The 144,179-nt window shown below is 29.2% G+C and overlaps 1 protein-coding gene across 3 annotated transcripts; it reads right to left on the minus strand.

Moving 5' to 3' along the window:
• Positions 1-3,300: 3,300 nt before the first annotated feature.
• Positions 3,301-118,046, minus strand: shtd (anaphase promoting complex subunit 1). Of its 3 annotated transcripts, XM_075376916.1 has the most exons (37): positions 117,895-118,046; positions 113,712-113,837; positions 110,532-110,751; positions 109,731-109,825; positions 106,779-106,950; positions 100,874-101,007; positions 97,901-98,022; positions 95,385-95,405; positions 86,602-86,724; positions 86,056-86,283; positions 82,875-83,073; positions 80,499-80,665; positions 76,385-76,592; positions 73,917-73,977; positions 71,739-71,888; positions 69,338-69,456; positions 67,976-68,173; positions 64,901-65,047; positions 63,858-64,028; positions 60,669-60,828; positions 57,429-57,682; positions 54,050-54,234; positions 51,077-51,314; positions 49,454-49,616; positions 49,114-49,293; positions 43,826-44,008; positions 41,517-41,643; positions 34,299-34,526; positions 32,496-32,697; positions 30,291-30,526; positions 25,541-25,736; positions 18,070-18,137; positions 15,536-15,674; positions 13,226-13,423; positions 9,866-10,055; positions 7,763-7,897; positions 3,301-3,527 (listed from the first exon to the last, which is right to left on the minus strand). In XM_075376916.1, the coding sequence occupies exons 1-37, from the start codon at positions 117,916-117,918 to the stop codon at positions 3,421-3,423; spliced, it is 5,874 nt and encodes a 1,957-aa protein (XP_075233031.1). In that variant the 5' UTR covers positions 117,919-118,046; the 3' UTR covers positions 3,301-3,420. The 3 variants fall into 3 exon arrangements, with proteins under 3 accessions (XP_075233031.1, XP_075233032.1, XP_075233033.1); XM_075376917.1 differs by lacking the exon at positions 95,385-95,405; XM_075376918.1 differs by lacking the exons at positions 3,301-3,527; positions 7,763-7,897; positions 13,226-13,423; positions 15,536-15,674 and having other exon boundaries at positions 9,872-10,055.
• Between the last annotated feature and the right edge of the window lie 26,133 nt (positions 118,047-144,179).

The following is a 144,179-nucleotide window of genomic DNA, read 5'->3' on the forward strand; positions in this document are numbered from 1 at the left end:
TGATGCATGAAAAAATAATGGTAATTATTGTCAAAAAAAATACATACAGACAGACCATTCACACAGCACACTATGAAGACTGGATTTACATATTAAAAAACATAAATATATAACTGTAATAAATAAAAAAGCAATATTTAATGGATTCTGATAAAAACCATAGTTCAAACTACATTTCATTTACTACAGAATGAAGTAGTCTTTATCATTAATATTAAAGTACCTTGGTAAGGGGATGTAATGGACAATTTGTTACAAATTAATAAGATTTGTTAATTTTGTGTTATGGCTGAGCAACTTCTTTTACTGATTTACTGGAAGCAAAAAGTTGGAAGTGGTTGAATGTGTTTTTTTTTTTAATATGTTACCTTGTTCAGTTTACTACAGGCTGTACTGACAGTAAAAATTTTAATGAGTAACACAGTCATACATAACACTGAACAGAACTGTATTGCAGCTATCTTATACCCATAAGAAGCTCTCTGCAACAAAATTATCATGGACTCTGTTCACTCGTTCTTTATTCAAAACCTTTACTATAAAATTAAGTATACCTGCTATGGCATACATTTAAAAAAAGTGCAGTGATTGAATTCTAACAGCCAAATACGTGAATTCTGAACATTCATTGTTATTTACAAGCTGCTGACTGAATTACTGTTTATTGGTGGGTAATCAATTTTGAGCAATGGGAGTTGATAATACAAATATTGAGAATGAAAAATTTTGTCATTTCAGATGACGAAATGAGGTTGTTGATTAACAAAAACTACTGGAATTGTTCACTGACAGGATGAGAAAACTGGTTTGCCTTTTATTTCATTTGAATACTTCTTTCTGTTTGGGAGTTATTAATTAGTCAGTATGCATTACTCTTCAACCACCCCTTGTAAAATATTCTCTTGTAATGACATACAATATATTGCATAGAAATGATTATAATTACTTAACAGCTTCCTAAGAATGTCTCTCAAAAATGAAATGTGGCTACTAAGCTTATTCTTTTACAGTCTTAGGAAGTCGTAGTTTTGACACCAAAACATAATGTTGTTTAGATGTAATACAAACATTCTTTGTGCGACACTAGTTACTTACACACTGCTTTTTTTACATAATCATAATGTGTTCCCTTCCTACATGTAGCACAATGTAATATGTAGAAAGAAAGATCATTAGTAGATCATTCTTAATCTTGGATTCTTGATAAAAATACTGTAAGTCACTGGGTCTCTATACTGAATGTGGTCTCCACATTCTCTGAAGTCGATCTATTCAATGTTGAAACTCTAAAGTGTAGAGATGTAATACACAAATCATTTGTAAACAAAATGCATTATTATTTCTTCAAGGATTCATGTTAAAAAATCTGTATGCTGTCAAAAATAATTACTACAACTTATATCAAGTATTACTCCTACTTAATACACATTGCAATATGTTAATAACTGGTGGATGAGAAATGAGAATACCTGATAAAGTATGAGCAGAGATAACATTCCCTGTCATAAAAACCCACAAGTACCAAAGATGCATTAACATATGGATGTCTAACCACAGGGAAGAAGGGATCATTGATAAGGAAAATGAGTGGACAGTGAGAAAGAAATGGTGATCTATCCATACAACTACAAAATGAGATCAAAAAATCCATCTGAAGGGAGGGCTCCTTCAACAGAGGAATCTGTCCTGACATAAATTTTTCAAATAAATTGGGAGCAGCATGTTACTAATTAATAATTCTCGGTTGATCAGCAGTTAAACCACATTGCTTTCCTATCACACATCCTAAGTGCAGTTTTCAAGAGCTGCCTTAGAAGAGGTTTCAAAATACTGCACGTAGGATGTGTGGTAAGAAAGCAGTGTGGTTTAAATGCTGATCAACAGAGAATTACTAATTAGTAACATGCTGCTCCCAATTTATGTGAAAAATTTAGGTCAGGAGAGATTCCTCTATTGGAGGAGTCCTCCCTACAGATGGATTTTTGATCTCATTTTATAGATGTATGGATAGTTGTTTCAATTTAGTTTATGGCATCAATATCTTCTGAAAGCTTAACAAGAATTTATTTCCACATATAGTAATTCTTACTTATATTTTGCCATACAAGCCATACATTTTATTCTAATTGTATGATATTTTTTTAATTTTATAAATCTGTGAAGTTGTAGTTTTAAAATTTTCATAATAAAATAAGTATTTTAAATTATAAAAACCTATTTAAAATTACTAATTCATTAAATTCAAGATCAAAATTGTTAAACTTGTTGCCAATTACATTAAAATATTCTGTATTTCCTTACATTGTAGAAAAAATCTCAGTGGACAAACCTTATGACATTAAATTAAAATTTTATTTTATTTATTTTTTAATACTGTACTAAAAAGGGAAAGTGCAATCAATACATTATTAGTATTGATTGTACACTTATTAGTATTGTATTAGCATACTACTTCTAATTTTGATTTACTCAATGAGAAATTAGAGAACAATATGATCTTAGATCTGTCTCAAAAGTACAGCAAAACCATTTGGGGTGAAATGGTACAACTTATAATCATCCTCTTTCTAGGATTCATCAGATATAGTTACTTCATAACTAACTCTCAGATAAATAATAATTATAGGAATGTCATGACAGTTGAATTTTTACCAAATTCAATTTAATACTGTGATGCTCTCAAGACTGTACAGTACAAATTATAAGCTCTAAAGCTTTTCATTTAACAGGCAAATTTTATACCATAAAAAATGTATACCTGTTCATCCATTTATTGCCTATATGACTCGACTCTTCTACACACTTCTATTGCTATTCTACTGTAAATTCATTTCTACTTCCACTCTTTAATCAAACTATTTTAAATAAGATTATGTGTAGTGTAGTGCAGCACGTGACATGCTGACAAATGAAACTTAGAGTGAAAATAAATATAAAATAAAAAAGCAAATTAGCATCTCAAACCAACAACTTAACTGTCAAACTTTATACAGCGTGTATTTCTAAGAATTCCAATTTCACTAGAAAGTGCATATATACTCAATGAAAAAAAATACTGCTCATTTATGGAAAAGATGTAAATTTTTAACAGAATTAGTTTATTGTTATCTCTTATGTAAATATCAGGATTACAACTTACAACTAGAGGCTGCGAAATATTCAGATCTCACGTTCAGAAATTTTCTAATGTTCACGTAACATTTACTTTGACTGAAGTAACAAAAGATTTCCTTGCTTTAATAAAATAGATCAAAAGTGAAATCTAAAAATTTATTTAGTAAAAATAAGAAAACCATAATGCTTATGTAAAAAAAATTGTATTTTACAGTTTACTTAAAATAATACATTCATTATGTACACACATTCTGTATCAATATGATATCTACAGAATTTTAGAGACAAATTCATAAAAATCTAATATCACATAGTAACACAATATTTGTATAATGAGAATATCTTCATTACTGTTGATGGAGGTAAATGACTCTCTTGTAGCTTTATGTAAAGACTAAGTGGATCAGAAGAATCTAAAAAAATACACATTATGAAATAGAAAATTTAATTTTTTTTTATATCATTCATTTTTTATATAAAAGTTATAAGACAACACCTGGAAATTATACTTCAAATCCTTACAGACATAAATGTATGATATGTGTTATAACCAAATGATTTTAGATGACCTGAGATAATAAATCGCAAAATTGCACAACTATTCTAAAGAATATCCAAGATTATATGAAAATCTACATGGTAAAGCAAGGAATGATGTGGTTTCCTATCACCTTTTTCACTTACATGAATATACTATTAAAAATTACATGCTTTACAAACATCACAACCATAAAGAAACAAATTAATATTTTCATTTCTATAAAAAAAACCAATACATTTTTACTGGAATTAATAAAATTATTGATTTCTGTGAAAACTTTTGAAAAAGTATACTTTATGACAAATTATATTGTCAACCAATGTAAATAAGAAATTGTGTCTTTCACATGTTATTTACTTTATTAACAATGTAAATAATTTTAATTTTTATTTATAATAAACTATTAAAATATCTTCAAGGTATGTATTTAGTCATGAGTCACTAATAAACATCAATATTAAAAGAATGTTAACTGAAAATGTTAGAGCTTAGAAGTTGGTAATTCTGATTTATCTAACATAGCAACAAATTAATTTTTAAACCAAATAATGAAAAATAAAAAAATTTTGAGATTAACGCTATCAATAATGACAATCAAAACGATAACAGTATATTATGCAATGATCCTATGACCTGATTATCAATGACCTGATTATCATCATGCCAGTCGCATGAGTGCAAAGTAAGTTATGACACTCGCTAAGCCTTGTGCTATTAACTTGTGCATGAATGGCCATTTTTATTCTATGGCTGAGGAAATATTGGGATTATTGATTTAAATCAATGATAGAATACACTGTTAATGGAATATTCTTTTTTTAATTTTGCAAAAAACACGATTTTTGGCAATAAGTTATTAGTAAAAGGTTCTGACTTTTCTTCAATTTTGATTTGTGTTAAAGAATAAACAGTGTAATGTAGAAACATATTACCTATTGGTATGCTTTCAAATTAACTTCTGCTAGCTAACTACTATATCAGATTAAAATCAAAGTAAAAAAAAACAACAGAAGATACATTAGATATAATACCTGTTTCTGTTTAATCAGTGGTTGAAAAAAAATAGGCTTTTGATTGGTTGAACACCTATATTATAATGGAAAATGTTTCATAATGACCCTAATTTTGATACAGGTTCCAGCCATGTAATTTGAATACTATAATACAACCATAAAAAAAATTGTATTAATGGATTTAAATTCAAACAAACTAAGGAATCAATAAGTCGTTAACAGATTATGAACAGGAAAAGTTTTTAACAGTAACAAAACATTAGGAGGAATTTATTTTGAACTATTGTGTTAGCTATAACTACTTTTACATTCTGAGATTAGAACCTCAATCATAAAATTTCAAATTAGATACAATTTTTTTTAATATATTAACAATTTAAATAGTTAATATGCTTTTTAAATGTAATTCATAACTGAATAAAAGACTGAAATTTCTCTTAAACAATATCTCAATTGAAGAATTTTATTCAGTTATCTATTAGAAAGTTAATTTATTAACACTTATGATGATGAATAATTTATAATTATTATAAGATGCAGAAAAGGAGGAGTAAGTAAGATTGAAAGGAAAGCTCAGAAAGGAACAGCATAATTTTGGAATGGGTACATTGACTGTTAATTATATATATTTGCAGTGATCAATTTCAAGACCTTTTCTTTAAGAAATGTGAGAAGGATTTGTTGATAGCTTTTCTGGCTTTTGAAAAAGTGATTGATAGTACAAACAGAATAAAAGTATGAAAGACATTAAAGAGAATGGGTGTAGAGAAATTAAAGGCACGGTTCTAAAGGGCTGATCGGTAACAAAATGAGAACAATTGAAAAAATAAATTAATGGTTTCAAATACTTATAAATCTTTACTTATTTTTTATTCTTCTACAGTCAACATTTCATTCCAAATACTTTCAATATCGTGAAACAAGTTTCTTCAAACCCACTACATAAAATCTGAATTTTATGTATAATCCCAATTGTAGCCACTTGGCATTGAGATTTTCACTTTCCTCGAATTGCTTTGATGCAAGCTAGTTTTTAAGGTATATGTAGGTAGTCAATGGGCACAAGATCAGGACTGTAAGGGGATGATAAAAAATTTCCCATCTGAAAAATATATATATATACATGGTAAATATATATATATATATATATATATATATATATATATATATATATATATATATATATAAAATAGATTCAACCTGATCCACCCAAGTACAGAATTGAATAAAATAAATTGACACTCACCTTATTTTTTTCTTAAAATCTCTACAAAAGTGCTTTTGCAGCAACCTGCATCTTCAGTTGTAGATTTTTTCTTTTTTTTTAAAATAATTAATGTAAAATTACGTATTAAATTCAAAATTAAAGTATAATAAATTAAAATATATAAAAAATGTTAAAATTATTAAAATTAAAAATGACAAAAAATCTATACTCAAAGATTAATAATTATTAATAAATCAATATAATAAAATTAAAAAAAAGGAGATGAAGTCAGATTTGAATCGATATGCCTTCCCCTTGTAAGATTCAAATATTTCATTAATTAAAATTGTATTTGGCTGTAACTCTGGAACCAATGAAAATAAGTAGAGTTATGATACATCGTTGAAAAGCTCTCAATGAGGGCTTATTACTGCAGTTAAGAAAAAATCCAAAATTAAAATTTTTTGGATTTTGGGCTTTTTTTGGATACTTTTGGTCCAGTCAATTGCAATCAAAAGAGGAGGTGTACAACTAGATATTACAACAGTCCTAAATCCAAAATTTCAACAACCTAAGCTAATCGTTTTTGAGTTATGCAAGATACGTATGTACAGATGTCAAGCCGAAACTAGTCAAAATGGATTCAGGAATGGTCAAAATAGATATTTCCATTGAAATCTGAATATCAACATTTTTTTGCGATCACAATTTTTCCTTTTCTTTGTACAAGGAACTAAAAATATGACATCAAGTATTATAAAATAAAATATAATATACTACACGTGTGTTTGGCCAGCCAATACTACAGTCCTATATATAGTATTAGTGTGTGAGTGTTACTTTATCTTATTCAATTCTGTACTTGGGTGGATTGGGTCGAATCTATTTTATATATACAATAATTATTAGTGCAGAGGTGATATGGGTCTTCAAAAGATCGACTTTTGAAAAAAAAAAAAGGTAAACAACAATGAATTATTGGCAATGTGGTAGTAAGATTCCCAACAGACCACTTAAAGCTACTTTTCATGCACGAAACAATCAGTTTAGCCTATCTCATATTTATAACTCATTGACTTTTACTTCTGAACAGCGCCTTGTAGATTGTGAAAAGGGTGAAGGAGATGTACAAAGTGTTAACTGTGTAAAGATAAAGAAAGAAGAGACAGGTTGGTTAGAATAGAGTAGTGAACTGAAACATAATATTGCTTCTCTCACCTTACTTTTTATTTTTGGGGTAGGTGATACATTGATGGGAGGTAACAGAAAAGATTGGAAAGGTTTGTAGAAAAATCTTGTGGTATGGTGTAATACAAATGAAAATTTCAAGGACTTTCCTTGAAATTTAAGAGAAACTAGGACGGCAGTATGGGATTAAATTTAATTGAAAAGTATAAAGTGATAACAAAAACCAAGAGAAAGGAACAACAAGGCTGGACAGAATCATGGATGGTTTAGAGTTGCGGTGAAGAAGGAAAAATTGTAAGATAAAATAGAAAGATCAGGGATGAGTTGATACAAACATATAAAGAGAATGCAGGAAAGTGAATATCTAAGGGGTCGCTTGAGGTAAAAGTATTGAGAAGAAAGTCAAAAGATAGGCTAAGGGATATGGGGTAAAGGGAGTGGAAGAGTGTACAGAAAAGTGCAAAAGAACGGAAGGAGGTATGGAACACAGATAGCGTTAGGAAAATATTTGTATATAAAATATATATTCCATATAAAATACAGGAAGAAATGGAGAGGCTTATGAAAACTGGCTATAGCAGCTTAAAAGTGCTTTTGATGATCATCTGATAATCAATAAAGTATACAGGGTGATATGTTTAAATTAAATCTAAACATACACGAACACAAAAAGTACATTTACTTTTAACTTAAATTTACCTAGTAATAATTCCATAAGTTTTTGAGGCAGTGGAATGTCATAGAAAGTAGTATACATGGATAATTTAGCAACATTATCAACTGAATCCTCAATTTTTCCAGTCTTAAGGTAAGAGCAAACCAGTTCTGAGACATCTGCAACATAAAGATCACACATAACTTTAAGAGTATTTCATCAGACATCTTTAAAAAAAAAAAATTGTTAGTTTTTATGCATAAGAGTGTACCTTTTTACAAATTTCCTAAGAAGTATAGTTCAGCATACAACCAACAAATGACTAATACCTTTCCTTAGTGGAATTTGCTGTCGCTTATCATCCCACTAAGCCTGATTACACCACAATCTACAAGTACACAGTGCCACTGTGACATTAATAAGCCACAATAAGTCTTCCTACATTTTACACCATCAATCAATTTAGATTAATGGCATTCCTGTATAAAATCAAACCCAGCATGTAGGGACTGGAGTCAATCATTTCTACATCTAGCAGCATCATGTAGAGGAACAGATTGCTTTTTCAGAAACGAACTATTACAGGACCCGTTGTAATAATGTTACCTATACGCACATATATATCTTTGTATAGTTATCATGTTCCAATTTGGGACCATTTACTCTATGCAGTCAAGGATCCCAGGTCTAGCATTATCAACATCAGAAAGAGCAGGATCCTCTTTGGATTTCAAACTAAAGCTTTCCTGCAAGGCTTAAATGATAAGAGAAACCACTGCCGCTCTGATAAGTTTAACATATTCAGAGGGTGTAGTGGATGCACAGATATAATATCCATGCTAGGGAGCTAACAGACATCCAACAGTTGCTACATTGATACACTGAAGTGTATTGTGTTTAGAATTAGCTATTTACCCAACTTAGACAACTTATTTCTTGCAAAAAGTGTGATTAGTTTAAAAAATTACACATTTGCAATTTATTTATAAAAGTTTAAATACATATATTGTTTATGTACAAATTTTTTTTTGTTGCACTTACTCCTTTTGTTTTTTCTCCCATGTTAATACTTTTGCAAAATTCTCTTCTTTTAAGAACATTTTTTCTTCTAAAATTTAATCAAAAATTAGTTATAAAATTAAAACATATATGTTTATCATCTCAGTTGCTGATGAAAACTGAACTATTCAGCTGCAGTTACAATCAGTTGGTGAAATAAATAGTATAAAAACTAATTTTTTTTTGCCATAATTTGAATGTGTTTTTAAATATAAATTAAATTTATTATTTTGCAATTCTAATTCTATCATCATGTTCAAATTTACTAATTAGTAAATCTTGTACACCCTACTAATAAATTCATTAATTATACAGGGAGTAAAAAAAAAATCACGTGATACACATTCAACCACTAGGAGAGTTTGTACCATACTTTAACATGTCTGGAGCAATGTTGCTTCAACAAAAAAAGAACAGCTCGTAAATCTGCTGTTGAGATATTGCGCAGAAAACATTTGATTTTGGAGGGATCCCTTTTGCATGGTAAGAGTTCATTTCCTGATCCCAGATGTGAGTGTTTACTTTTCCACTAAGATGAAATGTCAACTCATCCAAGAAATTTATCACCTTCATGCTGCAACATTTCAATCGTGAAGTCAGCACATACACCTTAGTCAGTGACTTCAAAGCCTGTAATAGTTGTAAAAGTAGAAGACATTAAAACAAATTAAAACCCTGGTATTCTTCTTTGTTAACCCAGTATTTTCAAAAATAAAAATTGAGAATAATCAGATCAGGTAAATTAAAAATTTATAATTAAAAAATAAGAATAGTTTTATTATCTACCAAAAGATTGTAATGGCAATAGAATATTTAATTTTATATCAGTGAGATAGTAAACATACCTTTCTATAATTTTAATATTTTAAAATTATGGTAATTAATAATACTAACAAAAAAAAAAAAGAAGAAAAAACACTCTGATTAAGTAGATATCTCTGTGAATACTAAACATGCAAAAAATATAACAAAAGCATTGTTTTAAAATGCAAAAATTTCTTATAATTATATTCTGTTAGGATATAATTTAATGAAAAATTTATGCGATAATAAAAAAGTAAAAACTATCTTACATTTATATTACTTACCATTTTCCCAAGAGTCAATAATACTATTTACTTTTTGTAATAATGCTAATGCTAGATCAGGTGACAACAGTGGAATATAAGAATCATCAGCTTCAGAAGGGTCATATGAAAGTCCATGTGCTATTAAAAGTTTTAATTGCCACACTAACTGATGTGCTCCTTCTGGACATTGCACCAAACTCTGTAAAGCCTAAAAATTTTTTAAATTTCAACATAAATATTTTCAAACATAACAGAAAAATATCTATATTAATAGATACTTTTGTTTACACATAAAAAACATTCGTTCAATGAACTGAACCAAGAACAAACAAGAGCAACCAGAACCAAGAGTAAGTTAGTTAAATAAGCAGTAAATAAATGGCCAATTGAATTATATATAAAGTTACAAGCATCTAGAAGTTAAGATCATGAATTTATTATGCGATACAGTTGATAGTATGTAACATTCTATCTGCCAATTCACGCAATCTGTTAATGGTGCTATAATGTCACAACAACCTGCATTTCACATACAAATAAGAATATTTGTATGGAAGTTTCATTATTTAATTTGGTTGTTTCTTCAAGGGTTAAGTCTTATGATCTGTTCTATCCAACATAACCTCAGTCTGTATTGCCTACTCTCTCTCTCTAAAGGTATATATAAAAACAATCCTTTAGGCAAATAATGGGTATTAATTTACTTTAAACAGCTTTAATATTTCTTTATATCATTAATTGAGGTTATACTCAACTTTTTCCGAATATTTTCATTTATTAACCTTTTCCCATCACAATGATCCGCGGTTGATTGGCGCTCCGTGAAAATATGTTGGTATCTGATTGCCTCCCTTCATAGTCTTATGCTACCCTCTTGTGAAAAAAATTCCAAAAAAATTACAGTATATTAAAGAGATTTAACAGATTTTGACAAAACAAAAACCATTATGATTGGATATTTTTTATGCCTGTAACAACAAAAAAATTGAAACAGTACAAAAATTACGATAATTTAATTGCAGAATTTTTTTTGCGCATTTCTACCGCCTTTTTTATTAGCAAAATTTTTTTTTTTGCTTTGTTTATTAAACATAGTTTGCTGATTTTAAAAATAATACTTTCCAGCAAATCGGTTGAAAATTGAGCAAAATATGATGAAACACCCGTGTCATAAATCACAGATTAGTAACATATGTTAGTATAAGTGAAAGAAGATTCAGAAAACTAAGTTTTATAAAAATTCCCACCACTCAAAAGGCTATTCAGATTGACAAAAAACCATTTTTACTGTATACTCTTATTCATTACGAATCATTATGTGTTACATGTTTACGATATCATTTGTCGGAAAAGATATTTATAGACCTCAAGTAAAAGTGACGACAAATGACCACAAATTCCTTCTTTTTTTTTGTGTGCCATATATCATAATTTACTATGTTTTTCAATACATTGGTATGTTGCTAGTACGATAAGCTATTTTTGTAAATAATAAATAAATCCGTAACCCTCATAGCAATTATAATACACAAGTCACACACACACACACACACACACATACACACAAGCACATTTCTGAGAAAAAATGGTCATATTCTTTCTAGTCTAAATAAAACATTTTATATCGTTCAACTTGTGTAATAAAACTGATTCCTTTGTGAATATAAAACAAAATAACCGACTTAGATACCACATAAAATGATTTTGTAATATCGTTTTAAAACTGACGCCGTACATAGCCAGTTTAATGGCTACATGGTCAGAAAAGGTTGACTTTTTTTTTGTCACACTTCTTAATCTACAAAGGAAACATATCTCAGCAGTCAGTACCTTACATCTTATGTATACAGAAAATATTCACAGTTCACATTCAATCAGCAAAGAAGAGTCAACATTTTAGTTTAAGAGTTACTTTCACTCTGACTCTTTCTCATGCTCTTATTAACAGTACTGTATAGCTGTTGAAAACTCGTATTCTTACTTCATACACTGACACAAATTTAACTAATCTAAATAACTGAAAATTTATTAATTTGTTAATTTCTGTTTGCACTGTAAATATTTTACAATTAAGTGGTTCCACCACATTATACAATTTTAATTTTTCATAATAAGTAACATTTGAATTTCAACCTGATTCTTTCAACAGATTGATGATATCTAAGAACACAGTAAATTAAAAAAATAATTATTTACTTAAATTCCCAACACGATTACTTTCATCATTATTTAGTGACTAGAAGTAAAAATTAGTATAATTATTAAAGTTACCTAAAATTATCTGTTCAGAGATAGAAAATTTGTAAGTTTACAAAAAACTCCAAAACTGGAGAAAAAAACAGTGCAAACAAAAAGTTAACAGTACAGTGTAACCTGAAGAATTGCAAGAAATGATTTCCATTTTCTAATAACAATAATAATAATTAAACAATTTAGATTAAACAGATTATCGCAGTGAATGAAGAAAAGACATTAACCAACTAATCCCCCTCCTAAAAAAAGTAATATCTTTTGATCAATTGGTTGAGAATGTCCAATAATACACAAGGTTTATAGTAACAATAATATGAAAAAAACAATGATTACTAGAATAAAAAAAAATTCTATCAAATTATGCTTATATCTAATTCACCATACTAAAAAAGAAAAACAAATTGAAAAAATAAGTAATATTTTTTCAGGTATAAATGTTTTGAGTATATAAAAGATCACTCATTTTCTCTTATAAAATAAATTCAAAACTTAAAATGAAACTTGAATATTATAACTGTTATAAATATTAAAACAGATGGAAAATTTGAATTGTAATGATGTTATAGCTACTACCACATTTCATTTATCAGAAGATTTTGACATAAAAAATTCATTTGACATGAATATATATCACATTAAATTATACAAAAAATGTTTCCTAACTCCAAAATAATTTTAAAAATAATACATCTGATTAAATATAAATACCAACTTTCTTTAGTGAAATTAAAAAAAAAGAAAATACAAAAAATATGTAAATAAAAACAAACTGCTCTGTGAATAAAACTGGACTGGCTTGAATACTATAGTGTAGCAAAACTATTCAAACTTGCTCTAGTCTATGACATAAAAAATACTTAGTAATTCAAACTGGGAGCATGAATAACTAAGAATTCAGAAAGGAATTACAGAAAGGAACCGCTTAAAAATATATATTTTTTTTACCAGTCCAAACATTTTCTATGCAGAAAAAAAACAAATACACTGTAAATTGTTAATACAGAAAATTAATTAATAAACTCATAAAGTGACCTGCTTAAAGTGTCATTTTTATCAGTTTCATCCAGTCTGCAACTAGTTAAAAAGGTATTATTAATCTATTTAGAATAATTTAAGTATACTTACTTGAAGCATTTTCAGCCAGATAGATAACATAGACAATTTATCATGAGTAACACATTCAAAAACAAGTTTTGTTAAAAACTGTAAAATCTGAAGTTCATTAGTACTTGCTGATGATATTGATTTTTCATTTTGTTCAAGAAAGAAATGTGCAAAATTGACAGTACATGGTTCTGATGAAAACGCAAATATTGATTCTGCCTGTTAAAAAAGAAACTGGAGAATTGATAAAAAAATTCATACAAATGCAATTACACACATTATTTCACAATGTAAGGATAGTATTTGTATAAAAATGCATGTTCAGTTTCATCAAATCATTTAACAAAGTATCAAATTGTTAACAGATTATCTAACTAAGATTATGTTCCACAAAGGCTAGTTCTATTTGCTTTGATGAACATAAAATATCTTAAAACTAATTTACTGACCTTTTTACACATTCACGTGTAGTTATAATTATCAATCTTATAGAAATGAAATTACATTACATGTTATTACAGTAAAGTAGATTATCCAGTCTACTATATTATTTATTATTGCTAAGTATTTTTATAATTATAATTAAATACTTATTATAATATTGCAAATAACTTAAACTGTTACTGATTAAAATGTTTAGTAAAATATTCAAAACATTTTAATCTGAAAACAGTGTATATGTCTTAGAAGAGATCATTAGACTGTTGAACATTAAAGGACCATTGATGGAAAAAATAAAAACTCTTATTAAAATTGTGGAAAAAACACTTTGCTGAGGATATATTTACTAAATTCACATAATGGAAGTCTGTTTGTCAGATGGCAGCAGTAAACTGTAGGTTTATATACATGAAACAGCTGAAATAATATTATCATGCACTAGTATCATTTTGGTACCCATTCTTTAATGTTGTGTCAGCTACATTATTTTCCAAGGATAAACATGTCTTTATTGTACAGACCTATTTCAATATAAACCTTTTAACATGTGACGACAATTTTAAGTAGAAATCTCCACAGAGTTACCAATAAGTCAACACATTCGATATATAAACTTTGCAAGACCAGGAGTGGAAAAAAAAAACAGCTGAGGCGAAGTACAAAATTGCAGTCACTGGTTACAAAATTCCTTAAGGCATGGTAAAATGTTTATCAGCTTGCCCAAAATATATTTTAGAAGATTATTTTTCTCACAGATTGGACTGTCAATAGCTACAAAAAATTAAGTTATTATCTTCCAAGACAACAAAAAAAGCTGACAACACAATTGTAGGACTTTCCCGTCAAGCAGTTTTTTCTGATGCACGGCTTACACACACAACTTAATTTAAAATAAAATATTTTTTGTTTAATTCAATGATTCTAACTAAAGCACATATGCATACCATATTTCATTTGCACAGGTGTGGTGGTACTAGCGGCCACTTATGATGTCACAGCATAGCAGAGGACTACAACAGCTGTACATCAGTGCTACACTAATGCTCCTTGTGTGAGCGGGGGTACTATTGATGCAGTATACCCACTTAGCCATTAGTTTATTTTATCGTTTTTAGGGTGGAGGTGTGATTCTACAAATATTATTTTTTTATTGTTAACAAATGTGCCTAAGAAAAATAAGACCTTAATTAGGTGAAATCTCTATATACTGCAGGTGACCTTGCTGTACAGTCTCATGGCATCAATGCCCCATATACAGAAGTAATCTGACCAAGTTTCGTAAAATCAAAATTTTAAGAATTGCTAGATTGCTTGATCACGTCTTGAGGCTGCCAAGATTTCTTGATCTTATAACATCAGATCTTTCATTTGTGGTTATTTAAAAAGCATATTTTTTCACAATATTCATAATAATGGAAGTTAGACTTTAACTACTATAAAACATAATTTTAAATGCCATTATATGAATGCCAAATAAGTTAAGTTTACTACTATATAGACTGTTTTCCTCTCCCTTCCACAGGCATACACACACACACACACACACACACACACACACACACACACACACACACACACACACACACACACACACACACAGAGACACACACACACACACACAAAATAGAATTCATTGTTCTCCTTAAAAATGATATGATTCTTTCATGCAAGAACCAAGTAAAGACAATTATACAAGTACAAAATTGATCCTCCTCTCTAATTTCTTTTTTCTATATTATTTTTTAATTAATTATGATTAATGAACATAAAAAATAAATTGAACTAAACTGAGAAAAAATATTAATGAAACATTTACAAATCTATATATATATATATATAGTATCAGTAAATGTTTTTAATAGATTAATAAAAATAAAATATAATACTTACAGGAACACTCCATGAAACTGCTTTATCAGATGTAAGAGTCTGTGCCAGAAGACTACGAAAACCATGTGGGTCTTCTAAATAAGACAAACAACCTGCCCTTTGTTTAACACCAAGACAACCAGATCCATTCAAAATATTCCTAATAAAAAAATAAATGAAAAGATTATTTGTTTAAAGAACAAATAAAAAAAAAATATATATATATATATATATATGTTTGATGGAAGTACTGACATTTCAATACTTCTTATTATAAATTTAAATAATTTATTTCCACCATACTGACAGTATAAAATGTTAACAAAATCTTCATCTTAGCTGAATGTCTTTCTATACATTTCAACAGAATGTGCTAATTTTTTTTTTATCTTGAGCATCTTCCTCCATTTTTTTTATAGGTACTTTGCTATGTCTTTAAGCATCCCAATCCTTCTTTCTTTCCTTTTTAAAGCCATATTTTTCCCTTCAATGTAGCAATTCCCAAGTGGGATATGTCTTGACCAAGATATTCTCTTCTTACTAACATCTTCATAGAATTTTGCTCTAAATCTAACCATGCAATGAATTAAAATATGTCTCAACGCTCTCAAACAACAACCACAGTCCATACTATCGACCAAGTGCTTGCAAACCTTGCACGACCTTCGGCAATTTACACACGTAGGAGCCTCAGACTTTTTTGGATATTCTTCAGGCTTGGGATCCTCGTTACCACAATGTGCACAGAGTGAAGCACACTGACAAAATTTTGCTCTATGACAAAATCTACAACACTTACAAATCATGTAATGTACTCCTCACTCTACAAGAAGAAAAATCCACAAAAAACCTACCCTCAGCAACAAACATCTTAAACAGAAAAGGCTTAACTTCAAATTCATCATGATATCTTTGGGCATCATATCTACCAGTTTTGAACAAAAACCTGCACGCAGACTTGAATGTTGCCTTATTCAAGGGTGTCTTGCTCCCATATGAGACACAACCTCCTCCTTGGACAGGCAACAATCTACATCATAGACAATGACTTGAGGCCTCCTTTTAAGTTTTTGATCCACCAATGTTTTACTAAAAACAGATTCTGAAATAACTGTCTCTTAGTCATCCGCTACAACTAGACCTATCCTAGAATCCCTAATCTGCCTAATTTTCAAATTTGACCTCTTGCCCTGAAGGGCAGTTTGAAATTTTCTCAAATTTCTCAATTGTTTTTGTGGAGCCCTCCTTCCTGTTTAAGAAGATGACTTCTGGCTCCTTTCAAGCTTAGCTGGCCTCCCGCTTGCCTTTAAGCACCTCAGCGTATAAAGCATTTCTGATCTGTCCTAACAGGCACAGGCATCAGCACTGGTATGGGGCAGAAACTGCCTCTTTAATAATAACCTCTTTGACTGTAGTTAGCTTAAAGCAAGTGGCTCAAATCCATTTGCCAAAGCAGAGAACACTGCCTTAAACTCATTACCCTTGGAATTACTCATCTGCAAACCGCTGCAGAGGCACTTCAAGGGCCTTCAAGAAACCTCAACTGCTCACATTATGATACTAGAGGGAGGGAACTACCAGCTCTGCCCCCAGTCTTAGTGAAATATTAATCAGATTACTTTTTGATATACGGTAGATGTACCTGCCGACTAGCTTGGCTTTTGTCATTGGAAGAGAAGATGGAAACATTCTCCCTCCCCTCATGACAACTTCATTTCTAACCTGTCTGGGTTTCCGTAAGTAAATAAGATAAGATAAGCTATGCTAATCTACTTACATACTAATATCTACTACTTTGTTGGGCAAACCTACAAATGTGATAACTGTTTGCAGTGAGATATGGGTAGCCAGAGGCCTGATTGTCCTTCTGCCACTCTTTGCACTTCCTAACCACTGCTGGTTGTTTATGCAAGTCCAAGCAATTACAAAACACTGATTATGTCCTCTGCTCTGAAGAAAGCACAAACAGGACTAGGGTGAACCCTTGTTACAGGGTACTTACACCAGCAGTCGTTGCCACTTCATTGCAGCTTGTTTCCATTTTTCACAATTACCACATTTCAAAACTATCCAAGCATTTTTCTTTTTTTATTAAAAAAATCTGATATTAAATAAATCTGATACATTAACACAGTCCAGATCCATATCACATGCTATTTAACATGATTCATCTGCCAACCTTTTCCTTAGTTCAATCAAAATTCTTCTTGTTGTCAGTAATCCTTCATCTTTTCAAAAGTTTTTCTCTACATAAAGCATTATGGTCGTTTTTTCCTTTTGTTCCAAGTCATCAAACTTTCCACACAAAAAACTTCTCATGGGCATCAGAAATCACTTTATTCTAAACTATATAAGAAAATTAAAAAAAATCTGAAAAAAAGGATTGAACAATGTCAAATCATCATTCTAAATTACCTTGATTGTGAAAATTAATATTGCAACTTTTATAAAATACTGATGCATATTTAAGTGTTAACCTAGAACAAAAGTACAAATTATGAATAAATAATCATTTATAAATAAGTAAATTATAAAAGAGACAAAAAAATACATACTCTAACTGGGACCAATTCTGATTTCTTTTAAAAACTATATTCCAGTATCTTTTATCTTCAACTCGGACCTGAAAAATTAACACCAATGATAAAACACAGAAAATATAAAAAAACTAATATTATTATGCTACACATTAACCAATACTTCATTAAAATTTTTTATTAAAAGAGTAAACACAGTAGAGTTGTGACTAAACATAACAATATCACATAAATAAAAATTATGTGAAATAAAAATCATTAAATTATATTTTTTCATGATATCTTAAGAATACATCAGGACTTTCTCTCTAATTTGACCTACACCCAAACAAAATTTTAGTGATTAGTGGGAACAGATTTAATAAATTTACCTCTAGTAAATATATTATTCAGTGATTGGAAAGATGTTTTTTTTTGTACATATGAAGGCCTATTTAAAAAAAAAACTATAAAAGAAATGTTATTGCAATCAAATTAACACTTATTACATTAGATTAATAAAAAAACATTAAAAATAATATCAAAATGAAAACATTATCTTATTTCTGCAAATTTGAACCTTAAAATTTACATTTTTTTGTTTGAATAAGCAAAAACAAATAACTTACACTTATAATTACAAACAAGACTTTTGGACTGTTTTGAATTTACATAACAAAATTTCAGTCTACATTTACACTACTCAAAAGTATCAAATAACATATTTTATAAGGAAAAAGAGGGCATAACAGTGCATAATAGTGAGTTACTTCTTGTTCATCCTTAAACTAGCTTTTTTAACAGTGAAATTAACTGTTTTTAGAGACTCACGATGTTGCACAATTGTCCAACAGAATCCAAAAATTAAATTAATATTATATGTTTACCTCAGTTATAAGTTTCTGAATTTGAATCTTACATAAAATTACAGCTTCCTAATTATTTATGATAAGATTAACATGAGGAACTGCTACCTGAATTATGTGAAAAATTTGATAAACTATTCTCATCAGTTAATAACAATTATATTATCCATTTCATTAAAAAAATTTTAAGGTAGATTTATATGAAGGAAACACATAAAACAAAAAAAAGTATTGTAGAAAACTAACTTTTGAAACAAAAGTTTATCTATAAGGTAAACTTGAGACAGAATTATGGTATTTTGATATTACAGAATGAAAGCTGAAAATACCTCTCACATATGCTACATATAGATGGAAGAATTAGGATTAAAAAAAAAAAGACTACAATAGACTACTTGATATGGTCTTATGCAAGTGGACTCCATGAAGTGGTAAAATATAGTTATGGCTACAGAAATCCTTATCCTTATTTTTTCATACTTTTATTTTCCATGATCTATTCCATAAGAAGTTCAAAATACTAAGGAACCATCAAACTGAAAAGATTATCAGAAGATTGTTGCCCAAGACTTCTTTAAATAGTTGACAGGAAAAGAATGAAACCTCATGTCATCAGTTATTATCATTTCTGCAATTCAGAAAATATTTTATAGAAGTTTCTCTAAGAAAAAAAGGCTCTGGCTGGAATTAGAAATACCTTGTAACAAAAAGAACATGCAAATTTTATTCCTTAACATAATTAAACATTCATTTCACTTATATATAAATACATATTAATTTTCAATAATAAACAAAAAAATTTAATTTCAAATACTGTTCTTTAAATCATAACATTTTTAAATGCTTATGTGGCTATCTTCATGAAATTGGATTTAAAGTAAATTCAGATTGATTTCTAATTAAAGATAAATAATCTCATTACTATCACACACAAAGCTATTCCGAGTTCAATACATGGGCATAATAAAAACCTATTTAATTTCTCTTCAGTTTAAAATCTTAAACAATAAAACAATAATCAACTGACTTCAAATCATGTTTTAAGAGTAACTTATCCTTAACACAAGATCTTGTTATATTCTTTTCAGAGTGAGGGCTTTACTTGTCCTGAAAAATCAATGACTGAGATTCTTACAATTACTGATATATCTTGGATCCCAGTCTTGTAGCAAAGTGTTAACCTAACTAGCAAAAAAAATTCATAACGAACAAACTTAATTTAGAATCTTCTATTTCAGAAGATTCTCAAATATATTGGGGCTAAATTAATACAAACACTTTCTAACTGAGAAAAAAATTGTAAAGAGAAATATTTTTCTAAAGATCATTCAAAACATTTTAAATTGATAGTGTGCTCTACTTGGTTAACATATTCCTTTCTTCATATAAATTTGCTGGGTTAGGTTATATTATACACAGTATGTCTGAAAAGTTCCCAAACTAAATTAAATAAAAATACAGATTTAAAGATAAATGAATTTACTCATATCAACCCTCTACATAGAACCATTCTCTAGTTAAACATTCGATGCAGCACCAGTAGAACCCATCAAACACTCTGGAGAAATCACTTTGTGGGATTGCCTTCAACTGCTTGGTGCAAGCCCTTTGGAAGGCCGGAATGTCATTGAAAATGCGGCCTTCCATCTTCAATTTGAATTTCAGGAACAGAAAATAGTCTGCTGGAGCCATAGTCGGTGCTGGAGCCAAGATGGTGATTTGATTTGCGGCGTAAACTGTTGCCATGTGTGCTGGGGTATTGTCGTACAAGAGTAATTGCCTGGATCCCAGTACTCAGGTTGGATTCGATGAATGTGATGCATCAGGCGTTTCATTACTTCCAAATAGAATTTAGAATTCACGGTTTGACCAGTTGGGACAAATTCATAATGAATCAGCCCCTTTGAATCAAAGAATGCAATCAACATATAGTTTTCACCCTTGATTTTTGCTCCCTGCCTTTCGGCGCAGTCTTTGTACTCCAGGTGCAAGCAGTGGATTGATGCTTCGTTCGCAGATCATACATGAAGCACCAGTTTTCATTCCCAGTTACAATTGTTTTCAAAAGATTCAGTTTGTTATCGGCAGTTTCAATGAAGTCTTGAGCGCAAGAAAGATGTACCTGTTTTTGTTCTTTGATCAAGAAGTGTGGAATGAAACAAGAGCACACTTTTCGGCGGTTGATTTTTTCTGTTAGAATTATATGTACCATGTCTTTACCAATGTTTAGCTCTTCTGCTATAGTCCAAAGGATAAGGTGAGATTGTTTGAGCAGGAGCGCACCCACTTTTGCAACGCTTTCATCATGAATAGCTGTTGATGGCCTCTCACTTTGTTCATCACCATCCAACGACTCTCTGCCACCTTTAAACCATTTTCACCACGTGTATATTGTATTATGAGATGCAGATTCATCATTGAATGCTTGCTGTATCAAAGAATAAGTTTCAATAACAGATTTTTGAAGTCAAACACAAAATTTTTTCACGCTTCTCTGTTCCATGTCGTGAGCTAGCACAAGGTCATGTGAACACAACATACGCAGCCAAATGTAACTTGAGACTGGAGGGATGAAACGTGATGAAATTTTGTACATACACTTGTCAGACATTGTACTACATAGTTCCTTGGTTGTCTGAGAGATGACACTACTTGTATCGACTACAGAAATTTAGTTTGGGAACTTTTCAGACATACTGTGTATTTAGGAGAATATATTACATTTAGTGATTGTAGTATTTGTATTAACCATAAACTGTATATACACTCTGATAGTATCATTGCATATTACTTGTTAGTTTCTTTGAATTTAACTATTTCTGTTTGAAGTCATTAGGATTTACTCTAAAAAAAACAAAAAGAAATGCGGTCCCAAAGTATTCTTATCATAAGCTACAGGATCTTACTTAAGCTAAATTATAGTAACTGAAATCATGTTAAGATATTTTCACCATATTCATTTGGTATGAGTACTTCAAGGACTTCCGACTTATGGTTAACTTAAAGAGTGTTGCCAAAAAGTATTCATATAGCACCATTTAAGCTTTTTGTAAACACAATAGAAATTTGCTTTTTAAAAATTATTAAAAGACTTCAATGAAACAAAGATTTGATTCCATTATTAAGAGAAATTTAAAAATAATTTTATATGTATAAACAGGGAAATGGGAAAGTTTGATAATTAAATATTCGTTTAAAAAAAAAAATTATTTTAAATAAATCTATTTATAATATTTAAATAGGAAAAAGAATGTACAATTATGAATACATACAAAAAATTTATTTTTTGAAGATCACATTTTGCAGCACTAGCACTGTCTCTGTTTAGACATCTCAGTAGACTGGTAGTGAAAATAGCATGGTTTGACACAAAATTTCAACAATGTCATTCAGATCTTGGTTTTTAGTACTTCTGTCGTAGCAGGTTGACTACTACATACATACTTTTAAGGTAACCACCACAAGAAAAAATCCTATACTGATAAATCAGGAGAGCTAGGAGGCCAAGAAATACCACCATTTCTTGAAATTATATGATTACCAAACAACTGATGTACAGCAGCCATTGATTTGTGTGTGTGTGTGGGTGGGTGTGTAATGTTGATCCATATTGTTCAAACCAAGATTGTTGTCAATAATTTGTGGAAATGTATGCCAATTTTGCGCCCACTGTACAGTAACCTTGTTACTGTGTAGTGGGTGCAGATGAAGTTGTGTAGGATTTCTCTTGTGCCCAAAAATTAAAAAATTTTGTTTATTACAAAATTCCTTAAGGTAGAAATGGGCTTCATCCAATATATATAGTTTGTTAACAAAGTCATGTCTTCCATTTCAACCATTCATTCACAGAATTGAAATCATTTAATGTTCATAAAATATAGTAAAAATTAACATTTTAATTAACTGATTAAATTAATTTTACATTTATTAGAGTACGAACTTAATACCTATGCAGTATTAATAATTTTTTTTTAATAATTAATTTAATAATGTTTATAATTAGATTACTTTTACTCATGTTTCTTTAACACTTTATGCATTTTATGTACAATTTAATATTTTCATTTTGTAGTTTTATAGGCCTACAAAACTCAAAAGAAAATTAGTTTAGAATAGGAAATTAAAAAAAAATTAAACACTTAAATTACATAAATAAGAAAAAAATTGGGCACTCATCTCCGACAGGAACAGAAATAAACATTTTTGAATAAAAATATTTACTTAAAAAAAAACAACAGAAATTTCACTTTCATCTGACATTAAGACTCTTATGTAAAATTAATTACCATTAGAATTTTTCACTATCACAAGAACCAGCACTGCCATTTTCATCTGTATTCATTATAAAAGGTTGTATGTCATTTTCAGTAATAACACGTTTCAAAATCCTGCTCCTGGAGTTTTTCAGCATGATAACACACTTTTTCTAGACCTCAATGGTAACATTTTTCAAAGCGTTTTCTACCATTTCTTTTATGTCTTTAATTGTAAACGTTTTGTTGTTTGATACCACCTTGTCTTTTACCTGGGCCCAAATGAACTCTATTGGGTTGTAATGACAATGATTTGCTGGTAATTTCACTACATGACTCATTTGCTCAGCAATTTCGTATCGCTTGTACTTATTTTTGTGATCTTTGACTAACATGTGAAGTTCAATAACAGTTTGTGTTGGATCATGATTGTTTTCTCTGTCAACTAAGCTAAAGATGTCTGCTTTTTTGATTTACTAGATGGAGATTGTTCTGTAAGAATCAAATGGTAGCTTACATTTACCATCACTAGCACACAACCTTTTCCTAAACTCCTCAAATGATCAATAAACCATTCCTTGAAAATAATGCCATTCATCTGAACGTGATAATTTACAGAATTTTTTTTGCTTGGAATATTAATTTCACCCTGACAATAAGTCCATGGCTAGCACTGCCGGAGTGGCAAATTATTAGCTGCAACCTTTACCCATCAGCCCTTGGAAACCATTCTTACATTTACAATCATGCCAGATGAATTTTTTGGCATGGTTTTGGTTGACCCATATCTTGTCAAGGTAAATAATCGGTCGTAAGATTGGTCTTTTTCGCAGGGAATGCATTTTTCATAGACATTCACGTAATACGTGATAATATGATATCTGCGTGTTCCCTTAAGAACCTCCTACCACCATTACATTTCTTGTATTTATAACCCAATTTCTTCATAACTTCAATATAAATTTTAATCCAATTTTCTCTTGTAAAATTGCATGCACTTTCTTTCAAGTCAGATGCTAACCGTGTACGTAAAACATTGTTACTGTATGGCAGATACATTCTTGATCAAAACTGTCTATATTTATTACCTAATTTTTATGAGGCTCTTCTTATTAGGAAATTTAAATGATAATGATGGTTGTTGGACAATGACATCATAAATTTCATTAATTATAGACACAACAGATAAGCTCTTGTGGGCTTCGGTACACATTCTTTGCACACTGGGAAGGCTGCACGAACAAGAAGTTGCTGTTGCTTCCAATGTAATGTAATTTTTTTGCGAATAGTTACTTCAACTTTATCTTTCAGAATAACTTTAAGATAATTATAAAAACTGAGAATAATATTTTTTGACTGTCTTCAGATTGCTTTTTGTTTTGATTGTTTTCAGATTGCTAACTGGTAATGCTACCAATCCTATAGCATGTGAACTGAATGAAAACTGTAACAAAATTGTACATGTACAACTGAAGAAGTTTTATATATATAATATTTTGGACTGATAATTGCTGGACAATCACAGTAAATGATTCATTATAACGGATGTCTGGTGTGTATGTGCTATTTAAAAACAATCTTTGTAAATAACTATGCCACATGAATGATTATAACTTTATAGCCTATAATAAATAAACAACTCATTTCATATAATTTTGTATTATTTCATTGTTACTGTTTATTTACAGTAAAACCTTGGTTTAACGTACTTGAAAAAAAAAAATACTTTCAAGAAATGAATAAATTACTTCATATAAATCTTGGAACAAAATATTAGGCAGAAATAATTTTATTTGTAATAACAAATTGCCAGAATATATTTCTTTACTATAATAGTGATGTCATAATTAGATACAGCGCAAGTCACTGTAAATTAATTCATGTTACTTTTAGAATACACTAGTTTGACTGCTGGTGTGAGAAGTTGCTGAGTAATGTTAAGAGCAGTAGAAGGGATGCCATAGTATACTATGGGCCTGCCTTCAGATATTACATACACTATACCAATTACACAAGAATGTAAGAAAACAATCCTAACAAAAAAGGTTATATAGTTGTACAACTGTATATGAGTAAAGTAAACTATATTTAAGGAGTTACTTTTCATAATTCACTACAGGATTTCTTTATCAATTTTCAGCTGTTTCTATAAAATTTGATCAAAACTACATTAAATCTATTAAGGCAAATTACTATCCTGTTAACATACAAAGTTATTAATGCTGAATAAAAGATGACGAATGTGTAGATTTATAAACTGATCTATATAAAAATGAAAAGGTGTTACAGACTCTTTTAGCTTATAATAAACAGTAAAAAGAACTAAACTCTAGTGCTACACAAAAAAAACCAAGGGCTAAGGAAAAAAAAAATTAAGAATAATTTAATTACCTCTTTCAGAAGATGTAATTCTGGTAAAATACATGGTGCTTTAAGAGAAACAGTTTGATTTTGGTAATATGGTGTGTCCAAATACACAAAAGTTAAATGTGCATAACATAGACTGCCTGAATCAATATCACGAGGTAGAAGTAATCTCTGCTCTGAAGCTAACACATATAAATGTCTAAATGCTTGTAAATGATACCTATAAATAACAAAATAATAATAATAATTTCCGTAAATATTATTTACTACTAATTACAATACTTTGGGTGGTAATAATTTGAGGTTCAATTTAACTAATCAATATGAAAGTAGAGCTATAATTTTAAAAATTTTAGTAATAGATCATAAAATAATCTAAACATTTTAAATGTTTTCTTACAGAAAATAACAATACAAGACCATTGAAATTACCCAAAAAGAAGTACAATACCATTAAAAAATCATTCAATATAACAATATTCTGTACAAATGTTATTGTCGCTAAACAGTGCCACATCACCCTTCACTTGTTGATAAACAACCTTAATATTGATTAATCTCTTGAGGTAGAAATCTCAATAGGACTTTTTTATAGCCTATGTTGTCTTCAGTTAATTTAACGATCCAAGCAGACTTATTGTGTATAATATACAATGTTTATAAAAGAACTCCTCAGTTTCAAGTATTATTTAAACATTATATTTAAAGTATTAGATGAATATATATTCTGAAAGGGTGAATTCTGAAGCTTTTTTTTTGGTGTTTGATATTTGCACTATTTGTTGCCCTGCACACATCCAACATGTCTGGTGTAATGGATACTATTATCACTGCAACAATCCTCTCTTGTAGGTGGTTAATGTCATGGATTTTCTCATGGAGCTAATAGAAAATTAATCCTTTTTCTTCTTCAAGATCGTCAATCGTGGAAAGATGTAAAGTTTGAGCTTATTACAAGAATATCTCCATTAATTGTGCTTTCTGCAAAAATGAATAGGCCCATAAAATGGTAATTTCAGTACATACCAAACATTGAATCTGGAAGAGTCATGCTGATTTTCAATAATTTCATGCAGTGGTTCTAATCCCCAAATCCTTACTAATGACTTTTTCGGGCTACTCGTACAAGATGCTCAGATCCGTTCCACATTCTGTTCAGATACAGACAGCCTGTCTGGTATCTTCTCCTTTAAGACACTGCTTGTTTCCTTAAACTGATTAAAACCACTGGTGTATTGTTTTGTTTGTAGGTGTTGGACTGCCACATTCACATCCATAATTATGATGAATTGTGATACCTTATCTTTTTTCAACAAACCAAATCATGCAGTGAGCTTTAACGAACATAAACATGAAAACCATATTCTTTTAACCGATTCTAAATATGGTTTAAAGCTTTACCAGATTCCACTATTTCATAACAATATTTTGGAACCAAGGAGTTCTTTTATAAACACTCCATACAGAGCTTGATTGATTACCACAAATTTAGCTTCATTTACTTTCAAATCACACAATCATGCATTGTTAGGTGGTGGTGGCTTTACACTTGGTGGTAGTGAGGGTGACTGGGTTTTGTCGAGTTGTGAGCACTAGTATACCAAAAACTCTGTAACATTAATATATAATGGTTTTGCAACTGTAACATGGGCAAACAAACATAAGCAAACAAACTGCATCTCTACTGATTGAACACTCTAAACGTAATGCATCCAATTTCATGCATCAAAAACGAACACACATTATTCTTATTGGTGTCATTAATCATCTTATGCATAGAAAAAAGATTATGAGGTAGAAGAATTTTGTTATTTGGGAAGTAGAAATACTAAAGATATATGAAGCAGGAGTGATACAAAATGCCGAATAGCACAGGCGAAATGAGCTTTCAGTCAGAAATATAATTTGTTTACATCAGAAATTAATTTAAACGAAAACATTTTTGAGAGTATATGTTCGAGTGTAGCTTTATATGGAAGTGAAACTTGGATGATCAGAGTACCTGAGAAGAAAAGATTAGAAACTTTTTAAATGTGGTGCTAAAGGAGATTGTTAGAAATCAGATGGGTTGATAAAGTGACAAATGAAGAGGTGTTGCAGCAAATTCATGAAGAAAGAAGCATTTTTAAAAATATAGTTAAAAGAAGAGACAGACTTATAGGCCACATATTAAGGCATCCTGGAATAGTTACTTTAACATTGGAGGGACAGGTGGAAGAAAAAAATTGTGAAGGCAGGCAATGTTTGGAATATGTGAAACAAATTGTTAGGGATATGGGATGTAGGGGGTATACCAAAATGAAACAACTGGCACTAGATAGGAAATCTTGGAGAGCTGCATCAAACCAGTCAAATAACTGAAAACAAAAAAAAAGTGTATTCCCAGTTTTCAGATGGGTCTATGTGTATTTCCCAAATTGAATCATAACTGTCAGGAAAAAAAACGTGTGCCAACATGGTTCTGCTTCCACTAAGCAGTAAAGAAAGATGTCGGTTATTTTCTCCCATCTATGTGTGTACTGTCTGAATGAAATACAAATATCTGGAATGTATGTATCTCTGTAAAACCTTAATGGTTTGACCACACATAAAAAGCTGCTGCTGTTACATTTAATACTTGCAATGTGGTGCAGGCAAAATGCCAAGATATGTTTCTTTTTGTCCAACTATAAGAATGCACCTTATAGTTGAGGGAATCTGCAATGCTGCATCTTGATGTTTCCATAACTTTCAAAGTTCCATTGGTCAATTTGCTATTAACCTTCAATCTGTAATACTCTTGGAACTTCTTTATCCCAGTGTTGTATTCTATTACTGTGCTAGAGTTGTTATAATTAATTTCTTTCAAATATTCATACTTTAACAGATATTCAGCGACCCAAGTATCATTGTCCCAAACACTAGCAGTTGTGAACACCAGATGTTGTTTTATAATTAGAATTACTAATTAGTGCATCTTTGATGAAGAAAACAGACTTCGATAAGGTATTACTGTAGAAGATAAACAAAAGTAAAATAAATACACTTTGATCATGCAGTATAAAATGTTTTAATTTGATCGTTTAGTTTATTTGTACCTTTATTGGTTGCACTGCGGTTCTAAGACAAGTTTGGACTTGACCACTCCACAAGTTTAGAGTTTTTGACTCTACCACAAGTTTGGACTTGATTTCTCCAAACACCATGGCAGTCTAGGATAAGGTTGGACTTTCAACCTTGCTTCATCCAGTTTTTTGGGTGTGGATTTATTAGTTGCACTAATAAATTTGTTAGTTGCATTAATAAATTTGTTAGTTGTGTTGTGGACTTGTACAGTTGTACTAAACAAAGCTCAAAGGTTAAATTTGTCTGAGAAGGAACATATCTACACTACTAATATTAATGTTAAACATAAATAAAACAATGTGTAATAAATATAAAAATAATGATAAAACAGTTATATAACAAAAAGGTATTAATTCGAAAGCTACATGATAACCAGTTTGAAATTTAATAACAATTGATTAAATTAGTACTGTAAATATTAATGTTTAAACGTATGAACATTTTTCTTCTAGGACCTACAATGTAGGTCATTATGTTGTACAGACAATATATATAAGTTTATCTTGTCAATTTGTACTGTTGTTTTGTATAATTTTTTTTCTAGTTAATAAAAAAAAATAAAATTCTTTCCTTTCCATAAAAGATTATCAATGTTGGCCGACATGTACAAATTAAATTTTTTAAAAATGGCACCGTTGGTAAAATATAATATTAAAACAGCTTACCAGTATATTACTTGTATTATTTATGTATATTATTTATATTATACATATGATTAATAATACAATTAATCTGGAAAAATTCCACATATATAATAATAATAATAATAATAATAACAAATTAATAAATGAACAAATTAGATTTGAAGATGACATTTTATATAAACAAAAAATTATTAGTTGGCTTAACTGATTCCAGAATCAACAGAATTGATAACAATTTTGACACTCTTACAAAACAGATGTAATTATTTTAATTTAACTTACGACTATCATTTACAAAATTTTTATCTTATGACAATCAATTGTTATGTCTAATTTTATCTAGTGAATTTTATATTTTTTATAAATTTTAATTCTAAATTATTATAAATTTCTCCTGGAGATGACAGAATAGCCGAAAATGTTTAAGGACATCAAATAATATATAGGTAAGCTATTTTAATATATTTATAATACATGTATAAATGTCTACACTACAAACAGTAATCATTATACTGTTAAGTGTACTTGCTGATTAGAGACATTTATTTAACTAATATTTTTTACCCTAAAAAGAAATAAAATAAAGCAAATAATTGACTAATAAATGTAAACAACAAGAAATATAGAAAGCAAAAACATACCAATAAATATAAATGCAACATAAACTCTTACAAACAAGATATATTTTATTTGCCGAGCATTACTGTTGCTAATTACCCCTTCAATTACCATTTTACTTCTCATTTTAATTTAATAGAAATGAAAAACTCAATGATCATTAATAAATGTAAACAAAAAAATACTGTTATGGCTTTTCATAACTGGGTTAAAAGTGACATTACATGTGAGAAATGATTTCATTGCAGGAATGAAATTTTGACAAATTTCTTATAAGCTTTTTGTGGAACAGGTCAAAACATCAGTACCGAGTGGCACTGGCACCCTATGACCCAGCTATGAAATAGTTAAATGGATATTAATAAATGTATAGTGTACAATAAATAAAAGAAATCAAATTATAATACCTATTATCATTGCTATGTGTAGGAAACTTAGGGAAAAAAGCACACAACATAGCAGCCACAGCAGTAGGAGAAGTTGAAAGAGTGTAACGGCCTCCACCTAGGAAAAGTAATCCAAGTGCCATATGTGTAGCCAGATGTGAACCATAAGTAACAACACTATTAGTAGCTTGACCAACTCTTGAACGTAAGTAACGGCAAATCCTCAAAACTTCCAATTCTCCAGTGCCAGCCATTACCTATAAAAAACAATAAACAGTAAATTGAAGTACTTAAAATTAATCATCAAATTTATGTATAATCAAATAATTTCTAATATAAACTAATGCTTACAGTACTATAATGCTGCCAAAACTGCTAAATAAAACATACTTCATGTTACTGAAAAAAAAAAGACATTCAAATCACTACCACTAGCTGGCCTATAAAATGTAATTCCATGAATGTTAAACTAATTACTTATTATTTTTATAAACATATATTTTTTTTTCTGCTAAGATCATTATAATTTTAAAGAAAAATCACAATTTATACGGATTGGTTGAATCTGTAAGTAAATAAAAATTCCATAAAAATAATGATGTATTAAAATTATTAATTACTGCTAGTATAAAAATTAGCTTTTTTTCATACATATTCAGATTGTAAATAAATAATGTAACAAACTGGATTTTATTACCAGAACATAATATATATATATATATATAAATGAATGTTTGTCTGTCTGTATGTCTCTTATGCCTTCCTAAACCGTTCATCAGATAGCGATGAAACTTTGGGGAATGGTTGGACGCATGCCAGGGAAGGTTTCTGAATTAGTTTGGACCCGCTAGGTGGCGTTGTGATCGAGATATTTTGAAAAATTGTATTTATGGTCCGATTTGGCTCATATTCAGAATATGTGTTACTTACATGGAAAGAAATACCTCTACAAAAAATGGACCCGCTAGGTGGCACTGGGGGTTGAGATATTTGGGGAAAATTGCATTTATGATCGGATTTGGGTCATATATTTATATATTAGTTATGTAAAAACAAATATTTTTACAAAAAATAAACCCACTAGGTGGCACTGGAGTAGAGATATTTGGAAAAACTGTATTTATGTACCGATCTGGCTCATATTCAGAATACATATTAGTTATCAAGAGAAATGTTTGCAAAAATTATACCCGCTAGGTGGTGCCGGTGACGAGATATTTACAAAACAAAGAAAGAAATATACAAACAGACCTTCTTCTTCTACAGATATAAAGGGCAATGTTCGTATGTGTCCGCAATTAATGAACAATCTGGTCAAAATAAAAATGAGAAATTAAAAAACTGTTAGAAAATCTAACAGTTTCTGATTATAATTTTATGAAAATAGTTCTATTGAAACGGGTTAAACTTAACAAATAGGATTACATAAATTAATTTACAGGGAGGGATTAAGTTATTAAAAAATCATGTGAAAAGTTTATCTAATGGCATAAAAAAGAAGACTGATATATGAAAAAAATGAATATTTTTTACAAATTTAGTTTTCAATGGTTGTTAGTACTGTTCAGTAATAGATTTCCAGTTTTATGCTTTTAATATAGATCAGATTTAGTCAAAATGCAGCTTGTTGTAGACTTATTTTGAGTATGTTTCTGAAAATCTAAACACCAATGTAAGATTGTAAAGTAAAGATCTTCATGAACAACTTATACAGTTTAAAAAAACAACATGAAGTGCTAATATGCAGTCATTCTAAGCACTTATCATTTAATTTTTTTTAATACCCCTCAATGTGAGCCCACTCAAAACTGATAATGCACTAATCTCAAAACTCCTGACAAAGCGATTCACGTATCCTGATTGCTGACTACCTGAGTTTTATTCAAAAGTTGACGCATATTATCTGACAGCCATTGACATGATAGAGTTCCTGTACAATTAACAAAGTGTTTCATGACAAACTCAAAGTCTATAAAGCAGTGACCACTAATTGTGGACTCATCATCTACCTTCTAAGATATTAGGTAATTGGTACCATTAAAGATAATAATTTACTATCATAATTGAATCTTTTATGCAACAAAATGAAATAAATACAGAATAATTCCCTAAGTACTTTGTATCTCAATGTGTACTTAACTTAAAAATAATGTTGGTAAAACAAAAAAATAAAAACGACAGTATAAGAAAAATATAAAAATAACTTACAAAATGAATTATAATTACCATTGCAAGTGCTAACAGAATCACATTAAGGCAAGTTTCTATAGTAGATTTTCCAGCAAGTTCAGCAATTGATTTTCCTGACATTGATGTGAACTTCTTACAAAAATTAAATAAAGTTGTAAATGCTTCATTATTAGCTGAACCAGCAAAACGCAGACCCATTGCCATACAAGCACCAGCAATTATATTACAATATGCCTGGCTGAAAAAATAATTGTAATAATAATAATAATAATAATAAATAAAAACCTTGTATTTTAACTTAAAATTAAACTAATCAGATTTAATTAATTACACAAATTTTACTTTTAAAAACAACCCAGAGAAAGAAATTAGTTACAATAATTTTTGAGAATGTTGAAGTAACAGATAAAAACATTTTACTCAGACGTGGCATATTTCTATAAAGGATACATTAATTACCAGAATGACCACTACTGGAGCTCAAATATCAAATTCCAAGTTTTACAACCTTAAAAAATTGGTTTATCACCATTTCTTGCCGATGAGTCACTAACCCAAAATTTTGAACAGATTTAAAAAAATTGGTGTTTCAATTTAATCAGAATGATTTTATTTATCATTATTTTTTCAACTTCAATCCTGCCTTACAATTCACCAAATGGACTGAATTTTTTATTTTGTATTCTGATGGTTTGTTGTAAGTCCTTTGAACAATACTTAAGATTTTAACAAATGAAAAATTATTTGTCTTTATGGAGGACCTGAAAATATTTTTAATTTTTCTCGTCATTCCATAGTTTAGTATGTTTTGTAATAACATTTAACTTGGGTGTTAATCTGATACTGAAAATATTTTCGCAATAAAACTTAAGAAAATTAATTGAAAAACTTAGAGAAAAGAATACACAGTCCTGAATTTCAGGAAGTCTTAACATGCTCTTGGCAATGGTCTTTTTTTGTTTCTTTGCATTACTTTTTTATTTTTAACAAAATGTAAGTTTCTTCCATTTATGCTTCTTGCAAATGACTTTTTACATACAGACAGGGTTTTTGTAGGCCATTCATATTCTAATTAAGGGAAAAATATGTATTTAAAAAATAAAATAAAAAGGAGCTAAAACAAATTAAGAGTAATAGTTTTTCTTTATAATCTGACTTTAAATAATAAAAAAATTGAGGTTTAGGAATCTGCTGATAGATTTTTAAATTATTGCCAACTTCTAAAAGCCAAAATTTAAATAATAATTGAAAAAGAATAATTTTATAATTTTTTGTAAAGGATTTTTGAGTTATCTTTTTTTAAAAAAACAATAAACTTTTATCAGAAGAATTTAATACAGTTAAATATACCTTTGGTGAATTATCTCAACAGGAAAGCCAATTAGGTTTGATATTTCTAAACCTAATTTCAATTAGGTTTCTTTCCCTTGAGTCTACAAAGATTTATAATAAGTAATCCCAATATTCAGGATCTAAAGTAAGAATATGAACCTTTTTCTTTTCAGAGAGTTGGTTGAAGTACTAGAACAAGAGAAAAAGTTTGTAATAATGAGAAAGTGGGCATTTTAAACATAAACAAATAAAAGTTAGTTACTGAATATATTACATAAACTGTATCTCTTTGAGTTAAGTTTCATAAAAAAAATCCTATATCTGGAACTGAAAACAGTTTGTTCAAAGAATAAATTTATTTACTTCTAATTAAAATCAAACAGAAACAAAATAACACATAAAATAGTTTTTAAATCAAATCTTTTCTCCACTGATTTATGATTTACGATTAAATCAAATTGTAAATTAAACGATAAAGAAAACAAAACAATAAATAGTTTTACGTACTTCATGGTTTCATAATCAATATTATCAGGTAGATTTCCAGGATGCGGTTTAACAAGACAATATGGTCTGATGGCAGGTGGGACATGATCAAGAACCCATTCTTCAGTAGGTAATATATCATCCCATAGTATCAAACCTCTAGCAATCATTCTTAAAAGTAATAAATCTGGACATACAAAGTCGAGTAAATATTGTGTATCAGGGGCTTTCATCCAATTTGCCACCGCTCTAAAAAAAAAAAAATAATCAAGAAAAACAAAAATTACTTAAGGGAAATATCGGCCATTATTCTTTAGAACTACTATTAGTCCAGGCAGCATCTGTTATAAAATGGGCATATTTGGACTTTTTCTATATTATCGCTAATTTTTTATTTAATGCCTCCAGAATATCATCAGAAATGATTATTTCGTTATGCGCCAGTTAAAAAAGCTGTGCTTAAATTTTTATTAATAATGTATCTTAAATAATAATGTATCTTTCGATTTGCAACCAATGATATTGTGTGTAAAAGTTAATAACAAAATTTTTTTCTCTTCTGATCTTTTCTCTAAAATCAACAGCTATAATTTGGGGAAATAGGAGAAAAATGGATATTTTTGCATTTTGTTTAATACAAATTTAAGCACCCTTTTTCAACTAGCACATAATGAAATAATCATTTCTGATTATATTCTGGAGGTATTAAAGCAAAAATTAGCAATCATATAGAAAAAAATCCAACCCAAAACAAATACCACCTAGACTATATCATCAAAATTTAATAATAGTTAATCTTCAATTATCCAGGTTAAATAGAACTATGAGGCTCAACTGATAAATTTTGCACATATATGCATAGCATGGGAATGAAAACAGATATTGGAATGAGATAAAAAATGAATAAAAATACAATATCTTAGCTACAAAATGAAGTATTTATTTTTCAATATAATCTCCATTTACACCGATACACTTTTCTTAACATGTGACAAGTTTTTGTATTCGGTGACTGAAAAATTCTGGTGGTCTTTCATGGATCCAAGTAGTCACAGCTTCCTTCACCTCATTGTCGGTGATGTAATGATTACCTTTGGAGATGAGGGAAGAAATGGAAGTCGCATGGGGCCAAATCCAGCGAGTATGGTGGATGCACAACAGACTCAAACTTCAGCTTACAAAGAGCATAGAGTGTTTGCGCAGTACTCATCGTGCACAGATTTTACGGTAACCCAATTGTTCGATACTATGGCCTACTCGTTCTTTAGATATGCGTAATTGAGTAATGATGCATTGCTGGGTGATTTTCTGGTCACTTTGAAGCAAATTGTCCACCTCCTTTCAATGTTTCTTGTCCGTCACAGAAACTGGTCGTCCACTGTAAGGTGCGTCCTCAATAGTTACTTCACTCACGAAATTTCAACGCCCAACTATTCACAGTACTCCTGTCAACAGTTTCACTACCGTAAATGTTAAAAAATATTCGTAGGATTCACATTATCTGCTATTAAAAATTCTATCACTGTGTGTTGTTTTAACCATATTGACATTGGCCGTACTCAACTCCATTTTAACTGCTACTGAAAAAAAAATGGTAAACAGATTTCAATGTACTACTGCAGGTTTGTAGAGGGGGATTTTAGCTATTATATGCTGTCATGCCCAACTCAACAGTATCTTTTGTCTCTGTGTAGCACGCTAGTGTGCAGAATTTATCAGCTGAGCCTCATAAAATACAAATTGGTAACTAGAAAAATTAAATTATTTTTATTCTGGAAATACAAAAAAAGTTCAATTAAATGATTACTGAAATAAATTCAAAACTGGATGGCTATTTCAATTGTTAAACAATCATCATCAGTGGGAACCGAAAAATAAAAAAAATAAAGACAATTCTTTAACGATTACACAAACAGCACCTTGAAAGACAAAAAAATAATAGTAATTTTACTTGTTACAAAATGTATATCATCATTTCAGAAAATTCCTAAGTATAACTTTATCTTAAATACTTCATGCACTGAAACTTCCAACTCATATTACTCACAATTTTTTTTTGTTTAATTAGTGTTGACTTTTTTCTTTTTCCTTTTCCGTTAATAATCATCTTTCTATAACTACTAATGATGACGGTTTAACAATCAAAATGGTACCTAGTTCAGATTCTAAATAAATTTTTGGTAAATGGTTTTCAATTGTTAGCTATTTCAAATTTATTTTTACTAGAAGGCACACAGGGTATACATTATAATTTGTAAGAAAATACCTTTAGAAAACCAGAACCATATTTGTTAAATTTGAGTGATTGTGGGAATTTAACTTTATTGTTGGCAACTTATTCTTATTTCAAACCTTTTTCATTTCCTACATACTACCATATGAAATATTCCAGATTTTATGAAACAATCATACAGTAAGGAATGTAGTTGGCAATACGTAGTATACAAATATATTTAAATTCTGTTAAATAAATCACCTAGTACAGAGTACTGAGATAAGACCTTAATATCTACCTTAATTTTTTATGAAAGGACTTTCGCAGGATCCTGCATTCTCAGATGGAATTAAAATAATTACATTATTGCATAATAAATATAAAAATACTAAAATAATGACAATTTCATACTAATTTACACATGAGCTACTATCTGTTGCAGTTTTTGTAAGTACATCTTCCTCAAATAGTATTTGATGGTTTAGCAAACTGAAATTTTGTTTGTATTTATACAAGTAATATTTTTCTAATCTATTTAGTTTTACCATTTTTATTAATTTCTAAATTTCTATTAATATTGGAAATAGAATGAATGTTTATTGTTTATTACATAGTCTGCCATATTAGATAAACCTTTTCTTTTTTTTTCTTTAGCCTCCAGAACCACCATACAATTTTAATTCAGAACATGAATGAGGATGATATGTATGAATGTAAATGAAGTGTAGTCTTCTACAGTCTAAGGTCGACCATTCCTGAGATGTGTGGTTAACTGAAAATATTAGATAAATCTGATTTTTACATGACTGCCCAAAAAGGAGTGTAATGTTTTTAGGGTGTATGTATGTTTCACTGTAGCAGTTCAATAGCCGAGCCGATTTAGATGCATAGGTCAAGGATTACCTTGCATTGTAATCCTTACATTATGGGGAGTGTCATAGGCTGTACAAATATGTACATATTTGTATATGTACAAATATGCTTAATTGTAACAAGGACATAAACAAATCATACATATGATTATAAATGGATAATAGATAGTATTTTCAGTATTGATTTATTTGCATAGAGAATAGTTGTGTTTTAATATCTGCTACGATACTGAATGAATGAATTATGGTAGTCAAATTTATTAATTTATTTTATAATTATTATTACTGTTATTTATTGTTTATAAACATTTAAGAAAAAATCTTATGATATTTTGACAAGCAGAGTGTTCAATTATGTATGCATGTTCTTTTTACTGCTAAATATTACCTAACAATCCCTTTCTTTTACTAATAAAATTAATAAATAATAATAAATAAATAAAAATACAAATATAAATAAAAATAACATATGCTTAGAAATTAAATTAAATAATCTGTAAATTAATTGACAATGGATTGCTTCTAGCAGGATGTAAGGATAATAAAGAAATTAAATCAGTACAAAAGAAAAGCATTACTTAGAAGATAAAAATTTAGAGTGTGGGCTATGTGGATGACTTTGCTTTGGTTGTTGGAGGCTGATATCTGTAGGAAAGCCAAGGATAAAATACACGAGTCTTATCAGGCGGTGGCTGACTGGATGAGTGAAGTAGGATTAAGTATGGCCCCGGAGAAAACAGAAATATTTCCAATCTCTAACGCTAAACAGAGACCGAAGATCTTAGTAGAGTTGGAGGTCAGGTGTGTGTGATCCAAACCTGCAATTACGTATTTAGGCATATGGGTAGACACGCAGCTTTGGTTCGGTATTCATGTCTTCGAGGCATGCGGTTGGGCAGATAGGGTCGTGTGTCTCATTGTGAGCATCCTGCCGGACTGTGGGGGGCTCCGGCAGCAGAGGAGAAGACTCTTGACTGGGGTTGCAGTTCTTTACGAGGTGGAAATATGGGCATCTGCTACAAAATATCACAAGTATAGAGTTATACTTGAGTCACTAAGCTGTCTGTGGGTGGCATCTGCTTATAGAACTACATCCAGAGAGGTGCTCGAGGTCATCATGGGTATTTGGCCAATGGATCTTGTGGTTGCATCATGGGCTAGAATGCGCAAGTGTGGTGGTTTGACTCCTGCGGATAGGAAGATGGCAATTGAGCAGGGCACATTGAAGACATGGCAAGAGAGGTCCCAAGGCTTATTGGATTTTTACCTCACTCAGATGCTGATGGGCCATGGGGGCTTCAGGGTGTATTTATATCACTTTGAACTAGACTGCGCAGAAACCTGCCCTGATTGTGGAAGGGAAGAAACGGCATAGCATGTTTTCTTTGAGTGTCCCTGCTTTGCTATAGAGAGAGGTGAAATGCTTGAACTCCTGGGTACGACGGTTTTTTCCCACCTGAGGGACTTATGAATTTCATGATGGCCAAAGATGAGCACTGGCTTGCTGTGGTTAGGTATTCTAGAGCAGTCATGGAGAGGCTTAGGATAGTGGAAGAAACAAGATGCCTGAGAGCTCTGGTGCGGAGGACAGGGCTGCGGGTGAGTGTCCAGGAGGCTCCCTAACCTGTGAGGGTCACCTGGATGCAGTGAACTTGTCACTCTGATGTTAAGCTCCCCCTTTCTGAAGTAATGCCACACAGCAGTTCCAGAAAGGGGAAGACTATCAGAGGTGGAGATTTAGTTGGTAGGTTGCAGCCATACATACGGACTCAATAACATCTTGCAGAACCTGTTAGTGAGTCCGACAATTTGTGTGTAAATGGTATTCTTTCCCTCTATAAAAAAAAGTGTGGATAATGGGAGATGACATTCGTTACAGTTTGTACATATTAAACAAAAATTATGAAAATTCAAATTTTTAAATAAGCTTTTTAATTAGTATTTTTTTTAAACATTTATTTTTTTAATAAAAAGATTTTCAACATAGTGATGTGGGCTTTATAAAAGAAAATATTTTATTTTCAATAAACTGATGGGAAGTTCTTTACATGTAATTAAATAGGCTTCATTCTGAACGATTCGAAAACTCGTATCTCATACGTGTGAAATTGTTGTCTTATTAGTGTTTTTACACAACTGCCCAAAAAGTATTTATTGTGTATGTATATATGTTTGTTCCATAGCTCACTGACTGAACTGACTGTCACCTGCATGCTGTATAATTATCCTGTATTAATAATTATCCTATATTAAAGAGCTATGTTTTTTCATAGTTGTGTTTTTTAAATTTTAATATTTATCTCTTGTTTATTTTTGGAATTTCCATAGTGCTCAAGATATATAATTTAACATTACAGAGGATTATCAATTTTAAAAAGATTAATTTCAGTAAAGGAATATACATATACATTTTTTTTGAGATTAAAATAATTAATTAACATATTGACCACTGTGCTAATACAATTTAATATTAAATAAAATAAACCATCAAACCACAATAAATAGATAAGTTAAATTTACTACATTAATATCAAGAATCGATTTTAGCAGGATCCTGCATCTTCAGTTGTTTTTAAATTCTATAATTACATTAAAACATATTTATTTATAATTTTATTCTGTTGAAATTCTTTTTTTTGAAAATTTTGAAATTTATAATGGACAAATATACAAATTCTGCTGTCCAGTACTGGAGTGATGTAACATCTAAAATGTTGTATTTTCCTTTGTTCTATTACCATTAATAGGATAAAACAGATCCATAATAGTTATATTTTGTTTTTAATTAAATCATCATCTTCGAAAGTGATATGGTGGCTTATCAATTTCGACAAATTAACAAAATTATAAACAAGTATATTTTAATGTAATTATAGAATTTAATAACTTATGGTAATTCCCAGAGGTTAAACAGGGAAAAGAAGAAAAGAAAGACAGAAAGAATTTAATAACCAGTGAAGATTAGGGATCCTGCGAAAATCGATTCTTGGCATTAATGTGGTAAGTTTAACTTATCTATTTTCTGTGTTTTAGTGGTTTATATTACATTATATATAGATATATATAATAACAACTTAACCACCAAACACAATAACAGATAACCTAAAAAAAACTAATACCATTAGTACACCAACACCACATTATTTAATTAGCATCATGATCAATGTTGATGAATATGAATTTAAACAAAAAATTGAAAATAATGAAAAAAGTTTATATAAACAAAGGTTCTGGAAACGCTTTGTTTTTGAGTTACAGCTAGGGAAAGATTTCACTGGATTTCAGCTATTCTAATAAAAATAAGCCCTACTGTAATTTTTGAGACTCAAATTAAGCAGAAAAGTTGGTGGTTTCTTTTATAATTTGAGCTGTGAAATAGGATAAAACAGGTCCTAGAACTGTAAATTCACTAGTCTAAGATATCTGATGTAAAACACAAAATTTTATGTACAAAAAAACCTTTTTTAGATTTGTAATACAGCAGCTTTGTTAGATAAGTAATAAATGCGGAAGATTTAGTAACAAAATTTAGAGAATTTAATTCTGAGAAAATTAATGAAAATACAGGCAATAAAATGTTAAAAACTTTTTTATTGAAGCAAAACAGAAGAAAAATCGTATTATTCTTTCTATATCAAACAAATATTCTTTTTAAAAATAAAAATGCCTAATTAATGAAAATGATTTTAAAAGAAATACAACATTTTTAAAACAATATTTTAGTGTGTACATTCAATAATTTACACAGGTATTTTAATAACACTTCATTTTTTAATTATCCCTTGTGAAAAGTTTTACCCTGATTTCTGTTCCAAGTGAAAAATGAAGCCATACTGAAATTCTTAAAATTTAAATTAAAGGGCAAATCTGATGTTTCATACAGTTTTTGACCTGAAAACATGTTTTAGAACTATGCCCTAATAATTTTAATAATAATACACTGCCAATAATTCAATATTATTTACAATAATTTCAATACACTGCCAATAAACAACAAAATTTTGCAATACAATTTGTAGAGAATATAATTCTGAGAGAATCTATACATAATATCAACTAAACATATTGTTTAAGAAATTTGAAAAAAGCCAAACATGGCAGTATAACAAGATATTAAAAAAAATAAATAATAAGTCAATAAAAACTGCATACTTATTCCCTGATCTGAAAAACATCATCCCAAGAGCTAAAGTTGCACCTGGAGCTGTAACAGCAGTATTAACTTGATCACCTTCACGTATCTGGTAACTAGGTGACTTATACTTTTCTTTCTGTGAGCCTGTACATAATGAAAATTGTTTAGATATATTCAAAGTACAGAAAAAAGCTAAGTGATTCTGTTTAACATTAGAAAACTTAAAAAAGTATATTTTAACAACAATGAGGCTTCTTTTGTTACAGACTATTTGATTAAGCAGTAAATGAGAAATTCTTCTGTCAATAAATCTATACTGAAAAGTTAAGTTTTTTAACAGAGTAATAATCTCAGGCACTACTGAAATGATGTTAAAATTCCTATACAGTTTTAAAGCTACAAATATTAAATTTGCATATTACATTAACCCCTATAAGTTGTCTAATTTTGTTCCCTTTGTAATTCTCTTCATTGTAATATAAATATACATTAAAAACATAGTCTATTAACAAAAAAACTATTTATTGCATCCAACTATTTATCGGAACCTTATTTTTCTGGTCCAGAAGCATATCATTGAAATACTGACATTGAAAAAAATTTGAAAACCCATTTCAGTAACAGTAAATGTTCACTCTGTTTCTGATATTAACACAAATTTAGAAATATTAGAAATTAATAATGATGAAATAAAATTAAATGTATTAGAAAAATGTTACTTATATAAATACAAGCAAAATTTCAATTTGATAAACATCAGACTGTTTGACGGAGAGATTCTTATAAAAACTGCAACAGATAGCAGCACATGTGTAATTAATATCCAATTATCATTATTTTAGTATTTTTATTAGGCAATAAAAGAATTATTTCAATCATAACTGAGAATGCAGGATCCTACAAAATTACTTTCATAACAATTTAAGGTAACATATGTCTTATATTCTGTACTAGATGATTTTTTAATAGTTTAAAAATAATTTAACAACACAAAGGAATAACACGAATCTTAAAAAGATTAATTTCAGTAAAGTAAGATATATATATATTTTAATATTATATGAAATATAAATCACCAAAAAAAGAGTAATTAGATAAGTTAAACTTACCATACTCATTTCCAAGAATCAATTTTTGCAGGATCCTACACCTTCAGTAGGTACTGAATTCTATAATTACAATATATATAATTCTTTTAAAAATTTGTTCTATTGACATTATTGCCAAATTATGTTTTAAATTGAATCATCATTTTTGTATGTAATCTGATGAAGGTTCATTATTTTTGCAAACAGTAATACTGTGTTTGTATTCTAACAATGGTCAGCTACATTAGATATACCTCTTGTTTGTTTTTGTATGCTGTGTAATATTGTAAATCTTTTTTAAATGATATATTGGTTTCACCAATATGGATATTATTACATTCATTGCACTTTATTCTGTACATTCCTCTTAATTCCTCTCTATTATTTTTAGTATTGTATTTTTTAAATACTTTAAAATGTTTTTATTTGGTTTGTATGCTTTTTTTATATTTATTTTTATCATACACATCGATTTTTTCTGTTATTTTATTTGTGTAATTATATTTTAGGTACACACTATTATTATGTACATAATCATATTTATATATAATTAAAATGATTAAACAGATGATGTATTGTTAAATAGCTGTTTAAATTGAAAAAAAAAAACAAATTAATAAACCATGAATAATTATCTAACTGTTTCATTATTCTAGTTCTTATTATCATCTGTTTTTAATCACTTTTCCCAGCTATTTTATAATGAATAAAAAATGTGGTTTATTTGAAAGGTTGAAATTTTCACAAACATTTTTAGAACCTTCATAAAAGGTCTATAAATTTTCAATACAATCGATGGGGGAATGGGCAAGTGATACTAAATCAAAAGCATATACCTCTTTATGGGACACATGGTACATATATATATATATATATATATATAATAATTATATTATACAGAAGTTAAATTAGAAATAAATGTTTAATAAATAAATAAATAAAATAAAAATATAGATAAATAGATTTAATTAGGAATAAATATTAGATAATAAATAATTAATTTATAAATATTTTTATATCTATATTTTTTTTAAGCAAGTTCAAATTTTAATTCTGCAAGTGCACTAAAAACGGTCTCAATTAAACAGAATTTTTAGCTATCAATCACATATCTGTAACTCTTCAAAGTACTTTTCAACTACACCTCACATATTGATTATAACTAAAATTAAAAATCCTACAACTTATAAAAATAAATAAAAAAGTAAATTTTTAAAATTATACATTGATTTTCTTACCAGTAAGCGGTCGTTTATGTCCACCAACCATATAATAATATAGTGTATCAGGTATCCCAAGATCAGTTAAACCTGTTGACCCAGATCCAGTACCAAGTACAACTAGACCTAGTCCAAGTCCAGCAGCTAAAGCATAAGATTCTCTATCAACACTATTTTCCATTTCAGGACCTGGTGGTCGACCTTAAAAGAAAAAAATCACGATTGTTATTAAATTATTAATGATTAACATAAAAATAAATTATTTATCTAGAGAGAAGGAAAGCTCAAATAACTTGTACACGTGTCAAATTTATCAACATAAAATGAATGAAATGAGACTGTGGATAATAAAAACATCAAAAACACTAAAATTTTAACTTGGGACCTATAGTAATATACATCAGCAACAAACCTATTCTGATCTACTAGCCCATTCACTTGATACCTTCTTATGTTTGTAGCGGAGGGAGATGACAATTTACAAAGAGAATACTCATTGTGATTAACCAGGTATTTTTCTGTCAGAACAATCCAATATCTTTATTTTGATGTGCTTTGGACATTAAAATTATGATTAAAAGAAAAAGTAAATAAGGTTTACGTGTTTCATAAAATATCAGATTAATTTAAAGTGATCAGTTACAAAATTCAAACTCTAGCTAGTATTATAGTAATGTATAAATTATGGGATTAAATAAATAGCATCAAGATGCAGTTTTATAAAAAAGATTACAGCTCAAAAAAAAGATATCATTACCAAGTAAATAATTTCTTACTGTATTTAAATCATTTTTAGATTTTTCATGTCTGTCCATTTAGTGTTTCAGCACAAAATCATTTTTTAAAGATATCTGAGGTTAGGCATGAGTTACTGCCAACAAATCAACTCAAAGTAAAGTAAAGTAGAAAAGTAGAGAAAAAAAGTAGAAGTAGTAGAAAAGTAAAGTAAAGTAGTAAGGCTGTTAATTATGATGACTAAAGATAAGAAGACATTCTGTCTTTAAGAAATGGGGCAGATATGTTCTGAAACCTAAAATTTGACAAAATAACCAGTCATACCATAAGTCATGAATTCCAGAGCTGTAATATTTATAACTTCTGAACTCAGGAATATATGTTTTTTTTTAAAGGTGGGTGGCCTTATCTTCTACTAGTTCAACTTCTCTCTTGAGAAGACCTTGCAAAACTAACTTATGTGGGATAACAAATACTACACCCTTTGCTACATAACATGTGTCAAAGAGTCAACTATGCCTTTTTAATGTTGATTAATAAAGGTTTTAACAATCCTTTCCATGATCCTACTCTTTAAAGATCTCTTCATTTGTTATGTGGTCTATTCTTGAGAGATTAATAGAGACAGAATCTAAAAAGAGATTAGAATAATTATTTTTATCACAAAAGGATTTTTTTTACAATGTTTGGGGATAGATTTTGTCCCCCTTTTCCAGTAAATCAACTCAAGTATCTTTAAATTAACCAGGAAAGTAATGTGGAATATAAAATATATTTCATTCAAATGCAGTAGAAATGAAATAGCTACTTTAATTAAACAAAAACTGACTGATTAATTTATCATTTTTATACTGCTTATCTTATACAAAAAAAAATCATTTAGTTAATAAACGTTAATGTAATAAATAATAAGAGAAACGAGATGAAACAGAATAATCTCTTTAGGTAACTGACATTAATATCCGAAAATTTCCTAAATAATCCAAGAAATCATTATTTTTACACATTAGCTTCAAATGTATTTAAAGTAAGAAACTTTTTAGGGTAACTAAAAAATTACAATAATGAATTTAATCCCTTTCATTTTATAATGATTGCTCCTCCTCCCACAGCAGCTGAATTATTTATATATTCTATTAACAACTCTATCTCTTGTTACATTACCATACACACAGAGACTGGGGAAAAAGTTTCTTTCCATTCTTCTGGTAAATGATTTTAGGACTGTACAACTCTCTACTATTAATCAAATCTGCCAATTGAAATCTGCTTTTGAAAGATGACATATCACAGAGTATTTTTAAAAAAAGTTTTAATTATAATAGCTTGTTTATTTACAAGTAATTGAATCTTGAAAAATGAGTAAAAATGAATATGAAATTGATACATTTTGAAATTTTATTACAAAAAAAGGGAAGAATGAAACTCAGGATGCTAAAAACATTTACGATATTTATGGACATGATACAGTATCAGCAAATATCACAAAGTTGGTCAAATGCTTTCAATCTGAAAATTTTGATGTCAATGATGCACCTTGCTCTTGTCACCAATGACTGAAAAAGTTGATGAAATCATGAAAAAAAATTTAGCAAGACCTCCACATTAGCAGTGGTGATATCTGTAACAAGCTAAACATCGACACAAAACAGTTTTAAACTATTTAAAGAAGGCTGGATATAAAAAAACTACATGTTTGGGTATCATATGATTTAATAATGAAAAATTTAATGGAGCAAATTTTCATGTGTGAATCATTGCTAAAACAGAATGAAATTGAATCATTTTTTAAATGATTCATTACAGGCAATGAAAAATGGATCATGAGACAATAATGTATGGAAAAGATTGTTGTTAAAGCAAGGTGAAGTTTTGCAAACAGTGGTAAAGCCAGGATTGACAATCAATAAAAGTGATACTAAGTGTATAGTGGGATGGGAAAGGAACTGTTCACTTTCAGCTATTGCTACCCAATCAAATGATCAATTCTAACCTCTACTATCAACAATCGCAAAGATTACACAAAGCGATCAAGATAAAGTAATCATCCTGACCTCTGTAAGGGAAGATACTCACTTTGTGATGATCCTGGTTTCTACACCACTCCCTCCATTCCAAGCCTTACTGGAGGTCATCTTTAAGACTCTTTAAACTTGATAACTCAACACAGTCATCAGTTTGGCCTCCATTAGGATACCACCAGCCGAAAATGCCTTGGCAGATATTCCATCAGTTTATTTACACAAACTATTACTGCCTTCGTTTGGCCTCTTCCAACCACGATCACCTACCATAACTTACAACTCTCAACTATCAAATTAACTGATTTGCAGAAGCACGATCCCTACGCCTTCCTCTAACACTGAAGGTTTAACTCAAAAACTCTTCCTATGTTTAACTTCAAAACTATGTACTCAGATCATTAATTGATTGAGCCTTTACACATTAAAAATATTATCTTCATACCAACAAAACAAGTGTTGATGGCAATAACAACAATTTTGTTCTACAATTCAATTTACTCAAAGTCCTCTTGATTTACTTAAAAATCAAGATTTAATCAAATCTTGATTAAATAATCAAGTAATCAATTTAAGTAAATCAGATTTAATAAGCCTCTAATGAACCCTATTTTTCTCTGCTCTAGGAGAAAGGTCAATGCATATACCCTCCCACACCACAACTCCACCACAGAGTTCTCCACACAGCCATCTCATCCTAACAGCGAATATCTCAGGTAACTGGGCTCAATGTCAAAATGCCTATCTTGGAGAAGTAAGCACCCAAGCGAGACCCTAGACACCTGGGTTGCTATTCTATCTACACATTTATAACAGCATCAGACCCTTCAGTCATCCTCCACAGGGCTAAGAATCTTAAGAAGCCAGCAACTATATTCCATTCCCTTTCGGCTTTCAAATTAACTTGCAGATCAAAACCAGAATTGATCATCCCAAGTTCTCTAGTTAATTGGGTATGCTCAGCTTTGTTCCTGGGGTAGACATATGACATGGCGCGCACATCATCAATGGCTCTACACTCTGGACACAGGCCTAAATTAATCAAACCAAACTGGACCAACCTATCTCAAAAAGCATCATGTCCAGAAAGAACTGAAAAATATGCCGATTGGGGGATCCACCAGCATGCTTCTCAAATTAGGAAAAATACCATGCATGCCTACCATGCATGCAATACCATGCATTGGACGATTCAGTCCATCTGACCTGCCACAAATAAATAAAGTGACCAGAATTGATCGATAGGAAAGGTGTCATCTTCAATTATGACATAGTCAGACCCAAACATCTTTGGTGACTGTCAAAAATTGAGAGAGCTTGGCTAAGAAATTTTGATGCATCTATTATATAGTCCTAATACTGCAATTTCAAACGACTGTTTGTTTAGGTTGTTCTTTAAATATGGCACATATTTAGACTTTTCATTTAAGGTATAAAATAATTGTTTTACTTTTGCATTAAAATATGAAGAAAAATTTTCCCCAACCCTATATATATACTGAAAATTAAGTTTACTGATAAAATATATGTACTGAAAATCAAAAAATTAAGTTTCATAAACATTTTCTGGTGATAGACATTACTATATATTTAAAAATAACTACAATTTTGACTATGAATATTAAATTTACTTTTAACACCAATAGCATAAATTTTATTTTGATAATAATTACACTATTTTAGAGAATAGAGAAATGCTTAAAAATATTTTTTTAGAATTATAACCGGGCAGTTCTACAAGACACAAGGAAATAATATTTCTTTAGGGTGTACGCTAATGAAATTCATTATTAGAAATTTTGAAAGAATCCTTATAAATTATTATTATATAAAGAAAATTACATAATGAAATATACTTTAACTTTCAGGCTGAATAAAAATTGTTTACTGGTCATTGGATATAGTTTACTTAGAACTGAGTCCATAATTTTCATGTTGTGTTTGTGAACACTCATAGTTACATTTTGTTTACAATCCTACATACACAATAGGAGATATGATGGGATTTAGAATTACATTTCACTCTATTTTTTAATATACTAAGTTATCAGATATGGCATTTTATACGTACATGTGTGTTTTATAGTGATAAGAAAATATAAAAACTATAAATATAAAAGGTAAAATTTTCATTAAATAAACCAATTCTAATAATTTATACAAAATAAATATTTACTAAATCAAAATAACAGCTGTGTATAAGCTAAGTACAGTTAAACTACAAAAATATATGCTAGGGTAAAATTAAAATAAATTAATTATCATTATCATCAAATGACCTTCAAATTAAATATACAAAAAATACACATTTGAATAAATAAATACAAGTGAACAATGGTATGATAAAAATGGAAGAACAGTGGGTTTTCCCTGAAGTATCAATGTAAGTACAAACTTATAAAAAAAATCCAGGTTATAATAAACTAACAATTCAGACAAAATAGTAAAAAATTCAGATAACTACTCAGTAAAGCACGTTACTGTTAAATTTGGTGAGTTGGAAATAATAAATAGAAGTAAAAAATAATAATAATAATTTCTTACACTTACCTATTTCTGATAACAAGACTTCAGCAATGTGTCTATGTGCTGTTTGCTGGTATACTAAACCAATCCCTAATAATGCAGCTACCTGTATGTTTTGAACAATATCTAATTCGATTGAAGTTGGAGGTAACAAAGATTCAATATGAACACTTAAAATTTTAGTAGTACGAACATCCATTGATCCTGTAAAAATTTATTTACCTTGATTTAAATAAAAATGAAGAAAACTTACACAAGAAAGTTACAATAAACTAATGTAAAAAAAAAAAATAATGCATTGAATAATTTTAAAAAAGTGATAAGATAAATTATACAAAGTAGATGATAATTCAAGAAAAAATACCTCTTTTATTAGCAGCTATTCCAAGAAGAAGCCCAACACTAGTCATCTCATGACATCGAGTTAAATATTTAAATGTATTTAATTCAGCTAAGTTACCAAGATGTCCATTTAATCCTAATGCCATAAGAAATCCAGCATGTTCTGGTAATACTTCAGGTCCACCCTATAAATGCATACATGATAAATGCATACATAAGGATTAAGTAAATAGAAAAATATGCATAAATACTGCAAATATATTACTTAATAAATTATTTTAATTAAAAAAGAACCCATTTGTTTAAATGCAAAGGTACAAAATCAGTATCTTGATCAAAAAAAAAGGGGAAAAAAGAAGAATGAATGTAGGATAACAAGAAAAAGAAACTGTTGCTGAAGCATGAATTTAACTCATTCATGAATACAGATACATATTATTTCAACCAAAAGGCGTCTTAATTTCTTAAATTTTTACCTGAATATATTTTAAATAGAGTAAACGTATCAAGTTGTAATATTACACTATAACAATCCAGTATTAAGTAATGACTTATTTATCTAATCTGAATGACAATGGAGGGCAAACAATAAATATATTTTATAAATGAATATATATTTATATTTTTATTATTAACAATTTTATATTAACAAAGACCTACCTCATAAAACAACAATGCTTGATTAAAAGAAATATGCATTTGCTTTCGGTAGAGATAAAGACACACATCATAGTGAATGAAAGAAGATGTGTGTAAACATGTCTCACATATGCTGATTCAAATAAGCAGTCATCAATTAAATATTCTCATAAACGAGTGGCTGAACTTTATATACTGTGATCAACAATGCATGATCATATTAAAAAAGACTCAGAAACCATTTGGACCAACTTTTGTGAATGAAATATTGGGTGGAGACAAGGATCAGCATGTTGCAGACTGCCATGCTTTATTAGCATGAATTTTAAATGCAGTGTCCCATAAAACAATGCTGTTTTCTGGTGAATGTGCAATTTATTGCAGTTCATAAGCCAGGGATGTAGTTTTTTAGGCTAAGAAGAAAATTAATTTTGGGCATGAATTAGAAAGGAATCTCCTTTTTTTTAAAAGTATCTAAATTATGACTCTTATTTGCAAATGTTGGAAAGATGGTTCATGCCATAGTTTTAACAGAAGTGTATCATGGAATGTGTCAGATTACAGTAGGATGGGGTCATAAATCATTTAACTCGAATAAGATTTTTCTAAATGAACAATTTCTAGTCTGCTGGCCTCCTGGAAATGGCCGACACAAAGACTCAACCTTAACCTCAACTAACAACTCATTATGGGTGAAATCAAGGCTTATCTACCTCAACATCAATACAAAATAAATTATAAGTATTGTAACAGTGTGAAGGAAACCTTCTGAACCCAAATCCAGAGATTCTTCGCACGGAAGAATATGGAGATACACAGCTCTGTGCATTCACTATAATGGTGTACTCATAGATCCATTAATTTATTATTTGTTTGAAGTAATTCATAAATACAAATGTACAACATAGTATATATGTTGTACATTTGTATTTACAAAGTCATGTATTTACAAAGTTTATTGTAGTCCACAAAGCATAATTGTCAAATAATGAAAATAAGACATTACCTTTGGTTTATTATAAACAATCCAAGTTGAATCAATATTTGAAGCATTTGGTGAAATACGGAGACCAGCAGCAACTCCGTTATGGAATAGAGGCCAAAGGTTCATGTTAGGAACTACTTCAATGTGAGATAGATCAACAGTTGTACCTCTAGGTGGAGCTCTGCCACTAAGACATAAACGAGGGACTGGTAATGGTTCACTGGCTACAGGGCATGATGTTCTCAAAGTCAACATACCTCTGTAACAAACATAATTTTTATAATAAAAATAACAATAAAAAAAAACCAATCATTATTCTTTTAATTATTTTCAAATATAAAACAAAATATAAACCCATTAAATTTCTTTGTTATAAAAACCTCTTTTCGGGTAAAATTCTCTGTTTCTTAACAATTCACAAGACACACAGTGTGATAATTTAAGTATGGGAACAACTTTACACTGCATATCTGAGAGATACTTGGAGGCAGAAAGAAATGGGGTTCTACATACTTAAAAAAAATCTACATTATGGTGGGTTTTTAATTTTTGTCTGCCATCTTGGATCCGTCGTACTGAAGCTAACTTAACTTTTTTATATAGGAAGATGGACGTATGACACATGATTTCAATTAAAAATTTTACAAGAAAAACAATGGTGAAACCCATTTTCTGTTAATGTCTTCATTGTCAAGATATAAGCATTCAAAGTTAAAATGATGGAAAAATTGTGTCAACAATAAAATGAGCTACATGAATGATTTTATTGCATTTTACATTCATAATGCAAACAATAATGAACTTTAAACATTCCTGTAATATTGAAAATAATAAACAATAACTAATAATTACCAACACAACAACAAATTAAATGGCTACATCAACTGATATTATTTATTTTAAATATTACAATATTTATTTTAAAATTTTAGATAAATGTTTACGATTGTTAATAAGTTTTGAAAGTATACCATTCTACAACAAATGTTCAAAATGGTTCCCTTCTACAGCTTGGCAGTATCTTAACTTTAAGTAATATCTGTTTAGTACTTGTGGTTATCATGTCTGGTAGTACGCTAACAGATTTGTCAATTCTTCTTTTGAATTCATCATAGTTTGCAGGTTTTGTTTTGTAAACATTATGTTTCAGGAATCTCCCAAAAATGTAATCCAGAGGAAACAGGTCTTGGGACCAGACAAGCCACTCTACAAGTTATCCAGCCATTTTGAAGTTATTCATTAAAAATTTGCTGTGCCCTTAGATAATGATGAGGTGGTGTCCCATCTTGCTGAAACCATACATTATTAATTAATTCTTGACCAAAATTTTTCAGGTTATTTAGTAAAATTCTATCAGATAACAAGTTGCAGTAAACATTTCCTGTAAGATTGTCATCTTAAACAAAAGGCCCTTCAATACAATGACTAACATTTCCTGCCCAAACGTTCACTTCTGAGGGTGCTGTGTATGAGCTTCTAACATCCATCTGGGATTATTAACACTCCAATACCAACAGTCACTTCATGTTTATTTGCATGGCCATTTAATATAAAAGTACTTCATCAGTAAATATTATTAAATAAGAAAAATTTTTATCTATGTCTAATTTTTGCATTATAATATCACGATATTCAACTGGACAGTCAAAATCATCTTACAGAAGTTCTTGTACCAGGTATAGCTTATAAGAATGAGATTTATTTGTTTTAAAAATGTTTTTGAACTGAAAAAAGTGATGTCATGTTGGACAACAGCTTTCTGAATTGAGAATGAGGGTCTTCAACAAAGGCTTGCAATACATCTAATGACTTTGCATCAGTTGTGACAATTCTCAGACTACTGGTGTGAGAATGTTTCTTTACAGTACCGGTTTCTTCAAATCGCTCTACTGTCTTGATCACAGTCAATTTACTTACTGGTTTTCTGTTTGGAAATTTTTATTAAATAAATCGCATACCTCTTGTAAGGGGTCGAACCTGTTACCATACCCATACATCATCAACAGAGTTATTCTTTTGGTTTCACTTAAAGAAGGCATTGTTATTTGAAGATTTAATATTTAATAAAACTAAATAAATGAATGAGGAAACTAATAATAAAACTTTCACCAAAAGACAAATCTGAAACACTAGGCTTACAATTTAATTTTTACTAGCATGAACAAATTTTACCATTGCAAGTGTTGAAATCAAAAGATGAAATGAGGGGTTAATAAGTTGCATATTTTCAATGTAATACAATCTGCATTGTTGCAATAAATAACAAATATCAGCTAACATTAACACTGCAAGTTAATTCTTATTAAGTAAATAATGTCAGTTGATATTTAATTTGTTGTTGTGGTGTTTGTTAATTATTAGAAATTGTTTATTATTCTCAATATTACAGCACTGTTTAAAGCTCGTTATTGTAAGAATTACGAATTTAAAATGCAATAAAATTGTTCAAGTAGCGCATTTTAACTCGTTTTATTGTTAACATGATTTTTCAGTCCTGCAAATTTGAATGCTTATAACTCTATAACATAGGCATTAACAGAAAAACGGGGCTAATCATTGATTTTCTTGTAAAATTTTAAATTGAAACATGTGTCATATGTCCACCTTCTTGTTTAAAAAAATTAAGTTTGATTCAATGTGATGGATCCATGATGGCGGACAAAAATAAAAATCCCATAATGCAGATTTTTTTAAACTATGTAGTATCCATTTCTTTCTGCCTCAAATACCTCACAGATATGAAGTATAAACCAGTTTCCTTACTTAAATATCACTCAGAATATTATAAAATTTATTAATAAATTCACAACAGGTAAAATTATTCTACTATAACAATGAAAATAAAGCAACAACACTTATTTGTAACAGTATGATTTGTGTCATATAAAAATATTTTCAAAATATCTCTTAATATTTATTCAGCAAGCTTAAATCAAATTTGATTTAAGTGACATTCTAAAATAATATAAAAATCCATATTTAATGAATCATTACCTCCCTAATGGTAAAGCCATTGTTCGAGTACAAATAGCATACAGATGTTTTTCTTGTTCTTCAATAAATTCATGATCAGATACATCTGGTCTTTGCGTAATAGCTATAGTTACTGGTTGTGAAGATTGTAGAAGATTACGTACTTCACTAAAACGATGATCTTCACTGAATCGTAACTTCAGTATCTATTAAAATAAAAAAAGGATGAAAATCATTAAAAAATTTATATTAATTATTTTATCAGCATATTGTTATATAAATATCATAAAACAATTAGTACACATCAGTAAAAGATTATTAAAATAAAAGATCATCTAAAACACTTTCACTATTTATTTCATGTTACAGAACAGAGCAGTTAATTCTTAGACCCAAATAAATTATAGTTAATTATCTTATTCTTCACTTAATTTTATCATCAAAACCAAATAACTTGGCTAACGATAATTGAAGTTTAATTTTGATTACACAAAATGTCTCATACAATATTTATTCATTAACTCATAACAAGTACAGAGTAATATCCAATTACAATTGATTGTTTTTTTTATGAAGATGAAAAACGAATTTTACAGTTTATGAAAATATTCCAAACCTGATAAGGTTTCAATTCCAGAAAATTCCAGTTGAAAGGCATCCCAACCTGTAGGGAAAGACAACCACATAATGGCGACTCAGGTCGCCACACCACCCCCTCTGTTCCGAGCTCTGGAAGGCTTTACCGTACGATGTCTTTAGACCCTCTAACTGATTACATCTCACAGTCATCAGCCAGGCCTCAGTCGGGATGCCAATGATGTAAATGCCTTGGCAGACGTTTACATCAGTAAGATTATTATCTCAGCCAATGCCTTCACTTTAGGCTTCTTTTCCTACAGTATCATCCTCTGAACTAGCTAACCGAGTCCACGAAAGTGCAAACCCCGCACCTAATCCAATTTTAATACCAGTGCTTGTGACTGTAAATGTCTCAACCATTGACTAAGTAACAAGACAATACAATGCTAAACTCATACTGTTCAGAATGTGTTATATATAAAATGAAATTCAGACCTACATCCATCACCCACTATAAACATCATACCTAAAAACCGTCCTCGGCAAGACAGTGGCACATCTCACAGCTGCATGAAAACCATGCCCTCAGTAGCGAAGTCACCCCCCCACCCCACGTGAACAGCGGCTCCAGCACTCGATTTCAACAATCACTAATTTTGAAAACTGAGGCTTGTTCTTGTTGCCAAAATATCTATCCCTGGCCAATCAAATGTCTCGGTCAAAACCTTAGGCACCAGGGATCCTACTCCATTTAAACACCTTCAGCCGATCTACGTAATGAGAGGAAACCAGCCACTATCAACCATTCCCCATGGATCTTCCAATTAACTCGGAGATCCAAATAGGAGGTCATTCTCTCAAGTTCTCTAACTACTCTGGTACATTCAGCCTCATACCAGGGACAGACATGGAGGACATGGTCCACTGTGTCATCAACCCCACAATCTGGGCATAACTTTTTTTTTCTGTTTAGCCTCCAGGAATCAGTGTCAGGTATTATTTCAGAGGATGAATGAGGATGATATGTATGACTGTAAGTGAACTATAGTCTTGCACAGTCTTAGATCGACCATTTCTGAGATGTGTGGTTAATTGAAAACCCAACCATCAAAGAACATCGGTATCCACGATCTAGTATTCAAATTCGTAAAAAAGTAACTGCCTTTACTAGGATTTGAACGTTGGAACTCTTGACTTTGAATCAGCTGATTTGAGAAGACACGTTCAACACTAGACCAACCCGGTGGGTTCAGGCATAAACCTGAATCTACTAAATGTAACCTAGCAAATCTCTCCCGAAAAACACCTGTAATAGAATAGTAATAATACTAATAATAGTAATACTACTAGTAATAGTAGTAATAATAGTAATACTATAGTAGAATAGTCTGCATTTTCCCTACTACATACATACATTTGCTGCAGTCCGATTTAATCTGTTTGTTGTCTAATTTTTTATTTAATATTTCTACAGACCTAAAATTGCAATTTTCTTTTTACTATTATTTTTTCCTTAATGTTGTAATTTATTGTTTTTCAACAATAAATTGTTGAAAAGGCTCCTGAAGTTCTACATTTATAACTCAGTTCAGTCACGTTTATTGTATAGTTAAAAATTTAAGATAAAATTATTGTATCTGTCAAGATATTTACATAGTAATTCCTGAAGGATTCATATGATCATCTGATGATACCATTTTAATGCAAATGTCTCAATCAAATTTGAAGATGTAGCAAACTATTCCAAAATTTACTTGTTTTACTTAACAGAAATACAAAAAATTTTTTCCATTTAATAAGATAGTACTTCGCTTACATCTTGGTTATACGTAACAGATTCTTTTTTAAGAGGTAGGATATTATTTATCTTCAATAAAATATTTAAAAAAATTCTTTATCTTTTATTTGAATACATATACCTTCTGATTAAAAATGGAACATTACATGTATATTTCAAATGTACATGAATTTTTGTCATCAGTTTTGACATTTTTATATGTCTAAATAATCAGACAGAATTATCTTTATATTTCAGTCCACATGAATGGAAAAGGTACCTTCAATAGATAAACAGAATTATAATAAATAACCATTACACAATTATAAAACATCAATAGTGATGCTGAGAAAAGAACTTAATTCACAATTTTTAATATTCCACATCAATAAACTGATACTTCAAAATATTTTTTTTTTGTGAAAGAATTAGACAATTTGATGATTTTTCTACAAGTGTGATTGAACAGTTTATAGTACAATTGGATTCTTATGCATACTACATACAATTCTAGGATGGATGAAGTTGTCCCTTTAGAAACTGTGGGCCAGTTATCCGAGACCTTTTAATTTCTAGGGGAAAACAATTCTTGTTGCAGTATGTATTATTTAAATTGATCAATACAAAATTATGCATTATTAATATGCAGCTTTCACCTTGGTAAAAATCCTCTGCTTTCTCACTGGGAATTGTGATTGAGATGGTTGGCGATCTGCTGCTGGAAAGTCTTTAACTATTGTCTGGTAGAGTTACTAGACTTTTCTGCAGATCTTCCTGTTACCATCCTATCTCTTCACCCATCCCTTCCTCAACTCTGAGTACTTTTTCCAATTTCTATAGGTGTAGGATAAACCCTGCTAGGTACATTCTTAGGAAGTCAGGATCAGTATAACAAGATATCCCTGGTGAAATCTGTTGACAGTATGCCTGTAGATTGACCAAATTTATTTTTTCCCATTTATTGGTTACACAATAACCCTAGTGGCTGAAGTGCATCTGAATAAAACTAAATTTCTTAATTATGTTTTAGTAGAATATATTTACCTCTCTATCCATGCTTTCCATACCATCATCATTCTCTTGATTACTCCTAGATACTGTAGGAGGAGGTGGTGAAACATTACCTCTTTCTCCAACTACAGGTGGTGGAGGTGTAGCAGCCAAATCTTGCCTTCCAATTAGACGAAACACTGCTTCAGACCAATCAACAGGAGGATTTTCACGTACTCTATGAATTGCATCGTATAACATAAGTGTAACACCTGCAGGAAATGTACTTAATTCTCTTCTTGAATAACCTGAAATCATTCAAACTTATGTAAATAATCAAAACCAAGCATTAAAATGCTTGGTGATAAACCAACAAAAAATCAATAGCAGTCATAAATTTTTTTTTCAACTAACTGATAGGAAATTTTGACAGTAACAATTTACCTAACATTTAGTGTCCTTTCTGAATATCAGCATTAATATGAAAAGTAAAAACATAAAAAATTGAACACATTAATGGCTTCAAGGACTGCATCAGCTCATGATAAAGAAAAATATGCTAAAATTTGGGTGTATAGATATGCAGCCAATTTGTTTTACAAAAATAAAAACATCAAAGAAAAATGCTATTCGTTTTTACAGACAGATTTGAAAAGGTTTCTGTTAATACTATATTTTTTTTAAATACTGATAGTTTATAAACTTTCATTCAGCTCATTTTGTTTAGTAATTAAAAAAAATCAATTTTTTTACCCATTTTTATAAAACAGATATAAAAACAAACTGCTTTTACTCAAACTCAGATGTAGACTTCCCATTATGTCTTAATACATGCCCTTCATACACAGTTATATAGAAAAGAAATTTATCTAATCTTAGATAAAGAAATTTATTTATTTATGTTATTTAAGTAAAAGAAGAGAGAGAAACAGTATGAAGAGACTGTTCAGTCTTCGGTCCTCCCAGTACTTTTTCAAATGTTCCAATCTCTTTGCCCTTTCTGGTATTGAAAAAGTTTTGTTGTGAGTTTTTTCTTGTGATTGTTAGGTGTTTTTGTTCTTGATTTTCTTGTTTAATTTCATCTTATCTGTGGTATCTTCTAGTGTAAGGCTAATTTCCTTCAGATCCTCTCCTATTTCTCTGATCCATCTGCATCCTGTTTTGATGTTTTTCAACTCAAGATTGTACCATACTGGCTGTTTCAGAAGTTTTGAATCTTGCATGTTCATGATGTGTCTAAAGAATCCTACTCTCCTCGTTTGCATGGTATCAGCAATGAGTCTAACTCTTTGTACACAACTTTGATGAGCATGATCCATCACTGCCCATCTTTCCAGTACTTTTTGTTGATGCAGGTCAATTTTTCTTCTGATTTTCTGGACTCTGTCAGTATTTGATTGTTCAAGTGGAAGAGTTTTTCTTCTGTATATGAGGCTTCCGGTTTCATAACTGTGTTGCAGTCTTATTTTTGCGTTTATGGATAAACATTTTTTATTGTAGGTGTATCAGGTTAATTTTTGTGCTTTAACTACTTTGTTTGTTCTTGTCTGGATTGAGGTTTTTTTCATTTAGGTTGTTTGTTATTATTTCTCTGAGGTATTTAAATTGGGTTACTACTTTGACTTAATTACCCTTTATGTTTACTTATTTTAATTGTGTTGGTTTTGGAGGCATAATTTCTGTCTTTTCAAATGATATTTTAAGGCCAATTTTATCTGCAATGTTTTGAAGTTTTAATATCTGTGTTCTAACTTTGTCAATGTTGTTTGCAAGCAGCGTCAAGTCATCGGTGAAACCACAACAGTGTATTTTGATTTTTTACCTATTTTTATTTTTGGAGCCATTCCCTCATTACCATTTCCAGAACACAGTTGAATAGTAGTGGTGAGATAACATCACCTTGGTGCAGTCCTGTTTTGATTTCAAGTGGTTCTGACAGTTCACTTCTGAATTTCACTTTTGACTTAGGATCAGTTTCATCATGTTTATTAATTTGGGATGTAGTCTGAGGTGTCTTAGAATTTTTAGTAGGGATTCTTTGTGAATGTAATTGTATACTTTCTTGAAGTCTACAAACATTATCACTTTGTCTCTACTTCTTTTTCTGCTGTAATCCATTATTAGGATCCATTAACTCATGATGTGGTCTGGACATCTCCTCCAGGAAACCTCCCTAGTATTATCCTAGTTTTTTCTTGAGTTATAAGCTGATCCTGCTGAGAATAATTCTTGAAAGAATTTTATATGTTGTGTCTAGGAGTGAGATTTCCTTATAGTTGCTAGGGTCTGTTTTTTCTTCTTTTTTGCGTAGCAGATAGATGAGAGCTGTTGTTCAGTGTTCTGGTAGTTCTTCTTTGATCCAGATGTTGAGAAGCTGTTGATAAAGGGTGTTTTTGCTACTCTACCTACATGTTTCCAGATCTCTACAAAGGACTGATCTTTTCCTGCCATTTTGTAATTCTTCATCTCACCTAGTGCTAGGTAGACTTCTATTATTATTGGAGGGTTAATGTTTTCCGATGGTGTTGTTATTTCGGTGCTGGTCTCAAAGGTTAGGAGATCTGTTGATTTTTGTAATTTAGGAGTTTGTTGAAATATTTAGCTAGGATTTCCTAAAATATATTAGCTAAAATTATTTTTATATTAAAATTAAATAAATAATTTAAAATAAATTCAATGTGATATTTCAGTTATGGGGTTGAACATTATTTGACAATTTTTTTTGATGTGAATATCCTAAACAAGTGGGAAAAATGAAATATCTCTACTTTCAAATTTTAAACGCAATGTATATTATACAAAGAGCTTTTAAAAATTCAAAAAATGATTTTTCAATGCCGCAGATAATCAAACAATTGTTATATAGTCATTGATGTAGAAAATATTCATATAAAAATTTCCCATTAACTCCTTTTCTGACGCTAGAAATAAATAAAAAAGAAAAAACTTAAAAGTCTTCTTTTGGGGATGGGGGTAAATTAAAAAAAAAACTTCTGATAAAATGGTCCAGTAAAATTTTTAAATTTTATTTTAGTCAAAATATCTCATTTCCTCTTCCCAATTTTTGTAAAAATCTAATATAATAAATCCCCCTGAGGCTACCAAGATTGAAAAAAACTGGTTCAGAGTCTGTAAATATTAAGCTTCATGTAAGTCAACATACACAGAATATAAAAATTCACTCATAAAAGCTGTTATTTTGGGCCAAGGGAGAACATTAATTTTTTTTACAATTTGAAAATAAAACATATTTATAATATTGTAACATATTAAAACAAAAAAAAATAAGCTTACCCATTTCTGACAACATGTAAACAACTTTTTCTATCTGTTTATAGCGATATGCTTTACTAAATTTTTGAGGAGTAGAATCACTAGTTTTACTCCCTGGAGGTACTACGTTGATGACAAGTTTATCCAATTTTTCCACCCCACAACATAACAGACCAATTAACTATAATAAAGCAAACAATTATAGAAAATAAATTATTTTTTATAAATGATAAAACATGAAGAATGAAAAAATGAAGTAGTTTTATAAAAATTTTATTCTTAATGAAAATCTGGTACATATATAAAAAATTTAGTGGTTTCTGTGAGTCTAATACTTTTTCATGCAAAAATTCTTTAGCTGAAATTTTCCATGAATATAGTTTGTATACCTGGGAAGAATAAAGGACTATATCCATTACAAAATGTTTCACCACTTCAAGATGATAGCTGTTTTAATGGCTTAGAACCAGATTATGGTAACAACCAGATTATGTTCCTTATCGCTACTCAACTTAATTATGGTCAAATAATTAATTAAAAGGAATTAATACTGCATAATTAATTTTCAAGTACTAGTGGAGACCATTTGAAATTAAGATTGTCTATAAAAAAAGTCTCTTTGTCTTTTTGTTTTTACATTTTCCTATTTTTTCTTTTGTATCTATTTTGTTTATTGAGAAAAGTAGCTTTAAAGGTGCAATGGTGTACAACATAGCAACTCAATCAACATAGCCACTACCACTGTACTGTTACTGTGTATGTGTCGTGACTGGCTGTACCTGCCTCTGGTCACTTGATTTAAAAACAAAATAAAGAAAAAAACAAAAATAAAAAATGAGAAATACAAAGTTTCACAGTTACTTCCTTGTGGTGTTTGTCGGGTAACGCCAAGAACTGTGGAAAATACTTCTATACCTGTACAAAGGATGGATAACCACTATAATTGCTATCTTTAAGGAGGACTGACTACTATGAAACCTGCATACTTCATATCACTCAAAGTTTTGAGTCCTCTGCTGAACAAATTGTTGCTCTAGAGAAATTACAACATACTGATACTGACAGTTTTTATAAAAATGAACAGATTTTAGTTGCTATTTATCAGTGTTATTTTCATAAGCATAAGAATAATTAATACAGTGGGGTACAAACGTCCCAGATTGGCTAGCTAGTTTAATATATAAACCAAGAGGGATTATTAATTTAGTGTTTATACATACAGTGTGGCATAAGGAAATGGGAAATTTTGAAGTAATTCCTGCAAAAGTAAAAATATGAATTTAAAAGTTTTACTGTTGAAAACAAAAAAGTAAATTATATGCCATTAAGTGTCCTAACACAAAAAAAATCAATTTCTAAGAACAATGTCCATAAGATGATGGCTATTTGAATACATGCATTCCTGGAAGCAAATGCTGAGATTTTGCATGGCACCTTGAAACACTTCCATGGGAATTTATGGGACTATGTAGTCTGATGGTTTCAGTTCCTTTACAACTTGAATTTTGTAAGAGTGAAACTTCAAATCACTGTGGAGTATTTGGCAAACAGTTGTTTGGTTTAGGTTCAAAGCTGCTGCATGTTTCTTTGCCAATCATCATGAGCTCCTTCCAATTGAGGCCCTAACTGCTTTAATGTTTTCTGGGGTTCGTTGATCTCCTGGTGGTTTCCTTTTTAGAGCTGAACCTCCTTGTAATTTTCAACCCATCGTCAGTATTCCTGTTGAGCAGCATTCACACTGTCACCACTCTTGTAAAATGCCTTCATGGCAAATGAATGTTGTATACCGACCCACTGCCCATGATTACTAAATGGTAAATAGTTGTGCACAGAACGATGTCACTTTCACCTTTCAACCAGCTCCTAAGGACTGCCACTACTACTTTCAAAATTTTGTGTTTCCCTGTGACATCCTGTTCAAAAGATTTGTCATTGTCTGGATAGACGCTACTGCCCAACTGATTCTGTTCTATGCAATCTTTTAAATAAATCTTAAGCATCTTAAGTTATCAGTTTTATAATAAATTCCAGTCTGTTTTCATCATGGTTTTATCCTCTAAATATCCTTTTATCGCCAAATTAACTTAACCTGGATGATTTAATACATGGCTTACCAATCATGCATGGTTTACATGGTTTGTCTCTGAATCTTTACAAGATTCTGCCATAAATTTCTCTCCTCTTCTATTCATCTTAAGACTTTTTTCTTTATTTTGTAATTTATAAAACCACCTAATTTTCAGCATCTTCTTGTAATATTACATTTCGTAGGCTCTATTCTTATTTTTCTGTTTTTCCATGTGCTGCTCCAATAATTGCTAAATTCCTCAAAAACATTTTTTTTTAATTCTAAAATTTTACTTGTGTAGGACAAATTTTGTCCATCCTTGTAATTTTACTCCCTAAATAGCAATTTCTACAATATTGGGTATATATCATATACTTATCTTAGTATCTAATATCTCATTGCCCTAGCAATTGAGATATCCTAGAGTAATGCTAAATGAACATGATCCAGAATTTTTTCCACCTTATTTTTCATTTCTACCAAGAACGAATATCAAAGATGAATTTTAGAATTTTTATTTTTTCTCCTTAGATATTTATGGTATGCTCAAATTTATCTTTCAATTCCTGTATTCCATCTTCTACATCGAAACTGAAGAACAATGGTGACAAGCCACAACTTTGTCCACTTTTTTCTGAATTAAAGTTTACCTTTCTTCATCTTCTATTCTTATCATTGCTACCAGATTCTTGTAAAGATGCTTATGATACATAGATTCTCTATGTTTAAGTCAAATTTTCCTAAAATGTTATTTTAATATTATAATAGTTTCTGTATATGTATATATTTTAAATACACACTGAAGCTTTATTCTTCTTAGCCTACATAATAATATTTGTTTGAGGCCTGAAACAACATCCCTAATACCCCTGCTTTTTCTAAAATTATTAGTCATAGAATCAGTAAATATTCCACCATATTTTGAATTTGTCAGTAAATTATCCTAATATGTATTTTTGATACATGAGATGCTAGTACTAATAATGTATTAGTAATAATACATTTAAAAAATATATTTATTAAACATATAAATATATTTATTTTTTATTTCACATATTTATTATTAAAGTTCAAACAAAGAAAACGACTAATTTTTAATGCAATAAATGTAACAATTTTTCATTGTAAAAAGACTAATTTACCTGAATAATATCCTTTGTTCGGGGATTTAATTTATTAATAACTGGATAACGTTGTATTTTAGGATGTTTTTTCATAAGCTGATAAACTTGTAGCATAATATTAGGAGGAATTTCAGATAGAAAGGTAGGCATCACTAACTGTTTTAAATTTTCTTCTGATATCTGACTTTCCTGTAAAATAAGCAGCATATAAAATATTTAATAAACTTTTAGCATGAAAAATTGGTAGTAATAAATTATTTTTGAAGTTCCTTTATTAAAAAAATAAATTTTTCTGTTAAAGTGAAATAAAATACAAATTATTGAGAAACATCAGAAATTACTTCATTATACTGTAAAATGTAAAAAAAATTAAATTTTCCTAGTAAAAAACCAGTAACTTTCATAAAATAAGTTTTTATAATTCTATTAACCAGCTATTTTCCATACTTCTGAAACATTTTTCTTTCAGAATTCATTCTAATGTAAGCAGTAAAATCATATATACAATCAAAATAGTTAAAAAAAAAATAAAAGAAATTAATGTTATTCCAAGAAGTGGCAACCTAAAGGTATAAAATAAAGAAGTATTTATTAATGTACTAAACAAAAAATCAAAGTAAACATAAAACTTTGAGGTAAAAAAAATATCACTATAAAGCTTAACTTTGAATTAAATTAATAAATAAATAAATTATTAAATTAATAAATTTATCAAATTATAAAAGTATAGTTAAATCTAAGTTAAAATACTGTCACTTAAGCAAGAAGTTTAATAAAATCAACGAGGCAGTTCAAACATTAAAGAATTGCAATTTCCTTATTTGTTTTATTTAGAGGGAAATAATGGCTCTTCTCATCGCTGCATCTATTTGAACCAAAAGTTGTCTGCTAAATTTTTATTTTTTTATTACATTAAGAATGTTTATCCTTTGGAACAGATGAACTGATTTTTATTTATAAAAATGTAATCATAAAAAAATAAACAATAATCGTGAACACATTTAATGGAAAATATTAATTAGATACATAATTTTAATAGTATTGATAATATGGAAACTTACCACAGAAGGTGAGAGAGGGCATTTACTTGGAAAATCACTCCAGTAATGATGTATATAATAATTTAACTTCAAATCCACAGCTAACTGATGTAAAAATTGAGCTAACATTGGTAAGCAATCATTCAACAATGTGTGCAGTTTCAATTCCTGCAAAAAATTTAAATTAAACAAGAAATTTATTTTTGACTTTAATTTTCCAAACTGAAAAAAAAAAACATAGTGCAACATAATTCCAACATAAATTGACACTGTACATAAAATCTCAAAAGCAATATGTTTGTGTGGTTTTATGTTTAACCCATTAAACATAGATTGTAAGTATAATCTTTGGGAAAATTATTTTTATCCTCTCCCCAATTTTTACACAGCTACAATTAATTGTTTTACAATTTTACAAATTACCAGTCATAAATTACTTAATAAAAAAAAACAGACATTTTTAGTAAGAAACAAATGATCAATTTATTATTTTTTTAAAAGAAATCTGTAACACCTCAAACAAAAAAAAAAAAAATAATTGAAATTTTAACACCAAGATAACGGAAATAAATTTAGGTAGATATAATGGTAAAAGAAAAAAACATTTAAAGTTGTACAGCTTGCTTTAATAAAACACTCACACTCTACGCTTGATACGGAACACTACTTCTTGTTCATTGGGTTAAAGGTTAACAAATCATATTGTGTAAATTTTTCAAGTGATTTTTAAAATTGTAAATGAAATGAGAAGTTATATACAGTCAGAGAGACTAATGTATTTTTCCTTTATTATTTAAATGTTTATTTTAGAAGGCAGAAAATGACAAAAGGCAACATAATAGTAAAATCTGTAGGAAAGGCGCAATGCTTTATTTGAGTTTGTTCAGTCTTTTTCCATAAAATAAGTAGGGAACAAAGAATAGTAAAGGGTGATTTAAAGAAACTGGAAATTTTGAAAGTTGTGTTGGTAACCGTGGGTGATTGGTACCACTTGATAAGTGGCGCCAGCCTCTCTAAACTAACCTGCCATTTAGTTGTCATGGATCCTTGGAGTCGAGCGCAACGTGCATTTGCTATCAAAGCATTTTACAAAACAATGACAGTGTGGAGGGAGCGTGTAGAGAATTTCATCGTCATTTTAATCTGGGACGGCACGACCGTGTTCCATCAGCACATGCAATTAAAACATGGATATCTAATTTTGAGGAAACCGGTTCGGCAATGAAAAAGAAACCTCCAGGCCTCCATGCTTGAAACCTTTGTTGTGGAACAACAAAATAGATTTCCACCAATTCTTAACACAGCCTGGTTTCAACAAGATGGAGCAACGTCACATACTGCATGAATATCGATGGCAGCTGTACGCCGATTGTTTGGACAACGTGTCATTTCACGAAATCGTGACATTAGATGGCCTCCCACATTGCCTGATCTCTCAGCTTGTGATTACTTTTTGTGGGGTCACCTTAAAAGCAAAGTGTTCCACAGTAGACCTGCTACAACGGAAGAACTGACGGCAAAGATCCGAGAAGCAATTGCGGAAATTCCAGTTGAGATGTTACTTCAAACCATGAACAATTTAACGAAGAGACTTCGTGAGTGTTTACGTAGAAAAGGAGGTCACCTGGAAGATGTCATCTTTAAAAAATAAACTAAAATGTATGTATCCTAAAATGGCAACATTTGTACAATTACATTAAATAAAATTCATTTTCTAAAAAAATTTTCTAAAAGCATTTTTAATTAAACAGAGATATTTAGTGACGTACAGTTGGCAGCATTGAGTTTTCTCTAACCTCCCCTGTAATCACATGTCCTTGGAATGTTGATATCTCGTTTAGTTTTCGTATTATTGTTATTTGAGTGCACGTGTTTAAGTGTTAGTAGTTATTTTTATAATGTGCAATTTCCAGGAGCAATGAAACAATGTAAAATCAGCGTGAAACTGGAGAAAACTTCCAACTGTTGAAATAAGTTTACGAAGATGATGGTCTGGGCTGTACACAATGTTACGAATGGTTTTCACGATTTAAAAGTGGTTGTCAGTCAATTGAAGATTACTCTCGACCAGGAAGGCCATCGACTTCCAACTGATGACACCTACATTCAAAAAATCAATGATCTGGTACATGCAAATTGCCAATTGACTGTCGGAGAACTTGCAGAAGAGATTACCATCTTAATTGGATCATGCCATGACATTTTGACTGAAAAACTGAACATCCATCAAACTGCAACAAAGTTTGTTCCTTATTTGATAACCAAACAGCAGAAAGAACATTGAGTGGACATTTGTCGGAAACTTCTTGAACAAGCCAATGACAATGAAACATTCATGTAAAAGATCATAATGGGAATGAAAGTTGGGTTTATTGTTACAACTTGTGATAAAAGTTTGATCATCACAACAGCTTGGCAAAGGATCTCCACACCCCAAGAAAGAACATCAGTCTTGATCCAATGTCAAAGTGATGCTGTCTGCTTTCTTCGATTTTAATGGAATTGTGTGTTTTGAAATCTTGCCTCAAGGTTAAACAGTGACCCGTAAATACTATCAAAGCTTTTCCAACGGTTACATGAAAAAATCCACAAAGAGACCAGAGTTGTGGCGAGAAAACTCATAGTCCTTTACCACAACAATACGCTTAAATACTCAGCTTTGTCAATTCATCTATTTTGTGCCAAAAATCAGATGACTGTCCTCCCTCAGCCTTCTTACTTGCCAGACCTAGCTCCTTATGATTTTTTTTCTTATTTCTGAAATTAAAATCTGTGATGAAAGGACACTGTTTTGAGACTATTGATGACATTAAAGTAAATTCATCATGGAACTCAAAGGCCATTTTATAAGAAGCTGTCCAGGACTGCTTTGCGAAGTGGAAACACCGCTGGGAAAAGTGACTAGGGAAGGGAAGTACTTTGAAGGGGATAAGGACCAGTAATCTGTAAAATTAAAAATAAAAATTATACAAATGAAGTTTGATTATTTCCTGAACAGACTTCATATAGCCTAAATCTTAATTAAATATTTCAATAATAAATATAAATAATATTATTATTACTTAATAATCATATTATTAAATCTCTTTGGCTTACTTCATACAAAAGATGAAATGAAAATAGTATAAGGTAAATTGCAGAAAAAAGTGGAGCTGAAGTGTTTATTTTACCACAGACATCACCGTTTGATGGTAGATCATTATTTGCAAGATGTGCTCTTTTCAGTCCAAGTAAAGAGCAAAGATCACGACTTACAATTTTATGATGACGTGAATTGAGAAGATACTCCCAATCCTATAAAAAAGAAAATGATATAATACATTAACTTTTTTTATAATATACATTAAACTGTTAATTATTTAATTAATATTATATTTAGAATACTAAATATCTATTAATTTACATGTTGTTGATGACTGAAAAAAGTTCTATCACACATTTACACTTTATTATTTTTATAGGTTTATCACTTAGTTTTTATGTGTCAACAGTATTAACAAATAAAGTTATTTATTTGCAAAGCTTTTCTTATTAGAAATGTTCTGAAATTTGATCACAATGCTAGATATGCTAGAACTTAAAACAATCTTTCTTTACATAATTCTTCATTTTAAAACTATAGTTTCAGGCATAATTTTATATTTCTACTAAGTACTATTATCTAAAATACAACACTAACTGATTCAATGTAACACTTAATATAAATTATTTAAATTCTATGAAATTCTTATATAAATCTGTCTCGTTTATCATTTTATTATTATTGTCAGTTCATTACACTGATACCATTATAATCTTTCACATCCATTTTAATTATAAATAATCTACTCTAAAATAATGAATAGATTCATGGTTTTGCATGTTAAATGAATGATATAGATTATTTTAATCACATTAACCTTGCTTTGGTAAAATTAAATTTATATTCAAAACACAAAAAAACAACAATATTTTTCTAATAAATTTGAAGTTGCAAGGAGAATTCTTAATATCTTCAGATGTTAAAATGATACAAGATTGATAAAAATTTTCAAACTCAGTCAAATTTACTGACGTACAGTATATCAAGTATCACACACAAACAGTTTAATACAATTTTAGTTATAATTAAAATTCTAAATACAAAAAAGTTTTGGGAAATTTTAGTGCATAAGAATCAACAATTTCTGACCACTGACAATACCAAAGTATTTTGATTGCTTTAAATCAATCTATAGATTCAATTTATAGGAAGTCAAACTCTGAAAACAGATCAAATAAACACATAACTGAAAGTTTTTAAATCCCACTGTTATTAGGATCAGGGATCTTAAAACGAGCAGATTCCCATGTATTCCTATCATCCAATTTCTGAATGAAAAAGTATGTTCTTCCACATAACTATTTCATAATCTGCAAAGTATAAGTTAGCAACTTTCCATGGAATATGTTACCGTAATAAGTAATTAAATTTCATACATCATGTGATCCATAATCGGCAGCTCGTTTTTTCTTTAGTATTTGTGTTGGTGTATCGGGTATAGTACCAGAATTCTGTTGTAATACAGATAACTTCTCAACATCATATCCAAGCAAACCTGAAAATAAAAATATTAATTCAAAATTTTTATAGGCAATCATAAAAATGTTGGTTATAACTGAAAAAATATAATAACAATTACTATAAAGCATAACAAGTAATTCAAGATTTCAGAACCTAAATTATAATTAAAACATCAGTGTTCAACTTATACAATGGGATTTTAAAATTTTCAATTTTTTAGTGTATGAAAAATAATAACTTAGTTTACTTTGTGTAACTTGATAAACACAATTATTTACAAAGAACTGTTTTACATTAGGAAGGGAAACATTAATTTGTTGTTTTTCAGTATCTATCCAAGTTTTTCTTAAGGGCTGTTACACACGTAAAGCAACTGATGTCAAAATTTCCTCAGAAATCAGTAACAAAATTAATGTCTGCTGTATAACCAGTCTTTGTGGTGAGTGGAGTGAAGGTATCACTTATTGGGTTGAATATCACTTTTGGTGAGTTTGACATGCTGATAAATACGTTTACATTTGGGTCAATGAAGAAGGCACTAGGAAACTACTTAACTCCTCACTTTCCTAAGTAAGCTTGGCATGGGATGTTGTTGAAAATGGCTGGCATTATTGGGTGTAGCTTGCGATTTATGTCAGATCATGTACAACCAATTACGGCACTTAACATACATAAATTCTGCATGAATATTTGTTAAAAATAAAAGAAAATTAATGAATAATTAATCAGTATTTTTATATAACATTATTATTTACATCTAAAGAATTATTTGTTCATTGATGTCTTTATAATAAATTTTCTGAGTGAAGATTATTTCTTGCTGATTCCATTTTTGGAATTCCTGAACTAAAAATGATCACAAATTTTTAAATCTGTCAATAGTAAACGGTGTGTGTAAAACTCAAAGACAAACAGGTAAAATAATACTGGTGTTTGTGCATCTATATCATCAGTCTCAAGTATGAAAAATCTTGCTACAATACACACCCTTTTTTTCCCCTGTTTAGCCTCCGGGAATTACTGTTCAGGTATTACTTAAGAGATGATGAATGAGGATGATATGCATGAGTGTAAATGAAGTGTAGTCTTGTACAGTCTCAATTTGACCATTACTAAGATGTGTGGTTAATTGAAACCCAACCACCAAAGAACACCCGTATCCAAGATCTAGTATTAAAATCCATAGCTGTAATACATACCCAGTTTTCTGTAACCCATTTGGTATACAACTGTAATTTAGATCAACATGCTGACTTATATACTGATATTTATATATACATTAAAAAAAGAAATTGTGTGTATCAGGTTTAACCCCTCTCAGTTTAACCAGATTTTAAAAAAACATTCTTGTAGCAAAACCTCTGTTTATTTTATATTTTAAATTCTTACTTCTTTAATAATTATGATTTTAAAAGGGCACACAAACTGACAAAATTTGAAAATGGAGGAATTCTTATCCTTTATTTTAAAAACAAGTAGCCATAAGTATGTGGTCAACAGCTGAAAATGATAAAACAATACAAAGTTTTTAGAGACTTTTTGTTATTTGGAAGGTACATTTTAGCTATAATCAAATTGTTAAGCTAATAATATAGATTTCTATCATTTCTAATGGCGTGATAATCTTAACAATGTTAGTGATGTCAAATGGGTACACAAGTTCTTTTTTAAATTACATCGTGTACCCATAGAGGCGCACTCTGTTTATTAGTAAAGTACATCATGTACCCAATGGGATATACGTTTTCACAGATTTCTTATAGCACTTATTTTTAATCTGGCTATACTTTAGGTGTTTAAAATCATGCAAGAGCGTATTAGAAGTGTCATGAAAAGAAATATATAATACAATTTTATAAATAACTATTTTAATCAGGTAAATACTCCAAACTTTGCGTAATACAAATTCTAAATTAAATTTTTTTTAATTTATAAAATGAAATACATTAAATGGTTTTTGTGGCACGCCTAGAAACAGGCTCAGAGGAATAAGAGAGCTTGTGTACCCGTGCAGGTACATGATGCCCAGGAGTTATATATTCACAACAAAGGTGTCATGCACCCGACAGGATATGTGCAAAAAAGTAAGAAAAAAACATATAATTGGAGTTTTATTTCTTTGAAATTATGCTTGTTTCATGTATATATCATCAAATATAAACTAAAAAATAAAAATAAAATTTCCGGATTTTTGTAAGTATACATGTAAATACCAACAGCAAATAAAAATCATATGCATTTCAGCAGTTGTTGTGGATGTGTTAAAAAGAGTAAATTTTAATTATATTTAGTAAGAAGCGATTCATATATTTTTACCTAACAAAATAGAAACAAATAGCTGCCATTCTTGTGCAGGAGAAAAATCTTGTGTACCAGGAGCATTTCGTGCACCACACCACTTCACTATTGTCTGAAGCGCTGCCTCTCTAGGTAAAATATTTTTTAGAACTTTAAGGCACTTAGAAACTGAAAAATAAATTAAAATAAATGTTGTAACTTCAGTAATAAACAGAATAAATTTATTTTAACAAAAATCCTAAAAGAGAAAAACAATACAGAAATATTCACTGAAGTTCAGGTACTGTTGTTAGCAATAACTGTTAAGTAAAAATAAATGTTACCAAAGATAAATTACAAGAGTACTATTTTTATCAACTACTTTGGCACTAAGCACTGATCTAAAGACATCTCCTGTATTTTGTACGTTAAAAAGTATCATTATTGAAAACTCAATGAATGGTTTTTAATATCACATAAACACAGTTTTTAATATCCAATATAAATCCATCTTCATTATTATTCTGCTCAGAAAACTTATACATCCTTGACAAACATGTGTTTATAAGAAACAAAGGATAATTTTAACATATTTTTATTCTTTTCTTACATCCAGTAACAATTATAGATTATACCTTGTGTGATTGGATAGAAGAACAAACAAGATCTAAAAGTTCCCGCATTTAAGGAAGTGGAGGGTTAAATCCTACATTAATGTTAATCCATCCAGAATCTACCATTTGTAGAGACAAAAGAAAAGTAATAGCTAATATCTCGCAGCATTTATAGAACTGAATGAAAAAATATATATATATATAAATTAATTATAATTAATTGATAATGACATTTAATTTAGAAATTGCTCAGTAGATACAGTGACTAATCATCAAGGACCCTTCACCTATTGTAAACAGTTCAACAGTGAGTGTTCTATCCTTTTGCATACAAGAACTAAATCCATTACTAATGCATTACTAAATGCATTACTAATTTCTTTATGAGCAAAAGGGATCAAGAACTTGAAGTTCCTTGTGGCCTTAAAATGATAAGCATGCACAAGAAGTGCGATAGTGGCATCATGAATTTTGTAATTTTCAAGTAAGTTTGATCAAGGAGCAGACATACATTCTTCCCTGTCAACAGATCTTGTCTTCAAGTAAAGCTTTTCAATCTTTTTCAATGCATTAATTCTCACATAATATTCGAAACTGAAATTCAATCATCTCACCAGGGATAATCAAGGGCATTGTTCACAACTATTTAAAGTACCAAAAAGGGGTATGCAGCATTTGGATCCCTTTGTAACTGATAGAGAAGCACAAGAAAAATCACTGGGGTGTACTCCTGATTCACCTACTCTGATTAAAGATGATTAATTCTGTATATTGAATGATTATTAGAGATGAAACATGGATAATTCATCATTTTCCAGAGAAAAAAATTCCAACATGTTAAGAAAGCATCCCAGGAAGTAATAATTGTGAAAATGGCTGCTTCAAGTTCTCTTCTGCTGACATGGTTCTGATTCGTGCAATCAGCTAAGACAAGTGAATCAATTGAGAAGACGAATAAAGAGTATTAACCATATTATATTAGTATTATAGTAATAGTATAGTATTAGAATTATATTAACCATAAAGAGTATTTTTCCAAACATTAAATAGTTCTGTAAAAATAAATTACTAAATAAAAACTAAAGTTGTGATACTTATCTTCTCATTTTCCCTTGTATTATTTTCTGCATGAGCTGCACTTTATAGCCCTTCTGTATACATTTACTACAAATCTCTGACGTATAATTTTTTTATATCACTTATAGTAGAGCCAGTAAAATACAACTTTATTTATTTTGGGATGTTATGTTCTCTGAATTACTTCAAATTTTTGACTTAGTATAATAAATAAAAAATTAGGAAAGAACAGTTTTCATTAATAAAATAATCCTACAAAATAAAATTTCATTAATAAAATAACCCTGAACCTAGATAATCTAGATGCCCAGATAAATAGGACTGATTTTATAGTACTACTTTAAAGTGGTGTGTAATTTACAGTTACTTAAAAAATGTATTTTCTTTTAATAGAATAAAAATTTGCTTTACTATTTAATTATTTATTTTAACTATTATGTTTAATTATCATACACACTAAACTATTTTACTAAAAATTAATAAATACATATAGCATTTATTAACATTAAAACAAAAAATTTCTTACCTAATGGTGAAGAACAAACTTCAGGAAGTGAAATTCGAAACATGGAACCATTTAGAAATTCCTAAACAACAAAATTAAAATAAACCTTTACTATGTAAAACTATTAAAAAATTATTTTATATGATTAAATTATTTATAAAAAATTAAAGACAAATAAATTTACATTTTTCTTATTTGTTCCAATTCAATCTTGCACTAAAATGTTCATACAGCTTTTACAGTAGAATAAACAATGAAGAAGGAAAACTGAGATCGAGATATCAATTCCAAACGCCAATTAATGCATCTAATAGAAAATCAAAATAATTAAATAAGTTGCAATTTATTTATCCTAATTGTCCATGGATAGGAGGAACAAATCTCCTTTCTTGATCATAAAAAAACCAATACATAAAAAAATACTTAATGGTATTACTTTATTTACAGAGTACACCTATGGTAACTAATAGGTAAAAAATGTTGAAAACAAAATAAATAATCTTTTTATTTAATTTGGTAAACGACTAACTGTTAATATTAGAAAAACAGTGGTTAATGAAAAAACCATATTGTTAAACTAACACAGCAATTGAAGAATCACATATATTCAAACACAAATTAAAATAACTGTAATTTTAAGTGATTTCTACCAGAGTTCTACATAATCATGGAAAATTGAAAAAAACAATCAAATCTCAATTTTAAATTCATTCTGCAGCTTACTAGTTTAAGTAATTATACATTTTAGGAACTAATCTCCACAGGGGTAAATTTACGAGGTTTGATAAAAAAAAAATATGCAAAAGTTTAGTTTCCTCTAAGAGTCTACTTATTCAACTATTGATTTTGTCACTTCAAAGTACTCCCCTTCAGATATAATAAATTTGTGCTAGTACTTTTTCCAGTCTTCAAAGCACCTCTGGAACAAAATTTTCAGTATGGTGTTTAGTTCCTTCAGCAATTTTGTCTTCATCTTTTCCATATTGGCAAAAGATCATCCTTTTATGTTCTTTTCAGCTAGGGGAACAGGAAGAAGTCACCATAAGTTGTTTTTGGCCAAAAATTTGCAAACAAGCAGTGACCAGGTGTATTATCATGGTGCAATTGCTGTGAACTGTTTCATCACAAACCATGGTAACACGACCTGGTGGCAAGAACTCATGATACACTAAGCCTGAGGCATCATAACAGCATAGTTTTTGGCCAAAAATTCATGAACAAGCAGCAAACAGGTGTATTATTGTGGTGCAATTGCCATGAATTACTTCACCACAAATCTGGCCATTTTCTTTGGATTGCTTCACGCACACAGCATAGAACTTCCAGATAGTACTCTTATTGAACGTATGACCTGGTGGTAAAAACTCATGATACACTAAGCTGCTAAAACTGAAGAATATAGTGATCAGAACCTTTACATTCAATCAAGCTTGACAAGCCCTTTTTCGATCTTGGCTCTTCAGAAAGCTTCCATTGGGATGATTACGCCTTAGTTTCAACATCATACCCATACACCCATGTTCCATCACCAGTTATGACCCGTTTGAAGAGTTCTGTATCGTTTTCACTTCATCAGAACTCCTGAGTAATGTTCATTTGGCACTGTTTTTAATTAAAATTCAACAATTTTGGAACAAATTTTGCTGCTAAATGTTTCATGTTCAATACATCCAAAAAAATTGCTTGGCATTAGCCAAATGATATGCCAACACCATCAATAACCTCTCTGATTGTGAATCAGCAACTATCCATTATCACTTTCTTCACTTTTTTGACATTCTCATCAGTTGTTGATGTGCTGGGATGTCCATCTAGGGCATTTGTCATATTGAATATCTTCAGAACCCTCTGAGAAATATTTGTACCATTTGTAAATGCTTCTTTTATTCACAGAAGAATAGCCAAAAGCAACATTCAACTTCATTTTATATTTACTGCACTTTATTCCATTCTTAAAGCAAAATTTAATGCAAATTCTTTATTCCATTTTTTCCACAAGTTAAAAATTGCCAACCATTAGCCTTTTTGAAAGCCAACAATAAACTAAGCATCCAATTTGGTTACCAATGTAAATATGCATTAGGAACAAGAGTATCAAAAGATAAAAGGTGCAATTGTAAAGCTCCAATTTGGCATTTTTACATACAACTATGTATTGGATCACTCAAAAAGTCAGTTACCTTAATATGCCTAATATATTGTATTTGAGCACAGTTTTTCTATTTTCTGGTAATGTATAACTATTATTCCAGGTACCAATCGGAAATCTTACTGATGCCATTACTGGAATCATGTCTGTTCTTCTTGCTTTATGACAATGAATTTTAGGTGTACATTTGGTTACAGGCCAAAGGATCTAACTACAAACAAATACTTAAGCTTTATCATTTTGGTGGGGGCTAACTAACTAATTAGTGTTATTTTTCACAAATTTAAATTCAAAGAAAAAGAAATTCAAAATACAGAAAGAAAAGAAAAAATATACATACTAAAGTAAGCCTATTAGCAACAGGATCTCTTAATGACTGTAAATAAGCATCTCTAGGAGTAGAATGAATAACAGTACCAGTGCCAGTACCAGTACCAATGCTAGAATCAAAGACGTCAGCAGCAGTTGAAGGAACTGGTGATAACAGATGCACCTGATCATCAAATACTGGATCACCAATAACAGTTGATGACATAAGACTGCTACGTCTGAAAAAAAAAATCATAATTGTTTTAAAATTTGACTTATTTTGGCTGATCTTCCATCCTTAATTATTTTTCATAATTTTCTTTTATTACTATCTTTAATGACTGCATAGGATCACTTTTGTCAGTCCATTATGCAAGTCTCTTTGATGGGACTGTTTGGGCCTTGTGATCCTTCCAGTACTTTTTCATACGTTCCGATCTTTGTGCTTTTTCTAGTGTTGAAAATGTTCATGTTGTGGGTTTCTTCTTGTAAGCGTGAAGTAAGTGTTTTTGTTCTTGATTTTTTTGTTTAATTTTTTCTTATCTGTGGTGTATTTTGGTATAAGGCCAGTTTCCTTCAGATACTCTCGTATTTCTTTGATCCATCTGCCCTGTCTTATAAGATTACTACTTTTTATCCAATTAATTTCCAAATGTATCATTTTTTTGGTTTTGGATTTTCAATCCTTGTACTAGAGAAAGAGATTATAATTCATTAAATGCTACGTTCCCAAAGATAAATACATTTCTAAATATACCTTATCTCTTCAAAATGCTATTAATTACAATTAAGAATTTATTTAACTTATATTCTAATTTTCAAACTTAAATAACCTAATTTTTACTATTTTTGTTTTATTGTTTCAAAATTTTCTAAGTTTTAGTTTCACATTTTTCATTTTCTCCGTATTGAAAATACTTTTCAAATTTTATAGTATGGTAATGAATTTTCTTTTTAATTAGATATAAATATTATTTGTATATATACTAATCATTAACATTCTCACATCAAAGTCATTACCAGGGTAATGTACCAGTAATTTACAGCAACAAATGGGCTTTCTTAAAATTAAGTTAAATTTTATACTTTACTGTTATTATTATTATTGTTATAATTCTTAATATTGGTTTACCAATCATATTACATCATCCAAAAGAGAATTTCTCAAAGTTCAGTAAACTTGTTTCTTCCCTTTTTCTACATATAAAATGTATTTTTTCATTTCAAATATGATAGTTTGAGATTTACATTTTTCACAAATCCTCTAATTTCCTGAACCTTCATCCAATCAGGTCAGCCCCAGTCAAAGATGTCATAAAGTAGCCACCCCCATGCAAATAATTCCATGTTTCTACTCCGTCTAATGAAGACGGGCACTCTAACACCAGCCATCAGCACTTCTCTGATCTGATTTATTGGGATGATTCATTATTTCTTATTTCAATTCTAAAACAAAGTATGTTTTTATCTAACGTCATTACCTTTTTAAAAATATGTAAAATGATCAGAACAGAATATAACAAAATATGTTTATTTATTTTACATTTTATTATATTTCTTCTTCAAATTAAAATAGTTTAGAATGATATTTTGTATATATATTTTTTTTAACCCATTTTTTTGAAAGTCTATCAAATATCCTAACAAATAATAAAATTTTCTTTTTTATAACTAGTCTTCTCATAGTCCCAGTAGTCCCAGAGGATCAACCTGTTTTTTTTTCATTAATACATTAAAAATCCTTTTTTATTCTTTGTAACAAAGAATGTCACCATTCTACCTATTAACAATTACACAAATATCAGGACATGTAAATAAATTTCTAATAAAATTAAAAATATATATTTTTTTTATCACCTAAAACGTTTACAAATTAAATATAGTACAATTATTTAAACTGTGCTTCATACATCAATCATAACTCAGTCTTTTATTCTGTAGGTTCTGGTTGTTTAACATGACGATATTCTGCCACTACTGTGTTAATAATATTTAATATTATAAGAAATATAAACCACCAAAACAAAGTAATTAAATAAATTAAACTTATCATATTAATTCCCATAATCCATTTTTGTAGGATCCCACATCTTCAGTTAGTACTGAATTCTATAATTGCATTAAAACATACTGTTTTATTACTTGTGAATTTTTGAATTTGTCAAAATTGTTACTGTTTCATAAATTTTGAAGTTTATTATGAATACGTCCAGTACTGGCCAGCAAAATTTACTTACGTTCACATAATAAAATTCAAAACTAACAAAACAGTAACAATTATAACAAATTCAAAAATTCACAAATTACAAACACAATATGTTTTAATGCAAATATAGAATTCAATATCAACTGAAGATGTGGGATTCTGTGAAAATCAATTACTGGAATTAATATGGTATATTTAACTTATTAAATTTCAGTGTTTTGGTGGTTTATATTTCATATAATATTAAATATGATTAACACAGGAGTGTATATGTACAAAAAAAAAATATATATATATATAAAACAACTAAAACAACCACCAAACACAGTAACAGAACTTAGAAAAATAACACCAAAAGTTAACTTTCGTGGCATCAGTCAGTACAAAATTCTAAAAACACATCAACAGTAAGAAAAAATAAATGAATAAAAACCAAAAACTTAGAACATACACTTCATTTATGAAAGTTAACTTTTGGTATTAGTTTTCTAAGTTCTGCTACTGTGTTCGATGGTTGTTTTTGTTGTTATTTAAGGTTATTTGGCACAGTGGTCAGTATGTTGATGAAATATTTGAATTTTCATTACGATACATATATATAACTCTTTTTTTTTTCAATAACATCCATGAACTTGACTCTTATCTCTTTCTCTTTTCACAGTTCTCTACAATATTAATTTTATACTCCTTTCTCTTTACACAGTTCTCTACAATGTTCATTTTATTCTAACTCTCAAGAAATGTCTCTTCCTTAGTAAATGCCTAAACCAATTCTTTTCCTTATTGTTCACTGTTGATAGAGTAGTAAAATTTCTCTTCCAACTCATCTTTCTTCTTTCCATTCTTTACTTCCTAATTTGTCACATAATTTGACTTTTAGAATTAAGAAAAAACAAAAAGAGGATTCTCTTTTTTATGAAAAAGAGTTCATTAAGAATTCAAATCTCATGACCAGTATCGGTAACTTTCTACTGGTTTTGAAATGTCAGAGAAATGCGTTTGACTAGTACAAGCATTCCCATGTTGATAGTTGCTGGATACCATTCTGCTGTTAGATTTCAATTAATAACGTATCCTGTACTGGTACTTCATGAATGTAACAAACTACATAAACATTCATTATATAAACAATAGGTGACTACCTATGAAACCTGAATCAAGAAAGAATCACTGGATCAAGCCAAAAAAAAATCAGAAAATAAAAGTATTTTTCAAATATTTGATCTGAAAATCAATCGTTCCATCTTCAAAAAAAAACATTCTATCAGTTCACAGCATATGATCATTGTAAAATAAAAAAACATTATTTTGAAATAAAACAATACATATATATATATTATTTTCAGTATTATTCTCTATAATATTTTCAACATTCTTTTAGAATCAACTATAAGCATTTTAAAGTATTAAAGATTTTTCAAAATTCAGTCTAATATATTTTCAACACAAAGCAAATCTAACATAACAATACTGCATTCAAAACTTCCCAAAAATTATCTTTATTATATGCAAGCAGATGTTTGTTTTGTTTTATGATTTTTCATTAAGTCCTTTTAAGAAAAATTTGAATTAATTATTTGATTTAAATGGCTACAAAACCACTAACTCTAATCCTAAGGTTCAAATCTTGAGTACAATGTATAAATAAATAAAATTCACTCTATTCAAAATGCAACTCTCGGGATAAAAGGTTAAAACATGTAAACTTTTATTAAATAATAAAAGTAAACAAGACATTTAATAAAATACCGATTTATAATCACAGATATTAACACTAATAGCAACAGTAATTAATCATTTAACCTTCAATACAGTGGCAACTTTAAAAGGGTTTCTGAACAGTTCTCAAGTATACAATTAAATCTTACATAATTTAATCAATGAATAACAATAACAATATTATAGTAATAAAATAAAAAATGAATCTTTTAAAACTTACTTTGGAAAATGAGAATTTTGTACAAATCCAAGTGTAGCAGATGAAAGATATGAAGAACTTGCTAATGCTATATTAACACCAGCAACGTGCAATTTACCAATTAACATGATACCAGTATAAAGCAGAACTCCACCACTAGGCTCAAGAATGGCTGTCATTTTCAGTGACTGGAATAAATTATACACAAATTCTAAACATCCAAAAATAAAATTAAAATTAAAAAAAAATAATAAAAAATACTGATATAATTTGTTAACAGTGATATAACTTCTGAGAGGAGAGAAAGCACTAGCTAAATCAAATCAATGTACTGATTAACAAAGTTACGCTTAATTCTTCAGACAATGGTCGAATCAGCATCTGAAACTGATGAAACTGCTACAAAAGTTAAGAATTCATTCTTTATAACCATTGTTTAAGTTTTGACGTGATGGATTAAGAATTTAGCATTTCAAAAAGTATATGCTATAAAATTGTTACGCAAAATTTAGATATAAGTCATATTATAGCCAAATTTGGGTCTTATCTTTTCCAAGCAAAACCAGAACTGAGTCAATGTGAGTCAAAAGCTTCTGAATTGAGCCAACAAAAATGAAAACTTAAAAAAAAAAAATTCAATCCCATGGCATGTTCCCTGTTTGGGGTCATCCCTCCTGATACTTTTCCACCATTCTTGACGATTTTGTGTCATTTCTGGCATTAAGCCGATTGTCAGCATAACATTATGGATGGTTCATGTCCAGGTAGTCGGTGGGCAGCCTCTGCCCCACTTGCCTTCCTTTATGGCTAAAACCTGTAGGGTCATATGATCTTCACTTCTATGGATTACATGTCCAGTGTAAACGGTTTTCTCACATTTTTTGCTGTAATTCAGCTACTATAAAGGTCCTTTGGATGTATTTGTTTTGGATTTTGTCAAGTCTTGTAACACCACCTGCCCATTGCAGCATTTTCATCTCTGTGACATGCACTTTTTGCTCTTTTCATTTCCTTATCCCTCAGTATTTGAATCCATATAGCATTGCCGGTCTAACGGCTCACTTATACATGGTGCTTTTAGTTCTAATAGGTATTTTTGCATCACAGAGAACCCCAGAGAGTGACCTCCATTTTAGCCAGTCTACCTTGATACTATTTTCTAAATCTCTTTCCATGTTTGCTCTGATACTGACTATAGATCCAAGGTACTTGTTGAATTCCTCTACAGAATTGTTCATTATGAAAATATGAATTTCTATCAGAAAGCATGATAGTGAATAAGCAGTATTACTATGACATAATTAAACGCCTTTGTGAATCTACCTGAAAAAAAAGGGCATGAAGCTTGGAAGTGAAACCAACAGATGATAAATGCTGAAAATGCACCCGTGCACAAATTGTTACTACTAATCAATTTTTGGTGAAACAGACAACTAAAAAATCAACATTTTTAAATCATTAACTTGATAAAGGAAAATTTGTTAGCTGAACTGTATAATATCTTGAATAACTTTTAGATATATTCTGAAGGTTAGAAGAAATGTTGGGAGCAGTGTATTCAAAAGAGAGGAGACTACTGTGAAGGTGATAAGGCAGAGTAGCTTCTAAGGTAAGTGGAACATTTTCTATTTAAAAAGCTTGAGAGTATTAGACAAACCTTTTGTAAATATAGAATCAATGAAAACAAATAGCATATGGACAAAAATGCCTTACAATAAATTTTTCACTTAAGTTATCCTGCTGTAAAAGAATTTAACTGTAATTATATAAAATAAAATATCATATGAAGATATTTTGTCCTGAGTAACATAATATCTCTAATCTGATGGTTCCACGAAACATCAGAAGTAGTAGCATCCTTAACAAGTTGAGTGCTGTGAGAGACATATTTATCGCTCGAGGAACAAATCAAAGACTGATTATTCAAAAAAAATTTTTGGTCATTTTTACTGAATGTTTTTTTTTAAATATTTGAATTTGTTTTAAAGTAACAATTAATCAGAAATATGTAAGTATTATTATTGTTTTTTGTACTATTTATAACCAAAAAAAGTTGAGAAATAAATTTAACCAAAATACGGTATAGCACTCAACCTGTTAAAATTGAAAGTTTTAAAGTAAGATGATGTACCAGTTCAATGAATTGGTTCCTGTAGACCATCAAAGTTAAGAAGTCTGAGCAGTTTATTGCATGCTCTTAGTTCTAATGACCAAAGCACTAATACTCTTTTAAACGCAAATAATAAAAAAATATAAATATATTCTTAAGTTTAAAAACACATATTATAATAAACTATTTTATTAAGTCCAAGAAACAAATAATATAACAAAACTAACAACAAATAATAACAATAGTATTATAAAATGATCATTATTCAAAAATGCATTTATACTTACAGGTAGATAAGCAGCATCTTTTGCAGGTAATGATGATACAGATCCAAGTATTACTTCAGGAAATCTTTGATTTGTCCATGAAATTTTTACACATATTAGCTTATTTCTAGAAGGCACAACGTAACAGAGAAATTTCTGATGTAATATATCACAGCTGAGAAATACACGGCTAGCAGCACTTGCCTCTCCTTCATAGAAACTACAAAAAGACAATAATAAAACAACTAAATAAACACAAACTTGAATTTTTACTTTAACTGCATGAATTCCTAAACATAATTGTTAATCTAGAAATAAATTATTTGCATTATAATACATGTACTTTAGGAATTGAAATACTTTTTTCATATGATACTATGAAAAAATATGACACTAATCAAACTTGATCAATTACTTGCAATCCTTAAAATGTACAGAAATACCGACATACTATTACACTCATGAATGATTCTTTGAATCAATTTTCTTAAATAGCTATACTCTTCAATTTTGTAATATTTTATTATCATAATGCTTTTTCCACTTTACTAAAAATCATTGAGGCTAGAACCCTGTTGAATGGTTCTTTTTTTTATACATTGTAGTTTGTTTATCTGATACATGAAAATAAGTCTGCAACAAATATACAATGATACAACTTATAAACACAACTACTAGATAAATAAATAAAAAGTTAGTAGGTCGAAGGCTAACTTTTGCATGCATCAGGTACACTCTTGATCTAACAGATCACGGTTATTAGGAAATGTTATAACTTTGCAACCAATCTTCCGATTTTCAAAAATCAAACTGGATATTTGCTAGTATAATACAGAATCACAAAGGAATCAAACCAGAAAAATAATTAACTGATATACTCAGAAAAATCAAGTGACCTGTGCTACACCAAGATCAGCTTGAGCCTGGTGAGCTTCCACAAACAATCTTTGTAGAGTTTGATGACAGTATGATTAGAGATAATGCTGTCGAGATCGGATTGAAGATCAAGGCCACTATAGTCGAATTTGATGCTTTAGGGAAACAGGACAAAGTGAAACGGTGTATGCTGCCACTAATATTGTGCTGGAATCTACGTGGGCATAAACTACAAGGAACTACCCTAGATAGAGCTATCATAAATCTGAGACTCACATCTTTGCCAAGGGCCATGCCTACAGCACTGAATCACGTGAGATAATTGGAGAGTTTAGCCATTTGAATCCCAGAAATTTGCGATATGATCCACATGATAAAAAGTCTCTCACAGAACTCAGTTGGGGGGCTCTGAATAGTAACTGTCCTATATTAAAGAGCTCTGAATAGTAATTATTCTATATATTAAAGAGCTCCCCAACTGCATTTAAATATTTTCATCGGATAAAATATTTTAATCAATGCAAGCAAGACCTGATGAGAACTTAACCATTAGACAACTGTAAATCTCTGCTATTTCTACAAGAAAAATATATTTAAATAAATTAAAGCTGTCTGAAAGTTGACTGGTCACCCATTATTTTACTTAATTAAATACTGCATAATGATGTTTAGTCCTTTATGTCCATACCTTGTTTTCTTTATTTTAATTCAATTTATAATTTTTTTATTTTTTGGCAGTCACGTTATTTTAATTTTTATAATTGTTTTTATTATTTAATACTTTTTAGTGATCATTGAGAAAAATTTACAATTCAAAAACTTATGGATATAATGTAATTAATGTATGGAGCCAGATGAGGAAACTGTAAACATTTCAATCTATTTATTTGATGATAAAAAATCTCTTGTGACTTTTTATCATGCGGATCATACAAGGGATTCAAACAAGCTAAACTCTCCAACTGTCTCACGCGACACAATGCTACTTTGGCCTGCCCTTGGCAAAAATGTGAGTGCTCAAATATTCAGTTCCATCTAGTTCAGTCCCTTATAGGACAGTTCTATCTAGGGTAGTCCCTTATAGTTCATGCACAGTCAGAGCCCAGCACAATATTAGTGACTGCATACGCTGTTTCACTTTGCCCTGTCTCCCTAAAACATAAAATTCATCAATAGCGAGCTTGATCCTCAATCCAATGCCGACAGCATTACCTCTAATCATACTATCATCAAACTCTACAAAGACTGTTTGTGGGGCTCACCGGGTTCAAGTTGGTCTTGGTGTAGCACTAACCACTTGATTTATCAGTGTACATTAGTTAATTTTTGTTTTGATTTAGTTCCATCGTGATTTTGTATTATACTAGCAAATACCGAGTTTGAATTTTGAAAATTAGAAGATATAACATTTCCCAATAACCAAAATCTGTTATATTGGGAGGGTAACTGATGCATGCAAAAGTTAGCCTTTAACCTAACAAATACCCTGTTTGAATTTTGAAAATCTAACGACTGTTTGCAGAAATATTATAATTTCATTGCACCACCCAAAACAGCACCCCATTTGTTACCAGCAGATTGATACCCTCACACAAGGTGCTCACATCCTCTCACCACTTTACCCTCACACGCAGTCTCCACGGAAGCCCATTATTATTAAACAGAATTTTTTTAATTTATTTATTTTAACATAAATTTAATTCTATTATTTTTATAATATTATCTATTTGATTGATTTGAATCATTCAGTTCATTAAAGTTTGTTCTTCACAGACAAATGTCCACTATTACAAATCTGGGTGACGATAACATGAAAACATTTTTCACCCCTTCCAAAAGAAACTACTATATATATATTTAATATAAACTATGACACTCCCAATAATGTAAAGATTCCAACAGGGAGTCAGTCATATATCTAAACCGGTTCAGCCATTGAACTAATATGGTGGAACAAACATACATACATACATATACCCTCAATATATTACACTCCTTTTTGGGCAGTCATGTAAAAACAAAGTTCTTTTCAATCTGGTTAAGATGGTAAACTGGATCCATAATGACCTGACAGTTCCATTACATCTCAGGGAATACTATTCTAGAAAATTGAAGGGTGTAAAATAAGGATAAAAATGATAATGGCCAAAGAAATACTGAAAAAAAATCTGGTCATAAAAATATATCACTTACAATGTACAACTCTGTATATGTGTGCGTTCATGTGCACTCTCTTCATATAGTTTATTTACAAAACAAAAAATATATATATATATATAGAGAGAGAGAGAGAGAAAGAGAGAAAGGTAATATTTTTCAAACTAACCAAGAGAGAGTTTGGTTTTCAGACCACAAATAATCAAGGCATAATTCAGGAACAATCGGTTTAGGTTCATTTTCACCATCAATAACAGATTGTTGACTGGTGCCCAATCTAGCATCCAAAGCAGATGGTGTAGCTGGCGACATAAGATTTCTAGAACGTCCAAAAGATCCCCAACTACTTGGAGTAGTAGATGATGTAATAATATTATGTGGAGTTTGATTGACAAGCCTACAAAAAAAAAAAAAGATTATATGTAATTTAGCATCAATGATAAAACATTTTTAAAACATTTCAACAAATTTAGATAAATAAGAATTGCATAAATACATAACTTTTTTTTATTAAAATAATTTTATCTTATTAAATATTAAAGAAAAGTAAACTGCATTACTTACATAAACTAAATTCCTTTTTCTTTCTATCAAGATTTTAGATTATTATTATTAGAAATAAAAGTAAAAACTATCTATATTAAAAACACTCACTACACAATAATCAATAACCATAAAAATAACTGCATAAATAATTCATACTACTATTTCTTACTTAAATGAGTTGAGAGGGCTTATATTCTGTGATACAACAGGTGAACCAGTTGGTGCACTTGAGCCAAGAATGCTGTTACTTCGACTTCCAAAAGGAGATTGAACAGCACCTGGCAATGAAGTCCTAATAGAAAAAAAATCAAATGAAAATAAATCACATAAAAAATAAATATGATTTTCATTGCAAGAAAAAATGTTAATACTTAACTTCATAAAAAAGAACAAACTAAATTACTGTAATCCAATTAAAGAACTAATTGGCTAAGAGTTTCTCATACTCCCTAATCGGCTAAGCACATTAAACAGATCTGCAGAATGGTAGAACAGGAGAAGCACTATAACAAGCACTAATGACTTATGAAGCATTAAATAAATTCACAGTAATTTAACTTAAATCACAATTACTAATGATTTTAAAAACATTCAATATTTACTTTCTTTGACCAATACAAACTTAGCAAAGATGATTAGAAAATTATAGATGACAAAAGAAGCATTAGTACTACTGAATTCCTTCATCAAGATGGAGCTATTAGTAACAAATAAATGTATGAATGGAAATAGAATTAATAAGATCAAAAAGAAAAATACAGTGACAAGATGGAAAAGAGAAAGGCAGAGTTAAATATGAGACAAATGGTGAAAACAACCAAAAAGATGAGTTTTATGATCTTCTAATAAGTTTGTTAAGCCATAATAAAGTTGAAAAGCAAGGATGAAAGAAAAATTCAAATTACAAATTCAAAAGAAGCAGATGACAGCAACAGAGAATCTAAGTGAGAGTCTGTAGAAAAATCAAGCTAACTACTAAGTGTGTATCACTTGTACATCTTTCGGCTTCTTCTGCCAAAAAAAAAGTTCGTAGATAAAAGTTCAGTAATATGCTCAAAAAAATTAATTATGAAAGCTTTACCAAAAAGTGTAATAATTCATATTTTATCAATTTAACAAAAACAACACACTAGATTGTTCACAAACTAAAGATGAAAAAAAAGCTACTTTTAAAACCATCCATATACACAGTCATTCCAGATCTCAATTTTAATAACATTCTTAGGTAACCTTTCATTCTGGAAAAAAGTCAACTTTTCTCACAATTAACTTTGAAACTGATAATTAAAAAATTATGATAAATAACAAATTACTCCCAATGTGAATAATAATGCCTTGATCTAAGGGATTATAATCAGATGGATACCTGTGCACTTACAACTAACTTCTGGGGAAAACTGTCTTGCATTGTAGTTTCTAGGAGGAAAGATTGCCTTTTCCTAATCCCAATTTTTGGCTTTGTGGATGTATTTTTGGTCAGACCCTGTAAGGTTCATAATGAGAAAGTTGGAACTTGTAAAACCTTCTGGTGCTTCTTGGTGCTATCTGGTAGAGAGGTTGGTAGTGGACTGAATCCATATTCTATCTGATGGTTGCACAATAATCTTAATAGGTAAATCCAGGCCTTCTAATCTCATCTAATATATCAATTTCATCTTATCTCATGTCCTACTTTTTTGAAAAATATTAATGTAAAATCTTATCATCTTTCCCAGTCCTACATTTTCAAAGGCAAATTCTTTTGACTGACTAATTTCAGAACTCTTAAGTCTAACACTACTTCTCTAAAAATTCTTTAATTTTATTGAGTTATTAACTACTACAAACAAGGACTTAAACTCAATAATCTTAATCAGGTACAATAAGCATACCAATCAGGTACCAATAAACATCTATCATCATTAAATGAGTAAAAATTTGACAAAAAAGGCCGTTTTATGTAATTATATTTTACAAAGCTTTTTTTTATTTACTTTTTCTTGAAAATAAAAGCAATGGAAAATGTGATGGATAGAAAATATCAAACCCAAGCAGGAGTTGAATCAAATAACTCCAGCTGATCTAACAAATTAATATTAGATTCTATGTGGGTGTCTATTAATAAATAGACATTTCTATTTTGTTATGTATTTCTTTCAAACATAAATACATAACATATTCAAAAGAAAGTGTCTTTATGAATGAATTTAAGATTCTAATAAAAATTGGTATGAATACAGTGTAACCCCGCTATAACATGGTTATCGGGGGACTTATGTGACACCCACGTTATTTCAAGAAGTAAATTTTAAATCACAAAGAGAATCAATTAAAAAAAAAATAGGCAAAAATCAAGCAATAATGGTTTAATAGAAAAGGCTAATACAGTATAATGTGTACTTACATAGAAACAAGTTAGTTCTTCATCCTATTTTATTTTTTCAGATATTTTTTGGGGGATAAGTTAAAATCCGCGTTACATCTGTATCCGCGGTATATCTAGTTAAGTTATAGCGGAGCTGGGCTGTACTATACTTAGAAATTAAAAAATAAGTAAAATAAATTATTATACTTAAAAAGAATATACATATATAAAATGTGATAAAAATAATAACTTTTAGCAACCAAATAAAAAGTGTATATTTTAAGAAGTAATGAATAATATTAAAAATAAATGTAAAATAAGTATCCCAGGTAAAAAAATGTATTAACTTCAAAAAATGTGAAAAAAAGAAGTCACCCAAATATACCGAATTAGAGCATGCAACAAACATGTTAACCGACAGCAGTTAGGAAATAAAATAAACATTATTAAAGATACCATCAGCAAATAAAAATTGAACTTTAACCTAGAGTAATTAATTTTCATTTAACTTAAATTATTCTTTGCCTTCAAAAGGACTTCATAATACAAATTTTTATATAAAACACATGCGTAGGCGAAAAATGCAGACATATAATAATACAGGTAGAGATTGAAGATGCTTCTACATTGAAAATTTCTTCTACAGAAAAAAGATTTATCAAAATCAGTCATATATAAAAAAAAATTATCAAAGTTGAGTAACAATTGAACATCAGTTAAAAAGAAAAAAAATATATATATATATATGTGTTCAAATTTAAGAAAGTTTAAACACACAAGTCAATGCGTAGGGTGGGATTGGTATACACCAGTGGGAGGAATGGAGGATCGGCCACACTCACACACATGTAAGTATTTACTGTGTGTGTGTGCATGCATACGTTCAACAATGTGCTGAATGCTCACGGATACAAATATCTGTGCATTTCCCTTGTTATTTTTATTTACATTTATATTTTATTCAATCTGCTACATTTTTTTGTTTAATTTTATTTGTTAATTTTTTGTTTGTTTAAATTGCTAAAATATGTTTTTTCTAGTTTTAGTTCCAGTTTTTATTACTTTTTTAAATTTCATTTATTCTTTATAAGTTTTTTATTTATTTAGTTAACAGAAAAAGGTAGGAAATTAGTATAGATAAGGGTTTTTTTAATCAAGCGGTTCAATCCCATCCATAACATCAGATCTCGCATCATCTGTATCATCCTCATTTGATGACTCTGATTCATTGGCGCTCACATCAGTGCTTTCCTGGTACTATCACTGTCATTAATGCAAATTGTAAACCTTTCAGTTTGTATGTCAGCAACTCGATTTGTTTCATAATAATTTTTTTCTATTATTATTGTGTGTTCACAACATTGCTTCCAATATTCCACTGGCAGTTCAGAAAATCTTTTCTCAACAATTTCTTTTATATCATTTATATTTTTCTGACAAGAGACATTTTCATTCACTACCTAACTTTTTATTTTTGCCCAAATCAACTCAATCTGATTAACTTCAGGACAGTAGGGTGGCAAGATTGCCATCCTACTATCAGGAACACAGATGACCATGATCCTACAATATTTTATTGAAACAGTATTCTTCATATCAGGGCTTATTAATTCCCACTAATTCATACAGTTCTGTTTTTAACGTATCTGCTGAGCATGGAATATTTCTGTCTTGAAGCCACTCTAACAGTTCGTTTTTTGTTGTTTGAATTTGGCACCTTGTGTAACTTTATGTTTTTGTACCAAGTATTATCAATTACCAGAACCAACTGAAATGGAAGATTTGGGATTAGATTTGTTTTCAACTATTTTTTGTAATTATCGGTATTCATGTTGTTCCAGTATTCTCCTTTTTTTGGCCCAATGTAAAAATTAAAAGAGCATTTGGAATTTCTCCTGCTTCACTACCAGCGTGAACTATTATCAGCTTCAAGCCTTTGGATACAGGAGGTTTATTGCCTTTATTTGAACCATCAGTCAGACTATAAATTTTCCTGTGTGTCAAGTGAATATAAAATTATTCTGAAAAAATTATTGGTCTTCCTTCCCGTTTGTAAATGTTTATTTTCTTTAGATAATTTACTCATTTAAGAAGTATATCTTGTTTTTCTACTAAAACTTTCCTGTTATTTTCAGTTTTCTTCCACCTAAAACCCACACTCCTCAGAATTTTCCTTAGAGTTTCATGAATGAAATTCATCTGCAGGTCTGGATGTTTGGTTTTTAAAACAAATAACTTTTTCAATATTGGCAGGGCTTTATGTTGTATATGAAAACTGTGTATGATATTACATAACGCGTATCATTGGAAGTTGTCAATGTTAACTTTCATTTTCATTCTATTAAGAGTTTTCTCAGCATACTAAAATTCTCATTTCCTCCCACATAATTTGATTCTGTTATCACTTTATGCACAATATGAACAGATACACCACAAAGATCTGCTATGTGAGCTTGAATTTCTGCACACACCATTGCTACATTTTCTTTGACTTGTTTGCTGTAGACATTCATTATTACACATTTACTCTGGCTTTTTAGAGGTATTCCTCTTCCTAATCTACAACTGCATCTTGGATGAGGTATTAGGAAGATAAAGTATTTAAAAATTCCACTAATTAAACAAAATTAGTTTTGAAAAAGACCGTTTATAAAAAAAATAGTATTAAAAAATACAGTTCAAAACTATAGAAAAATACTGGTTATGAACGCTGGTAACAATGTATGGTGGGTTAACTAAATACACAAATGCAAGAAGGCAATTGAATTCCTGCTTCCACTCAATCCTTGAACTTACTGCACAATCCATCCTACCGTACTAGCATTGCCCACTCCACTTCACATGCCACTCCCAATCGAGTTTCTGCGCATCTGTGTATTTAAACTTTCTTAACTCAGAACAGTTTTATATATATTTATAAATATATGTTTTTGTAAGTTTTTGTGACATACGCTTTAAAATTATATAGTGCATTCTGTTCTGTCGGCATTAGGTTGGTTGCCTTGCGAGTTCATTGGGCGTTGCTCAGTAACAAACCAAAATGTCAGTTGTTGAATTATGATTGTATGTACTTCATTTCGTTTCAGTTATCGGAATCAATAGTTGCGAGAAATATAACTGTTCTTTCGGTAGAGTAATGCATTTTACTCATAGAACATATCTTATATGAAGGTGACAAGTATTCTGATTTATACTGAATGTAGGATATATTGGATAAATGGCCGAAAGTTCATCAAAGTCAATGCATAAGTTAGCACAGCAGCAAGATATCAAACTTGCTACCGCACATAAAGCTGTAAGAAAAGAACTGAAACTTCTCCCCTACAAAATTATGTGTGTTCATGAACTGAAACCTACAGATTATGCCAAAAGACTAAATTATTATCAATAGTTTAAATGTTTTACTGACCCAAATTCCATATGTATCCTCGACATTACATTTTTTACAAATGAAGCATTGTTTCATCTGGGAGGGTATATTAATTGACAAAATACATGACTGTGGTCAACAACTAACCCCCATGAACTACAAAAAAAATCTTAACACGAAGCGAAAATTGGAATCTGGGTCAGAGTGTTAGAGCACACATTGTGGGTCTAGTCTTTTTTGGGAATATAGGTAATAGTGATCATTATTGTGCTGTTTTAACAAACTTCATTAGTCATTTAAAAGAACTGGAAATCAATCATGGTTGGTTCCAACAAGATGGCGCCATGGTACGCACAACAGGTCAATATCATTTTTACAATATGTTTTTAGTTAACGAATCATTTCAAGGGGGTACTTGATCTGACTCCTCCCCAGGTTACTCTCTATGGAGGGCAGCAGAATAAGCAGTTTATCGCAACAAACCATGCATGATTGACCAACAAAAAACTGCAATAATGGCATAGATACAAGACATTCTAGTATATCAGCAGGTTAAAGTGTTTGAAAACAATTTGATACGTGTTGGAGGAGGTATTTTTAACACCTTTTATAAACTACTCCAGTTATTGTAATACAGATTTCTATAAAGTAATGAAATAAAAATACAAATTAATAATTAAGAAAGTTTCGCCATTATTCTTTCAAAATTCCAGTGTACAGCAACTTTCTGAGCATACCGTAAAATATATATTTTAGACATATATTTTTTTTTTGGAAATTCAAATATTTCATTAACATAATGACTGCTGTACTAATAAAACTTAATATTAAATTAAATATAAACCACCAAAACACGCTAAACAGATAAGTTAAACTTACCATATTAATTCCAAGAATAAATTTTCACGGGATCCCACATCCTCAGTCTAATTAAATTTTATAATTATATTAAAACATATTTATTAATGATTTTTTAATTTGTTGAAATTGTTTTTTGAGAATTTTTTAATTTATTTTGGATAAATTTACAAATTCTGCTGTACAGAACTGGAGTGAACCGCGTTTTGGTGGTTTATATTTCATTTAATAGTAAACATATATGTATATGTTAATCTGAGTACCTCTTACTTTTTTGAAGTTTATTTAAATTTGGTTAACAGCTTATAAGAGAAATTTAGTAAAATTATTAAAAGCAGAGAAATATTTGGATTTACTTTATTTCTCATTTTATTAACACAATAATTAATTTTCTAATTTTATCAATACAATCACTAAATATTTGACAAATACAGATGAAATAAAAACTAAGTTCATACTAGTTCAAAACTAAGTTCAACTTAGTTCAAAACTAAGTAAACGAAAACCAAAATAATTTGATTATAACTTCGTTTCTCAATATTATAACATTTGAAAATTTTATCATACAATTTTTCCCAGGAATATTACAAAAAAATTAATGCAATTTTTACTAAATGTTTTTTCAACATTTTTCAAAAACTATCACTAGAAACTAATACTTTATTTTTTGTTATGCAATAATCAGTTCAGCAGTTTTAAAGAAAATACATTATTAAAATGATTGCACAGTTAACTTTTAGTGATTTATTATCTTAAGATCAAAGAATAGACAAAATAGTTATATAAAATAAAAAATTAAGTGTGACTCATTTTCCAGTTGTATAGTGGCAAACAAATTTATCCAAACACTATTTTTAACAGAGAATTTTATTTTAAAAGAAAAAATGTTTAATAATCAAACTTACTCAAATTTAATAGGTTGTGTCCTCCTTTGCTTTTGATTATCTCATTAATCCTCTTTGGCATTAATTCCACTAAGGTGGAACAATGATTCTTGATTACTTCATCTCAAAATCAAAACTGTATCACTGAACTAATAAGGTCAGTTTTTGTGCTACAATTCATTTTCCCAAGTCTTCTTTTTAGTTTGGCCCATAAATTTTCAATGGATTTCAGGATAGGGGAGTTCCCTGGCCATGAGAGCCCTCAAATTTTTGGTTTTTGAAAAACTCTTTTGCTTTCTTTGACATGTGACATGGGGCAAGTTCCTGTTGGAAAATGAGTTCTGGGTTCTTCTGCATAAGTGGCACTATTTTTCTCTGGCATATTGGTCCAATTTCATCATCCCATCCACAGGCATAAGTGCTCCTGGCCCTTCATGTGTAAAACATCCCCAGAACCCCTTTTTGGCTGGGTGATTGGGAGCTTGTAGCAAGTTTGCTGGTGTAGCAGTCTTCTCATCTGCTGACTTATGAATGTAAGCTACTCTCTCTCCCCTTGGACAAAGAAATGAGTCTCGTCTGAAAAAATAACTTTTTTCCACATCTCAATAGTCAATTCTTTATGTTCCTTTGCCCACTAAAGTCTTTTTGACTTCATAACCTGTGTCAGTAACTGCTTCTTTTTAGGTTTCCGAGCAATCCTTCCAACTGCCAATAATCTTGTATGAACTGTCACATCAGAAACATGAGTCCCACTGGCTCTCAAGACCCTATTACGGTCAACAGCTGAAAATTGTGGATTAATTTTGTTTTTTTTTTTTTATTAATAATCAATCCTGTGTAGATGTGGTTTTCTTTTTTTATCCACATTTTCCTTTTCAATTTGGACAGACAGAACCAGTTTCCTTAAACCTTCTCACGATTTCATTTACAGTACCTAACCCCACACTAAACTCACTGGCAATCTGTCTTTGAGTAATTTGTGTGTTGGGACAGAGCAACAATTTTTGACTGCTTCATGGGGTTATATCCATTGTATTAACTAGAAATGAATAATAAACTTATAACAAAAATTCACAAGGTTACCAAAAATTGACAATGAATTATAGAAGCAAAATAACCATTAATTCTATTTGTATATGAACTAATAACAAAACGTGAAACATCAAACAGCAAGCAATCTGCCACAGAATGAAAATTCCCTACAACAGAACACAGATTCCTTTGTTCAGATAATTTTTTTACTACTGTATACCTCGAATAATCTCTAAAAAGAAGAAGAAATACAATATAAGGGACAATATTTTAAGATAATATTATACAAAATACATTCATATATTTCTGCTCATGCACATAAATATAATTAATTTATTTTCACATTAAACAGTTTCATGCCAAATTAATTTAAAAATAAAAACAAGCAAGTGAAGAAACAAGTTTCAAGTTATTATCCATAAAAAAAGAGAAAAATACAAAAATTAACTGTTCAGAATACTGACCAACTACAGAACCCTGGATCACTGTAAAATTATAGCAAATAAAATGATTTAAAAATAAATACACACTAATAAAATTCATTTTTCTTATCATTTTATACTGATAATATAGCAAATGTACAAGATTATACAGTATGTTCTATATCTCAATATCTTACATTAAAAATAATACACTATCAGAATAAAACTGTTATAATTAATATATTAAGAGCAACAAAAAAGCAGCATATATTTATGTGATTATATTAAAAGCTCATGACTAATATTGAACCTAAATGAAATCATGTAAAGTAAGTTTCAGTTATAAACCCATAGAATGGTTTAATAATAAACATAAGCTATTATTTAAAGCTGATGTAAGCACTGGTAGAGTATTACAGGAAAGTAGTTGAGAACTCTTACTTCCCCTCAGAACCGCAAGCTGTTAGCCAAAAATGCATGTATGACAGACTACATAAGTTCATTTCATTTTGAACTAACGACTACTAATCAGTAGCAGCATAGTAAATACTGAATTTAGATTTTATGAACATAATCATAGCAGGATTCAAAACTAACACTATACTTTATTTAATTAATGTTATCTATAATGCTCATGAAAATGATATTAATGATTTTAATGTAAAACATCTTAGGAAATAATCAACTAATTTACTTGAACATTGTATTAAACTCTATAGAAATATTTTATTTACTAGGGATATAAAATGCACTGTTAGTATGCACATTAGCCATTCTACAGTATGGAGTTATGCATGACTGTATGGTAGATACTTTTATAAAACAATTCAGTCAACAGTTACTCGGATATACTGGAACAATATTTTTCCTTACACCGTTGGTAGTGTAAGGGATAAATGGATGTCGATCATCCATTTCCTTTTCAGCAAAATGTGGCAATACCTATTATAGAACCAATGTAAGACTCAAAACCATTCCCTGATTGTTGGGATTGCAAGATTTTTTTCCTAGCAAGTAAGAAGCCCTGATTTGATTTCACTCCCTCTACTTTTTTTGGGGCTAAACTAAAAATAGTCTTTACTGATAAGATTACCAACCAATCTATAACACTTGAAGAGAGAATTATCATTACTACAACAAATAAAACACGTGACAAGATTGATCACTCCCAGAAAGAAATAGCATTGTTTAGATCTTTGTCAAGCAACAAGAATGCTAGCATTGAAACAGTAAGGTATGCCATAAACTTCCATTTTTTTGTACATTATGATATATAATTCAATTTCTAATATTTCATTAAATTTTTTATTATTTATTATGAAATCAAGACATATTTTTCAATGAACACATTTCTACATCTTATTAATAACTTTTATAAATTTAGATGCACACAGTAGTCAGAAAACGACATTTACAAAATTTCTAAGAATAATGATGTAAAAAAATATATATTACTTTAATGTTTTCAAATATATCTTGTACAATTTCCATAAAAACTGTACATTTCACACCTTATCTTTATATTGTATATTGCAGCACATAAACCAGAAAAATTATGTCACATATTTATAAAAAAATAAGAAAACTGAATAACTCTTTCATATAATGAAAACGAATAAAAATAAAAACAGAAGTTAGATTGTTCAAAAATTTTGAAAGCAGCTACTGGTTACCAAAATATACTTAGTGAAGCAACAGAAGATGCAAAACTGCTATATCCACTATCACTTAAGACATAAATCCTTAATCCTCTGTAAGTAGTGGGTAATTTCAACAAAGCTACCATAGTAGTGGAAAATAATTGTAATATGAAGATGAACATAGCAGAAATAAAATTCTAAATGTATAACCAAAATTAAAAAAAAAGATGTTAAAACATCGATGAGAAAAGGCATGGAGGAAAATGAAAAGCATAGAAGAACAGAGTACAAAGAAAAATTCACTGCTTAGGGATTAAGTAATTTAAAATATTGATTTTTTCTTTAATGGGTCATTAAGAGTTGCCAGTAAAAATTTTAACTTTTTACATCTTTAAACTCCATTTTGCCCTCTTTAAAAAAAATGAAACCACGAAGGAATTTTTCCCAAATTAGCTAGAAAAAAGAGAAGGAATAAAAATAATTTTCAATCATATAAAAAGCACATAAAGACTTATTGAAATAAAGTGTATCAAAGAAAATGCTCAAAACAGTTTACGAAAAGTTTGCTTAAAATCTTAAAACTACATGCCATTTTAACTGTTAAACAATCATCATCAGTAGAATATTTACATTTTACACAGGAAAATATGTAATTAAATAATAAAAAAGAAATAATTTACTTCATTTATGTACTTACTGTCTTATACTATTTTATAGTACAAGACCTGAGTGTCAGTGTATCATTATTTAACAATCAAAATGACCATCTACTTTTAAAGATTTTAAATAGACTTTTGTAAGCTATTTGAAAATTTTCTTATCTGCTTATTTAGAAAAAAAAGTTTAAAATGGACATAAAAGTTATTAAATGTAAACACTTTTTTTCAAAAAGAAAAAATTTATAAAAATTATTCTTACCTGTTTGGCAATGATACTCGCTGTGTAAAATTACTGCTGGTACTGCATGGGACTGGACTTTGCATTGAAAAATTACTTTGAGTAGTAACATTGTCTTGTTTTCCACTCATCATTTGACTTTCCTGATATCAACAAACAAAAAGTTAAACAAATAAAGTAGAATTTATAAACAAAATAATTTACGTTGTTAATCTCTTGCTTAATATTAATTGTAGTTCACACAATACTTCTGGATTAAGGTATTACAAGCTAGAAAAGAATTGATCATTACTCAGTAATTTGTATTGCAATATGAATTATTACGACCTGCAAGTTCTGTACACTATCATTGTACAGTTAACTGCTATTATAATTTAACTGCTTAAGGGAGATCACTTCCACCATGCCTATTACCTGTTAAACTTCTGTTAGATCTCACTTTCTTTTACAACTATAAATTTTACTCTTTTTTATCTTTTCTTTCACTTTCGTACCTTCTATTTATTCTCCTAGTTTTGTTTTAATCAGGCCTTTTCCGGTTATGTTATGACCCAGCTATTTGGCTGTTCTATTCCAGATTATTCTGATTACACTTTTAAACTCATTTGCACTCCTCATTACTTCCACATCTGTCCATTAAATTTTTTTCCAGTCTTCTCCAAGCCCATATCTCAAATTTCTCCAATTTTTCTCTGTCCCTTTCACACAGTGCCAATGTTTGCAACATAATATTTTACAAGATACTTTTTTAAGTATTACTCCAACTTTTTGTCTAATATACAACTGCTTTCTTATACTAAATGCATCCATGGTTATTGCTGTTTTGAATTTTATCTCCTCACGTTTCAATGTTTGCAAAACATGCTTCATAAGTAATTTTACTGTTTTATACGTTTAATTTTTCCTTCTTTTGTATAGACATTCATTGCCTTCTTAGCTTCTACCCCCATTACCTTTGTTCTCCCAACATTAATTTTCACACTACATCCCTCATATCCAAACCCTTGTATTGAGAATATGAGCAGTCTTCTATTTACTTACCATCTATTGTTTTAGTAAGGTTGGGAGTAAAGAAACAGGGGACAAAACTATGATGGGTACAATACTATGAGTACGGAAAGATGAATGATAGAAAAGGAAGGGTTAGTCAATTTCTAATGAATTCTATTGATTGATTTTAAAATCAGTTTAACATAATGAACACCTTTTTTAAGAAACACGGGTGGGGAGGGAGTGGTTATGGATTGCTCTCAATGGACAAGCTAAGATAGAAATTGACTACATTCTGACACAAAATAAAGAAGTAATTACAAATATTGAAACTGGCTCCAAGTTTAAATATTTCACAGATTACAAACTAATTACAGATTACTTACATTGGGAGAATTACTATAATATAATAAATCATTTTATCAAACATGGTTGGTATGATTATAAAATTAATAATTAAAAAACCCACTACTTACAAACAATTCTTTTATATATGCTTTCAAGCGCTTTCAGAATAAAATTACCTCATCTAAAAAATTTTTTTATGTTGTGTATATAATGGTGGTTTACAAAATAATGTAGAAATTCATAATGACAGGATGTTAAATCAACATAATTTTAAACTATGACGACCACTGTTACATTATATTACGTTACATAAACAAATTTACATGACAAAGGAGTTTTAGTTTTAATAAGATTATAACATAAAAAATTTTTTAGTTCCTGATGATGGAATTTTATTCTGAAAGCACTTGAATGCATATTCAAGCGCTTTTAATTAATTAACATAATTAACAGTGAAAAGATAAGGCTACACACACTGGAATGGCAGATGTGGTTAGAGTAATTAAAAAAATTGAAATAGAAATCGGCTGGTTACCTGGCAAAAATGGAAGATAGTTGTAGAAAAGATTACGAGTTACGTTTTGGAAGTTTTTCTATAGGAAAAGAAAAAGAGGTAGAAATAAGAAATAGTAGGAGGATGATTTGAAGAAGGCTACAGAAATAAATTGGTATATATTGGCATTAGACAAAGAAGCACAGAATATTAGGAGGAGAGGCCTGCCCAGTAATAGGCCTGATTTTAGATGTCAAAGTTCAAATGATACTTGGTTATATTAAGTTAACAAGAAGCTTAAGAGTTTCATTTTTTATCCATATAAAAATTTGTATAATTTTAATCAATTTATGTATGCATATAATGTAAAATGTAAACCAAAAGAAATGCTTATTTATTTTATATTTATTTAATAGATAGTAAACCTACAAAAATTAAAAAAACCAATCTCTGTAGTATTTTTTTTAAATATGAGATATTTCAGAAAAAAAATTTAAAACATTGACTAACAGATTTTAAATTCAGCACTTTTAATGCACTCTCTGTTCTTCGTGATTTATTTTATATAAAAACTTATACTGTTACTTACTTGTTATTTTATTTTAAAGTAAAATTTAGTTTTTGGTTTATTTTTTAATGAACCTTAATATTTACTTTATGTTTGATATCTGTGTATAAAAAATATTTGTTCAGTTTTCTTCTTTTTAACCTAGAAGATTTTATAAAGATGGTCTTAACTATTCAATAATAACTAATAAAAAGTTTTAATGTTTAACAATCTAAATTCCTTTGTAAATTTCAGTGATCATACTAATCTGAAAGTTTTTTTGTTACTCAATCAAGCAAAAACTATACCATTGATTTTGATTAATTTTTATTTTAAAGAGAGATATATAGGATACAAAAAAAACCCGCAAGCTGAACTACAAGCTACATCCAGAATTGCCTCAAACAAATAAGCGTAGAAGGGCTCAAGCTGTATGTCAAGTACATGTACAATGCTGCGGGTAGCCACTTATTTTTTATAATTTTTCCTTCCCTTTTTCTAAATCCACAATTTAAAAGTATCAAGTATTTTCTTCTACCTGTATTACATGAACTTGTAAGCTTTAAAATTATGTATAGAAATTAAGATAATTAAAATAAAATAAAATTATACTTACATCTGCAGTGGCCCTTCTAACTTTCCAAACACTATGTTTACCAGATCTTACATCATAGAATAGCAAAATTGAAGGTTCTTCAGATGTAAAAACAACTTTTAGGTAGGGATCACTCATAAAAGATAATGAATCACCTGCAATCAACATTTAGTAACAATATCTAGCAAAGATAAAAAAATCTTTAGAATTTCATTATTTTACTAAAAGAAAAAATATATCTGGTTTTATTTATTAGTTTTTTCAATCAATCCTCAAGGACTTGACTTACTTCCTGCTGATTCCTTTCAGGAGCCGAGCTCTCCATGAAGTAGAATGGAACTACTTGGACTTAGACAACTTCTATTGACTCCATGATTCATTCTCTACATACTTTTCTTCTGTGACTATTATTTTCTATGACATGCTGATGCCTTTTTTCTTTTACTCACAGGTAAGCAATTATGTTAGAAATACATTTACAGGATTTTGAGATACAGTTTTTTTTTAATAAAAATACAAACTAATTTATATAAATACAAAAAAATTTCAATTTAATAAATCATCAAACAGTGTTTGAGGGAGTCAGTCTTATAAAAACTGCAACAGATTGCAGAATTCGTATAAATTAATACACAATTTTCATTAACTTTATTTTTATTTTTTATTATGCAGTAATGGAATTATTTCAATCATGACTGAGAACACAAAATCCCATTAAAATACTTTCATGGTAAAATTAAGGTAAGATATGTCTTATCTCAGTAATCTGTACTAGATGGTTTATTTTAATAGAATTAAATACAACAGTACAGAGGAATAATATGAATTATAGAAAGATTAATTTCAGTAAAATAATAAATAAAATAAAATTATGCTATAAAAGAAATTGTTTTTTTTTTTAACAAAACACAACTATAAACTTGTAATGAATGCAATTCAGTACCCTAATATCCATATACATGAGATCTAATTTTCAAAATCTTATATCAAATTAAAACATATGATAATGGGTATCAGGAAAACTAGTTGTAAAAATAATTTTACGTTATTGTGGAATTTTTCTATTATCACAAGACGTCAACAAGATTTAAAAAATGAGAGAAAAGCATATTATACCAGTAAGTAAACAAGCATAAAATTCACATTACAGTAAATAACTTTCTTCACTAAATTTAAAAAAAAAATAATATAACAAATTATTCATAAAAACTAACTACCTACTACACAGTAACAAAAATTGTACCTTTCTGAATGCTGTATTGCAAAAAAAAAGTAATTTATAGTTTGCTCAAAACCTTCTCAGGTAAAACAAATTAGAAGTATCTGAGAGTCCACAATTATAGTCATTGCAAGTGGGCAAGTAGAGGACCCAATGTGGGCATCTAACCTACTTGATTTTTGACAAAGTTTCAGTAATACTTATCTCTATTCTAAACGTTCTTAAAACATAGTTACTATTATAATAAAATTTAAATTTTCAAACAAATCACCTTTTTATGTATTGGTAAAAACAGTAAAATAAAATGTCTAATTCAAAGCACTAAGCTAATTTAAACACTAAATTAATTTTAATAATAATAATTAAATTAAGAGGTGATAAAATTAAAACCAGAATAATTACTTCATTACAATATTTTTCAATCCTAAAGATTTCAAATTATTCACTTACTATAATAAAATCAAACAGAATTACTATATAATGATAGCATTTATTATAATTTTATTTTTAAATGAAAAATATTTCTCTACTAACTAATCCCAAAAAAGTAGCCTAATTTAAAAAAAATCTTATGTGGGTACCACATGACTTCCTTGTATGCCTATTAAATTACATATGAGGCCTGTAAATAAAGTGAGACTAGTTTTCTTTGGCAGCCAAAGTGCCACAGTAAAATTACTAGTAAACATATGGTTATATGAACAGCTGATTTACATTACGGTATTAATATTTTTAGTTTATTGTTACCACATGAGACGTTAACAAACTTTCCATGAAAAGAGTTTTTGTTGTACATTACACAAATGAGTGGCATAATTATGAGCAACATTGTGCAATCAAATTTGTGTTAAAGTCAACAAAAAAGCAACTGAATCTTTTTCAAAATTGAAAAGGGCATTTAGAGATGATGCTCTATCATGAGCCCACGTTTTTAGGTGGTTTAAAGCATTTTCAGATGACCAGGAATCAGTTGCGAACAATCCACATTCTGGAAGACCATTAACATCAAAAAGTGACGACAATGTTGAGCAAATCAGAGACTTGATATGGTATGACCGGCGACTAACAAAATGATTGCAGAACAACTGAATTTGAACCATACCACACAATCTATCAAATTTTGAGAAACCAATTGAACATGAAAAAAGTTTGTGCAAAATTGGTCCCAAAAACCTCACTGTTGAACAGGAAAACAACAGAGTGGAAGTGTGCCGTGATCTTCAAGGGAAAATTGAAACTGATCCTGACCTTCTAAAAAATGTTATTACTGGTGATGAATCTTGGATATTTGAGTACAACCCAGAAACAAAATTCCAGAGTGAGGAGTGGTATACTTCTAAACTCACCACGACCCAAGAAAGCAAAAATGAACAAATCAAAACCATGCTAATTTGTTTCTTCGATAGTAATGGCATTCTCCATAAGGAGTTTTATCGACTGTAAATCGATATGTTTACCGATGAATTATTGAAAGACTGCGGAAAAGTGTTGCTCACATGAGACTAGCCAACAAAGACAACTGGATGGTGCATCATGACAATGCACCTTGTCACACTGTACTCTCAATTAATGAGTTTTTGGCAAAGAAAAACATTCCTATAGTTCCTCAACCACCTTATTCACCTGACTTGAGTCCCTGTGACTTTTTCCTGTTACTGACTTTAAAAAAACACCTCAAAGGAGACCATTTTGGAACAGTAGGAAACAAAAATATAATGTAACTGGTCATCTGAAGTATATTCCGATTTCTGAGTTGCAACACTGCTATGAAGAGCGGGAAAAGTGTTTGAAGCATTGGGTGGCTTCCCAAGGGAACTATTTTGAAGGTGATGGAGTACATGTATAAGTGGATTGTCAATAAAACGTTTTTCTCAACCAGTCTCATTACTTTATTTACAGACCTTGAATACACATTTTTTTTGAAATGAAAAGTACATAAAACTTTAATTCATTAATATCTTCTGATATTTTTTCTTTTTTTTATTGTTATTGAATTATTATTTATCATATTTTTTTACACTCAGAGGTTAATAATTATTAATAAATCAATATATTTAAATTAAAAAAAAAAAAAAAAAAAAAAGTTAAAAAAAAGGAGATGAAGTCCCGATTCCAATCGATGTGCCTTCCTCTTGTAAGATCCAGATATTTCATTAACTAAAACTTTATTTGACTATAACTCTGGAACCAATGAAAATAAGTACCACTTATGATATATTATTAAAAACGTCTCAATGAGGCCTTATTACTGCTGTTAAGAAAAAGTCAGAATCCAGATTTTTTTTGGATTTTGGGCTTTTTTGGAAACTTTTGGTCCAGTCGATTGCAATCAAAAAGGGAGGTGCACAACTAGATGTTACAACAGTCCTAAATAAGAAATTTCAACATTCTACAGTTAATTGTTTTTGAGTCATGCGAGAAACGTACGTATGTATGTACAGGGTAATTCAAAGAAAGAGGAAATTTTGAAAGTTGTGTTGGTAGCCGTGGGCGATTGGTACCACTTGATAAGTGGCGCCAGCCTCTCTAACCTAACCTGCCATTTAGTTGTCATGGATCCTTGGAGTGGTGCGCAACGTGCATTTGCTATCAAAGCGTTTTACAAAAACAATGACAGTGTGGAGGGAGCGCGTAGAGAATTTTGTCGTCATTTTAATCTGGGACGGCACGATCGTGTTCCATCAGCACATGCAATTAAAACATGGATATCTAATTTTGAGGAAACTGGTTCGGCAATGAAAAAGAAACCTCCAGGCCGCGAATCGTCCGTACACCACAGAATGTTCAAGCTTAGCAAGATGCTGTCACATGAAGTCCACATCAGTCAATCCGTCGTCTCTCAGCATCTTTACAATTGCATAGTTCAAGTGTTCAAAGAATATTAGTGAAGGACTTGCAATTCCATCCATACAAGTTGCAGATCGTCCAGGAACTGAAACCGAACGATGCAGTTGTGCGAGCACAACTGCATCTGTAATGTAATGCTTCAGAAGATAAATGATAACGAAGAGTTTGTTCACGAACTGTGGATGTCAGACAAAGCGCATTTCCACTTCAGTGGATTTGTTAACAAGCAAAATTTCAGATAATGAGCAGAAGAAAATCCTACGCAGCTACACCAGCGTCCGTTGCACAGCCAGAAAGTGACCATGTGGTGTGCTATGTTATCTTACGGTGTTATAGGCCCTTATTTTTTTGAGGATGACAACGGTCTTGCGATTACAGTGACGTCGGCTCGTTACGTAGCCATGCTTGAAACCTTTGTTGTGGAACAACAAAAGACATTTCCACAGATTCTTAACACAGCCTGGTTTCAACAAGACGGAGCAACGTCACATACTGCATGAAATCGATGGCAGCTGTACGCCAATTGTTTGGACAACGTGTCATTTCACGAAATGGTGACATTAGATGGCCTCCCAGATCGCCTGATCTTTCAGCTTGCGATTACTTTTTGTGGGGTCACCTTAAAAGCAAAGTGTTCCACAGTAGACCTGCTACACGGAAGAACTGAAGGCAAAGATCCGAGAAGCAATTGCGGAAATTCCAGTTGAGATGTTACGTCAAACCATGAACAATTTAACGAAGAGACTTCGTGAGTGTTTACGTAGAAGAGGAGGTCACCTGGAAGATGTCATCTTTAAAAAATAAACTAAAATGTATGTATCCTAAAATGGCAACATTTGTACAATTACATGAAATAAAATTCATTTTCTAAAAAAAAATTTTTCTTTACCGTTATTTAATTTTTTAAATTTCCCGTTTCTTTGAATCACCTGTACATAAAGACGTCATGCTGAAATTAGTCAAAATGGATATTTCTGTTGAAATCTGAAAAACGAAATTTTTCATGATCACAATACTCCTTTACTTTGTACAAGGAAGTAAAAATCTAAATTACTGTATTAAAATATACAGATTATTTCATTTTAAAAACAATTTAAATTCTGACTCATTTCCAAGATAGAATTAAAATACAAATTCCAAAGTTAATAAGCACAATTTAGTGTTTAATAAAATAAACTTGATAAAACATTTACCAAACTTTAAAAGCAATTATTTTTTCAACTACTCTTTAAATTTGCTTGCAAAAGTAAACAACAAATAAAAAACAACTTACTAACCCTTAATTTGATGTTGACACATACAATTTTAAAAACGGAAAAAGCTACTTTTTAACTGTTTAACATACTTTTTAAATTAGTTTTACTATTACTTTTTTTTTAATTCTATTATATTTTAGAGTTTCATTTTATTAAAAAACGGTTAGGTTCACATAAAAATAAGTTATTTGCAAGAAGCACAAGAAAACTTGTCTCTGGATTGTAGGAATATGAATTATTTTTTTTAACCAAGATTACAAACAACTGTTTTATTTTCACAAAGAATTTCTGAATATTATAATGATATAAACACACAAATCTTATATATATATATACATGTATGTACATATGTATATACTTATAAAACGCCAACATTATGCAATGATAACAAAAGATTTTTAAATCATTTACATTGACAAAGTAAATTATGGTGACAAATTTCACATTTTTATGATGAATGATGAAGTAAAAAATGAATTTAGTAAAGCTGAATTTTGTAATGTTAATCAGGCATCCGTTCTGTAACACATGCTGCATACAAGCGGTTAAGTAACAACACAACTTCACCATTTAATGTTTTATAATGTTAAAAAATTAATCTTACCATGTTTCATAATCAAAACTGGAGCAACTTCATCTAGAGGATGAAGAAGAGAGAACAATGTAGGTAATTGAGGTGCTGTAATTAAATCTATAGGATTAAATTTTTTATCTAATTTTACAGCTGTCACTCTTTCCAGTAACAACCCAAACTTAGTGGCCCATGCAGCTGACACCTGCAAAAAAAGAGTATGTATAACTTATACATAGTAATAAAATTAATACTCATAGTAACACATAATAAAATCTTACTACTAATGTTTTTCTTTTCTTTTTTTTTAACCTCCGGGACCACCATTGGGTATTGCTTCAGAGGGTGAGATGAATAACAATTTTTGTAGTGTGTGAAAATGCTGTGCCTGATTGGGATTCAAACCTGAAACCTCTGGATAAAAGGCAGTCTTTTTTTTATATCTCTTAAAATGAGATATCCATCTTTCAACAACAGGTAGGATATCTTAATACAAAAATGTATTAATCTATCTATCAAAGATAAATAGTATCTTAATACAAAATAAAATAAGAATATTTAAATATGTCTAAGCAACTTATATTTTTAGGATGTGTGACGTACATCTGACTAAGAGCAACTAAAAATCAAGACAAGGGTTCTGAAACTGTACTTTTTATATATACACGTGAAAATGAGATAAGTTGCATATAATGTTTCAGTAATTTATTTTAAAATAAAGAAAAAAAATTTTATTAAAGAAATCAGAGTACATAAAATTTGCTAACATTTCAATGTTATATTTACTTATCTTTCACCTAAACAACCAATACAGAAAAAAATAACAATGTGACATAGATATACCCCAAAATTGAGTTTAAACTCTTAGACTTATCAAAATCCTTAATATAATCTTTAACGCTAAACTGCTTCACTTAACCAAAGTGATAAAACTCATAAAATTACAGTTAGCTGTAAAATTATCAATCAGATAATTTGCTCAACTTCGTCAAATGTATTAGCCTACAAATCTGTTTTTCAAGCAGTCTTCTTTATTCTATATTCCACTTGATTTCAAACAATTTTATTTTTCATTTTTAAAAAGTTGGCATCTAATATCCACCAATTTGTTTTCTACAATTCATCAAACACCAGAAATCATTAACACAACTGAGATAAATCTTGATAACTGCTTTTATTGTTTTATTAAAATCAATGAATTAATGTTGATTGGGTAAGTAAGAATTTTATTTGGAAGAGTTGAAATAAAATAAAAAATAAAAGAGAGAATGATAAAGAAATAGGGTAAGTAAAACTCCAAATGTACTTAGCTAGATTAATAATATTATAACACACTTATTTAGAGAACTATTAACAGTACGGTTCCTTTTAATTGAATTTATATTTCCTCCTGTATTAGGCTTCATGACTTTTTGACTTAGAAAAAATTAACAGAGCTACAAAAATATTACAGTTTATTAAAATAATTGCCACTTCTCTATATTACATTACATGTTGAGGAGTAATGAAAGCACTGATTTTACATAACTTTTACTATTTTTTAAGTTTTGTATAGAAAAAAATATATAATTTACCAATTTATTCACATCCATCTTGCTAAAAAGAGAAAATTTCTGATAATGCAGTTTAATACAAATATTATACAAGACTGAGGTAAAGAGAGAAGTTACTGTAGATAAAACAGATGTGCAAATGTTTCAAAACACACTATGGAAAACGAGTTTTACTGAAAAACCTTAAGGTGGTGCAATAGACAAAATCTTTGTTATTCAATTAGTTAAGAACTGAAGATATACAGATGTCAGCGCAAAAGTTAAAAGAAAGACTTAAGTAAGGAAGAAAAGGGTTATTTATTATCTATACAAAAATTAGGTAACAGTTGTAAGAATAACTTGCTGGGTTGATCAAATGGTAAAACTTGCCATTGTAAATCAGAAGTTGAAGTTCTCGAGTTCAAATCCTAATAAAGGTAGTTGCCTTTATTCGAATCTGAATACTAGATCATAGATACCGGTGTTCTTTGATGGTTGGGTTTCAATTAACCACACATCTCTGATTGACCTGAGTCTGCACAACACTACACCTAACTCAAAATATCTTTAACAAGGGACAGGGGACTGCATACGAGCCCTGCATCCAGAAAACTGCATAGGATATCTGGAGATTTCCAGATATTAGTACAAAAATAATATTAGTTATAAGAGTACATGAAGAAAGGCATGCAGACTCAGAAATGAGTGAAACAAGGATGTAGTCTGTCCCTTGTTGCTTTTGAGTTTGTAAATACATATACCAACACGTGAACTGAAAAAAAAATTTAGAGTGGATAACAATCCAAGGAGAGAAAATAATGATGTTAAAATTCATCACAATATTTTTCCTTTAGAAAAAACAAAAAATTAATTAGAATAAATACTTAATGGCATGGATTTATTTCAAGGGAGAATTTTTTACTGAAATTAAATAACAGTAAAACAAGGATAATGAGGAATTAAGATTTAAGTTACAGGGGCTTACAATGCATAAGAAGTAGTATAACTCTTATTGAGGTAATAAAATTACAAAGGATAGAAAAAGTAATGCAAACATCAAAAGTAGATTAGCGCAAACTAGGAAAGCCTTCATGCAAAGAAGAAATCTTCTAGAATCAATTACACATCTAAATTAGAAATCCTTCACAACATTTGTGGGGGATGATATTGCGCTTTACAATAATGAAACATGAATAGGAAAAACAGAAAGAAAAATTATTTCAAATAAGGCCTTTGAAATTTGATGATACAAGAATGTAAAAAAATTATGTGGGGGGTCAATAAAACTTGAAGAAATAATAAAATGAATTGGAGTATAAATGAAATTTATGGTAGCATCTTTTAGACAAATTAGGTTGAAATGTATTGAAATGATTTTAACTGCGCTTGTACATATATGTCATTTCTAAATCTTAAAGATTTTAGTTTAAATAAATCTGAAAATTATAATTACCTTAAACTGAAGAGCAGAAAGGAAGTCTTCACCATCTGTAGTATAAGCTTTAATTTTGGTATCATCTATTATACAGATACTAGGCATTTCGATTGCTAAAAAAAAAAAAAATATAAATCAGAGTTTAGTAAAATTTTAATTTAACATTATGAGGGCTGTAAGAAAAAAATTATGATAAATCACTAAAATTAGCTTTACAAATAAACAGTTAGGTTTAAACAAAAACAGATCATATACTGATTACAAATAATGGTTTGAAGTGGGAGAAATAACTCAAAATGATCTCCATTTTTTAAATATTTAGGTAAAATATTAGTACAGTTAATGGCTGTCATTATAATTAAAAAAAAAAAAAAATTAATTATCTAACTAATTGTTTTAGTTTGTTTATTATGGTAGATATAGTTTTATAATTTCAATCAACAATAGGATTGAAAAAAAATTTAGAAAGAATTTTGATTAAAGCTACTAACAACGTTGGTCTTTTGTTAGAAAAGAGTAGTCATTTCACAAAATCACACTTCGCAGAACAGACAGTTCACTTGTTCACTATATAGCAACATTGAAATTACATTATCAGGAAAACAGGCAAAAATGTAGCACACCTTTTTTTAAGTATAATTTTCTATAATACCTACTGGTTTTTTTCAAATTAATTTCAACTCACAACTACACAAAAAGAACACGATTTAATAGTGAAAAAAAATTGAATTTATTTCATCCTTAAGTTCACGAGTAAGAACTCTTCAAAGACAAGATTTTTCATTTGGGAAAAATGCTAAATTTAGTATGATAACTTACTTGCATTTTGGTCATTCTTGATAAATTTACACCATAGTGCTTGTTTTACAGGAGTTTCCATAGTGTAACAAGTTTTCAAAACTCGAGCAGCTGAATGTTCAGTTGTTGTATTGGCAAGACTGCGACCAGCCATACCTTGACTCCACACAGCAGTCTTCCCGCTGATATAAAGCTCTTCTTCTTCAACATCTTTTGAACCTCTAAGCATCCACCATTCATTCTAAACAAAAAATAAATTGAACATAAATTTTATATAAACTTTAAAATTAATGAAAATTTTACATTATATATAACACTATTAAATGACCTGCAGCAATATAAGATTATTACTCTAACACTAACTTCTCAACTAACCTCAAAACTAAACTGAAGAATTTAGAGGCTAGACCATCTACACTGAGTAATCATTTAAAAACTATAGGTCTTATTTTGATTAGATTGTTAAAACTACTGACAACAAAATAATACCCATTACATTCATTTACTTCATTTATTTTTTTTTATAATAGATGAATTTTATAGCAAGTAAAATATGTCAAGTCCGATTTGGATTACAAACCAGAATCTTCCAAATGAAAAGAAGAGATTACACCAGTCTACTATAGAGGCTGACAATTCAATGAGATCAGTTTTTATTCCTGGAATTAAGATGATCCAAAATAGAAAAAAAATAATTTTTTATAACTTTGAAAACTGATTTGGTAGAGTTAGCACCTTGCTAAAGACAAAAAACTGAAATAAAAAATCATAAGTTTATGAATATGCAAGAAATCTTTTAGGTTTCACGGCAAGCCCTACCCTTCCTTAGTACGAGGTCTATTCAGAAAATAACCAAACATTTTTAATTATGTATCAACAAAGATATTTAGTGACAAGCAGTTGGCAGCATTGAGTTCTGCATAACCTCCTCGGTAATCACTTGTTCTTGGATTGTTGACATCTCATTTAGTTTTCGTGTTAATATTATTTGAGTGCAACATGTCTAAGTGTCAGCAGTATTTTTGTAATGTAATTACAAAAATTCTAATTAAATTAAAAATTGTAATGTAATTTTTGTAATGTACGATTTTCAGTACCAACGATACAACGTAAAATTTTGTGTGAAACTGGAGAAAACTTTCTCAGAAACATTTCAACTTTTGAAAAAAGGTTACAAAGATGATGCTTCGGGTCGTACGTAATGTAACGAATGATTTTCACGATTTAAAAATGGTCAGTCAACTGAAGATGACCCTTGACCAAGAAGACCTTTGACTTCAACATACGACACCCACATTCGGAAAATCAACGATCTAGATCATGTAAATTGCAATTGACTATCAGAGACTTGCAGTAGAGGTTAACATCTCGAGTGGATCATGCCATAATATTTTGCTTAAAAATTGAACATGCATTGAATTGCAGCAAAGTTTGTTCCTTATTTGATGACCAAATAGCAGAAAGAACATCAAGTGGACGTTTGTCGCAACTTCTTGAACAAACCAATGATAATGAAACATTCATGCAAAGGATCATAACAGGAGTTGAAAACTGGGTTTATTGCTATGACACTAAGACAAAAGTTCAATCATCATAATGAATCAGTAAAGGATCTCCAAGCACCAAGAAAGCATGTCAATCTCCATTCAATGTCAAAGTGATGCTCTCTGTTTTTTTTTATTTTAATGGAATTGTGCATTTTGAATTCTTGTTCAAGGTGAAGCACTGAACCATGCATAATATAAAGGCATTTTACAAGGTTACATGAAAAAGTCTGCAAAAAAAACCAGAGTTGCTAAATGGTTCCTTCACCACAACAATGCGCCCGTCACACATTCAGCTTTGTGAATTCATCAGTTTTGTGCCAAAATTCAGATGACTGGCCTCCTTCAGCCTCCCTCCTCCTCATCAGACCTGGCTCCTTGTGACTTTTTCTTATTTCTGAAATTAAAATCAGTGATGAAAGGATGTCATTTTGAGATTATTGATGACATTAGAGCAAATTCATCATGTACCTTAAAGACCATTTCAAATGAAGCTATTCAGGACTGCTTCAAAAAGTAGAAACACCACTGGAAAAAGTGTGTGGATAGGGGAGGGGAGTACTTTGAAGGAGGCAAGAACCAACAATTTATAAAATTAATAATAAAGATTAAAAAAATAAAGTTCGGTAATTTTCTGAACAGACCACATATACATGATAGAAACCTATTATATACGAGGTAAATATACCTCATATATACGAGGTCTGTATACCTCATATATATAATAAATAAAACAATCATCTAAACAATAATTCATTCACCTGTAGAATTATGAACCAATTGATTATAAACACAATCGCAATTGGGGCTAAATATTATCATCAATCTAGATAATAAATTGATATTATTTAACTGAATTACAATATAAAGACAATAAACTTTTCATATCAGAAAATGTCAAAGCATTATGACATTACAAAATGAAAATTATCAATCACTCCCATCAACATGAGAAATCTTTCCTACTTCATTACACTTTCGTTAGCTCTTCAACCACAGCAGTTTTGCACACAGGTATTAGTTTTAAATAATACCAAGATTTTGTTACCAGTAGGTTCAGCACACAACTTCCACCTGTCATGACCACTGGCCAAAATGTTCCCTTACACAATGCAATGTTTGACATTTTTCCTTAATACTGAAAAATTAAATAACAAATATAAGAACATATGCCATCCTAACATACAATAGACAAATAAAGTAGGTGTAATGTTTTATTTTAAACTAGAGAAATAGCTACTCCACACAAATGCAGAATCAAACTGCAGATAAAAAACAATCTCTCTCATGATTTTTGTTTTTACATATTTCTTAAGTGGAATTTTGATCATTAGATCATTAATGATTTTTGATTCAGGCTCTTCTATCTTGGCTTCATAAAATTGAGTTTTACTAATAGTGAAAGATACATATACCAAAATTTATCTTAAACAATGCCCCTGCCTTAACCTCTTTTATTTTATTCACAATGCATGTTACTATAAATTCAAGATATTTGGTTTGAAAGTATCAAAACTGTAAGCCTGATATCATGAATTACTCATACGTACTCATACAATTCTTTTATCAATTTTAACTTTAATAACTAATATTCTTATTCTATGAATAACCCATAAAGATTCCTTTTAAATACACATTTATAAATATTTCAACTCACATCGGACTGATCATCAATGTTGACCTGACTAAGTTTCTGCAAGAGAGTTGCTTCTGGTGGTCTAGAAGCAACAACCACTGCACCAGGGTGGCGATGAATCTGCTGCCGCCCAAATGGAATAAACTCCTACAAAAAATAAATTTAAAATTACTTAAAAAATCCTGCAACTGAATTCAGTTATTACCAAAATAGATAAAAATGAACACAGATTATAATGAAACACATTTTTTTTAAATTAATTCAATAAATAATTTTAAAAATTCTACGTTCACTGCTGTTAATAACTTGTATAACAAATAACTAATGAAGTGAATAAATGTAACTGGACAATAAAATAAATAAAAAATATTAATTTAATAAAACTGAAATAAATATTTACAGCAATGGTTACTTATTTCTCTTACACTTTTATTTTCTAAGCAACTGTAAAGATGATGCATAATTACAATTATCATTTTTTTTATAATGGTACAAAATAATTTGTAGCATGTAAGATTGCTAAACCTGAACAGGATTTGAACTCAGAATCTTCTGAATAAAACAGGACATTGCTATGATTATTTTAAATAATCGGGCAGAAATAATTTAGATAAACCATTTTTTAGTATAAGTCATAACTGATTAAGAAAATAACAAAATGCAATGTAAAAATGAGCAATGATGTAATGAGCAATGTAAAAACATAATTGGTAATTTAAAATTATTTATGCATGTAATTCTCAATAAATAATAAATTCTTTTTAACTTACAATTTACAGTTTTAACTTAACACGTAGTAAATTTTACAAACAAAAATGAACCAAAACAATAAACAAATATCAAACCATGAAAGTACCATATAAACTTTACCAGCTTTGTTCTGTTAATATAAAACTTATTAAAAAATTAAAATTACTCGATATAAGTTTGGTTACACAATTTGGTAAATAAATATTAACAATTAATCATAAAAAGATGTGTTATTATTTAACATAATCATAAACAATCCAGATTTGATCTGTTTATATTTTTATAATATAACATGGAAGTTTAACCCAAATCAATTTGTTATCAGTAATAAGATAAGCAAAATATCAGTAATAAGATAAAGAAATTATATCAACAAATAAATTAATACATCATTAGAAATGTGTTTATTCCTATTACATACTATTAAAAAGTTCCTAGACACAGCATTAAGGAAAGGAATCCAAACTAACCCTATTAATTCCGACTTCTATCTCATTTGTACAATACCAATATGACTTAACCTTCAGCTGGTGAGGTGAAGTTTCACCAATACATATGGTGAGGTGATGTCATTTTGACACCCCTTAATTTTTTGTTACTTATTATGTCATTATGTCAAACCTATATATGTTAAAACACCTTTAATACTTTAAACCACTTTTTAATGCAGTAAAACACTTTTATACTGTAATGACATAAAATAACTTGAGAGACTGAGGGGTTTGACTAAACCTCATAATGTTAATTACAAAAAAATGTTTGGAGCAACTTTCACAAGACTCACAGAAACTGGAATTCGACCACTATATGTACTGGTCAAAACAAAGAGTAGTGATTGAATGTTCACCATCAACAAAGATAAGCAGTAACAAAGGTTTTATGAATTTAAATAAATATATAATAGCATGGGATCCAAAGCCAAATTCCAAGGAAGTAGAAGATTATATACAAGTTGAGTGGTTGGCTATAAATCAGAACTGATTTACAGCCCTAAATAAATGAATTACAGTACATCTAAGATAAAGCCTAGAGTAAAATTTGTACTACATTTATTAAAGTGCAATATAATTAACTTGTAAGAATACTTCATAGTTCGAAATAATTAACCCGTTAGATGAGATCCTACTGATAAAAGTTCTATTCTAAGGGTTAGTACCTTTATATATATTCTGGGAAGGATATAAAGGTGGTTTCTCCGAGACATGTGATAACTAAATAATTGGCAGCTGAACTCATTCTGATTTACAGCCTTTTCCATTGTTACATGACTGTCTATAAGTTCAAAAGAATTGCTCACAAAAAGACTCACATGGTTGTGAATCTGAGGAATTTGGTCTTTGAATCCCAAAGAAGGAAATTCAATATCAGAAAAATAAAAAGAAATACGGAATTTGGAAATCATAATTTTGAGTTGTAGGTCTTTTGTTTTTTCAATTTATTACGATTTGAAATCATGGTTATATTTTATTAATATTACATAAAAATAATACCTATTAATTTTGGTTGTAATTGGTCAAGGAGGGTGGGGCATATGTCCTATATCTAAAAATTATACTCATAGAGTAAGATCAAGAATAAATATTGTAGTGAATTGGGTCCATTAATTAAAACAAGTGGTTAGGTTATTTTCTGAGTGATCATATGGAACACAACAACCCTGAATATCCTAGATAACCTACTTGCCTTACAAGTACAGAAAACACTGAAAAAATCTGTTATGGTGATGAAACATAGAAGATTGTAAGTATGTAAGATTGCTAAAATAATATGCATATCTAATGAATAGGTGAATCATATTTTACAGTAATATTTACATACGCAAGAACTGTTCACAAGTTGGGATCAAAAATCAAGAAAAAGTAAACATTTCAAAGCACAGTTTGGGGCTGCAATCACAAGGAAGTTTTGTACCATTTCATAACAGTTGATGAAACTTATATAGATTACTATCAATCTGAAATCAATGAAGCAAAACAGTGGATTGCACTCAAAGAACTCGCTCGAGACGCCTTTCCATCTCCAGGAAGGGTGATTGCTACTGCCTTTTGGGATATTCATCGCATAGTCTTCAATGATTTTCTGAAAAAGGGTAAAACAATAACCTGACAATTTTATGCATCTTTGCTGGATCAGCATTTGATGAAAATGAAACTTACTTTTGGCCAAATCTCCTCACTCTACTGCAACTGTGGCAGTAAATTGTTCGAATTACGTTATGAAACTTTTACATAACCCCTACTTGCCACACTTAGCACCTTTGAACTATTATCTGTTTCCAAAAATAAAAAAGTGGCTTACTAGGAAGAAATTTACAAGAAATGGTGATGTTATATTACCAAAACATCTGCCTTTGTGAAGACTCTGATAAATCATATTATAAGGATAGATTGAAAAACTTCAGCGTCACTGGACATAGAGTTAAAAATAGATTATATTGAGAAATTATTTTTCTTGAAAAATTGCATATTCTTTATTTTTAAATATACATCCACAACCCATCAATACTATAGTATTTATATACACATCAAGACAAAATACAAAGGGATCTCTTGGAAAGTTTTACCAATTTTCATACGCCTTTGTTAATTCTGATTAATTTATCATAATTAATTAATTATCATTAATTTATCAATACATAATGAATTTCTAGTAAGCTATCGAACTGAACTGTAGCATTTTATGGTTGCCTAAAACCTACACCATCCATATATATTTTTTTGCAACATTTGAAATTCTTTAGATAATAGATAAACAAATTAACCAATAACCTTAGGAAAATAGCAATTTGTAAAAAACATAAAAATAGACAACTATCTTTTACACCGTTTCTTACTTATTTATATCCTATGTAAATATATTTCCCAATAGATAAACATGGAAAACAGGGACTGCAAAAATGGATAATCACTCAGAATGCTTGCTCTCTTTTTTCTGTATAGCCTCCAGAACCACTGGAATGCTTACTACTACATATCATCTGTTATAACCAATAATATTTTGCACGTGTATTCAGACATCTTATATTTGTACGAACTGATAACGATTTCTAAATCTTCAGAAGAAAGAAAACAGTTGGAAAAACAGCTGCCTATGAAGCATCTCTAATCTATAATAGGGCTGCAAAAATATTTTTAGTAAGAAAAAAATTTTAATTCATTAAAAACGATTTAAAAAAATGATACTATCTATATAACCTGTCTCGTTTCAGAGGGAAAGTGTTTACAAATTACAAAACTACCAGTTCATCAATACGATATTTACATTACAAAAAAATTATTTTAACTTCATGGCTTAATTTAATTTAATTATTTACAATTCCACACAACTAAATCAATCTTTAAGGAGATTGTAATGAGTAGAACGCTATTATAAAATATAACCTACAGAAATTCTGTGTAAATCACTTAAATACAACACACATTTGACGTTTAAGAAAAAATTAAATTAGGCTAACCTGAGGTTCGGAGGCAGCAATCATAGTTTCCTTCTCTTCATCCAGATTTGCAAACTAAATAAATTCAAATAAACAATCTCCACACAATAACTGCCGCTACAGAACCAAACAAGTTCAGCCGCATAGGTTAGCAAACAAACGGCGACGTAGAAGCTAGCGGCTATAGTGAGAAATAATAAAATGAGAACAAGCGAAAATATTAAAAAATAAAAAACACGACCGTCAAAAAAAAACATTGCTGTTTAATATACGATAATTACAGAGCATGTGAGTGACAATTTTGTATATAATTTTTTTTTAAATATTTTAAGTTTATTTAAACATTTATGTAGCCTATGACACTCCCGGTAAAATAAGGATCCCAACGCGGGATCATACATCTAAATCACTTCAGCCGTTGAGATGCTACGGTGGAACTAACATATATACATAACACTCCTTTTTGGGCAGTCATGTAATAATTATTAATAATAATGAAAATTCAGAGATTTACATTCTATGATTATGAGTTTTATATTTGAAGGAATTATTAATAGTTCTTATTAATAGAACACAATTGAATCGACACAATCATTTAAATCTGTATAAATATAAATATTATTATAATCTACTGAATTACGTCTATTTTGTCGTCACTAAATCTATGGATATAGTTTTATCTAAGAATATGCTTTCACATTAATTTCTAGTAACAGATGGAGCTTTGTAAACAGTACATTCGTATGCTATGCAACGTTAAATAAGGTCCATTTTTGAGTATACCAGTTAGTTTTTGTTCTGGTTTGGTTCCATCGTGATTTTGTATAATACCAACAAATATCCGTTTGAATTTTGAAAATCGGTTGTGAAGATATAACATTTCCGAATAACTAGTATCTGTTAAATTGAGAGTGTACCTGATGCACGTAGAAGTTCGCCTTAAACCTACTAACAAATACCCCGTTTGAATTTTTAAAGTCGGACGATTGTTTGCAAAGATATTATAAGAGCACTCCATTGTACTCCCAGAACAGCGCCCTCTTCATTTGTTACAAGTTATTGGTGATGATTGGTCTACCCTCGCACGAGATGCTCACATCACTTTACCACTAGCCGCACACGCAGTCTCCGCAGGTACACCATTATTATTAAACAGAATTTATTTTATTTTATTATTTTTGTAATACTCGTATTATTCATTCGATTGATTCGAACCAGTCAAACCCAGCTCGCACAGCAATAGAGGCTCACAGTTCATAAAAGTTTGTGCTTCAACAGGCAAATCTCCATAACTAATACATACTGTATATAAATATTTATATAGCTATGATACTCCCGGTAACGTAAGGATTCCAACGCGGGGTGATGCATCTTAATCGGTTCAGCCAATGAGTTGCTACGATGGAACAAAAAAACAAACGTGCATACATACATGCACCCTTTCTTTTTCCTGTTTAGTCTCCGGTAACTACCGTTCAGATAATACTTCAGAGAATGAATGAGGATGATATTATGTATGAGTGTAGTCTTGTACATTCTCAGTTCGACCATTCCTGAGATGTGTGGTTAATTGAAACCCAACCACCAAAGAATACCGGTATCCACGATCTAGTATTCAAATCCATGTAAAAATAACTTGCTTTACTAGGATATGAACGCTGGAACACTCGACTTCCAAATCAGCTGATTTGGGAAGACGCGTTCACCACTAGACCAACCCGGTGGATTGCATATATACCCTAAATATATTACACTGATATTTGGGTAGTTGTGTAACAAGGATAAGATGCCAGTGGTCAAAGCCACATTTAATTTAAAAAGGTTCTTATAAATCACAGAAGAAAGAAATAACAAAAAAAATAAAAAATAGGAAAAAAAGAATAGTGTATAGAAATGTCACCAATTTTTTTGTTTATAATTAAAATGACTTGATACAGATGTTTAAAAAACTAATTTATTAATATTTTATTTAATATAACATTAATTTTAGATTTATTTAAAATGTTATGGCTATTTTTTAAATACATTAAAAAATTAATATATTTATTTAAAATAGATTCTATATGAAATATTACACTTTCTATAAACAAGGTATAAAATATAATTTATCTGCGAAGCCGCAGTGATTAAAAAAAAAAACAAAATGCCAAGTTATGTTTGTCAAAAATGATTTAAAATGTCTCAGCCCATCCATTATATAGGCGTTCGGAAAGTGGCTGTGCGCTGGAATTATGGAAGTGTTGAAACTTTTTTATTTATTACTTTGTATTTTTATTTCATTATTTTAACGAGACGGATATGAAAACAATAACTAGAATAGTTCATAAAAGGTGTTTAAAATGACCTCTTCCAATATCGATACAACCTGCACACGTTTCAATTTGTTTTCAAACACTTTAACCTGCAACATCTCGTACGTATGCCGTAATTGCGGTTTTTAGTTCATCAATTGTGCGTGGTCTTTTGTGATACACTGCTTGTTTCGATGCTCCCATAGAAAGTAATCTGTAGGAGTCAGATCGGGCGATCGTGTAGACCACAACCCCTCGAAATGATTCGTTCACCAAACAAATTTCGTAAAACGTCATTGACCAGTTAGCTGTGGGCCGTCTTGTTGAAACCAACCGTGATTGATTTCCACTTCTAAGTTTATTAAAATGTCCTCTTTTTTTATCTAATGATGTTTGTTAAAACATCACAATAACGTTCACTAATAATTGTATTTTCAAAAAAGATTGAACCCAGACTTCAATTTTCGCTTCGTGTAAAGACTATTTGTGTGATTCATGGATGATAGTTGTCGAAAATTCATAGAAGTTAGTTGTTGACCACAGTCGTGTATTTTGTGAATTAATATACCTTCCCAGATGAAATTACGCTTCATATGTAAAAAAACTTAATGACGAGAATACCTACAGAAGTTAGGTCAATAACACGTTTAAGCAATTGACAATAATTGATTTTTTGGCATGATCTTTTGATTTTTTTTGCATGATAGGTTTCAGTTTTAGAACACATTACTTTTTAGGGGAAAAATTTGTTTTTTTCTTTCAGCTCTATGTGCAGTAGCAGGTCCGACATCTTGTTGCTGTGCTAAATTACGCATTGACTTTGATGGAATTTCGGCCATAGCATCCGAAATATAAAGCGACTTCTGTTGGTTTAGTGGTCTTCCACTTCGATCAGCATCTTCAACAGATTTTGTTGCCCGAAAGTTTTCGACAAGAGTCCAAACCATATTGCGGTGAGGAACAGAAATAATTGGAAACTTTTCAGAAAACTTGTGCTCCACAAAATCAATATATTTGTCACCTACATGAAAGACGTGTTCAACAAGCAAAATGCGTTACTCTTAACGAAAGATACATTACGTTTCTCGCAACTATTGATTCCGATAAACAAAACAATACGAAACGAAGCACGTTCAATCACAACTCAACAACTGACGTCATGGTTTATTACTGAGCAACGCTCAACGAACCCACAGGGCAACCAACCTAACGACGAAAGAATGCAGAATGTACAGCGACTTTCCGAACGCACTGTAGCAGTTAAAAAAGGAGTGATTTAATATATCAATCATGTATAATTCGTACGATGAAACTAAAATCTTGCTTGCAGGAAGCTGATAGTCGCTGTGCAAGGCATCATTATATTACTCTTTTCTCGTAAAATTACACTCTTTCAGAGATCAAGTATTCTGCAACACAGTGAGTTTAACTATTTTCATAAATAGCAAAGCTTCTTTCCACAATTAAAGTTTACTTTCATTTTGTTTAATTTCAGACAATAATTTCTTTAAATATGTTTAGCGTACATATAAATATTTCTTACTGTATACAGTACAAAAACAAATAATTTGTACTTGTATTAATAGATTATTATTATACTCCCTATCTCAAGTGAGTTATAAAATGAATGACCACTTTATACGAATAAAGGTTATCAAAATATTTCACTTGAGACTGTACAAGACTACACTTCATTTATATTCATACATATCATTCTTATTCATTCTCGGAAGGAATACCTTACGACAGGGTTTCTCAACCTTTCAGTATTTGCAACCCAATTTTCATCGCTCCCCCTCTCATACAATAACAATGTATACAACAATAATGTATTCTGAGTATCTTGACGCTAAAGCTACACTACGACCTCAATTACAAACAGATAAGTAAATTTATTGATATTTGGCAACACCGATTCGCTGCATTGACAAAACGAGAATCGATGCCTCTCTATTATTCTCTGTCTTACGTTCACCATATCGGACATTCTCGCGGCTTCGCTAGAAGATCCGATTTGTCTCGAACATTCTGGAACGTCTGCGTGACCTTATGCGCAAACGTATATATACCTCGTTCAATTCCAGCCAGTCTATCGAGTCGATCCTTCTATCGCTATCAAATCTATCGTGGATATATATGTTGTAATTTGCCTGTTGCAATTCACAGTATAAAATATTCACGGCAGTAGATTTATACAGAATCATGGATAAATTTTTAAGTGGGCGTAAGCGAGCATAAGACGATAATGAAGCATCCACAAGTGCACAGACGAGCGTGGTTCCGAAAATAAAATCAAGAAAATATTCTCAGGGATACTTAAATTTTGGATTTACCAGTACGGAACTGAATGAAGAAGAAAGGATCCTGTGTGTCATTTGCTCAAAATGTTTGGCAGCAGACCGCGTGAAACCTAATAAACTTAAACGACATTTGGAAACGCTTCATAGTGAGTACGTTAACAAATCCCGATAATTCCTCAAATTAAAATTAAAATCATATGAAAAGCAAACACCATTTTTTAAAAAAAAACTTTGTCTGTGAATGAAAAAGCTTTACTTGCCTCTTACAAAGTTTCATATAAAATAACCAGATGTAAAAAACCTCAGACCATTGGTGAAGAGCTTATTTTTCCAGCCGCAATTGAGATTGTCGAAACTATGTTTGGAAATAATCTTGTCTAACAATTACAGTCCATACCTCTATCAAATGATACTGTTGCCCATCGAACTGGTGATTTATTTGAAGATGTACACCATCAGTTTTTCGGGAAGTTGCGTGACAAATTATTTTCAATTCAGTTTGATGATCAAACAGTGATCGAGAAAAATTTGTGATTCGAAAACTTATGGATATAATGTATTTAACGTACTGAGTCTAATGAGGAAACTGTAAAAATTTCAATTTATTTATTGAATTGGCATATACCAATCTAAATTTACAGTTTTCTCAAGCAATTGCGTTATTCGAGAGATTTTTTATCGTGCAGATCACACAGAAACTTTCTGGGATCCAAACAACTAATGGCTAAACTCTCCAATTGTCTCACGTGACTCACTGCAATGTAGGCCTAGACCTTGGCAAAGATGTAAGTGCTCAGATCTATGACGGTTATACCTAGGGTAGGCCCAACAGGGCATGGAATGGGGGAGGGGGTGATGACCAGAATGTCACTAGGCGGGTCTCTTCCCCTATGGGGTTGGAATGTACCTAGGAGAGTCCCTTGTAGTTTATACAAAGTCAGAGCACAGCACAATATTATTGCCAGCATACATTCCCAAAAGTATCAAATTCAACAATAGTGGGCGCAATACTCAATTTGATGCTGACAGCATTACCTCTAATCGTACTGTCATCAAACTCTAAAAAGATTGTTTGTGGGAGCTCGCTGGGCTCAAGTTGGTCTCAGTGTAGTGCAGGCCACTCGACTTTTCTGAGTATATCAGTTAATTGTTGTTCTGGTTTGGTTCCATCGTGATTTTGTATTGTATTAGAAAATATCCTGTTTGAATTTTGAAAATCAGATGATTGTTTGGAGAGATTATAAGACCACCGCATTGCACTCCCAAAACAGCACCCCAGGGGCACCTTGTCTGTTACCAGTTGATGATGATGATTGGTCTAGCCTCGCACGAGGTCCTTACATCACCTCACCACTCTAGCCTTGCAAGCAGTTCACACTGGAAGCCAAAAATAATCAAGCATGATTTTTGGGATGCTAACTTAGTATCAATAAAATTCTTTTTTCATCTCAAAAAACCAGCAACATAAAACACTTATGTCTGTAAGAAAAATATAATTTCTACATAGGAAAGTTAATTTTTATTTGCGTGAAATCAACATTTCTACTCTAAATATCAAGAACTGATTGATAATAGAATGCTGTTATACAAATATGTAACCAGGTCAGTTTTGAACTACACTAAACCCTACTTGTTCGTAGTGCAATTGAATTATCCTTTTTACAAGCTATTTCATAATTGAGTCAATGATTTATCAATCTGAAGATTCATCAATTATTTTAAACAATAAATAATTAATTTCAAAGCACGAGGTAATTGAACTAATTCAATTAATTAATCAAATCATTATGAACTGAAAAATAAGGTAAACAGATGTAATTTGAGAGAAATATACTATCAAACTTGCATACATGTATACTTTATACATGTTCTCACACTAGTAATTCTATACTACTAGTCTTCAAATATTTGGTTGTGCCCACCACTTACCAACTAACAACTTCAAGATTGAAGAATTACTCATGTTTTACAGTAAGTCTCTTAAATTAGATATGCCATCAACTTCATCTTGGTGTGATTTCTGTTTAGTTTATATGGAGTGTCCCAAGAAGAAATGGAGAAACTTTTAGGACATGTTCTACTGGTGAAAGTAATGAAAAAAGTACATATAACATAGGTCTGGTAATGCTTTGTTTTTGAGTTACAACTAGAGAACAATTTCACCTGGATTTCAGCTCTTCTAATAAAAAGAAGCCCTACTGTAAGTTTTGGGACCCAAATTAAGGAGTAAAGTTGGTGGTTTCTTATATAATTTGAGCTGGGAAATCAGATAAAACTGGTCCTAGAAATATACCTCTAGTAGTTTTTAAGATATCCAATATAACATTTTTTTTTAGGTTTGTAGAACAATAGCTTTGTTAAATGATTAATAAATATGGAAGATTTAGTAATAGAACTTATAGCAAATTTAATTCTGAGAAAATTAATGTAAATGCAGCCAATAAAAAGCAAATAAAAACTTTTAAAGATTAAAGCAAAAGAGACAAAAAAACAGAGAGAAAATTGTATTATTCTTTCTGCACCTAATAAACAATAAACATCCTTTTAAATCATTCTTTAAGCATTTTTTTATCTTTATTTGGTGTGTCAGCATTTATAATTGAAAGAGTCATTTACAATGAATTCGTTTTCTGTTCACTCCAAGTAAATCGTCGTTAATAATGAACACCTTGTGATTAAACATATTCAGCACAGTGGTGTTAAGTCACACCCAATCTAGTTTAAGAAATTAGCATTGATTTGAGTGATTTCTAGTTACTAGTTACTAAAGAAATGTATGGCAAAAATCATTATTTTCCAGCACGATGGAAAGTACATTGATGGAATTTTGCATTATCATGCTAAAAATGTTTTTCATTATTTTCACCAGTAGAACATGTCCTGAAAATTTCACTATTTCTTCGTGGGGCACAGTCTTTTTTATCGAGTTTAAGTTAAAACAAACTTTTTGTGATAGGACAATTTTTTATTTCTCCCAAAAAGCAGTAACAGAATCCAATTCTGGTACTGGTGCAGCCCTGGTAAAGTAAAGTACTGGTGAGTAAAATATTGTTCTTTACTGACATCACTATAGTAATGTGTGTGTGTGTGTATATATATATATATATATATATATATATATATATATATATATATATATATATATATATATATATATGTGTATTGTGTATGTGTGTGTGTTGCACGCGCACATGTGTGTAAAAATCATGACATGATTTTTGTTCTATTCCTCAGCAAGATGATATTTATTTTAAACCCCTGTCAAAAATTCTAACCTTAGTTTAGTTTTTAGCTTTTTTGTATATTAAACAGAAGTCTTTGTCCCATCACAAAACAAACATAGCTTCACTTCAGATAAATCTGTGTTTTGTAGAATGACAACAATATAAAAATGCAATCAGTGGGTGATGTCTCTTTTTTAAGCATCTTACTTATATCTAACATGTCAAGAAATTCTTTAAGATAAGCTAGTCTGATCAAAAATATTATTTTAGAAAATGCAAATTTCTTTTTGACCAGTCTAACTTAGCCACTTTTTACTGGTCTTATTTTAGACCACATCCTGAGTTTACATAATTTTGCATGAAAATATTTATTTCAATAATGATTTATAATTAGTTATTAATTTAGAAATTGTCTGCACAAATTTCAATAAGACTGCAAGGTACTTCAACCAAAGTACTTCAAGACTGCAAGGCAGATGATTTAATGCTCAACTTCACATATCATCTCAAAAACTTCATCTTCTGTATTTAGTGTAAGGATCAATTACTAAATCAACAGACCTAATTCTGTTGGCAATTCATGCCCATCATCAAGCAATTGACATCAGTGTTCACATAAATATGATTTTTTACGTTATCAATAAAATTCTAACTATAAATACTTTCTGTATTACATATATTAGTTACAAGCTTGTCATTGTTTTTTTAAACACAATTACTATTTTCAAAACATCACACATCACAAGTAAGTGTTTAAACCACCTTCCAATAATGAAAAATCTTAAAGATGAATAATTTTATCTGTTTGCTTTGAGTTTGCATATTTCTTGTTAATGAGATCTGCACTATTGGGTTCTATCTTGTTAGATCTTTGGCTTTTCTATTATGTCAACATAAATCCGATTTAAAAATTTTTAAATGTCATGAGATATTCATCAACTATCTCAAACAATTATTACAGAAAAAAATTTAGGAAAGGAGAATAAAAAACATCAAATATCTCATTCGCAACTTCATATCACAACTTCTGATTATATTGACAGTCAAACCAACACTCTGCTGAAAGATTGTAATCATAGGCTTTACCACTTTTCTTTTTTCTAATTTTAATTTAGACTCCTCTATCATTACTATCTGCATGCTTGCATACAGTATTGTGTAAGTTAATCCAGAGATAGGAAACTGTTTGATTCTTTTTGAGTATCCTCATGGTCTATGTTTTTAGAGTAGTGTGATATTAAAATATTTTTTTTCGCTTAGTAACTGGCAGGTTAAACAATGTACTCAAGAAATTTATTCAATTTTTTAGAACAAAATACATTTTGTATACAACAAATAGCTTCTCATGAAGGTATTTCATTGTGACTTTTGTTTTAAAATAATACAAAGGAACAGATTTTTTTGCCTCAAAGAAATGGCAAGTGTGGACATATAAAACATTTTGTTACAGATTTAATGGATTAGAGGATTAAAGTAAAATTAACCTTAGATTATCTACTATTGATTTCTTATCAAGATTAGCAAGCAGTGGAACAAATGAACATGTGAAAACTGTTTTATGGACACTGCTCATCACCCAGCTTTCCAGCTTTTACAATGCTGTTGGATACAAAGCTCATCAACCAACTAAAAAAGCTCTGTAGGCCAAAGCATATGAAAACTGAATGGAAAAATATTATATTTTCCAATAAATTACTTTATGTTCTAGTGTAGAGTATCATTGTTTTGAAGAGTTTGACTCTTATTTAAGAGTTTAAAGTTTTGAACGAATGAAAAATCATCATCTGTTCAAAACTAACAACCAGTTAAATCACCCCGAAAAAAAACTTACGGTTTTTTGTACATTTGAAGGTTATACAACAGTCATCAGATGTAGATTAAAACGTAATTATATCAAGATTCTGAGGTAAAGGTTGTCGAAACTTCATAACCTGTCTCCACAAGAAAACTGAATGTTGCAAGAATAAGCAATGCCTTATTTCCAAAAAAAAGTCTAGAGTTTTAAACAAACAAAAATTCATTTTCTAAATGTGCCTAGAAACTTCCTTGATACTAATTCAGCTAAAAATCTGTGGGCAGTTCTCAAAGAAATGTAATGCACATTTATTGAACGTGTAACGCTCCTTGTTGAATCTCTGTCAAATCATGTATATGAATGAATTAAAAATAAAGAGTATATATATATATATAGATATCTGGAAAACATATATGTATATTTTTTCAAAATGGAATTATATTTTTATTTTTAATTAAATATTATAAATATGTCTTGAATAATTTCCATACTACTGTACAGAAGATAAAAACTAACTTAAAAACCGCATAAAAAATAAATATACAATTCTTGACTTTTGAATTCAATTCCCATCAAAAACAAACAACTAGTGATAGCTTACTAACCCTTAATTTGGCTAGTAAAATATCTTTACATAAAATTGAATATTTAGATAAATATTCCCCCGTTACCTTAAGCTCTTCATTATTTATTTTGGGCCCAAAATGTAAAAAACCAACAATTTGTAAACGTAACTTCAGTAAACATTACAAGATTTGGTTATGTAAAAAATGAATTTTGAGTACACAAAGATGAAGTTCCATCTTTACTCTTTCCAAAAAGGTCTTTTTAACCTTTGTATGATGTAAAATAAGAATGCTACAGCTCATGGAAAAGTGACAAAAATGGCAGTTTCTACCTGTTGGCAAGTTAGAAAATAGTCATTAGTCAAGAAAAACTTTTTTTTTAAATATAAAAAAAATATTTTTGACCACTAAAAGGTGGGTAGTTATCATATATACCAAATATCATCAAAATCAAAAATAGTGATGCGCTGATCATTTGTTGAATTAAAATGGAATACCCCAACAGTCAGTTTTACTTATTTTTTTAAATTCTATTTTATTTTACATTTTTTAATTAAATTTTTTTAATATGGAAAGGTCCATGAAAACACTACCTGCAGGAAAATAAGCTGACTGTAATAAACGTATATAAATCGAAAATAAATTGTTCCCAACAAATATGTAGGAAATGCAAAACCCTTTATAAAGATATTAATAAAATGCAAGATGATATAAAGTTAATAGAAACAAGGTAGCTGGAATGTGGGAACAGGTATTACTTTTTTACCACACTTTGTTTTCTGAATAAAGTTTTAAATATTTCATTTGAAAATAAGGTATATATAAGAATGACTAAGGAAATATCACTATCAAACAACAGTACAAAGTAATGATGACATAAATCAAATAAGAATACCTTCATACTACTTATACAGATTGTGACATTCTTCAGAAAATAAATATTCCATTTGTTTGGAAGAAACCTATAATGGGAATACCAAAGTAACTACTTTTATAAATTAAAAGGAAATGCACATCAAAGTTGATGCATATCATGTTTAATATGTACATATATATAAATATTGCATTATGAGATACAAATGGGTTATATTGAGAACCTGTTCTAATTCAAGTTAGTTAAAATAATGATAGTCTATCTAAATAATTCCAAGAAACTGTAATTACTGCATCATTACAAAATTTATTTATAAATTTTAACATTCACAATAATAATAATAAATAATAATAAAACAATAAATGATTATTATAACTGTTTAAAAGAAAAACACATATGATAATGTTAACATTAAAGTAAATAATAGACATCATCATTATCATCATTTATTTTTTACGTAAAATGAGCACTTATTTACAAATTAACAAATAATATTTATTACAATTTTTATTCGTTTTTTTGTGGGATTTTACTTTTGTAATTTTGAGCTCTGATTTTATTTAAAATGTGATGTAATAATATAACGTGTAACTTGCCATGTTCAATAAACATCCCTCACCATACAATATATCACGTTGCCACGGTTCAAGGTCAAGCAATATCTCATGTGCTCTAATGAACACTAAATGAATTAATAAATAACCAAAACATAAGAACAAAAATAATTAATAAAATTAAAAGGGACAATGATATTAAAATAATTATAAAGATACAGGTTTAAATATTATTTAATTTTTATTATTATTATTATTATTATTATTAAGTAGTTAATATTAGTAATCATTTTTTAAAAAGCAACAAATTATTTGTTTATAAACATGATATATTTTTATTAATTTCTGATTAAAAAGGCAATGGCGCTTTACTATATTAATTATTATACTATATTATCTCATAATATATTATATTATATAATATATAAATTATCATATGATTAATTTATAACAAATTAAATATAAGAACACCATAATTTGTATACATAATAAATACAGAATTTTTAAAAATTTATTTATTAATAATAATATTAAATATATAATAAATATATTTATATATCACAAGACACTAATTATTAATTGGTGCAGTTAATTAATAAGTATTAAGTATAATTTCTATAAAGCGTGATTTAAGTGCAAGAAAAAGGTTTTTATTAACTAATTTATTTTTAAGAGAAATGGTTTAGCAACAATAATAATAATAATAATAATAATAATAATTATATCTGGATATTACATAACAATACAATGAACACATTTAGCCCTTTTTTAATGATGCATTTATTATACAAATGAAGAGAAAATTTTTAAGCAATTTTTGTAATACTTAAAATTTCATGAAATTTTATATTCATTTCATTCGATCCATTCTGGCACCACTTTAGCTATATAATATAATATTTGATAAATTATTAATTCAGACTTCTTAAATGATGTATATAATAATCATGACTATAACAATATTATTTTAATTACAAAATACTAAGCTTTCATTCATCATATAAGCCAAACTACAGTTATACATATCATGCACTCACAACTGATTATTAAATGTAGTAAGCATTGCTTAAAAATTCAAATGCATTTATTTATAAAAAAAACCGTTAAAAGTAATAATATTACTGTTTTAAATTACATTATATAATTTTGAATAAAATTTGAATAAATCTGTAGCTAACAAATTAATGAAAGAATACTGAAAAAGTCATGAAGGAGATAAAGTTACTTGACATTTAAATAATAAAAAATCACTGACACACATATCAAGCTTAACGTAATAACCTTTTTCTATTTTATAGATTGTAAATAATAACCTAACTTTACCTTAGTTTCAAATATTTTAAAGTATTGTTATTTTACTATTTCCTTTGCAGTAGAGAAATAGAATATTGGATATAAAAGTTATAAAAAGTAATATAGAAGAATAAAATGCATAAGAAATAAAATCAATATTACTTATTAGTAATTTAAATTGTTATGAATACATATAAATTAATTTTATAGATTTCTATTAAATGTAATTCTTTTAAGAAGTAGTAATATATAGATTGAATTACATTTCATAACATGAAACAAAATGATTAAGTGGAAAAAATAAATAAATTCGCGTAAGAGTAAAATGTAATGCAATACTGAAAGATTATAGGAATAATGTAAAAATAAAGAGATGCAAGCTTTCATAAATATAATTATTTATATTAAATTATTTTATTCAATATTCAATAAAAAAAAATTATAATATATATATACACACACACACACACACACACACACACACACACACACACACACACACACAATATACAATAGCAACAACATAAAAATGATCATTTACGAAAAATGTTATGCTCTGTCAATATTATTTGTAATCAGTTATTCTCTTAAGTAAACATTTCAAAAAGCATTTTCCATATTATTAGTTTTTTTTAAAAAATTAATCATATATATTTTTTACAATATGAATTAATTAAATTGAAAGTAATTATTATTAACATTTATTTTCATAATGTATAAAATAGTCAATAACTTTTTTACAAAAGATAAAATTAAACAATGATACTGAAAAAGTAATTATAATAAGGTGGGAACTTGTAAAAAAAGTACATTCAAAATACATGTACAAAGAGTTGACTTAAATCTAAACCTATAAGGCTATTTTATATTTTAACAATTATCAATAAACACTGGAAAAGTATGTATACTCGTAATAATAAATATACGCAAATAAATAAATGAAAAATAAGAAATAACTAGAGAGATATTCATACATAAATAAACTGTACTTACAAAATAATATAAAAGTATTTTTATAAAGATTTTAAAATAACAATAAAAAATAACAAATAATTTTTTTTTTCAAATAAATATATACATAAAACTAATTACAATATATATATGTACATGTGTTTTAAAATATTCATATTTTTTTTTTAACACATATATTTATATGCACAATATACACAGCTTGTGTTCTGAAAGCCCTGCTAAAAATATTTGTATTACAGTGTTTAGTACTCTTAATTTGTCAATTACATTACTTATTTTTTCATTATTTATTTATATACTTTTGTAGATACTTTTTCCAGTGTCAGTTGGTGATGATTATTTAACATAGAAATAAGCATTTAGGTTTAGATTTTAATTAAGATTTTTGTAAACAGTTTCGAGTATAATCTTGTTTTCTGGTTTGCTTTAATTACCATTTAGCATAGCTCTTTATCTATATACAAAGATGTAGTTTACATAAGTTTAGATATAAAAATAATGTAAATTAAATTTACATTTTTATTTCATTTATTATCTGATGAAAAGATTTAAACAATCATTTTATGATTGTTTGTACTAGATATACATATTTCTACATCACTATTATTTATTATTTCTATATTTATTTTGGAAATAATGTATTGGTCAGTTGTAGTAATCAGCTTTTGGGGTTCTAAATCAGGAAGTCTTGAGCTCAATTTTAACAGAAATTAAATAAAATTTAACCTAAATTTTTTTATTCATTTCATGTTTAATATTAAAATACATATGAAAAAAATCACATCTGAGATTACAATAGCAAAAAAATAATATATAAAATTAATTAATATTTAAGATAATTCAAATTATTATTACCACGTACTGTTTTAGCTCTTGGCATGGTCACTTAAAATAATATAAGCCTTTACATCTCTTTCTATAAGCTTCCACCTTTTTATATTCTATTCCTATCTTCTGTACATAATTTTAAACTCCTTCAGTCACCTATTCCTCACAACCTTTCCCAATACTCATCTCATGCATCTTCCTCTTCCTAGGAATCCTCCCATCTTTCTTCATTTTACATGCCTGTACCATCTTTTCCTAGATCTCTCTATTTTTTCCTGTAAGAATATCTCCTTCACCATACATTCAATCCTTTTATTCTTTATCTCCTTCCTTCTGCAAAGAAGCTTAATTCTACCATACTACTACTTAAAAAGTTTATTTCATAAGCCAGCATTGTGTTGATAAACATTCTTTTCATAATCCAAGACTCTGTGACGTATATGTATTGGGATATCAAATGCCTATTATACTTTACTTATTTTTCTGAGATATAATTCGGCACCACACAGATTTCATGACTAGATGTGTCCACATAGCTGTCTCATGATCTTTTTTCTTTTTCTTTTTACTCTCTTCTACTACATTTTCAAGATACTTAAAGCTGTCAATCCTCTTTTACTGTTCTTCAACCATAACTGCACGTGTAAGTCTATCCTTCTTCCTGGTTATACATCGAAATAAGGATATTCAAGATGACATAAATGCTTTCTTGTGAAGTAATGTGTGTTTTGTTTATTCTATTGTTTTTTGCTAAGTTTAGTATATATTAACAAGTGATTAAGAGGTATGAATTTACTCAATAATTCCCCAACACCAAGTAAATCTCTTTTTATACAGCCACCAAATAGAAAAAAAAGATTCCAGAATAAATTAGGGTAGAGCCAATAAAAAAACAAACAAATCCTTTAGATGCACTCTATATCCTCAACGTGGATCCATTAATGTTTAACTAAAACTCTCACAATAAACTATGAGTAGGGATTTCAGTCAAAGGAAAAGGTAGACAGTGAAAATGAGATGATTTACCCAATGAACCATGAAACAAGATATAAAGCCCACACAAAAGAGAACTCTATTAAGTGGAGGTTGTTCTACCCACAGTTCCTATGGAGATCAAAGTATTTTTATCTGGGATTAGAGCACCAAATTGTTAATCAATATTATCCATTGACTAAGTCAATAAATATATGTTCCAATAAACTGCCTTAATTCAAGATAATAAACAGACACCCAAGAACAAGCTCAAAATCTTTAAGAAAAACCCATACCCACCCATACAACTCTGATGTATAGAAATATCCAAATGAACCATTAATTGAAAGTGAATTATAAAATAGTGGATAATGTATTGGTTGTTATGAGAATTACGGAAATAGCAGACCCTGAAAACTGGGAAAAAATTATAATTGTGCCTACCTTTAAAAAAGAAGGCAAGAAATATTTAAAAAACTATAGAAGAGTCATCTGATTGTGATTGTAATAATTGTAAACTATGGAGGTTTACAAGTCACAAACTCCTTACACAAGTTACAGAAATACTAAATATTTTTTCATAACCTCTTTTAATAAGGGAACAACTTCAACAACAATATCAGTAATGTTAGTCTGACAAACAGGTAGCTAATACTAGGAACAGTTCTAATTGCCCATTTAAAAGTAATGCAATTAAGGAACTGTGTATATTTAATATTATCCAAAATTTATTACATTTCTGATAATTTTAAATATAGTTTTAAATAATATACAAATTGCAATATAATATTAATTTATTTGCTATTTAAACATAGAGAATTTTCTCTTTAATAATTTGTATACTACTTCTTTAATTAAGACATTTACTTCCTCCTGGCTAATTTAGATTCTTGCAGGATTAAAAACTGAATATTATACAGATAAATTTTAAATATCTTTCCTAAATTAATAAATACAGTATGCTTAGCTGAAAGTATTAAATTAAAGATAGAAAATAGAGAAAGACTTAATTAAAAAAATAAGAAGTTGAAAAGTATGCAATTGATTTATAGGCTACAAAAGGCCATATTGATGAAAAACAATATCAATGTCACTTAAATTAAATTATAATTTTAAAAAATTACATAAATGATAAATGCTATAAAATATAATGAAATTAAATATTTCTTTTCAGTTTGTCAGTACATCCTTGTAATACACTAATGATATTTTTCTTTTTACTTGAAATTATTTAACTTTGAATAATAATTCCCTAATCAATATTTCTATAATTAAGGCTAATTATGAACAGAAACAAATTGGTAATAGGGAATATGTAAAATATCTGTATATTAAATACATACACAAAACAGTAATGAATGACAAACAAAATTCTAATTAACATATGCTTCTAGTAAATAAAATCAATATAGTTACAATTTTAGGATTATTAAATGCAATTTATTTGAAGTAAAGGGGACGTTAATTTATAAATGTTGTAAATAGATATTTTTTCAAGAAAGTGATAAAAAGATTCAAATATAAATAAAGTAGATTTATAATAAAATAACTATATTTAACAATACAGATAGAATGAAAACATTTGTTGACAATGTTCCCACAATTAACATTGGATCGAGTTAGTGAGGTTAACTTTTCACTTTCAAGAGAAAGGTTCCTGATGAGAGAAGATAATTGGGATTTATATAACCTTTGCTAAAAAAAGAAAAAAAAGATTGTACTTATTTCTAAAATAAATAGTGATATCCATCTCTATGAGACCAGATTGTTTTTGCGTAACTCATGCAACATCCTAGCATATGAGAAGATGAGAAATTACCTTATTTTGCTTTAAAAAATTACTGAACTATCTGAAAGATCGTCCTCTCTACTTACTAAAAATATTAAATTAAATAAATACTAATATTTAATAAATTAATATTCTATTAAATTAAAATATTTTTTTTGTCAAACTAATATTATTCTCTTGATTAATTTTAATTACTAACTAAAATTGAATTTTCTGTATATTTATTAAGCATCTACAAGTAATGTGTTTTCAAATAATTTCCATTATGACCTTTTAATTTTTTTAAATAATTATTTTATTTAACTCGTATGCATGTTTCATATAATTGCTTTAGTATTATTTCATGATTTTTCTTCATATATATATCTGCATAAATTTTAAGCAGTTCAATATTTTTTTTTTATCCTTGGAGCTTAGCACATTTATCCGTTCATTTATGTTGTTATTCAAACAATGCAAGACTACGTAGTGAACTGATTTTAGTATTAATATCATGATCCACTTAACATGATTTAATATCATAAATGCTATTCTGCTAAGTTTTGCGATTTCACTCTTTCTGATAACATCAGTGTTATTTTCAGTAATTAGTTACACTATAAATAACACAGTTAACAATTTTAAGTAGTTAAAAATAATTCAATTTTGGTTCATTTCTGATTATTCTCCTTTAGGAGAGCGTGTGAGCTTGAGCCAATCATGGCTTAATTCCTTCTTCTCTTTCTTTTCTTCCCAAAACCTCTTCATCCATTCACTATGTTTCATCCCTAAATTTCCTTCTGTCCATGATTTCTTCTTCTGAGCTGTTCAGTCGTTCCAGGTAATCTTGTGTTCCTTTCATCTAAATTACTTGCCTTGACAATGTTGAAAATTTTCTTAGTGAGTCTATCTTCACCCATCCTGCATAAGCATCCATAGAATTTATTTAATTATAATAACAAAATTAAACAGAGTGATAATTTTTGAGACACATTAAAGTTGGGTAGAATTTTTCTTTCATGGATAATGTGTAAAAAAGTAATAATTTGAAAATTTTTATTTGTAAAAACATTCTGGTTGAAAACTACACATATCAATTTTTAACTGGTTAAATTCACTTTAACTTAAAGTGAATGTTTTAAAAACTTTACCAGAATCCATGGAATTTTAGTTCTTCTCAAAAAATTTTTATTTATTCATCAATATTGATTTTATCATCTTTAAAGAACTCCTTTCCAGATATAATACATTGGTGCCAGTAATTTTTCTAATCTTTGAAGTACCTCTGGGACAGAATCTCTGGTATGGTGTTACGTCTTTCAGTGATTCTGTCTTTACCTTCTCAATGTTGGCAAAACTCGTATTTCATAGTTCTCTTCAGCTTGGAAAATATGAAGAAGGCAAGGAGGCCACATCTGGTGAATACAGAGGCTGAGACATCATAATGGTGTTGATTTTTCCCAAAAATTCATGAACAAGCAGTGAAGTGAGCAGGATTATTATCGTGATGCAATTGTCATGAATTGTTTCGCCAGAAATCTGGGCATTTTGTTTGGATTGCTTCACACAAACAGCATAGAACTTCCAGGTCCTTATTGACTCTCTGATAGTGATTCGGTGATTGTCTGTAATCACTTTCTTCACTTTTTCGATGTTGTCATCAGTTGCTGATGAGCTGGGATGTCCAGGGCACAGATTATCTTCAACATCTTCATGGCCGGCCCTCTTGGAAACATTTATACTACTTATAAATGCTTGTTTTATTCATAGAATTATTGTCAAAAGCAACATTCAACATTTTCAGTGTTGCTGAACTTATTATATTCTTAAAGCAAAATTTAATGCAATTTCTTTGTTCTATCTTTTTCAACAAATAAAAAATCGTCAGTAACCTTACCTTATAACGTATAACCTTTCTGAAGCAAACAATACACTAAGCATCCAAAATGGCTACCAATGCAAACATACGTTAAGGACAAGTATCAACACAACAAAAAAAAATGTGATAATTGGATTTATACAGCCTTGGAAATTTAAAAATTCTGCATACTTTTTTAACAAATCATGTAAATCTAACTTCTTTAAAGACTGTCAGTAAGAGCGCTGAGGATTTTTTTGTACTGAAGAATTTTTGTTGTTCATGATGTGTGAAAAGAAAGTGTACTTAAAATTTATTTTTTCATATCTCATACTTGTTGAGCTTTGTACAAATGTAATTGTAAGATGTGTGTCAGATATAGTGCACTGTAGTCAACTTAAAAACTGTTTTATAGTAAATTATGTATTTTGTTGCACTTATGACTTCAAATTCCTAAAAAAAGATTATTTATCAAAAAATAACAGTTCATGTAGAGATGGACTTTCATTTATTATTTAATATTTTAAATATTTTACAAATAAATTTAATCATAGTCAAAGCTTTGGAGTAAATAATAAAAATAATTTTAAACCCTTACTGATGAATTAAATTACATAAAATGCTCTTAACAGATACAAATTTCAAATACAAAATATTTATTGACTGCTATTCACACAATGAAATAGAAATACATAATACTACAAGTATAAGTATTAAAATGAGAACAATTAAATGCTGCTAGAGTCCTTAAATTAATTTAAAAAAAAGACAGTACTTTTTTTTATCTTTCATATGTATATATAAATTAATAAACTATAAAACACTTTCCACTGAGGATCACACATTATGAATCTATCCATTAATTCATTAACAAATATTTTTTTCTGTAACACTTCTTTCAAGTTATGAAATTAAAAACTAACACTTATATCAAATCACCAGAAGATTTTTTAATTTCTAAATATAAAACTTCTCCTTATACAAAACAAGGAATAAATTCTATGATTTAAAAAAAAATTAACAAAATTATAAAAATATGATACTATATCTTGTAATATCACTTTAAAAAGTAATAAATGCCAATTTATATTTGTTAAATACTGATTAAAGTGACTGAATGACAAAAAGTTACATTTATTTTTATATATAATATCATACATAATAAACACATAATACCACAATAATAGTAAAATGTATAATTTATTAATGATTGTCGTTAAAATATTTTATAATTGAACTTAATGAAAATATGTTAATAATATTCTTTTAAAATCTACCATATTTAAGTATAATATTCAGTTTGAACGTATGTATATAAATAAAATTATTCTTCAGATATAAAATATGTACAAGTAAAGATAAACAAAAAAATCAGTAATCTGAACCAGCAATCGCAGTGCATTAGAACTATTCAAAATTTATTATTGAAAGTAATTTTCGTTTTATTATTGCTGCTTCAAACTATTTTTGCTCTAAATTTTGTGAAAATATTATATGAATAATTATTAAATTATAAATAATTGAATTTTTTGATTAGTATTATAAAAAAACAGATGAACTGATGAATGAATGAATTTCATATGATGAGAATTACATACTTCCAGTTCCGAAATGAAAAATTTTGATTATAATCTAAAATGTTTCTAAACTGGTTGAAATTTTTCATGCAAGTTTTTTTTTTCTTTTTCATTTATTAATGTAAAAAAAATGAATGCTTAGCTAGCAGACAAAGTGGCTTTTAAAATCTGGTGGAAAGTATTAACCAAAACATTGTGTATTAAAAGAGTTATTGAAAACAAAATGAAATGTAAAACACTGAAATTATTAAATAAGTAATTACTGAAATAAAACATTTTTCCTAAAGGAACTTTTGCAGCTAATTGGGAGTAACTTTTATGGCGGAGTTACTTACAGAATTTTATTAATCGCCATGTTAAAAAGGTCAGGAAATTCCTTAGCATGTAATTAAACAGTTTAATTGATTTATTTTGTATTCATTCAATTGTTATGTTTTTTTTGTCAAAATTAAATAGTTCAATTTAAATTTCATATTGTTAAAATATGATGAGAAGTTAGTTTTTACAACAATGTGAAAATCAGAAAGTTGTAATTATGTGTCTTTATAAGTATACCCTGTTTCTATGAAGTGAATTGCAAAATTTGACTTAACTTTTTGACTTTTTTAACTTTTTAATTTTTGAAGTCCATGGTTGCTATATATTTTGTTATTTGTTATATGATGTTATGTATATTTGTCATTGTTTTAAAAGCAATACAGTAATATTCTTTCAGATAAATGTTAGAAATTTACTATGACTATTATTTGATTTATGTATTTTCTGTCACTAAATTTGTTTTCGATTTTGATATGTGTTTTATCTAGCTAGCATGCTAGTTAAGTATGAGTGTAAAACCATTAACAAGTGCTGTAAGTTTTATTGTATTGAGTTCTTTAGAGTATTCATCAGTTCATGAAGGCGTGCATATTAACCATTGTAAAATGCGGAAGAAAACTATATATATATTTATGCTCTGTGGGATGTTAGATGTATTGTGGATAAGCCTAACATCAATGCAAATGTTAGATTTTCCAAAACATTCTTTGGAAGAAAAAGTTAAATCTTCTGAAAATAAGTCATTTAATATTTTTTTAAATTATAAATCAAGATTATTATGGCCAAAGATTTTTAAAAATATTTCTTAGGTGTATTTTTATGAAACCCGAAAAGGGGTTTATAGGCCAACCAAAAATTTATGCTTTTTTATTTGTCTTTGAATTAAAAAAATTAAAAAAGAAAAACATGAAAAATGGGACTGAAAGCAAAATTCTTCTTTAATTTCTTTAAATACCAGTTTAAAAAAAAAATGCGTTAAAATAATAAATCACTTTAACACACTTAACTACTTTTCCACTTCATCCATTGTTTATAAAAACATTTTTTATTCTTGGTTACATTTTACTCAATAACTACTTTAATTACAAAACAAGACAAGACTTTTCTTGTATAAAAAAATTCCTTTTAGTTTATCATTTCATGTTTCATATATTTTTAGAGGTACTAAATCAAAAGACAAGGTAACTTAATAAACTTTTTTTAACACATGATCAAAAAGCATGGAAACGTTTTTTTTTTTATTTTCACTTATAGGTAAAATTTGAAATCCTTTTTCCAGTTATTCTACTAATTTCAATTTACTGTGAAGTTTAGTGGATTACTCTGTTGATGTAACACTGAATATAATCTTGGCAGCAACATACAATGTTAAAATGTATGTATTTGAATATAAGGGATCAGAAAAAACTGCATTCTTATAAAACTTAAATAAGAACAAAACTTAAAAATGGTTCATTTAGAAAATCTACTTTTTTTAACATTTATGGAAAAACCTTTTTTTTAACAAATTAAACATCTTTCATTTTTTAAGCACTGGTAATGTGAACAACAAATACTTACATTTCTCATATTTGGTTCAGATTACTGAAAATAACTATGAAGTACGAATAATGAATTAAAATTCTTTTAATAAAATAATTTCAAATTATTATTTTTTATTTAAATGCAAGAGATATCACAAATAAATATTAATATTAATAGGTTTCACACATTAATAAAAACAACTAATAATTAATTAATAAATTATGACTAATTAATTAATTAAACGACAAATTGTTAATTCAAAATATTGTACAAAATTTTACTTCACATTGACACCAATACTGTATTAACATATTTATAAAACACTGGGATTTCAGTAATCATTTTGTTCTATTCATAAAATAGTCACACTTTTTTTAACAAATATACCTATGTATTTAATCTCCTGTCTAACATTGAAAGGATTACATGTACAGCACTGTATATGGAAGAAAAATGCAAGTCATCATGTAACATGTAATTTTATGCAAAGCTCATCTACTTATCAGAAAAGTACTTACTAACTCTTAAATAGGTACAATAACTGATGTACATATCATTCACTAGTCAAAACCAAGTTCAATCAATTTCACAGGTACAGTTTTTCATTAAGCTCCTCTTTTGATAACATCAATGGAATTATTAGCGCCATTAGGTGACAACAACAAACTTAAGAATACAACTTTCAGAAATATTTTTCTTGAGCATTATGAAAAACAAGTATTTTAAATATTAAAAAAAACAATATTTAAGCATAATTTTTAAAGCATTTCAATCAATATAAAAATATTAAGATCTGCAACAATCACAAATTAAAATTTATTTATTTTACATAGAAGTCAATTTTATAATAATATCTTTACATTAAAACTTCATTAATTTTTTATTATTAATTCTTACAATACTAATTTTAATTGATATAAAACAAAAACAAAATGTAACACTATTAATTTCCACTTAGCTTTAGTTTTACTAGTCACTCGAACAACTGAAAATATTATTTTGCATTCCTCTTTACTTTAATCAATTGTATAATTAGAGTATGCGAGTAATGATAAATCACTAGATTAGAAGTTATCAGAAAATCACCTGGATTTAGGAACAAAAGTATTTAATGAATAGTCACAAACATGACGTTACAGTCTTATTGATGTACAATTTAATTTTATTTCTTGACGACCAAGTATTATGAATATAACCAATTTTAATTTAAATACAATTATACATTTGAATTTGAATTAACTTCTTTTGAGAAATCTCTGATGATGGAGTAATGGCTACAAAAGTACTTGGATATATACTTTTAAAATTGTTGGTAGTGGAACTTTATTTTATACAAAAGTATTTAAACTCACCAAAATTGTTTTATCTTTTTATTTCAATTTTATTTTAAGATTTTATGATACTTTGGTATGATTAATATGTGTTGTTTTTACACCCACCAGTGATATCCATAAATAAGACTGGAAGAGTAAAATATTTTTTTAAACAGCTGAAAAAATGATAGGAAAAATTCATGTAATATTTTGCTGATTGAAGATAGTAATCTTAAGTTTCTATTTCTGTATTTTACCTTAACAAATTAATAGAAAAATCTAAAGAAAACCTACTTAGCAATAGCTAGTTTTGGATCTGAACATGACATCTCTTAAACTATATCTACATGTCAGAAATATAATTAAAAAAAAAAAATTAAAAATGAGATAAACATTTAATACTTTTAAAAATATAAATATACTAAAAATATTGTACATTAGAAAATAAAACATTAGAATATTCATATACTGGATAAGGTGATAGGTAAATTCCAATACCTTACAACTTGATGGTTCTACAATAACTGTAATTCTCAGAAAGTAATATCACAGAAACTGAATTTTATAAACGTGATACACCTACGTGTATCACCTATAATTTTATAAACGTGATACACCCCAAAGCTATTTATTAGGGGGGTGGAAAATCCCAATTATCAGTTTTAATTTTCTTAATGTAACACATTTTAGTATGGGAATAAAATAACACATTGTGTTAAATTGTATCTGATGGGAAAGACGTAGTGTGTCGGGTCAAAAATTAAGATTCAATTACAAGGGATTATTCTATATAATACTAGTGATTGAAAATATTTGGCAGAAGGAAGTAATAATCACATCTCTTCCTTTGTGACACATTATGATGTATGCATCATATAACATGAGATATGAGGAGCTGGCAAGGTTTGGTTGAATCTTATTAATTACAATATTAAGTTACTTGAATCTTCATTTACAATCAACCTTATTAACTCAAAAATAAAGGAAAGTAATTTTGTTCATGTTACTGAAATTTTGACCGAGAGGTTTGCAATATTACAATAATATAGTCATAGTTTGTAATGAGATGAGGTTATATACCAAACATACTCATAATATTTGTATGCTAAAACATTAATTTATTAGTTATTCAGTAGACTGCTCATGTACTAAAATACAAAAAATAGTATATGCAAACTACACAGAAAGACAGAAAAAATACGCTATACAGAAAAAGACAACAAAAAAATAGGCTGCAATTTATTTATTATACCATAATAAATGTCAATGGCTATATACAGAAACAAATTAAACAAAAATTGCACTGAAAAATTAAGTTAAACCTTGTATGGTAATTTTTCATTTTACACAAATGCCATAAAAATCAAAATGAATCACTGACAGATTGAAGTATAGAAAACAAAAACACATTGTAAGAAACATATTGATAAAGTTTAGTGGAGCAGTAAATAGGTCAAACTAGATATATACTGTTTCTTCTTAGCTGCTTCTTAAAAGAAATGGTTCCCTCTCTTTGTGTACAACACAGTAATTGATTAAACATGAAAAACACTTGGAGTAAATTGACTATTTCAGAAGTCATGATTTCTTCTTTAGTTTACCATCACTTCCTCATCCTACTGATATTTACGTAGAATTAAATATTAAATTATGACATCAAAACATTTAGTACATAAAAAGTTTGCTATCTATTATTTTCCTGTTTAAAAGAGTTTACTATAAGAAAGGTAAAGGTAATAAAAAAATTTGAGTTCTCTAACTTATCAAATTAATAAGGTTCAAATTATCAAATATTTAAAAAACTGAATGCTGTAGAGACCAACTGATGTAGAAGCCAACTTATGTACAATACTTGTATACTAAATTATTCATTTTTAATAAATTACAGCCTGAACCAAATCTAAACTATTTTATTTTTATTTCTTATCAATTCAATTGATTTTACCTTTCTAATGTTGCTCTTTGATCTGATTTTTTTTTTTTTTACGCGACATATTTAAAATATGGACTATGGGCCATAGGTAGATTTAAATTATCTTTATTTATCTGATTCAAACTAAAATCCTGACTCATGCAAGAAAATGAATTCTTATTTTAAATTCAGGAAAAAAGATGAGGTAACAGCATGTGTCAACAAATAAAATATGGTAATCCATTTTGTAAAAGTGTACAAAATCAATATGAAAACCAAGAATTTGTTAGTTTTATGAAAAAACATTTTGTAAAAAAAAAAAAAAAACTGAATCATGAGTAAATGTTTAGTAATATGATTCATGAAA

This window comes from Lycorma delicatula, chromosome 10, assembly GCF_047948215.1.
Source record: "Lycorma delicatula isolate Av1 chromosome 10, ASM4794821v1, whole genome shotgun sequence".
Classification (NCBI taxonomy): domain Eukaryota; kingdom Metazoa; phylum Arthropoda; class Insecta; order Hemiptera; family Fulgoridae; genus Lycorma; species Lycorma delicatula.

Bases quoted from the DNA above. Each gene is read 5' to 3' on its own strand.
- shtd (XM_075376916.1), bottom strand. From the start codon at position 117,918: ATGATTGCTGCCTCCGAACCTCAG. The intron at 30,527-32,495 runs GTAATTATAATT...TGTTTTTTATAG, and splicing joins TTCTGTTAGCACTTGCAATG to GTAATGGCTGGCACTGGAGA. The intron at 18,138-25,540 runs GTAATTAAATTA...TTAATTTTTCAG, and splicing joins AATTACATCTTCTGAAAGAG to GTCCGAGTTGAAGATAAAAG.